General features: G+C 50.0%; 5 protein-coding genes, 7 long non-coding RNA genes and 1 pseudogene across 45 annotated transcripts in view; 5 read left to right on the top strand and 8 right to left on the bottom strand.

Moving 5' to 3' along the window:
• The window catches only part of LOC128072972 (SH2B adapter protein 1-like), a 10,626-nt gene extending 4,222 nt beyond the window's left edge, over positions 1–6,404 (top strand). The window contains exons 5-10 of the mRNA XM_052667227.1: positions 638–696; positions 830–913; positions 3,107–3,273; positions 3,997–4,168; positions 5,383–5,446; positions 6,269–6,404. Of these exons, the coding sequence (XP_052523187.1) occupies positions 638–696; positions 830–913; positions 3,107–3,273; positions 3,997–4,168; positions 5,383–5,446; positions 6,269–6,287 (565 nt within the window). The 3' untranslated portion in view covers positions 6,288–6,404. The remainder of the gene's footprint in view (positions 1–637; positions 697–829; positions 914–3,106; positions 3,274–3,996; positions 4,169–5,382; positions 5,447–6,268) is intronic.
• On the top strand, positions 1,403–2,995 carry LOC128072984 (uncharacterized). Of its 3 annotated transcripts, XR_008202571.1 has the most exons (4): positions 1,403–1,480; positions 2,070–2,323; positions 2,517–2,565; positions 2,700–2,995. It is a non-coding gene; the product is annotated as an uncharacterized LOC128072984 (long non-coding RNA). The 3 variants fall into 3 exon arrangements; XR_008202570.1 differs by lacking the exons at positions 1,403–1,480; positions 2,070–2,323 and adding an exon at positions 1,625–1,763 and having other exon boundaries at positions 2,700–2,992; XR_008202573.1 differs by lacking the exons at positions 1,403–1,480; positions 2,517–2,565 and adding an exon at positions 1,634–1,702 and having other exon boundaries at positions 2,700–2,994.
• A 36,081-nt stretch (positions 6,405–42,485) lies between the features above and the next one.
• Positions 42,486–50,057, bottom strand: LOC128072973 (uncharacterized). The gene is made up of 2 exons (XM_052667228.1): positions 48,999–50,057; positions 42,486–43,235 (listed from the first exon to the last, which is right to left on the bottom strand). The coding sequence occupies exons 1-2, from the start codon at positions 49,571–49,573 to the stop codon at positions 42,497–42,499; spliced, it is 1,314 nt and encodes a 437-aa protein (XP_052523188.1). The 5' UTR covers positions 49,574–50,057; the 3' UTR covers positions 42,486–42,496.
• A 23,524-nt stretch (positions 50,058–73,581) lies between these two features.
• Positions 73,582–74,428, top strand: LOC128072978 (shematrin-like protein 1; the record flags this gene model as incomplete). Its single annotated transcript, XM_052667252.1, is given in 2 exon segments — positions 73,582–74,361; positions 74,363–74,428. Coding segments are annotated over 2 exon segments (846 nt in total), but the record flags the coding sequence as incomplete, so codon positions are not given.
• Positions 74,344–82,110, bottom strand: LOC128072976 (B-lymphocyte antigen CD19-like). Of its 3 annotated transcripts, XM_052667248.1 has the most exons (12): positions 81,992–82,110; positions 80,438–80,545; positions 79,584–79,626; positions 79,307–79,377; positions 78,877–79,008; positions 78,298–78,345; positions 77,957–77,995; positions 77,642–77,677; positions 76,206–76,265; positions 75,632–75,703; positions 74,648–74,690; positions 74,344–74,559 (listed from the first exon to the last, which is right to left on the bottom strand). In XM_052667248.1, the coding sequence occupies exons 1-12, from the start codon at positions 82,095–82,097 to the stop codon at positions 74,556–74,558; spliced, it is 762 nt and encodes a 253-aa protein (XP_052523208.1). In that variant the 5' UTR covers positions 82,098–82,110; the 3' UTR covers positions 74,344–74,555. The 3 variants fall into 3 exon arrangements, with proteins under 3 accessions (XP_052523208.1, XP_052523210.1, XP_052523211.1); XM_052667250.1 differs by lacking the exon at positions 75,632–75,703; XM_052667251.1 differs by lacking the exon at positions 80,438–80,545.
• Positions 82,111–82,361: 251 nt separating this feature from the next.
• LOC128072974 (syntaxin-4-like) lies at positions 82,362–128,069 on the bottom strand. 20 transcript variants are annotated; one of them, XM_052667245.1, is made up of 11 exons: positions 122,335–122,570; positions 122,000–122,040; positions 121,120–121,251; positions 120,832–120,872; positions 120,233–120,420; positions 117,190–117,257; positions 110,981–111,089; positions 105,250–105,326; positions 103,597–103,734; positions 100,638–100,748; positions 98,022–98,329 (listed from the first exon to the last, which is right to left on the bottom strand). In XM_052667245.1, the coding sequence occupies exons 4-11, from the start codon at positions 120,864–120,866 to the stop codon at positions 98,246–98,248; spliced, it is 810 nt and encodes a 269-aa protein (XP_052523205.1). In that variant the 5' UTR covers positions 120,867–120,872; positions 121,120–121,251; positions 122,000–122,040; positions 122,335–122,570; the 3' UTR covers positions 98,022–98,245. The 20 variants fall into 20 exon arrangements, 19 of the variants coding, with proteins under 19 accessions (XP_052523189.1, XP_052523205.1, XP_052523207.1 ...); XR_008202554.1 differs by lacking the exons at positions 98,022–98,329; positions 120,832–120,872; positions 121,120–121,251; positions 122,000–122,040; positions 122,335–122,570 and adding exons at positions 82,362–82,736; positions 84,232–84,561; positions 85,739–85,999; positions 89,352–89,510; XM_052667247.1 differs by lacking the exons at positions 120,832–120,872; positions 121,120–121,251; positions 122,000–122,040; positions 122,335–122,570 and adding exons at positions 125,603–125,702; positions 127,767–127,853; positions 127,967–128,069 and having other exon boundaries at positions 120,233–120,307.
• LOC128072971 (shematrin-like protein 2) lies at positions 83,458–84,151 on the bottom strand (annotated as a pseudogene).
• On the top strand, positions 97,550–98,166 carry LOC128072979 (uncharacterized). Its single transcript, XR_008202559.1, has 3 exons — positions 97,550–97,682; positions 97,818–97,905; positions 98,045–98,166. It is a non-coding gene; the product is annotated as an uncharacterized LOC128072979 (long non-coding RNA).
• LOC128072982 (uncharacterized) lies at positions 98,904–100,514 on the bottom strand. Its single transcript, XR_008202566.1, has 2 exons — positions 99,844–100,514; positions 98,904–98,996 (listed from the first exon to the last, which is right to left on the bottom strand). It is a non-coding gene; the product is annotated as an uncharacterized LOC128072982 (long non-coding RNA).
• Positions 101,504–102,292, top strand: LOC128072987 (uncharacterized). Of its 2 annotated transcripts, none has more exons than XR_008202579.1 (3): positions 101,504–101,519; positions 101,666–101,705; positions 102,210–102,292. It is a non-coding gene; the product is annotated as an uncharacterized LOC128072987 (long non-coding RNA). The 2 variants fall into 2 exon arrangements; XR_008202578.1 differs by lacking the exon at positions 102,210–102,292 and adding an exon at positions 102,015–102,046.
• On the bottom strand, positions 104,126–105,241 carry LOC128072983 (uncharacterized). 3 transcript variants are annotated; one of them, XR_008202569.1, is made up of 4 exons: positions 105,024–105,241; positions 104,884–104,954; positions 104,497–104,729; positions 104,126–104,173 (listed from the first exon to the last, which is right to left on the bottom strand). It is a non-coding gene; the product is annotated as an uncharacterized LOC128072983 (long non-coding RNA). The 3 variants fall into 3 exon arrangements; XR_008202568.1 differs by lacking the exon at positions 104,126–104,173 and having other exon boundaries at positions 104,296–104,729; positions 105,024–105,237; XR_008202567.1 differs by lacking the exon at positions 104,126–104,173 and having other exon boundaries at positions 104,296–104,729; positions 104,914–104,954; positions 105,024–105,236.
• Positions 106,120–107,592, bottom strand: LOC128072986 (uncharacterized). 3 transcript variants are annotated; one of them, XR_008202577.1, is made up of 3 exons: positions 107,557–107,592; positions 107,353–107,393; positions 106,120–106,176 (listed from the first exon to the last, which is right to left on the bottom strand). It is a non-coding gene; the product is annotated as an uncharacterized LOC128072986 (long non-coding RNA). The 3 variants fall into 3 exon arrangements; XR_008202576.1 differs by lacking the exon at positions 106,120–106,176 and adding an exon at positions 106,546–106,602; XR_008202575.1 differs by lacking the exon at positions 106,120–106,176 and adding an exon at positions 107,048–107,133.
• LOC128072980 (uncharacterized) lies at positions 117,454–119,917 on the bottom strand. Of its 6 annotated transcripts, none has more exons than XR_008202565.1 (3): positions 119,043–119,365; positions 118,207–118,775; positions 117,454–117,711 (listed from the first exon to the last, which is right to left on the bottom strand). It is a non-coding gene; the product is annotated as an uncharacterized LOC128072980 (long non-coding RNA). The 6 variants fall into 6 exon arrangements; XR_008202561.1 differs by lacking the exon at positions 117,454–117,711 and adding an exon at positions 119,857–119,917 and having other exon boundaries at positions 117,950–118,775; positions 119,043–119,105; XR_008202564.1 differs by lacking the exon at positions 117,454–117,711 and adding an exon at positions 119,857–119,917 and having other exon boundaries at positions 117,950–118,630; positions 119,043–119,105.
• Positions 128,070–141,586: the final 13,517 nt, after the last annotated feature.

Here is a 141,586-nt window from a genome sequence, read left to right as displayed (position 1 = left end):
TAAATCCCCATTTCTCCCTCCAAAATCCCCATTTTTCCCCCCAAAATCCCCACTTTTCCCCCAAAATCCCCATTATTTCCCCTAAACCTTCATTCCCCCCCCATACCCCCATTATTTCCCTTAAATCCCCATTATTTCCCCCCAAAATCCCTATTATTTCCCCTAAATCCCCATTTCCCCTCCCAAATCCCCATTATTTTCCATTAAATCCCCATTTTTCTTCCTAAACCCCATTATTTCCCCTAAACCTTCATTTCCCCTCCCAAACCCCCATTATTTCCCCTAAATCCCCATTTCCTCCCCCAAAATCCCCATTATTTCCCCTAAACCCCCATTATTTCCCCCCAAACCCCCATTCTTTCCCCCAAAATCCCCATTATTTCCCTTTAAATCCCCATTACCCCCCCAAAACCCCATTATTTCCCCTAAATCCCCATTTTTCCCTCAAAACCCCATTTCCTCACCCCAAAATCCCCATTTTTTTTTCCTAAATCCCAATTATCCCCACCCCAAACTCCCATTTCCCCCCCAAAACCCCCATTATTTCCCCTTAAATCTCCATTTCCCCCTCATTTCCCCCCCTTTCCCCCGCCCCCCCCCCCCAATTTTGGGTCTAAATCCTGCATTTTCGGTTCAGCAGCGACGATCCTCCCCCCCCTCCCCCCCCTCCGGACATCACGGAGCCATCAGCCCACGGTGAGAGACCCCAAAAGCGCCTCTTTTCACCCCAAAAATCCACCCCCCCCTTCAAAAATCCCCATTTCTGTGGGGTATTTGGACCCAAAACTCCAAGAATTCAACCCAAAATGCCCCCTCTCCCCCCCCCCAGGTGCTTATGGGGGGCTGGCTGAGCTGCCCCCCCCCGAGCTGCCTCCCCGAGCCCCCATAGAGGACGGGGATCCCGATGGTGCAGGTAAGGGGGGGGGGGGGGCTGGGGGGGGCGCATTTTGGGGCCGTTTCTGCCTTTTTGGGCACTTTTGGGGTCTTGGGAGAAACCCCATAGGAACCCCATAGGGACCCCATAGAAACCCCATAGGAATCCCATAGGGACCCCATAGGGACCCCATAGAAATCCCATGGGGACCTCATAGGGACCCCATAAGAACCCCATAGGGACTCCATAGGAATCCCATAGGGACCCCATAGGAACCCCATAGAAACCCCATAAGAACTCCATAGCAATCCCATAGGGACCCTATAGGAACCCCGTAGAAATCCCATGGGGACCTCATAGGGACCCCATAAGAACCCCATAGGGGCTCCATAGGAATCCCATAGGGACCCCATAAGAACCCCATAGGGACCCCATAGAAACCCCATAGGGACCCCATAGGAACCCCATAGAAACCCCATGAGAACTCCATAGGAATCCCATGGGGACCCCATAAGAACCCCATAGAAATCCCACGGGGTCCCTCTGTGTCTCTATGAGTCCCTATGGGTTCCTATGTATCCCTATGGGGTTCCTATGGGGTTTGGGGTCCCTATGTGTCCCTGTGAGTCCCTGTGTGTCCCTATGGGGTTTCCTATGGGGTTCCTATGGGGTTCCTATGGGATTTGGGGTCCCTATGTGTCCCTGTGAGTCCCTGTGTGTCCCTATGGGGTTCCTATGGGGCTCCTATGGGGTTCCTATGGGATTTGGGGTCCCTGTGTGTCCCTATGTGTCCATATGGGTTCCTATGGGATTCCTATGGGGTTTGGGGTCCCTGTGTGTCCCTATGTGTCCCTATGAGTCCCTATGGGTCTCTGTGTGTCCCTATGGGGTTCCTATGGGGGTCCTATGGGATTTGGGATCCTTGTGTGTCACTATGAGTCCCTATGGGGTTGCTATGGGGTTTGGGGTCATGTGTGTCCCTATGGGGTTCCTATGGGATTTGGGGTCCCTAAGAGTCCCCATAGGTTCCTATGGGGTTCCTATGGGGTTCGATATCCCTGTGTGTCCCTATGAGTCTCTATGGGGTTCCAATGTGTCCCTATGGGTCCCTATGTGTCCCTATGGGTTTCTATAGATCCCTGTGTCCCTATGGGTTTCCTATGGGTCCCTATAGGGTTCCTATGGGGTTTTGGAGTCCCTGTGTGTCCCTATTTGTCCCTATGGGTTTCCTATGGGACCCTGTGTGTCCCTATGGGTTTCCTATGGGTCCCTATAGGGTTCCTATGGGGTTTTGGGGTCCCTGTGTGTCCCTGTGTGTCCCTATTTGTCCCTATGGGTTTCCTATGGGTCCCTATAGGGTTCCTATGGGGTTTTGGGGTCCCTGTGTGTCCCTGTGTGTCCCTATGTGTCCCTATGGGTTTCCTATGGGTCCCTGTGTGTCCTTATGGGGTTCCTATGGGTCTCTGTGTGTTTCTATGTGTCCCTATTTGTCCCTATGTGTCCCTATGGGTTCCTATGGGTTCCTACGGGTCCCTGTGTGTTCCTATGTGTCCCTATGTGTCCCTGTGGGGTTCCTATGGGTCCCTATGGGGTTCCTATGGGGTTTTGGGTCCCTGTGTGTCCCTATGGGTTTCCTATGGAGTTCCTATGGGTCCCTATGTGTCCCTATGTGTCCCTATGTGTCCCTATGGGTTTCCTATGGGTTCCTATTGGGTCCCTATGTGTCCCTATGGGTTCCTGTGGGTCATTATGGGGTTCCTATGGGGTTTTGGGGTCCCCGTGTGTCCCTGTGAGTCCCTATGGGGTTCCAGTGTGTCCCTATGAGTCCCTATGGGGTTCCTATGGGTCCCTCTGTGTCCCTATGTGTTCCTATGGGTCCCTATGTGTCCCTATGGGTCCCTATGGGTCCCTATGTGTCCCTATGGGTCCCTCTGTGTCCCTATGTGTCCCTATGGGTCCCTATGTGTCCCTATGTGTCCCTATGGGTCCCTATGGGTCTCTGTGTGTCCCTATGGGTCTCTATGTGTCCCTATGTGTCCCTATGGGTCCCTATGTGTCCCTATGGGTCTCTATGTGTCCCTATGGGTTCCTATGGGGTTTTGGGGTCCCTGTGTGTCCCTATGGGTTTCCTATGGGTTTCCTATGGGTCCCTGTGTGTCCCTATGGGGTCCCTGTGTGCTCTGTGCTTGCCGTGGGGCTGACGTGTGCTTGTTGTGGGTCGGTGTCCCGCAGTGGGGCTGCTGGAGCACCCCTGGTTCCACGGCACGCTGTCACGGCTGCGCGCGGCGCAGTTGGTGCTGGCAGGCGGCGCCGGGGCGCATGGCGTTTTCCTGGTGCGGCAGAGCGAGACGCGGCGCGGGGAATTCGTGCTCACCTTCAACTTCCAGGGCAAGGCCAAGGTCCGACCCCCTAATCCAGCTCTTAATCTCTGTAATCCCGCTCCTAATCCACATAATCCCACTCCTAATCCCCAAAATCCGCTCCTAAACCCTGTAATCCCACTCTTAATCCCCATGATCCCACTCCCAATGCCTATAATCACGCTCCTAATCCACATAATCCCGCTCCTAATCCCCAAATTCTGCTCATAATCCCTGTAATCCCACTGCTAATCCCCATAATCTTGCTCCTAATCCCTGTAATCTCGCTCCTAATCCTTGTAATCCACTCACAATCAATGTAAATCTGGCTCCAAATGCCCGTAATCCCTCTCATAATCCATGTAAATCCACTCTTAACCCCGGTAATCCCACTCCTTATTCTGTAATCCTGTTCCTAATCCACAGAATCCTTCTTATCCCCATAATTCTGCTCCTAATCCCCATAATCCCGCTCCTAGTATTCATAGTCCCAGTCCTAATCCCCATAATCCTACTCCTAATCCCCCTCGCCCCATAATCCCAGCCTCCCCACCCCATAACCCCAGTTCCCACACCCTTATCTCCCATCCCAATCCCTTTAATCCCCCCTTCCCTATAATCCCAGCCTCCCCACCCCTTATCCCCATTTCCTTCACCCTTATCTTCCATCCCAGTCACATGAATCCCCCCCACCCTGTAATCCCAGCCTCCCCACCCCATAATCCCAGCCTGGCGACCCCGTAATCCCTGCTAATCCCGCAGCACCTGCGGCTGTCGCTGAACGAGGAGGCGCAGTGCCGGGTTCAGCACCTCTGGTTCCAGAGCATCTTCGACATGCTGGAGCATTTTCGGGTCCATCCCATCCCATTGGAATCTGGGGGCACCAGCGACGTCACCCTGGTCAGCTACGTGGTGGCTGCCCAGAGACCCCCGGGTGAGGGGATGGGGGGCGGTGGGGGGTGGTTGGGGGGCAGGGGAAGGGGTTATGGGGGCGTTTAGGGGGTGGGGGGGGTCTTAAGGGGATGGGGGATGGGATTAGGGGGGTGTATAGGGGGTGGAGGGTGGGATTATGGGGGTTATGGGGGCGTTTAGGGGATGGGGAGTGGAATTACGGGGGTCTTGAGGGGATGGGGGTGGGATTATGGTGTCTTAAGGGGATGGGGATGGAATTATGGGGGTCTTAAAGGGGTTGGGAGTGGCATTATGGGGGTTATGGGGGCGTTTAGGGGGTGGGGAGCTGAATTATGGGGGTGTTAAGGGGTTGGGGGATGGGATTATGGGGGTCTTGAGGGTTGGGGGTGGGATTATGGGGGTTATGGTTTTTTTTAGGGGGTGGGAGGTGGAATTATGGGGGTGATGGTGGTGTTTAGGGGGTGGAATTCTGGGGGTCTTAAGGGGATGGGGGGAATTATGGGGGCCTTTAGGGGGTGGGGGGTGTGATTATGGGAGTCTTAAGGGGATGGGGGTGGAATTATAGCAGTGTTTAGGGGGTGGAGGGTGGGATGATGGGGGTTACAGGGGATGGGGGGTGGGATTATGGCAGTATTAAAGGGGCTGGGGTAGGATCATGGGGTTTATGGGGGCGTTTGGGGGGGTGGCTGAATTATGGGGGTGTTAAGGGAATGGGGGGGTGGGATTATGGGGGTTATGTGGGTGCTTAGGGGTGGGGGGTGGAATTATGGGGGTCTTAAGGGGGTGGGGGTGGGATTAGGGGGGTATTAAAGGGGTTGGGAGTGGGATTATGGGGGTTATGGGGGCATTTAGGGGGTGGGGGGTGGGATTATGGGGGACACAAGGGGACGAGGGTGGGATTATGGGGGTTATGGGGTTATTTAGGGGGTGGGGGATGGCATTATGGGTATCTTAAGGGGATGGGGGTGGGATTATAGGGGCTATGGGGGTGTTCAGGGGATGGGGGGTGGGATTATGGGGGTCTTAAGGGGGTGGGATTATGGGGGTTATAAGGGTGTTTAGGGGGCGGGGAGATGGGATTAGGTGGGATTATGGGGTTATGGGGCCAGGGATGGGATGGTGTGGGATTACAGCAGTGGGATTATGGGATTCTGGGCCGTATGCAGATAAAGGCAATGTGGGTTTAGGGGGGTTATGGGATTAAGGCAGGGATTATGCCCCATTCCCCCCCCCCAGATTACCATGGGACGCCCCCCCCAGGCCGGGAGTGCTCCGGCAGCCGCTGCGACGCCGCCCCTGAGTGAGTGCTGGCCCCCCATAATCCCATAATGCCATAATCCCATAACCCTATAATCCTATAATCCCATAATGCCATTGTCCCATTATCCCATAATCCCATAGGCCAATAACCCCAATGTCCCATAATCATATAAACCCATCACCCCACAATCCCATATTCCCATAATCCCGTAGTCCCTTCACCCCATAATCCCATCATCCCATAGTCCCATAATCCCAAAGTCTCATAATCCCATCACCCCATAGCCCCATAATCCAATCACCCCATAGTCCCATAATCCCAAAGTCCCATAATCCCATCACCCCATACCCCCATAATTCCATGACCACATAGTCCTATAATCCCATACCCCCATAATCCCCTAACTCCATAGTCCCATAATCCCATAAGCCCATAATTCAATAACCCCATAGTCCCATAACCCCATAATCACATAGTGCCTTAACTCCGTTGTCCCATAACCCTGTAACATTACAATCCTATAATCCGATAATCCCATAATGCCATTACCCCAAAATCCCATAACCCCATAGTGCCGTAATCCCATAAACCCATAATCCTATAACCACATAGTCCCATAATCCCACTGTCCCATAACCCCATAATACCACAATCCTATAATCCCATAATCCCATAGAGTAATAATCCCGTAATCCCATAACCCCGTAACACCATTGTTCCATAACCCCATAATACCATAATCCTATAATCCCATAACCCCATAACTCCATAATCCCATAAACCCCCAAGCCCCATAGTCCCATAACCCCGTAACTCCATTGTCCCATAATCCCTCTCCTCAGCTCTCTGTCCCCCCCATAGGGCCGAGCACCTCTCATAGGGGGGCCTCGTCGTGGATTATGGACCCCCCAAACCGGAGTAAGGCCTCGCACCTCAGAATTTGGGGACCCCAACCTGGATTATGGGCATCTCAATCCGGATTATGGACACCCCAACCCGGATTATGGGCTCACACCCCGGATTAATGGCTCACACCCCAGATTATGGGCACCAAGACCCAGATTAAGGACACCTCGACCCAGGTTGTGGACACCATGACCCAGATTACGGGCATCTCAATACATATTATGGACACAAAGACCCAGATTATGGGCTCACATCCCAGATTATGGGCACCTCAACTCGAATTATGGGCTCCACAACCCGTATTATGGGCCTCTCAGTCCTGATTATGGGCTCACACAATGGATTATGGGCACCTCAACCCAGATTATGGGATGACATCCCAGAATGTACGCATATCATCCCGGATTATGGACATCTCAATCTGGATTATGGACACCCTTACACAGAATATGGGCACCTCAACTCGAATTATGGACATCCTGACCCAGATTGTGGTCACCCTGACTCAGATTACGGGCTCAAACCCTGGATTAAGGGCACCCTGAGCGGATTATGGGCAGTTCAATCCAGATTATGGGCTCACATCCCATATTATGGGCACCCTAACCGTGATTATGGACACCCCACCCTGGATTATGGTCTCCTTGACCCAGATTATGGGCATCTCAGTCTGGATTATGGACACCCTGAAGCAGATTATGGGCACCCCAACCTGGATTATGGTTACACTCCCCGGATTTTGGGCACCTCAGCTCGGATTATGGACACCCCGGCTCAGATTATGGGCACCCCATCCCGGATTATGGGCATCTCAATCCGGATTATGGTCACCCCAACCCAGATTATGGGTGCCTCAACTCTGATTATGGGCACTCTGATCCTGATTATAGACTCAAACCCAGATTATGGGCACCCCAACTCAGATTATGGGCTCAAGCCTCGGATTATGGGCACCCCAACTGGGATTAGGGGCCCCTCAATCCGGATTATGGGTTCATACCCTAGATTATCGGCACCATGACCCATATAATGGACACCCCAACCTGGATTATGGGCCCTCAATCCAGATTATGGATTCCTCCCCCCCTCAGGAAAATAAGGCAAAAAACACCAAAATGGGTGAAAGCGCCGTTTGTACAGAATTGCAATTTTCAAAGAAAATGACAAAAATGAACCCAAAACGTTTGGGGCTGTTTTTTGGGCTGAGATTTGGGATTACTTGGGGGCCTTTTTGGGATTATTTTGGGTTTTTGGGAGGGAAATTTGGGACTTTTGTGGGCAGTTCAAGGAAAATTTGGGATTATCTGGGATTCTTTGGGGGAAATTTGGGCCTTTTGAGGGGCAATTTGGGGGAAATTGGGATTATCTGGGTTTATTTGGAGCTTCTCTGAGGTCATTTGGGGAAAATTTTGGGGTGAATCTGGGAATTTTGGGGGAAATTTGGGGTTTTGGGGGGAAATTTGGTATTATTTGGGGGATTATTTGGGGAAATTTTGGGGATTTGGGGGGCAATTTGGGATTTTTTGGGATTATTTGGGGAAATTTGCGGCTTTTTGGCGGCAATTTGGGGCAATTTGGGATTATCTGGGATTATTTGGTGCTTTTTTGAGGTTATTTGGGGGAAATTTTGGGGTGAATCTGGGATTATTTGGGGGAAAAATCGAGGCTTTTTTAGGGTAATTTGGAGGAATTTGGGGGTTTGGGAGGAATTTTGGGTGGAATTTTGGGGGTAATTGGGTTATTTAGGGGAAATTTGGGGATTATTTGGGGGAAATTTGGGGGAACTTGGGATTATTAGAGGGAAAAATGGGAATTTGGGGGGAATTTTGGGGCGAATCTGGGAATATTTGGGGGAAAATTGGGGATTTTGGGGGAAATTCAAGGGAAATCTGGGATTATTTGGGGGATTGTTGGGAGCAATTTGGGGAAATTTGGGGCATTTTGGGGGGAACTTTGGGGGAAATTGGGATTATTTGGGGGAAAATTTGGGATTTTGGGGGCAACTTGGAGGAATTTGGGGTTTATTTTGGATAATTTTGAGGGGATTTGGGGTTGTTCTGGGAAAATTAGGAGCATTTGGGGAGCGATTTGGAGGGATTTGGGATTATTTGGGGGAAATTGGAGGGGGTTCTCTGGGGCTGTTTGGGGGCAAATTGGAATTATTCGGGATTTTTTACGGTTATTTGGTGTTTTGGGGGGAAATTTTAGGATGATATTGGATTATTTTGGAAAAATAAGGGGCGGTATGAAAACATCGCTTATTTTCCTGGAAATCCCTGTTTTTAACTTTAAATAGCGCTTATTTTCATAGAAATCCCTGTTTTGTTTCTGATGTCCAGCCTGAATCTCCCCTGCCGCAGCTTGAAGCCATTCCCTCTGCTCCTATCAGTAATGAGAGCAGAGGCCGACCCCCAGCTCACTGCAGCCTCCCTTCAGGCAGTCATAGAGAGCAGTGAGGTCTCCCCTGAGCTCCTCTTCTCCAGGCTGAACATTCCCAGCTCCTTCAGCCTCTCCTCATCAGCCCTGTGCTCCAGACCCCTCACCAGCTTTGTTGCCCTCCTCTGAATGCATTCCAGGGCCTCAATGTCTTTCTTGCAGTGAGGGGCCCAAAACTGGACACAGCACTCGAGGTGCGGCCTCACCAGTGCTGAATACAGGGGAACAATCACCTCTCTGCTCCTGCTTGCAGCGCTGTTTCTGATGCAAGCCAGGCTGCCATTGGCCTTCTTGGCCACCTGGGCACACTGTGGGCTCATGTTGAGCCCAGCATCCATCAATACCCCCAGGTCCATTTCCTCTACGCCGTCCTCCAGCCACACCGCCCCAAGCCTGTAGCGTCGCCTGGGGTTGTTGTGGCCCAAGTGCAGGACCCGGCATTTGGCCTTGTTGAAACTCATCCCATTGGCTTCAGCCCAGCTCTCCTGCCTGTCCAGATCCCTCTGCAGGGATCCCTCGCTACCCCCAGGCAGATCCACACTTCCAGCCCATTTGGTGTCATCTGCAAATTTACTGAGGCTGCACTCGATGCCCTCGTCCAGGTCATCAATCAAGATATTGAAGAGGACAGGCCCAGCACCGACCCCTGGGGAACACCACTCGCGACCGGTCGCCAGCTGGATTCAACTCCATTCACCACCACTCTCTGAGCTCGGCCCTCCAGCCAGCGCCTCATCCAGCCCAGAGTGCACCCATGCAAGCCTCGGGCTGCCAGCTTCTGCAGGAGAATGCTGTGGCAGACAGTGTCAAAGGCTTTGCTGAAGTCTAGGTAGAGCACAGCAACAGCCTTTCCCTCATCCACCAGATGGGTCACTAGATCATAGAAGGAGATCAGGTTGGTCGAACAGGACCTGCCCTTCGCAAACCCAAGCTGGCTGGGCCTGATCCCCTCCCCGGTCACCCCGCACATGCCGCATGGTCTCCCTCAAGACAATCTGCTCCATCACCTTCCCTGCTGTAGGGGAATGCTAACCTGCTGAGGTACCTACTTTGTTCCCCATATCTGCCCATTTATAGCTTACTAATAGTGATAGATGCTAAAAATGTCTCTGTGTGAGATCTGAGAAGTGAAGAAAGAGGATGATTTTATCTTCAGGGACGAAAAAAAAAAAGACATCATGCATGAAATAAGGTATCAGACCTGCTTTGTGTATTATCTTTTGAGACTGTGTCTTTGTAATGAAGGATCCTAGCAGAGTCTGCAGAAATACAAGAAAGACGACTCAGAGTGGCAGCGGCTCGGAGCTGTCTCTGGCAGAACGGCCGCGACTTTTAGCGAGGTACGTGGGGATTGAATCGCTTTCCTCATCGAGGATTCCCGCGACAACCGTGCGGACGCCGCTCTCAGTCTGGCTACTCTCGCGAGAGCAGCTGACGCAGCGCGGACGTTGCCAAGGCTACGGCGGGAGATTTAAATGGGCGCAAACCGGAAGCGGCCCTTGATCGCTGCTACAAAAAGCCCTCGAGAGGGCAGCGACGTGTTGCTGCCCACCTGAGGCACATCAGAGGGGGTAGTACAGCTATCTCCCAGGCTGCCTTAACGTGGTGCTTTTGTAAGCTACCCCTGTCTGCACTCCCCTGCAAGGAGTCTTGTTATTGCTATTGGTGGTAAGTGCCAGGGCACTTAGCGAACCCGGCAACAGTGTGAGGGTAGGGGGCAGCAGGGCAGGGCTGATCACTTGCACCCCTTTGGGACTTTCTTGTTGAGTTAGTGAGCCTGCTGGTTGCCATGGGTGCACCCTGGCAGAAGACTTCAAACACAAAAACTGTGAAGACCCATGCAGAGGTCCCGAGCACACGCAGCAGAAAGACAGTAGCCAAGAAGACGGTCCAGAGCCAGACTGAGGTCTGGTGCATGCATAGAGGGGAGAACAACGGTATGAAGTGTGTGGCGACTCAGACAGAGTTACCATCACGAGATGCTAGTGTGCAGGTCACTGGCTGTGAGGAGTGCCACAGCCTGGCCTTTGCAATGCCACACGAAGGAGGCAGCACTTGTACAAGGTATGAGCAATTGAATGACTTGCTCAGCCTTGTGATTAGCCTGAAGGAGGAAGTGGAGAGGCTGAGGACTATAAAAGAGTGTGAGAGGGAGATTGACTGGTGGTGTCAGTCCCTCTCAACCTCAGGTTCTCGGCACACAGACGAGGCTCCTCATGGAGCACGTCAGCCCCTGCCACCTTACAAACACCTGGTAAAGGGGAACCAGCCAGCTGACAGCGTTTCAGCGAGCCCCCTGTCCTCTCTTCCCCCAACAGCAATTTGAGAAGGGAGGAGGAGTGGAAACGGGTACCTGCTAGGCGGAGGGAGCATCCCCCATCCCGACCATCCCCGGCTCCCCAGGTGCCTCTGCGTAACAGGTTTGAGGCCCTGGAAGTCGAAGGGGGGACGAGTGAGAGTGTGGTGACAGGTTCACCTGTGAGGTTGCCTCAGGCGAAGCGGTCACCCCCAACCCTCAAGACTGCTTCTACCCGCAAGGACAGGAGGGTGATTGTCATAGGCGAATCCCTTCTGCAAGGAACAGAAGGCCCAATATGCCGGCCCGACCCGCAGAGAGGTGTGCTGCCTTCCTGGGGCACGGGTCAGGGACATTTCAAAGAAAATTCCTGGGTTGAATCGGTCTTCAGATTATTACCCGCTTTTAATAATTCAGGCTGGCGGCGAGGAAGTTGATATGGAAAGCCTGAGGTCTATCAAGAAAGACTTCAGGGGAATGGGGCGAATACTTGAAGGAACTGGGGTTCAAGTGGTCTTTTCTTCTATGCCCGTGGTGTCAGGGAAAGGTACAGGGAGGATCCAAAATACCCAACTCTTCAATAGATGGCTTAAGAGCTGGTGCAGGCGCAAGAATTTCGGCTTTTTTGACCATGGGGCAATTTACACTGCACCTGGCATGATGGCTGCTGACGCATGCAGCCTGTCCCTGAGGGGTAAGAGGATCTTAGCTGAAGAATTAGCGGGACTCATTGACAGGTCTTTAAACTAGGAATGAAGGGGGAAGGGGACAAAATAAGGGCTACTGGGGTTGAACGGGTCATTCGAGGGCTTGTACCAAACTCCATGGGCAATGACGGCAGAGTGCATAGGGAAGGACTAGGGCAGGGGGATGCTGGGGATGCTGCTGTTCTAGGGGATCCTAGATCCCTTATAAAGGTGGCGAGACGGATAGCCCGGCTGAAGTGCCTTTACACCAATGCACGCAGCCTGAGTAACAAGCAGGAGGAACTCGAAACTGTGATGCACTCGGAAAGTTATGACCTTGTTGCTATCACAGAAACATGGTGGGATGACTCCCACAATTGGGATACTGCCATCGACAGCTATAGACTCTTTAGGAGAGATAGGCAAGGTAGGAGGGGTGGGGGAGTTGCTCTCTGTGTCAGAGATTGGATAAACTGTGAGGAGCTCCCTACGAGAAACAGTCAGGAACAGGTTGAGAGCCTGTGGGTTAGGATTAGAGATGGGACTAATATAGGTCAGCTGGTGTTAGGGGTATACTACAGACCACCTGATCAAGGGGAGGCTGTTGATGAGGCTTTCTTGCTCCAGATGCGTGAGATGTCTGGCTCACGGGCTCTTGTCCTGGTGGGGGACTTCAACCATCCGGACATCTGCTGGGAAAAGCACACGGCGAGCTGCAAGAGCTCCAGAAGGCTCTTGGAATCCATTGACGATAGCTTTCTGGTTCAGGTATTGGACAGACCGACCAGAGGTGAAGCGCTGCTAGACCTGCTGCTCACCAACGCCGAGGAGATCATCAAAGGCGTCAAGGTTGGAGGCTGCCTGGGCTCCAGCGACCACGCCCTGGGTGAGTTTGTGATCTCAAGCGATGTGGGCCTGGCAAAGAGCAGGATCAGGACATTGAACTTTAGAAAAGCAGACTTCAAGCTACTCAATGGATTGCTGGCCAAGATCCCCTGGCGCGCTGCCCTCAAAGACAGGGATGTTGAGGAGAGCTGGCGGCTCTTCAAAGATGCCCTCCTGGAAGCACAAGAGGTCTCCATTCCTCTGATTAAGAAAGTGGGCAGGCGAGGTAGGAAACCGGCATGGCTCAGCAAGGACCTGCTGAGAGAACTGAGGGCCAAGAAAGTGGTGTACAAGCTCTGGAAACAAGGCTGTGTCACCTGGGAAGAGTACAGGAACGTCGTCCGGACTTGCAGACGTGGGATCAGGGAAGCCAAGGCGCAGGCAGAACTGAACTTGGCAAGGGACGTGAAAAACAATAAGAAAACCTTCTACAGGTACATTGGCCAGAAGAGACAGGCCAAAACGGGCGTACCTGCTTTGGTAAATTTAAAAGGAGAACTGGCTTCAACAGATGAAGAGAAAGCTGAGGTGCTGAATGAGTTCTTCACCTCGGTCTTCACTGGTGGCCAGGATTCCAGTCTTCTTCACGTCCACGAACCCTGCATCCCCAAACCTCTATGTGGGGACCAAGGAGGTGAATCCCTCCCCACTGTAAGGGCAGAGCAAGTCCGAGAGTGCCTCCTTAGACTGAATGAATACAAGTCTATGGGGCCGGATGGCTGCATCCCAGGGTCCTGAAGGAGCTGGCTGAGGTGGTTGCCGAGCTGCTCTCCATCATATTTGAGAAGTCGTGGCTGTCAGGTGAGGTCCCGGATGACTGGAGGAAGGGTCACGTCACTGTCATATACAAGAAGGGGAGCAGGGAGGACCCGGGGAACTACAGGCCGGTGAGTCTCACCTCCGTGCCTGGGAAGATGATGGAACAGATCCTCCTGGACAACATGCTCGATCACATAAAGAATGAGCTGTGATCCGAGACAGCACGGCTTCACCAAGGGAAGGTCATGCCTGACTCATCTTGTGGCCTTCTATGATGGAGTGACGGCATTGGTGGACGAAGGGAAGGCGACCGATGTCATTTACCTGGACCTGAACGAGGCCTTTGACATGGTCCCCCACCACATCCTCATCTCCAAATTGGAGGGAAGTGGATTTCATGGGTGGACGACCCGATGGATGAGCAATTGGTTGAAAGGCCGCAGACAGAGGGTGGTGGTCAATGGCTCTGTGTCCAGGTGGAGGCCGGTAACAAGTGGTGTCCCCCAAGGGTCTGTCTTGGGACCGGTGCTCGTTAACATCTTTATTAATGACATCGATGAGGGAATTGAGTGCACCCTCAGCAAGTTTGCTGACGACACCAAGCTGAGTGGTGCGGTTGATATGGTGGAAGGAAGGGATGCCATTCAGAGGGACCTCGACAGGCTGGAGGGCTGGGCTCGGGTGAACCTAATGAGGTTCAACACGGCAAAGTGCAAGGTTTTGCATTTGGGCTGGAAGAACCCCAGGCACCCGTACAGGCTGGGAGGAGTGGTCCTTGAGAGCAGCTCGGCAGAGAAGGACCTGGGGGTCCTGATGGACGAGAGGCTGAACACGAGGCAGCAGTGCGCTCTGGCAGCTCGAAAGGCAAATGGGATCCTGGGCTCCATCAGGAGAGGGGTGGTCAGCAGGGACAGGGAGGTGATCGTCCCTCTCTACTCGGCTCTTGTGAGGCCCCATCTGGAGTCCTGTGTCCAGGTGTGGAGCCCTCAGTACAAGAAAGACATTGAGATCTTGGAAAGGGTCCAGAGGAGGGCGACTGAGATGAGCAGGGGGCTGGAGCACCTCCCCTATGAGGACAGGCTGAGGGAGTTGGGCTTGTTCAGCCTGGAGAAGAGAAGCTGCGGGGTGACCTCATGGCAGCCTATCAATACCTGAAGGGAACCTACAGCCAGGAGGGGAGTCAACTCTTCAGAAGGGCTGACAACAGCAGGACGAGGGGAAATGGATCCAAGTTGAAGGAGGGAAGATTGAGGTTGGATGTTAGGGGGAAGTTCTTTACAAGGAGAGTGGTTAGGCCCTGGAACGGGCTGCCCAGGGAGGTTGTGGATGCCCCGTCCTTGGCCGTGTTCAAGGCCAGGTTGGACGGGGTCCTGGGCAACCTGATCTGAATGTGTGTGTTTGGTGGCCCTGCTAGGCAGGGGTTTGGAACTACATGATCCTTGAGGTCCCTTCCAACCCGGGTGATTCTGTGATTCTGTTTCATCTGCAGGAGATGGATTGGGTTCTTTCTCTGGGTCCATGGGCCTGGGATCTAGTGGGTTGTCTGACCCATCCCAGTGATTATTTAAGGTTGCACCAGAATGTTTTTAACTCAGGACACTTGACTCAGATGTCTCTCACTCAGAGCAGGGGAAAAATGGTGCCGAGTGAAAGCATGAAGGAAATGAAAGAGCAGCTACAGGTGTGCAGTGGCGCCTTTGTGTGTTTGTCCATATCATATTCATACGAAGGTTGCATCTTTTCTTTCACTCCTACTGCCTTGTAGCAGTTTTCTGATGCTAATCCTAAAAGCATTCTAATCTTTTATTGATCATCTGACACCTATAGCTTATCTCATTACTCTTCAAAAATCCTGCTATCAGCTGAGCCTATTTCAGTAAAAATGCACGTCTTTCACAACTGCCACCAGCACACACTCCTTTTGTTGAAGAATTCACTTTGAAATGCTTTTTTTCCTGTCTGTTCTTTTGACCTTTCAAAGACATGCAATAACATTGGTAATTTCAAAATTCAGTAAGATTTATTTTTCCTTACAGATCCCTGATTTGACAAAACAATGGCTTAAAGGACCTTCCATAGTTTAACAGGCAAATATAGGCAACTGTGAGAATCCTTCTTTGTTTTTTTTTTTTGGCTCCAAGCTTGCTTCCTGAGGTTTTTCTTGTGATAAGACTCTGAGTGACTTGTCAAGGAGGCAACTGATGGGTGCTAACTGTGTGACCACGGATATCGCTTTGGGAACATCTGCAAGCCCCTTCCCCCAGAGCTGCTTGCTCTGTAGAAGAGCCGAAGAGCTCAGCAGTGTTCACTGGCAGAAGATCGGGCCTGTGGCCAAACCGCTCCAGCTAAGAATGCAAGGCTGGGGGATGATGCCATTGTATCTCGCAAAGACAAGATGCAAGTTGGTGCCTCCCTGCTTCCTCTTATCTGCTGGCAAGGCCAGAAAGAGAAGAACAAAGGAGGTTCCTGCTGAGATCCCAGAGCCAGAAGCTGCCACGGCAAGGAGAACTGATTCAACCACCTTGGGTTTGAGCTGCCACTCAAAGGAGAGCTGACTCAACCACCTTGGATTTGAGCTGTCACTCCAAAGACAGCTGACTCGACCACTCTGAAACTATTATTGCCATAACGGAAACGTGGTGGGATTGCTCCCATGAGTGGAGTGCTGCAATGCATGCTGGCTATAAACTCTTCAGGAAAGATAGGCAAGGAAGGCGGGGTGGCGATGTGGCTCTCTATGTTAGGGAATGCTTTTACGCTACTGAGGTTATGACTGGGGACGATAACGTTGAATCCCTATGGGTAAAGATCAGAGGAAGGGCTGACAAGACAGGCACCCTGGTGGGCGTCTGTTACAGACCTCCAAATCAAGATGAAGAAACAGATGAGGTATTCTATAAGCAGCTGGCACAAGCTGCACAGTTGCCTGCCCTTGTCCTCATGGGGGACTTGAACTTCCCTGACCTATGCTGGGAGTACAGCACAGCACAGAGGAAGCAGTCTAGGAGGTTTCTGGAATCACAGAGGACAACTTCCTGATACAGCTGGTCAGAGAGCCCACGAAGGAACTGCCCCACTAGACCTGCTGTTCACAAACAGGGAAGGTTTGGTGGGAGATGTGGAGGTTGGAGGCTGTCTTGGGCAGAGTGATCATGAAATGATAGACTTCGTGATTCATGGTGGAGCCTGGAGGGGGAATAGTAAAACTGCTACCTTGGACTTCAGGAGGGCGGACTTTGAATTGTTCAAGAGATCAATAGGGGGAGTCCCCTGGCATTCAGTCTTAGCGAGTAAAGGGGTCCAAGAGAGCTGGTTGCTCTTCAAGAAGGAAGTCTTAAGGGCGCAGGAGCAGGCAGTGCCCCTGAGCTGCAAAATGAGCTGGCGGGGAAGAAGACCGGCGTGGATGAATAGGGAGATATTGCTGAGGCTCCGGGAGAAAAAGAGAATCTACCGCCTGTGGAAAGAGGGACAGGCCACTCAAAATGAATACAGGGAAGTTGTTAGGATGTGTAGAGATGAAATCAGAAAGGCAAAAGCCCAGCTTGAATTTAACCTAGCCACTGGCGTGAAAAAGAATAAGAAACTCTTATAAATACATTAACAGTAAGAGGAGGACAAAGGAGAATATCCACTCTTTGCTGGATGAGGCTGGGAATGTGAGCACTGAGGATAAGGAAAAGGCAGAGGTTCTGAATGCCTTCTTTAAGTCCGTCTTTAAAAGTCAGACCAGTTATCCTCAGGACACTCCTCGCTCTGACCTGGTAATCTCGGCTGGGGAGCTACGAACCCCCCCGTGATTCTGAAAGAAACAGTCAGAGACCTCCTGCTCCAACTGGACTGCCACAAGTCGATGGGGCCAGATGAGATCCACCCGAGAGTGCTGAGGGAACTGGCGGAGGTGAGAGCCGAGCCGCTTTCCATCATCTGTCAGCGCTCCTTGTTGACTGGTGAGGTCCCAGAAGACTGGAGGCTTGCCGATGTGACTCCCATTTATAAGAAAGGTCCTAAGGAGGATCTGGGGAACTACAGGCCTGTTAGCCTGACCTCGGTGCCAGGGAAGGTGATGGAGCAGATTGTCTTGAGGGAGACCATGCGGCATGTGCGGGGTGACCGGGGAGGGGATCAGGCATAGCCAGCTTGGGTTTGTGAAGGGCAGGTCCTGTTTGACCAACCTGATCTCCTTCTATGATCTAGTGACCCATCTGGTGGATGAGGGAAAGGCTGTTGCTGTGCTCTACCTAGACTTCAGCAAAGCCTTTGACACTGTCTGCCACAGCATTCTCCTGCAGAAGCTGGCAGCCCGAGGCTTGCATGGGGGCACTCTGGGCTGGATGAGGCGCTGGCTGGAGGGCCGAGCTCAGAGAGTGGTGGTGAATGGAGTTGAATCCAGCTGGCGACCGGTCGCGAGTGGTGTTCCCCAGGGGTCGGTGCTGGGCCTGTCCTCTTCAATATCTTGATTGATGACCTGGACGAGGGCATTGAGTGCAGCCTCAGTAAATTTGCAGATGACACCAAATGGGCTGGAAGTGTGGATCTGCCTGGGGGTAGCGAGGGATCCCTGCAGAGGGATCTGGACAGGCAGGAGAGCTGGGCTGAAGCCAATAGGATGAGTTTCAACAAGGCCAAATGCTGGGTCCTGCACTTGGGCCACAACAACCCCAGGTGACACTGCAGGCTTGGGGCGGTGTGGCTGGAGGACGGCGTAGAGGAAATGGACCTGGGGGTATTGATTGATGCTGGGCTGAACATGAGCCCACAGTGTGCCCAGGTGGCCAAGAAGGCCAATGGCAGCCTGGCCTGCATCAGAAACAGCGCTGCAAGCAGGAGCAGAGAGGTGATTGTTCCCCTGTATTCAGCACTGGTGAGGCCGCACCTCGAGTGCTGTGTCCAGTTTTGGGCCCCTCACTGCAAGAAAGACATCAAGGCCCTGGAACGTGTTCAAAGGAGGGCAACAAAGCTGGTGAGGGGTCTGGAACACAGGGCTGATGAGGAGAGGCTGAAGGAGCTGGGAATGTTCAGCCTGGAGAAGAGGAGGCTCAGGGGAGACCTCACTGCCCTCTATAACTTTCTGAAGGCAGGTTGTAGTGAGCTGGGGGTCGGCCTCTGCTCTCATGTTATTACTGATAGGAGCAGAGGGAATGGCTTCAAGCTGCAGCAGGGGAGATTCAGGCTGGACATGAGGAAGTGTTACTGTTCAGAAAGGGTGGTCAGGCACTGCAATGGATGCACAGGGAGGTGGTGGAGTCACCGAGCCTGGGGGTGTTCAAGGAAAGGCTGGATGCTGTGTTGAGGGACATGGTTTAGTAGGAGCTATTGGGAATAGGTGAACGGTTGGACTGGGTGAGCTTTTAGGTCTTTTCCAACCTTGGTGATTCTATGATTCTATGATTCTATTGAAAAGGGGCCATCATCACCATGCTCGTCTCTCGTCGTGCTTCGTCCTCGTTGTCAACAGAACAACTCCGCCTGACGACCCACCGCTAGGGAAGATCAAAGACTGAACTATGAACCACGCTGGATCCATGGTGGTGACTCTGTCCCTCTTGCTGCCTATAAAGACTCCTTGCCTCTTCTTTCCTATCTTTTCTATCGCCCTCCTTCCCTTCCCCAGTACCCTAATTCATAATAGTGTCTGTCCTCCCCTTCCCCATTTCCCTGATTAAGATTTGTAATAAACTGGTCGGACCAACATTTGAACCATTGCTTCTTAAAGTCACGCCGGGAAAATAGATAATAAAAGAACCTCCTCTCCCTCCTATAAATTGGAGTGAGACAGCAACTCAGTGTGGAAAGGCAGTTTGGACAACCATGTAGCTTTCAACTATCTTTGGGAATCTTTCAGACTTTGGAGGCAAGAGAGATGTCCTCCTTGGAGACATTTGGTTTGTTTCTCATTTGGTTTCTAGTGAAGAAGCAATGGAAACGGCCTTTTTATCACATCTTCAAACATAGCAAGGATTATGATTTTTTTCTGTCAACCTGGATGGCAATCTTTTCCTCTTTACTATGGGTGTAAATCAAATGTCTTGAATGGGAGGCCTTAATCATTTACAGAAGAAGGTTTTCTTATGAGCACAGTGGATAGAAGCACCTTGGTTTTGGTGCCTACTTTTATGCAATTTTCCCTCTACAACAACAAAATTTGCTCCCTGCTAAAACATTCTATGTTGGTTTTCCTTGTATTCTTTTTCATTTAGCTCTCCCACTGTTACTTCAGTGCTCTTTCCCTTTCCCTTCCCCTCCCCCTTCCCCTCCCCCTTCCCCTTCCCTTCCCTTCCCCTTCCCTTCCCTTCCCTTCCCTTCCCTTCCCTTCCCTTCCCTTCCCTTCCCTTCCCTTCCCTTCCCTTCCCTTCCCTTCCCTTCCCTTCCCTTCCCTTCCCTTCCCTTCCCTTCCCTTCCCTTCCCTTCCCTTCCCTTCCCTTCCCTTCCCTTCCCTTCCCTTCCCTTCCCTTCCCTTCCCTTCCCTTCCCTTCCCTTCCCTTCCCTTCCCTTCCCTTCCCTTCCCTTCCCTTCCCTTCCCTTCTCTTTTCTTCTTACCACCACCACCAAAAAACCCTTTTTATTCAACTCTGACACTGTTCCATGTGGAGGAATCACTCGACTCCAAGCAATCTGAGCACTGCCACATTCACTCTCCCTGACAGCAGCAGCACACACGCTGTCACTCTCACAACACATCAATATTCCAATTTCTCTTCTCTTGCAAAAGAAACAGCGAGAGGATAACAATCTGTACCTATGCACATTTTCTGCCACAGACATGAGTTCAACTTAGCCCTCCATCTTTTATCTCTTAAATTTTCAGTTACATTTGTTTGCATTTGCAGTGTTGTCTCGCTCCCATTTGTAGGAGGGAGAGGAGGTTCTTTTATTATCTATTTTCCCGGCGTGACGTTAAGAAGCAACGGTTCAAATGTTGGTCCGACCAGTTTATTACAAATCTTAATCAGGGAAGTGGGGAAGGGGAGGACGGACATTATTATGAATTAGGGTACTGGGGAAGGGAAGGAGGGCGATAGAAAAGATAGGAAAGAAGAGGCAAGGAGTCTTTATAGGCAGCAAGAGGGACAGAGTCACCACCATGGATCCAGCGTGGTTCATTGTTCAGTCTTTGATCTTCCCTAGCGGTGGGTCGTCAGGCGGAGTTGTTCTGTTGACAATGAGGACGAAGCACGACGAGAGACGAGCATGGTGATGATGGCCCCTTTTCAATAGTCACAGAGTGGTCGAGGCAGCTGTCTTTGGAGTGACAGCTCAAATCCAAAGTGGTTGAGTCAGCTCTCCTTTGAGTGGCAGCTTCTGGCTCTGGGGCCTCAGCAGGAAACTCCTTTCTTCTTCTCTTCCTGGCCTTGCCAGCAGATAAGAGGAAGCAGGGAGGCACCAACTTGCATCTTGCCTTCGCAGGATACAATGGTATCATCCCCCAGCCTCCCATAGCAAACAGGAGTTATTTGGTCACAGTTCTTCCGCCAGTAAACAGTCCTGAGCACAATCTTCCGAAGGCAAACAGCTCCAAAGATGTAAAATTGTCCACACAGCGATGCTGATTGCCACACAACATCCATCAGTTGCCTCCTCAACAAAATACCTAAGGAAGCAAACTTTGAGCCATAAAAACAAAGGATTCTCACAAGTGTATGACAATTTAAGCAACAATAGAGTCATCTCTTTGGAGTACAAACGATCTTACACCTTGCATTTAGATTCTGTGACTAATGAAAACTGGAGCCAAGATCTACAGGAGCAATTGTAAAGAAATAGGCCGGATAACTAAGCAACAGGTGAAATTCATTGTAAGTCAAACTGAAGTAAGGCAAAGGGAGACAGCCTGTCTTGGCATGAATTACAAAGGACCAAACGCTAAGTATGACTACTGGGAAATGTGGTCTTGGCTTACTTTAGGTGATGCCATGAAAATATCCACTCTGTGCTCTATTATGTCAGAAACGTGGTTGAATTAGTCTGAATGATTAGTAGAGTAATAAGGATAAAAACATCTTTAGGTGACTTAACTAACTCAAGAGGGATCCCATCCCTTATGAATACAATGCCTGGATTTCTGATCTCCACTCCAGAAAGACACAATAGAACTGGAAAGAATACCGATAAAAAACAAAAAACAAACAAATGAACAACAACTAAAAAAGATACCAAAAAACTGGAACGAATAAAGGCCCAAGAATTATAAAATTACAGAATGGTAGGGTTTGAAAAGGGACTTCTGGAGCCCATCTGCTCCAAGCCCCCTGATAAAGCAAGTTCCCTACAGGATGTCTGCACAAGCAGTTAATAAAGGAAACTTTTGTCTCAGGAAATTCTTAACCTATAGATGAATGAAAATCTCATGTAAATATATTGAAATCTCATAGAGTAGTATTACTACCCATTTAACTTGTTCCTACAGTCTTACCTACCGACCTACTACTGGTTCTTACCTGAGCAAAGACTAAATGTATCTTTGTTTTTGGTTTGGCTGTTTTTTCATCTTGCAGATAGTCTTGTAGACGTGGTGTGAGGCTGTCTGATTGATTGATTGAGTACAGCTTCAATCAAGCATGTAGTTTTGTTCTACTTTTCTCATTGCATCAGTAGGCAGCTCCTCAACTTATAAGTTTCAGGCAACCTTCTTGGAATTCATACTGTCTGAAGAAGGCTTAGTAGAAAGAGGTTTGAGATGTAATGCATTCAGGTTATCAACTTTTGCAGCTGGCTCAGTTTCTTGGAGTTTCTGATATCTTTGTCAAGTTTGATCCAAATCATGCATGGAAAAGAAAAAAAAAAAAAAAGAAAAAGAAAAAGAAAAAGAAAAAGAAAAAGAAAAAGAAAAAGAAAAGAAAAGAAAAGAAAAGAAAAGAAAAGAAAAGAAAAGAAAAGAAAAGAAAAGAAAAGAAAAGAAAAGAAAAGAAAAGAAAAGAAAAGAAAAGAAAAGAAAAGAAAAGAAAAGAAAAGAAAAGAAAAGAAAAGAAAAGAAAAGAAAAGAAAAGAAAAGAAATTACCCTAAATATGTTTTTTCACCAAAAAACGATGACATTTCCTCTCAGTACTCCGTGTTCTCTTAAAAATATATGCTATGCTCTCCCAGAAATTCTCTCAAATGTATCACGTTTTCCAACCAAATATGTGAAATCTCCAAGAAAGACCAGTTTTCTTGAGAATAACTTACATTTTCTCCAAAAAATGCAGACTTCAACTGTTCAATAGGACATTTTCTGCCAAAAATAGGGTACATTCTCCCCAAAGGAACAGTTTTCTCTCATGCACATTCCATTTCCTCCCAGAAATACCACATTTCAACCTGAAATACCACGTTTTCATCCAAAATATGTTGGATATTTTCTCCCACAAACACCAGCGTTATCCCAACTCGATGACATCTTGGACCAGAAATACCACTTTTCTCTCCCTAATATTACGGTTTCCTCCAAAAATAGATCTTCTTCCAGACTTATCGGCATTACCTCAAGCAGATGACATTTTCCCCCAGAAAGAAGACGTTTTCTCCCTGAAATACCAGCTTTCAAAGGAACACCTCCAATTTCCTCCCTACTAGACTACTTGGCACACCTTCATATGACACTTACTCCCAACAATATGGCGTTTATCACAGAAATGCCACTGGACTCCCAAATGTGGGACATTTCCTGCCAGAAATAACACTTGGCTCTTCAATAGAGGATGTTTTGTCCCAGAAATACCAGCTTTCTCCCACATAGATGATGACCCCTCCCCCACTCCTCAAAATATGATACTGTCTCCTGGGAATACCACTTTTCTTAGAAATACCTCAGGCCTTCTCCAAACAATACGACATTACAATCCTCAAGGTGACGTCTTCTCCCCACAAGATGACATTTTCTCCCAGAAACGCCAGTTCCCCCCCCAGGTACGGCATTTTCTTCCAAAAATAAGAGCTTCTCTCCCCGAAATCATGGCTTGCTCCAATAAAATGACATTCTCTCCCAGAAATACCAGTTTTCGCCCAAACGTAGGACAGTTTCGACCACAAGGATCCCATTTCAGTCTGAAAGAGGACACATTCTTCCCAACATACGGTATTTCCTCCCAGAAGTCCCACCCTTCACCCAAATACATGGCATTTACTCCCACAAGTACTACTTTTCCATCAAAAATAGGACACTTTCTCCCCAGACAAGGATCTTTTCTCCCTGAAATACCAGTCTTCTCCCCAAAGAGATGACATTTTCTACCAGAAATACAGGTTTTCTTAGGTATACTTCATGTTTCATCCACAAAATACTACATGACAGTAGCAAATGTGACATTTTGCAACAAAAATATGATATTTCCTCCCAGAAATACCAGCTTTCTCGCAAATATGTGATCTTTTCTGCCTCAAGAAGACAGTTTCTCCAGGAAACACAGTTCTCTCACAGACATAGGAACTTCCCCCCCAAGATAAGACATTTTCTCCCAGAAATAACAGTTCTCTTAGAAATGCCTCCCATTTTCTACCAAAAATACGACTTCACACTCCTCAATATGACGCTTATTCCCAGAAATAGGGCATTTTGTCACAGAAATACCATTTTCTCCCCCCGAAGTACGACGACATTTTCTCTCAGAAACAAGACATTTTCTCCCAGGAATACCAGTACCCTTAGAAATACCTCACATTTCATCCCAAGAACACTACTTTACACTCCTCAATATCACGTTTACTCCCATCACAGTGACATTTGATCGCAGATATTCCAGTTTTCTAACAAAGATGGGACATATTACCCAGAAATAGCAGCTTCTTTTTTAAAATGCGGCATTTTTCCCCCCAAATCCCAGCTTGCTCACAAATAGGTGCCATTTTCCAACAAAGCATGCTGTCTTCTTCTGTGAAACACCTCCCATTTTCTCTCAAAAGTACTCCTCTACACTCCTGAAGAGGACATTTTCTCCCATACAGACCCTACTTTCTCCCCAAAGGACCAGTTTGCACTCCAAAAAGAAGATAGTTGCTCTCAAATAGAAGACATTCCTTCCCAGAATTTCCCCCTTTTCTCCAACAAGTAGGTCATTTTCTCACAGAATTACCACATTTCAGTTGGAAAGCTGACCTTCTCTTCCAAAAATATGAGATTTTCTCCCAGAAATACCCAGGTTTTCTCCCAAAAATATCAGAGGACCAGACCAAATATGACACTTGCAACCCAGAATAGGACATTTTCTCACAGAAATGCTACTCTTCTCCCACATATAGGAGATTGATTTTGGTAAGAAATACCACTTTTCTTCCCTGAATAGGACATTCCCAGCCAGAAAACTAGAGAACTCTTAGAAATACCTCCCATTTCCTCCCAAACAGACTGCATTGCACTCCTCATCGTGACACTCACTCCCAGATTTTGGCATTTTATCACAGAAATATCATTGGTACCCAAAATATATGGCATTGTCCCTCATGAAACACCAGTTTTCTCACAAATGCGTGGCACTTTCTTCCATTGGTGTCTTGCACAGTGCCTGGTCCCCCCACAAGTTCTTGCCCAGAGTTGTCCATGACATCTCTGTCTTGGCACTGATGGAGTCACACTGTGCTTCTGAGCTCTTCACGCTTTTCTCAAATCTTGTTTTGCATGATCACATGCAGCACAGGAGGCTCCATGCCCTCCATGCCCTCCATGCCCTTAATGCCTGCCCTGCCCCATTCTACTGGGGCTGCACATTCACCCTAGCCTTCCTTTTACTGCATATGTATTTCTGCAAGCCCCTCCTGTCTTTGATATTCTGCCTGGGCAGATTCCGCTGTGTTTGTGCTGTAGTCTTTCTAAATGCACCTCAGCAGGTACACATAGCAGGACAATATCTAATAGCTGCAATTTGACATTAGGTGTCAGAGCATGAGATTGTTTCAAGCCAGGTAAAGAAAAAGCAAGCACTATTGGCTTGGTGATTAGACAATTGCTGTCAACAGCTAAAGAAGCTCCAATAAGTCTCCAGGCAGGCCTAAGCAAGCTCAGAGCCATGTGTTGCTGGCATGTTAGAAAGCTGTAGCCTGTGACAAGAAACTGCAACGCCTTGGTTACTGGCTTGTATAGCCACCATGAGTCCCACTCTGGTGGAATTCACTACAAAAGACAAAGATGAGATTTGGCTGAATTTCCTGGGGTGAAACCAACCAGTAGGATAGCACAGGTTGTTCTTTCATCGCAGTAGAGACGAGATGAAATGGTGTGGTCACTGCCATCACCCCTGTTGGAGACCATGCAGAAGGCAGGCATCTTATAAGCTATGTGGCACTGATGAGAGGCATAATGGCAATTTGTAGCCCAGTGTCTTTTTTAATTTGGACAAAAATTCATAACTGATGAGCATTATGTTTTATCAAAATAATTCTGGAATAACAAAATTTTATATTTATTCCTACATTGTACAAGAGCTGCACTGAAATTGATGCCTCCTGTTCTACTGTGTTTGCTCATGGTATCAGAAGTGGGTGTTTCTGGTTCGGCGGTAGAAGCGGAACCTTTCTGTTACTATTTCGTTACATTTTGTTGCCATCTTGATGGCAGCAGAGGTGCAAGTCTGACAAAGTGGTGCGTGACGTGGAAGTATCTATGAAGAAAAGGTTTGGATTTGCATTCCACAGCATGGAAAAAATGGAATCCATCAATATTCATCAACACTTGCTGAATGTTTATGGAGACCGAACAGTGGATGTGAGCACACGGAGTGCATTTCAACAGTGGCAACAGCAATGTGAAAAGCAAGCCACCTTCAGGAAGGCCATGCACAGCTGTCACAACGGGAAATAGAGAGTGTCTCAAGCAGCTCGTCTGCACAAATTGGCTGATGACAGTGATTATGTTGGAAAAAAAAAGGCTTTGTAGCTGAGAATTTTCTCGATCAAACTGTGTTATTGTGCCCTTTGTGCCTCAGTTTGAGTTTCCATGGAAATCAATAAATAGGAACCATTACTTCTGGATGATCCATGTATCTGATTCCAGGTTTCTAGTTTAATCACAGTGCAGTTTTATGCCGTATTGATTTCTTTGCTAGCAGTTCATGATGATGCTTTTCACAGAATTCACAGAGGGGCCTGAAGAATTCACAGTCGAGTATGTAAAGACACAAAGATAGCACATATTAGAGAGTTCCAAGATCATTCAAGAGGGACTAAGGAGGTGATTGTCTGCCTGGTGAGGCCACAACATGAGCTCTGTGTTCAGTTTTGGGCCACTCACTACAAGGAAGACCTTGAGGCCATGGAATGTGTCCGGAGAGGGGCAACGAAGCTGGAGAACGGTCTGGAGTCCAAGTCTTCTGGGGAGTGGCTGAGGGAGCTAGGACTGTTGAGTCTGGAGAAGATAAGGCTCCAAGGGAGACCTGATCACTCTCTGCAACTCCCTGAGACCTGTTTGAGGTGTGGTGAAGGTCAGCTTCTTCTCCCAGGGAACAGTGATCAAACAGTGATAGGAAAGGAGGTGATGGCTCTTCGGTGTTTCTAGTAGAAATATCTTCCGGCTGACTCCGATTTCCTTTGTTTTCTTTTTCTTCTGTAAATCATCTGCCCATGTGGCCTGCATTTCATTTAATCTTGCCACCCACACCTGTGACGTAGAGTGTGGTCTCTCTTTTTCTACCACCGATAGATATACCTCTCTGCCATTTATCTTGGATTAGAAACAAACTCGTACCTCCCAATTTCGATAATGCTACCTAGTCCTTGGCTGTCTGTTCTGCTCACAATGGCTTCTTCCTTTGAAAACCTCAAAGCCATTGGCTTCACCAAATCTCTCTCAGAAACTAGCACTCTGCTTTTGGTTCGGTAAAACCTTGCTTAAGACTCCTAGAGCATTTGACAGTGGAACATGCATCATGAGTGTGTTTCTGCTTCAACGTGGTTTATCTGTAGTTATGAGTGTTTACGCTTGCCCCTGAAGTGCATAGGGAAAAAACCGTGTGTTGGGAAAGGTAAAGGTAAGCAAGAGTAGGGAACTTGTTTTCCTTTATATCCTCCTGATCACACTCATTTCTCAACTATATTGTCTCTATCATCTTGAGCGTGCTACTCTTCATGGCTTTGGGGAGTTTTCAAAACATCGTTCTGAATCATCACTTCATAATGAAAATGGAGATTTAAAAAACTCCTTTCATAGTGTTACTGAAACTTCAGCCAGAAGGGGTATCCTGAAGGCTAAATGAAAGATTCTGAAGTGGAAGATGAAGACCTGGTGAGTATGTTTCACTTCACCGTATCACGCCATGCTCCGCCATGCCAAGCAGCAGCAGATGTAATATATGAAGCCTTTTGTCTGGCTTTGTCCTCTGAAACCAGAGTTACAGTCCACTTAGCGCTCAGTAGACTCTGAACTGTTGCTGTTAGGAAGAAAGATTAAGAGTAAGAATTGTCTTCAAATCTCTGGATGTTGTCAAGGAGAGGAAAATGTTTGCTTTTCTAGCTCTCTCCCCTTTTCCATGTTGCTTTCTAAACCTGAAATACTTTGGTTTACCTTCCAGTCCAATTTCACGAAAATTCCGTCAACTAAATACAACTTGTGCAATATCCTGAGTGTGAAAAGAAAACAAGCGATGTAAAATATATGCCTTCAGAACCTTCTTTTCTCTGACAGACTATACCTTTCTTTCCCAAGTGAATTTGAAAGCTATTGTATAGCAGGTAGACGAAACTGCTTACTGCTTAGATTTCTTGAAGAGAAAAAGGAATCTTTGAAAGACACCCATTCATCCGTGGTAAGGACAGTAGAGGTTTGGAAAGGATGAAAAGCAAGTGCTAGCATAACAAATCTGAAATAATGGAAGAAATGGAAAAGATAATAGCCATGGAAGTGAACAGGGCACGCGAAGAAATCATCAATCCATTCTCCCTGAGCAAAGCTGACGGTGGGCTATGATCTTCTGTAATGAAAAGATGTGCTCCATTTTTTTAATGGAAGATAAAGAAGAATGATATGCAGCAAAAATAATAATTATAATGAGACCGCTCAGAAACAGAGCCTACAAGCAAAGTCTGGAAGTTACAGGCATGGGAACACTAAAGGGTTGTATGTGAGCAGTCATCAAGTAAGTAGTGGGATGTAAAGAGCAAGAAAAAAGTATCTTTCCATGAGCTAAACTTAGAATATCCGTAGTGACTGACAATGCGAAAAGGTTAAAAAAGCTGAAACAGAGCACTCAGTGTTTCTTAGTGGTTGCTGAGTTTATCTTTTGACGTATCTATTCATTTCACAGAATAACCAGCGCAACTGGAGTGGTTGCAAACCAGGAAATGGAAGCAAAACTGTCTGACCTCAGCTTTTAGCATACTGTGTATTGTATTTAGAAAAGTCTGATGAGCAGATTAGTAGGCATGAACAGTATTCGTGTGGTGAAATTTCTCTAGTCTAGACTGAGGTTTTACTTCTGCGTACCGTTACTCTGCTTACCCATAAAGAAACACTGTTCAGATAAGTAGCAGCCATCATATTCGGACTACTTTAGAACATGCCGTTTTTTTAATCACCAGACAATAACTCACTTAATCTTTGACAGGATACACTGGCAGTAGGCTCACAGAAGTATGAGACTCGGTGAGCGTATGAATGTTCAGATATTTGTTGATTCTGAAAAGCACACTGGCTTTTGCTGAGAAAGTGCAAACTAAGGATCACGTGCTTTCTACAAAGAAATGAGTATCAGGAAAGTTTATCCGAAGACTAAGGAAATCCTACCATTTCTTTGACCATCAATCTCGAAGTAGGAACTGCATTAACAGTAAATGCCAGTGTTGTTTATTTTTTCTCTCATTAGTTAGTGTTCTTAGTGGCTTTCTCCTTTACGTCATTTGCAGCCTAAATTAAAACAGAACAAAACAAAAAGGAAACGCTCTCGTTGATGGAATAAAAGAATGTCTGTTCACTTACTCAGCACACTACAATCAAGAATTTCAAGACTTCCAGGATTGCAGGCAGAAGCTTATTATGAATGTGTTTTTGTTTCTTGGAGTTCCTCCACTGAAACAGAATTCAAAACCCATGCTGCGACACTGCAGTATTGCTCACTGCGAGAAACTAGTTTGCTCTGCCTCAGAGGCAGTGCGTTTCTCTGTTGGATTGGCTCTGGGTATATACAACGCTTGTTTATGTCCTGAAAATGTTTCTGAAAGAGATGGATTTTCCTGGCTTTACCACTGAATTCTCTCCCTTATGCAGCAAGACAACATTTCCATTTGAACTTTCGTAGGCTCATTAGACCAGCAGGTAATGATGGACATAGTATCTAGTCACAAGCATGGAGACAGACGCATATATTTATGTCATTTCGTCAGTTCAGCTTTAATGACATCATTTTACTTCCAGTTTTATTTCTAGCTTGAGATCACACTTTTAGCCAGAAGTGCTCTGACCAGATTGACCTCTGCCAGAAACACAGGGCAGGTGATGCCTCACGTTCCGCGATAAAGAATGGCACGACTTGGCTCTCACGGCTGGAAACCGGCATTCGCGCTGAATGGCTCCGGAGCGTTTGCACTCGCTGCCCGAGAAATCGCGCTTCTTCCCGGTTGCGGCTTCCAGCGCTCAGCCGCGGTCTCGCCTTGTTCGCTCGGCGCGGAAGAGCGACTGCCGGCGGCAGCTTTTCCCCGAGTCGCGGGCTCTTCTGCGCGCATCGAAAAGGAGCGCTTTTTGACTTCGCCTGGCGTACGTTTATGAAGGACGCACTACGCCTGGCTCGGAATGCGGTGTCCGTGCCTGTCCTTCGAGCGACAGGTCGTTGCAGTGTGCTTCTCCGTGGCTCCACTTCTGCGTTCCGTGACAAAGAGTGCAAGGGAGAAGTGCCCAGGTCCATTTCCTCTACGCCGTCCTCCAGCCACACCGCCCCAAGCCTGTAGCGTCGCCTGGGGTTGTTGTGGCCCAGTGCAGGACCCGGCATTTGGCCTTGTTGAAACTCATCCCATTGGCTTCAGCCCAGCTCTCCTGCCTGTCCAGATCCCTCTGCAGGGATCCCTCGCTACCCCCAGGCAGATCCACACTTCCAGCCCATTTGGTGTCATCTGGAAATTTACTGAGGCTGCACTCAATGCCCTCGTCCAGGTCATCAATCAAGATATTGAAGAGGACAGGCCCAGCACCGACCCCTGGGGAACACCACTCGCGACCGGTCGCCAGCTGCATTCAACTCCATTCACCACCACTCTCTGAGCTCGGCCCTCCAGCCAGCGCCTCATCCAGCCCAGAGTGCCCCCATGCAAGCCTCGGGCTGCCAGCTTCTGCAGGAGAATGCTGTGGCAGACAGTGTCAAAGGCTTTGCTGAAGTCTAGGTAGAGCACAGCAACAGCCTTTCCCTCATCCACCAGATGGGTCACTAGATCATAGAAGGAGATCAGGTTGGTCAAACAGGATTTGCCCTTCGCAAACCCAAGCTGGCTAGGCCTGATCCCCTCCCCGGTCACCCCGCACATGCCGCATGGTCTCCCTCAAGACAATCTGCTCCATCACCTTCCCTGGAGTAGGGGAATGCTGACCTGCTGAGGTTTTGGAAGCTTTTTCTAAAGCTTCCTCAATGGTCCAACAATGCTAAGATTATTCAGAATAGATTTAGTGTTTAGTTTAGTGTTTCTGCCTAGTTATTTCAGTCTTATCAGCGGGATTGTGTCAACATGACCCTTTTCTGCAAGCCAGCTTTCAGCAATGCTCTCCACACTTCCCCCTTCCTCTTTTAGGGCTAGCAGATTGGCGCAAAAGGCTCTAGATGTCATGCGAGTAATGAAGCTTTGCAGACAGGTAAGACAGCAAGGCACGGATATCATAACCAAGAACACAAATCCCAGGAGGACCAACAAATATTTACTTCTATCGCGCACCCAGGGGCCTAAACCAAGACTTTTCAGCCACTGATCCAGCCCCAGACCTTCTTCTTCTCGTAGGCCAGAAGTCAGCCCTTGTAAAACAGACAGTTGCTTAGGAATAGATTGCGAGTGATCAGACAAGTTCATACAGCACATACCTTCGAGATCCTCACACCCATGCCCATGCACAAGTAGCAGAAAATCGATGGCGGCGCGATCTTGACAAGTGGCATGGCGGACCGAGTCTACATCTAATAAAAGATTACTAATAGCAAGTGATGTAGCGTTAGTTTGCTTAGCGAGCCAGCAGCCCAGTTTGTGAAGGGTAGATAGAGCTTTGGCGCTGGCTACCCCAGGAGCTGATAGAGAAGAAAAGAACCTGTGTTCAAAATTCCAAAAGTCAGCGTTTCAGTCGCATTCTTTAGTGAAGGCATGAGCCATACGCTTGTGCCTTCTAGGCTGACGGTGTTGTAACAGCACTGACGTAGTGGGGGCCAACGGTGACAGTCGACCTAAGGTACAAGGCCCAGCCCTCAATCTGGATGCTACACTAGGCCACGCTCGGTCGCCCCAAATCAAGAATATCCCCGGCGGAAGCTGAATGGGTGAGTTTGACCATCTTGATATGTTAGGACTAGTATAGTGGCACCAGGCAGATGCATTTCGATGAGCAGAGAGAGAGGAGTTGACGACCACAGGATGGTTGGCGGGGCTGGCTGTTGCAATACTGTTCCAATGAATAGAGAGTGTCTCAAGCAGCTCGTCTGCACAAATTGGCTGATGACAGTGATTATGTTGGAAAAAAAAAGGCTTTGTAGCTGAGAATTTTCTCGATCAAACTGTGTTATTGTGCCCTTTGTGCCTCAGTTTGAGTTTCCATGGAAATCAATAAATAGGAACCATTACTTCTGGATGATCCATGTATCTGATTCCAGGTTTCTAGTTTAATCACAGTGCAGTTTTATGCCGTATTGATTTCTTTGCTAGCAGTTCATGATGATGCTTTTCACAGAATTCACAGAGGGGCCTGAAGAATTCACAGTCGAGTATGTAAAGACACAAAGATAGCACATATTAGAGAGTTCCAAGATCATTCAAGAGGGACTAAGGAGGTGATTGTCTGCCTGGTGAGGCCACAACATGAGCTCTGTGTTCAGTTTTGGGCCACTCACTACAAGGAAGACCTTGAGGCCATGGAATGTGTCCGGAGAGGGGCAACGAAGCTGGAGAACGGTCTGGAGTCCAAGTCTTCTGGGGAGTGGCTGAGGGAGCTAGGACTGTTGAGTCTGGAGAAGATAAGGCTCCAAGGGAGACCTGATCACTCTCTGCAACTCCCTGAGACCTGTTTGAGGTGTGGTGAAGGTCAGCTTCTTCTCCCAGGGAACAGTGATCAAACAGTGATAGGAAAGGAGGTGATGGCTCTTCGGTGTTTCTAGTAGAAATATCTTCCGGCTGACTCCGATTTCCTTTGTTTTCTTTTTCTTCTGTAAATCATCTGCCCATGTGGCCTGCATTTCATTTAATCTTGCCACCCACACCTGTGACGTAGAGTGTGGTCTCTCTTTTTCTACCACCGATAGATATACCTCTCTGCCATTTATCTTGGATTAGAAACAAACTCGTACCTCCCAATTTCGATAATGCTACCTAGTCCTTGGCTGTCTGTTCTGCTCACAATGGCTTCTTCCTTTGAAAACCTCAAAGCCATTGGCTTCACCAAATCTCTCTCAGAAACTAGCACTCTGCTTTTGGTTCGGTAAAACCTTGCTTAAGACTCCTAGAGCATTTGACAGTGGAACATGCATCATGAGTGTGTTTCTGCTTCAACGTGGTTTATCTGTAGTTATGAGTGTTTACGCTTGCCCCTGAAGTGCATAGGGAAAAAACCGTGTGTTGGGAAAGGTAAAGGTAAGCAAGAGTAGGGAACTTGTTTTCCTTTATATCCTCCTGATCACACTCATTTCTCAACTATATTGTCTCTATCATCTTGAGCGTGCTACTCTTCATGGCTTTGGGGAGTTTTCAAAACATCGTTCTGAATCATCACTTCATAATGAAAATGGAGATTTAAAAAACTCCTTTCATAGTGTTACTGAAACTTCAGCCAGAAGGGGTATCCTGAAGGCTAAATGAAAGATTCTGAAGTGGAAGATGAAGACCTGGTGAGTATGTTTCACTTCACCGTATCACGCCATGCTCCGCCATGCCAAGCAGCAGCAGATGTAATATATGAAGCCTTTTGTCTGGCTTTGTCCTCTGAAACCAGAGTTACAGTCCACTTAGCGCTCAGTAGACTCTGAACTGTTGCTGTTAGGAAGAAAGATTAAGAGTAAGAATTGTCTTCAAATCTCTGGATGTTGTCAAGGAGAGGAAAATGTTTGCTTTTCTAGCTCTCTCCCCTTTTCCATGTTGCTTTCTAAACCTGAAATACTTTGGTTTACCTTCCAGTCCAATTTCACGAAAATTCCGTCAACTAAATACAACTTGTGCAATATCCTGAGTGTGAAAAGAAAACAAGCGATGTAAAATATATGCCTTCAGAACCTTCTTTTCTCTGACAGACTATACCTTTCTTTCCCAAGTGAATTTGAAAGCTATTGTATAGCAGGTAGACGAAACTGCTTACTGCTTAGATTTCTTGAAGAGAAAAAGGAATCTTTGAAAGACACCCATTCATCCGTGGTAAGGACAGTAGAGGTTTGGAAAGGATGAAAAGCAAGTGCTAGCATAACAAATCTGAAATAATGGAAGAAATGGAAAAGATAATAGCCATGGAAGTGAACAGGGCACGCGAAGAAATCATCAATCCATTCTCCCTGAGCAAAGCTGACGGTGGGCTATGATCTTCTGTAATGAAAAGATGTGCTCCATTTTTTTAATGGAAGATAAAGAAGAATGATATGCAGCAAAAATAATAATTATAATGAGACCGCTCAGAAACAGAGCCTACAAGCAAAGTCTGGAAGTTACAGGCATGGGAACACTAAAGGGTTGTATGTGAGCAGTCATCAAGTAAGTAGTGGGATGTAAAGAGCAAGAAAAAAGTATCTTTCCATGAGCTAAACTTAGAATATCCGTAGTGACTGACAATGCGAAAAGGTTAAAAAAGCTGAAACAGAGCACTCAGTGTTTCTTAGTGGTTGCTGAGTTTATCTTTTGACGTATCTATTCATTTCACAGAATAACCAGCGCAACTGGAGTGGTTGCAAACCAGGAAATGGAAGCAAAACTGTCTGACCTCAGCTTTTAGCATACTGTGTATTGTATTTAGAAAAGTCTGATGAGCAGATTAGTAGGCATGAACAGTATTCGTGTGGTGAAATTTCTCTAGTCTAGACTGAGGTTTTACTTCTGCGTACCGTTACTCTGCTTACCCATAAAGAAACACTGTTCAGATAAGTAGCAGCCATCATATTCGGACTACTTTAGAACATGCCGTTTTTTTAATCACCAGACAATAACTCACTTAATCTTTGACAGGATACACTGGCAGTAGGCTCACAGAAGTATGAGACTCGGTGAGCGTATGAATGTTCAGATATTTGTTGATTCTGAAAAGCACACTGGCTTTTGCTGAGAAAGTGCAAACTAAGGATCACGTGCTTTCTACAAAGAAATGAGTATCAGGAAAGTTTATCCGAAGACTAAGGAAATCCTACCATTTCTTTGACCATCAATCTCGAAGTAGGAACTGCATTAACAGTAAATGCCAGTGTTGTTTATTTTTTCTCTCATTAGTTAGTGTTCTTAGTGGCTTTCTCCTTTACGTCATTTGCAGCCTAAATTAAAACAGAACAAAACAAAAAGGAAACGCTCTCGTTGATGGAATAAAAGAATGTCTGTTCACTTACTCAGCACACTACAATCAAGAATTTCAAGACTTCCAGGATTGCAGGCAGAAGCTTATTATGAATGTGTTTTTGTTTCTTGGAGTTCCTCCACTGAAACAGAATTCAAAACCCATGCTGCGACACTGCAGTATTGCTCACTGCGAGAAACTAGTTTGCTCTGCCTCAGAGGCAGTGCGTTTCTCTGTTGGATTGGCTCTGGGTATATACAACGCTTGTTTATGTCCTGAAAATGTTTCTGAAAGAGATGGATTTTCCTGGCTTTACCACTGAATTCTCTCCCTTATGCAGCAAGACAACATTTCCATTTGAACTTTCGTAGGCTCATTAGACCAGCAGGTAATGATGGACATAGTATCTAGTCACAAGCATGGAGACAGACGCATATATTTATGTCATTTCGTCAGTTCAGCTTTAATGACATCATTTTACTTCCAGTTTTATTTCTAGCTTGAGATCACACTTTTAGCCAGAAGTGCTCTGACCAGATTGACCTCTGCCAGAAACACAGGGCAGGTGATGCCTCACGTTCCGCGATAAAGAATGGCACGACTTGGCTCTCACGGCTGGAAACCGGCATTCGCGCTGAATGGCTCCGGAGCGTTTGCACTCGCTGCCCGAGAAATCGCGCTTCTTCCCGGTTGCGGCTTCCAGCGCTCAGCCGCGGTCTCGCCTTGTTCGCTCGGCGCGGAAGAGCGACTGCCGGCGGCAGCTTTTCCCCGAGTCGCGGGCTCTTCTGCGCGCATCGAAAAGGAGCGCTTTTTGACTTCGCCTGGCGTACGTTTATGAAGGACGCACTACGCCTGGCTCGGAATGCGGTGTCCGTGCCTGTCCTTCGAGCGACAGGTCGTTGCAGTGTGCTTCTCCGTGGCTCCACTTCTGCGTTCCGTGACAAAGAGTGCAAGGGAGAAGTGCCCAGGTCCATTTCCTCTACGCCGTCCTCCAGCCACACCGCCCCAAGCCTGTAGCGTCGCCTGGGGTTGTTGTGGCCCAGTGCAGGACCCGGCATTTGGCCTTGTTGAAACTCATCCCATTGGCTTCAGCCCAGCTCTCCTGCCTGTCCAGATCCCTCTGCAGGGATCCCTCGCTACCCCCAGGCAGATCCACACTTCCAGCCCATTTGGTGTCATCTGGAAATTTACTGAGGCTGCACTCAATGCCCTCGTCCAGGTCATCAATCAAGATATTGAAGAGGACAGGCCCAGCACCGACCCCTGGGGAACACCACTCGCGACCGGTCGCCAGCTGCATTCAACTCCATTCACCACCACTCTCTGAGCTCGGCCCTCCAGCCAGCGCCTCATCCAGCCCAGAGTGCCCCCATGCAAGCCTCGGGCTGCCAGCTTCTGCAGGAGAATGCTGTGGCAGACAGTGTCAAAGGCTTTGCTGAAGTCTAGGTAGAGCACAGCAACAGCCTTTCCCTCATCCACCAGATGGGTCACTAGATCATAGAAGGAGATCAGGTTGGTCAAACAGGATTTGCCCTTCGCAAACCCAAGCTGGCTAGGCCTGATCCCCTCCCCGGTCACCCCGCACATGCCGCATGGTCTCCCTCAAGACAATCTGCTCCATCACCTTCCCTGGAGTAGGGGAATGCTGACCTGCTGAGGTTTTGGAAGCTTTTTCTAAAGCTTCCTCAATGGTCCAACAATGCTAAGATTATTCAGAATAGATTTAGTGTTTAGTTTAGTGTTTCTGCCTAGTTATTTCAGTCTTATCAGCGGGATTGTGTCAACATGACCCTTTTCTGCAAGCCAGCTTTCAGCAATGCTCTCCACACTTCCCCCTTCCTCTTTTAGGGCTAGCAGATTGGCGCAAAAGGCTCTAGATGTCATGCGAGTAATGAAGCTTTGCAGACAGGTAAGACAGCAAGGCACGGATATCATAACCAAGAACACAAATCCCAGGAGGACCAACAAATATTTACTTCTATCGCGCACCCAGGGGCCTAAACCAAGACTTTTCAGCCACTGATCCAGCCCCAGACCTTCTTCTTCTCGTAGGCCAGAAGTCAGCCCTTGTAAAACAGACAGTTGCTTAGGAATAGATTGCGAGTGATCAGACAAGTTCATACAGCACATACCTTCGAGATCCTCACACCCATGCCCATGCACAAGTAGCAGAAAATCGATGGCGGCGCGATCTTGACAAGTGGCATGGCGGACCGAGTCTACATCTAATAAAAGATTACTAATAGCAAGTGATGTAGCGTTAGTTTGCTTAGCGAGCCAGCAGCCCAGTTTGTGAAGGGTAGATAGAGCTTTGGCGCTGGCTACCCCAGGAGCTGATAGAGAAGAAAAGAACCTGTGTTCAAAATTCCAAAAGTCAGCGTTTCAGTCGCATTCTTTAGTGAAGGCATGAGCCATACGCTTGTGCCTTCTAGGCTGACGGTGTTGTAACAGCACTGACGTAGTGGGGGCCAACGGTGACAATCGACCTAAGGTACAAGGCCCAGCCCTCAATCTGGATGCTACACTAGGCCACGCTCGGTCGCCCCAAATCAAGAATATCCCCGGCGGAAGCTGAATGGGTGAGTTTGACCATCTTGATATGTTAGGACTAGTATAGTGGCACCAGGCAGATGCATTTCGATGAGCAGAGAGAGAGGAGTTGACGACCACAGGATGGTTGGCGGGGCTGGCTGTTGCAATACTGTTCCAATGAATAGAGAGTGTCTCAAGCAGCTCGTCTGCACAAATTGGCTGATGACAGTGATTATGTTGGAAAAAAAAAGGCTTTGTAGCTGAGAATTTTCTCGATCAAACTGTGTTATTGTGCCCTTTGTGCCTCAGTTTGAGTTTCCATGGAAATCAATAAATAGGAACCATTACTTCTGGATGATCCATGTATCTGATTCCAGGTTTCTAGTTTAATCACAGTGCAGTTTTATGCCGTATTGATTTCTTTGCTAGCAGTTCATGATGATTCTTTTCACAGAATTCACAGAGGGGCCTGAAGAATTCACAGTCGGGTATGTAAAGACACAAAGATAGCACATATTAGAGAGTTCCAAGATCATTCAAGAGGGACTAAGGAGGTGATTGTCTGCCTGGTGAGGCCACAACATGAGCTCTGTGTTCAGTTTTGGGCCACTCACTACAAGGAAGACCTTGAGGCCATGGAATGTGTCCGGAGAGGGGCAACGAAGCTGGAGAACGGTCTGGAATCCAAGTCTTCTGGGGAGTGGCTGAGGGAGCTAGGATTGTTGAGTCTGGAGAAGATAAGGCTCCAAGGGAGACCTGATCACTCTCTGCAACTCCCTGAGACCTGTTTGAGGTGTGGTGAAGGTCAGCTTCTTCTCCCAGGGAACAGTGATCAAACAGTGATAGGAAAGGAGGTGATGGCTCTTCGGTGTTTCTAGTAGAAATATCTTCCGGCTGACTCCGATTTCCTTTGTTTTCGTTTTCTTCTGTAAATCATCTGCCCATGTGGCCTGCATTTCATTTAATCTTGCCACCCATACCTGTGATGTAGAGTGTGGTCTCTCTTTTTCTACCACCGATAGATATACCTCTCTGCCATTTATCTTGGATTACAAACAAACTCCTACCTCCCAATTTCGATAATGCTACCTAGTCCTTGGCTGTCTGTTCTGCTCACAATGGCTTCTTCCTTTGAAAACCTCAAAGCCATTGGCTTCACCAAATCTCTCTCAGAAACTAGCACTCTGCTTTTGGTTCCGTAAAACCTTGCTTAAGACTCCTAGAGCATTTGACAGTGGAACATGCATCATGCTTGTGTTTCTGTTTCAACGTGGTTTATCTGTAGTTATGAGTGTTTACGCTTGCCCCTGAAGTGCATAGGGAAAAAACCGTGTGTTGGGAAAGGTAAAGGTAAGCAAGAGTAGGGAACTTGTTTTCCTTTATATCCTCCTGATCACACTCATTTCTCAACTATATTGTCTCTATCATCTTGAGCGTGCTACTCTTCATGGCTTTGGGGAGTTTTCAAAACATCGTTCTGAATCATCACTTCATAATGAAAATGGAGATTTAAAAAACTCCTTTCATAGTGTTACTGAAACTTCAGCCAGAAGGGGTATCCTGAAGGCTAAATGAAAGATTCTGAAGTGGAAGATGAAGACCTGGTGAGTATGTTTCACTTCACCGTATCACGCCATGCTCCGCCATGCCAAGCAGCAGCAGATGTAATATATGAAGCCTTTTGTCTGGCTTTGTCCTCTGAAACCAGAGTTACAGTCCACTTAGCGCTCAGTAGACTCTGAACTGTTGCTGTTAGGAAGAAAGATTAAGAGTAAGAATTGTCTTCAAATCTCTGGATGTTGTCAAGGAGAGGAAAATGTTTGCTTTTCTAGCTCTCTCCCCTTTTCCATGTTGCTTTCTAAACCTGAAATACTTTGGTTTACCTTCCAGTCCAATTTCACGAAAATTCCGTCAACTAAATACAACTTGTGCAATATCCTGAGTGTGAAAAGAAAACAAGCGATGTAAAATATATGCCTTCAGAACCTTCTTTTCTCTGACAGACTATACCTTTCTTTCCCAAGTGAATTTGAAAGCTATTGTATAGCAGGTAGACGAAACTGCTTACTGCTTAGATTTCTTGAAGAGAAAAAGGAATCTTTGAAAGACACCCATTCATCCGTGGTAAGGACAGTAGAGGTTTGGAAAGGATGAAAAGCAAGTGCTAGCATAACAAATCTGAAATAATGGAAGAAATGGAAAAGATAATAGCCATGGAAGTGAACAGGGCACGCGAAGAAATCATCAATCCATTCTCCCTGAGCAAAGCTGACGGTGGGCTATGATCTTCTGTAATGAAAAGATGTGCTCCATTTTTTTAATGGAAGATAAAGAAGAATGATATGCAGCAAAAATAATAATTATAATGAGACCGCTCAGAAACAGAGCCTACAAGCAAAGTCTGGAAGTTACAGGCATGGGAACACTAAAGGGTTGTATGTGAGCAGTCATCAAGTAAGTAGTGGGATGTAAAGAGCAAGAAAAAAGTATCTTTCCATGAGCTAAACTTAGAATATCCGTAGTGACTGACAATGCGAAAAGGTTAAAAAAGCTGAAACAGAGCACTCAGTGTTTCTTAGTGGTTGCTGAGTTTATCTTTTGACGTATCTATTCATTTCACAGAATAACCAGCGCAACTGGAGTGGTTGCAAACCAGGAAATGGAAGCAAAACTGTCTGACCTCAGCTTTTAGCATACTGTGTATTGTATTTAGAAAAGTCTGATGAGCAGATTAGTAGGCATGAACAGTATTCGTGTGGTGAAATTTCTCTAGTCTAGACTGAGGTTTTACTTCTGCGTACCGTTACTCTGCTTACCCATAAAGAAACACTGTTCAGATAAGTAGCAGCCATCATATTCGGACTACTTTAGAACATGCCGTTTTTTTAATCACCAGACAATAACTCACTTAATCTTTGACAGGATACACTGGCAGTAGGCTCACAGAAGTATGAGACTCGGTGAGCGTATGAATGTTCAGATATTTGTTGATTCTGAAAAGCACACTGGCTTTTGCTGAGAAAGTGCAAACTAAGGATCACGTGCTTTCTACAAAGAAATGAGTATCAGGAAAGTTTATCCGAAGACTAAGGAAATCCTACCATTTCTTTGACCATCAATCTCGAAGTAGGAACTGCATTAACAGTAAATGCCAGTGTTGTTTATTTTTTCTCTCATTAGTTAGTGTTCTTAGTGGCTTTCTCCTTTACGTCATTTGCAGCCTAAATTAAAACAGAACAAAACAAAAAGGAAACGCTCTCGTTGATGGAATAAAAGAATGTCTGTTCACTTACTCAGCACACTACAATCAAGAATTTCAAGACTTCCAGGATTGCAGGCAGAAGCTTATTATGAATGTGTTTTTGTTTCTTGGAGTTCCTCCACTGAAACAGAATTCAAAACCCATGCTGCGACACTGCAGTATTGCTCACTGCGAGAAACTAGTTTGCTCTGCCTCAGAGGCAGTGCGTTTCTCTGTTGGATTGGCTCTGGGTATATACAACGCTTGTTTATGTCCTGAAAATGTTTCTGAAAGAGATGGATTTTCCTGGCTTTACCACTGAATTCTCTCCCTTATGCAGCAAGACAACATTTCCATTTGAACTTTCGTAGGCTCATTAGACCAGCAGGTAATGATGGACATAGTATCTAGTCACAAGCATGGAGACAGACGCATATATTTATGTCATTTCGTCAGTTCAGCTTTAATGACATCATTTTACTTCCAGTTTTATTTCTAGCTTGAGATCACACTTTTAGCCAGAAGTGCTCTGACCAGATTGACCTCTGCCAGAAACACAGGGCAGGTGATGCCTCACGTTCCGCGATAAAGAATGGCACGACTTGGCTCTCACGGCTGGAAACCGGCATTCGCGCTGAATGGCTCCGGAGCGTTTGCACTCGCTGCCCGAGAAATCGCGCTTCTTCCCGGTTGCGGCTTCCAGCGCTCAGCCGCGGTCTCGCCTTGTTCGCTCGGCGCGGAAGAGCGACTGCCGGCGGCAGCTTTTCCCCGAGTCGCGGGCTCTTCTGCGCGCATCGAAAAGGAGCGCTTTTTGACTTCGCCTGGCGTACGTTTATGAAGGACGCACTACGCCTGGCTCGGAATGCGGTGTCCGTGCCTGTCCTTCGAGCGACAGGTCGTTGCAGTGTGCTTCTCCGTGGCTCCACTTCTGCGTTCCGTGACAAAGAGTGCAAGGGAGAAGTGCCCAGGTCCATTTCCTCTACGCCGTCCTCCAGCCACACCGCCCCAAGCCTGTAGCGTCGCCTGGGGTTGTTGTGGCCCAGTGCAGGACCCGGCATTTGGCCTTGTTGAAACTCATCCCATTGGCTTCAGCCCAGCTCTCCTGCCTGTCCAGATCCCTCTGCAGGGATCCCTCGCTACCCCCAGGCAGATCCACACTTCCAGCCCATTTGGTGTCATCTGGAAATTTACTGAGGCTGCACTCAATGCCCTCGTCCAGGTCATCAATCAAGATATTGAAGAGGACAGGCCCAGCACCGACCCCTGGGGAACACCACTCGCGACCGGTCGCCAGCTGCATTCAACTCCATTCACCACCACTCTCTGAGCTCGGCCCTCCAGCCAGCGCCTCATCCAGCCCAGAGTGCCCCCATGCAAGCCTCGGGCTGCCAGCTTCTGCAGGAGAATGCTGTGGCAGACAGTGTCAAAGGCTTTGCTGAAGTCTAGGTAGAGCACAGCAACAGCCTTTCCCTCATCCACCAGATGGGTCACTAGATCATAGAAGGAGATCAGGTTGGTCAAACAGGATTTGCCCTTCGCAAACCCAAGCTGGCTAGGCCTGATCCCCTCCCCGGTCACCCCGCACATGCCGCATGGTCTCCCTCAAGACAATCTGCTCCATCACCTTCCCTGGAGTAGGGGAATGCTGACCTGCTGAGGTTTTGGAAGCTTTTTCTAAAGCTTCCTCAATGGTCCAACAATGCTAAGATTATTCAGAATAGATTTAGTGTTTAGTTTAGTGTTTCTGCCTAGTTATTTCAGTCTTATCAGCGGGATTGTGTCAACATGACCCTTTTCTGCAAGCCAGCTTTCAGCAATGCTCTCCACACTTCCCCCTTCCTCTTTTAGGGCTAGCAGATTGGCGCAAAAGGCTCTAGATGTCATGCGAGTAATGAAGCTTTGCAGACAGGTAAGACAGCAAGGCACGGATATCATAACCAAGAACACAAATCCCAGGAGGACCAACAAATATTTACTTCTATCGCGCACCCAGGGGCCTAAACCAAGACTTTTCAGCCACTGATCCAGCCCCAGACCTTCTTCTTCTCGTAGGCCAGAAGTCAGCCCTTGTAAAACAGACAGTTGCTTAGGAATAGATTGCGAGTGATCAGACAAGTTCATACAGCACATACCTTCGAGATCCTCACACCCATGCCCATGCACAAGTAGCAGAAAATCGATGGCGGCGCGATCTTGACAAGTGGCATGGCGGACCGAGTCTACATCTAATAAAAGATTACTAATAGCAAGTGATGTAGCGTTAGTTTGCTTAGCGAGCCAGCAGCCCAGTTTGTGAAGGGTAGATAGAGCTTTGGCGCTGGCTACCCCAGGAGCTGATAGAGAAGAAAAGAACCTGTGTTCAAAATTCCAAAAGTCAGCGTTTGAGTCGCATTCTTTAGTGAAGGCATGAGCCATACGCTTGTGCCTTCTAGGCTGACGGTGTTGTAACAGCACTGACGTAGTGGGGGCCAACGGTGACAATCGACCTAAGGTACAAGGCCCAGCCCTCAATCTGGATGCTACACTAGGCCACGCTCGGTCGCCCCAAATCAAGAATATCCCCGGCGGAAGCTGAATGGGTGAGTTTGACCATCTTGATATGTTAGGACTAGTATAGTGGCACCAGGCAGATGCATTTCGATGAGCAGAGAGAGAGGAGTTGACGACCACAGGATGGTTGGCGGGGCTGGCTGTTGCAATACTGTTCCAATGAATAGAGAGTGTCTCAAGCAGCTCGTCTGCACAAATTGGCTGATGACAGTGATTATGTTGGAAAAAAAAAGGCTTTGTAGCTGAGAATTTTCTCGATCAAACTGTGTTATTGTGCCCTTTGTGCCTCAGTTTGAGTTTCCATGGAAATCAATAAATAGGAACCATTACTTCTGGATGATCCATGTATCTGATTCCAGGTTTCTAGTTTAATCACAGTGCAGTTTTATGCCGTATTGATTTCTTTGCTAGCAGTTCATGATGATTCTTTTCACAGAATTCACAGAGGGGCCTGAAGAATTCACAGTCGGGTATGTAAAGACACAAAGATAGCACATATTAGAGAGTTCCAAGATCATTCAAGAGGGACTAAGGAGGTGATTGTCTGCCTGGTGAGGCCACAACATGAGCTCTGTGTTCAGTTTTGGGCCACTCACTACAAGGAAGACCTTGAGGCCATGGAATGTGTCCGGAGAGGGGCAACGAAGCTGGAGAACGGTCTGGAATCCAAGTCTTCTGGGGAGTGGCTGAGGGAGCTAGGATTGTTGAGTCTGGAGAAGATAAGGCTCCAAGGGAGACCTGATCACTCTCTGCAACTCCCTGAGACCTGTTTGAGGTGTGGTGAAGGTCAGCTTCTTCTCCCAGGGAACAGTGATCAAACAGTGATAGGAAAGGAGGTGATGGCTCTTCGGTGTTTCTAGTAGAAATATCTTCCGGCTGACTCTGATTTCCTTTGTTTTCTTTTTCTTCTGTAAATCATCTGCCCATGTGGCCTGCATTTCATTTAATCTTGCCACCCACACCTGTGACGTAGAGTGTGGTCTCTCTTTTTCTACCACCGATAGATATACCTCTCTGCCATTTATCTTGGATTACAAACAAACTCGTACCTCCCAATTTCGATAATGCTACCTAGTCCTTGGCTGTCTGTTCTGCTCACAATGGCTTCTTCCTTTGAAAACCTCAAAGCCATTGGCTTCACCAAATCTCTCTCAGAAACTAGCACTCTGCTTTTGGTTCCGTAAAACCTTGCTTAAGACTCCTAGAGCATTTGACAGTGGAACATGCATCATGAGTGTGTTTCTGCTTCAACGTGGTTTATCTGTAGTTATGAGTGTTTACGCTTGCCCCTGAAGTGCATAGGGAAAAAACCGTGTGTTGGGAAAGGTAAAGGTAAGCAAGAGTAGGGAACTTGTTTTCCTTTATATCCTCCTGATCACACTCATTTCTCAACTATATTGTCTCTATCATCTTGAGCGTGCTACTCTTCATGGCTTTGGGGAGTTTTCAAAACATCGTTCTGAATCATCACTTCATAATGAAAATGGAGATTTAAAAAACTCCTTTCATAGTGTTACTGAAACTTCAGCCAGAAGGGGTATCCTGAAGGCTAAATGAAAGATTCTGAAGTGGAAGATGAAGACCTGGTGAGTATGTTTCACTTCACCGTATCACGCCATGCTCCGCCATGCCAAGCAGCAGCAGATGTAATATATGAAGCCTTTTGTCTGGCTTTGTCCTCTGAAACCAGAGTTACAGTCCACTTAGCGCTCAGTAGACTCTGAACTGTTGCTGTTAGGAAGAAAGATTAAGAGTAAGAATTGTCTTCAAATCTCTGGATGTTGTCAAGGAGAGGAAAATGTTTGCTTTTCTAGCTCTCTCCCCTTTTCCATGTTGCTTTCTAAACCTGAAATACTTTGGTTTACCTTCCAGTCCAATTTCACGAAAATTCCGTCAACTAAATACAACTTGTGCAATATCCTGAGTGTGAAAAGAAAACAAGCGATGTAAAATATATGCCTTCAGAACCTTCTTTTCTCTGACAGACTATACCTTTCTTTCCCAAGTGAATTTGAAAGCTATTGTATAGCAGGTAGACGAAACTGCTTACTGCTTAGATTTCTTGAAGAGAAAAAGGAATCTTTGAAAGACACCCATTCATCCGTGGTAAGGACAGTAGAGGTTTGGAAAGGATGAAAAGCAAGTGCTAGCATAACAAATCTGAAATAATGGAAGAAATGGAAAAGATAATAGCCATGGAAGTGAACAGGGCACGCGAAGAAATCATCAATCCATTCTCCCTGAGCAAAGCTGACGGTGGGCTATGATCTTCTGTAATGAAAAGATGTGCTCCATTTTTTTAATGGAAGATAAAGAAGAATGATATGCAGCAAAAATAATAATTATAATGAGACCGCTCAGAAACAGAGCCTACAAGCAAAGTCTGGAAGTTACAGGCATGGGAACACTAAAGGGTTGTATGTGAGCAGTCATCAAGTAAGTAGTGGGATGTAAAGAGCAAGAAAAAAGTATCTTTCCATGAGCTAAACTTAGAATATCCGTAGTGACTGACAATGCGAAAAGGTTAAAAAAGCTGAAACAGAGCACTCAGTGTTTCTTAGTGGTTGCTGAGTTTATCTTTTGACGTATCTATTCATTTCACAGAATAACCAGCGCAACTGGAGTGGTTGCAAACCAGGAAATGGAAGCAAAACTGTCTGACCTCAGCTTTTAGCATACTGTGTATTGTATTTAGAAAAGTCTGATGAGCAGATTAGTAGGCATGAACAGTATTCGTGTGGTGAAATTTCTCTAGTCTAGACTGAGGTTTTACTTCTGCGTACCGTTACTCTGCTTACCCATAAAGAAACACTGTTCAGATAAGTAGCAGCCATCATATTCGGACTACTTTAGAACATGCCGTTTTTTTAATCACCAGACAATAACTCACTTAATCTTTGACAGGATACACTGGCAGTAGGCTCACAGAAGTATGAGACTCGGTGAGCGTATGAATGTTCAGATATTTGTTGATTCTGAAAAGCACACTGGCTTTTGCTGAGAAAGTGCAAACTAAGGATCACGTGCTTTCTACAAAGAAATGAGTATCAGGAAAGTTTATCCGAAGACTAAGGAAATCCTACCATTTCTTTGACCATCAATCTCGAAGTAGGAACTGCATTAACAGTAAATGCCAGTGTTGTTTATTTTTTCTCTCATTAGTTAGTGTTCTTAGTGGCTTTCTCCTTTACGTCATTTGCAGCCTAAATTAAAACAGAACAAAACAAAAAGGAAACGCTCTCGTTGATGGAATAAAAGAATGTCTGTTCACTTACTCAGCACACTACAATCAAGAATTTCAAGACTTCCAGGATTGCAGGCAGAAGCTTATTATGAATGTGTTTTTGTTTCTTGGAGTTCCTCCACTGAAACAGAATTCAAAACCCATGCTGCGACACTGCAGTATTGCTCACTGCGAGAAACTAGTTTGCTCTGCCTCAGAGGCAGTGCGTTTCTCTGTTGGATTGGCTCTGGGTATATACAACGCTTGTTTATGTCCTGAAAATGTTTCTGAAAGAGATGGATTTTCCTGGCTTTACCACTGAATTCTCTCCCTTATGCAGCAAGACAACATTTCCATTTGAACTTTCGTAGGCTCATTAGACCAGCAGGTAATGATGGACATAGTATCTAGTCACAAGCATGGAGACAGACGCATATATTTATGTCATTTCGTCAGTTCAGCTTTAATGACATCATTTTACTTCCAGTTTTATTTCTAGCTTGAGATCACACTTTTAGCCAGAAGTGCTCTGACCGGATTGACCTCTGCCAGAAACACAGGGCAGGTGATGCCTCACGTTCCGCGATAAAGAATGGCACGACTTGGCTCTCACGGCTGGAAACCGGCATTCGCGCTGAATGGCTCCGGAGCGTTTGCACTCGCTGCCCGAGAAATCGCGCTTCTTCCCGGTTGCGGCTTCCAGCGCTCAGCCGCGGTCTCGCCTTGTTCGCTCGGCGCGGAAGAGCGACTGCCGGCGGCAGCTTTTCCCCGAGTCGCGGGCTCTTCTGCGCGCATCGAAAAGGAGCGCTTTTTGACTTCGCCTGGCGTACGTTTATGAAGGACGCACTACGCCTGGCTCGGAATGCGGTGTCCGTGCCTCTCCTTCGAGCGACAGGTCGTTGCAGTGTGCTTCTCCGTGGCTCCACTTCTGCGTTCCGTGACGAAGAGTGGAAGGGAGAAGTGCCCAGGTCCATTTCCTCTACGCCGTCCTCCAGCCACACCGCCCCAAACCGGCAGCGTCGCCTGGGGTTGTTGTGGCCCAAGTGCAGGACCCGGCATTTGGCCTTGTTGAAACTCATCCCATTGGCTTCAGCCCAGCTCTCCTGCCTGTCCAGATCCCTCTGCAGGGCCTCGCTACCCCCAGGCAGATCCACACTTCCAGCCCATTTGGTGTCATCTGGAAATTTACTGAGGCTGCACTCAATGCCCTCGTCCAGGTCATCAATCAAGATATTGAAGAGGACAGGCCCAGCACCGACCCCTGGGGAACACCACTCGCGACCGGTCGCCAGCTGGATTCAACTCCATTCACCACCACTCTCTGAGCTCGGCCCTCCAGCCAGCGCCTCATCCAGCCCAGAGTGCCCCCATGCAAGCCTCGGGCTGCCAGCTTCTGCAGGAGAATGCTGTGGCAGACAGTGTCAAAGGCTTTGCTGAAGTCTAGGTAGAGCACAGCAACAGCCTTTCCCTCATCCACCAGATGGATCATAGAAGGAGATCAGGTTGGTCAAACAGGACCTGCCCTTCACGAACCCAAGCTGGCTAGGCCTGATCCCCTCCCCGGTCACCCCGCACATGCCGCATGGTCTCCCTCAAGACAATCTGCTCCATCACCTTCCCTGGAGTAGGGGAATGCTGACCTGCTGAGGTTTTGGAAGCTTTTTCTAAAGCTTCCTCAATGGTCCAACAATGCTAAGATTATTCAGAATAGATTTAGTGTTTAGTTTAGTGTTTCTGCCTAGTTATTTCAGTCTTATCAGCGGGATTGTGTCAACATGACCCATTTCTGCAAGCCAGCTTTCAGCAATGCTCTCCACACTTCCCCCTTCCTCTTTTAGGGCTAGCAGATTGGCGCAAAAGGCTCTAGATGTCATGCGAGTAATGAAGCTTTGCAGACAGGTAAGACAGCAAGGCACGGGTATCATAACCAAGAACACAAATCCCAGGAGGACCAACAAATATTTACTTCTATCGCGCACCCAGGGGCCTAAACCAAGACTTTTCAGCCACTGATCCAGCCCCAGACCTTCTTCTTCTCGTAGGCCAGAAGTCAGCCCTTGTAAAACAGACAGTTGCTTAGGAATAGATTGCGAGTGATCAGACGAGTTCATACAGCACATACCTTCGAGATCCTCACACCCATGCCCATGCACAAGTAGCAGAAAATCGATGGCGGCGCGATCTTGACAAGTGGCATGGCGGACCGAGTCTACATCTAATAAAAGATTACTAATAGCAAGTGATGTAGCGTTAGTTTGCTTAGCGAGCCAGCAGCCCAGTTTGTGAAGGGTAGATAGAGCTTTGGCGCTGGCTACCCCAGGAGCTGATAGAGAAGAAAAGAACCTGTGTTCAAAATTCCAAAAGTCAGCGTTTGAGTCGCATTCTTTAGCGAAGGCATGAGCCATACGCTTGTGCCTTCTAGGCTGACGGTGTTGTAACAGCACTGACGTAGTGGGGGCCAACGGTGACAGTCGACCTAAGGTACAAGGCCCAGCCCTCAATCTGGATGCTACACTAGGCCACGCTCGGTCGCCCCAAATCAAGAATATCCCCGGCGGAAGCTGGATGGGTGAGTTTGACCATCTTGATATGTTAGGACTAGTATAGTGGCACCAGGCAGATGCATTTCGATGAGCAGAGAGAGAGGAGTTGACGACCACAGGATGGTTGGCGGGGCTGGCTGTTGCAATACTGTTCCAATTCAAAAAGATGCACCAGTCGGCCCGTATAGACCCTAATAATTCTCGCTCCTGAGGCTCCAAATCGGCGGGTGGGAAATACGGTAGAAATGAATCCCACCCATCAGCGTACGATCGCGGGTGTGTGCTGTTACAGGGGAGGGCTGACGGGGGACAAGGCAAAGATTCTAAGGGTATTCCGAGCAAACACGTAGAAAATGGGTTACTTGGAGAAGACATAGCAAGGCACAAAACCTCCTGGCCCGTCTGATTAGCGATTGTTACCCAGACATTCTGCTTAGGCTGCGGAGGCATCCAGAGCGTCCGTGCGCTTGTCACTAGCAGGGATGTCAGCACCGTCCTTAGAAACGGAGTCATGATTGTTCCGAAGGTCCGGTCGGATCCATCGGGCTGGAACCCAGAGGGAGCCTGTAGGGGTAGACACACATACGTAACCACGTCCCCAGAACAACACTTTAGCTGGACCTGGCCAGATACCGGATTTCGGGTCTCGGTAGCGCACCCAGACTTCGATAGACCTTTCTCTAACTACCTTCCCACCATGTAGCTGCACAGGCGACACTTGATCAGAGCCAAAGATGCACAGATGGTTTAACACAAACAGCGCTTTAGCCAGCCTGGTTGCTGGCTCAGGTACATCAGAGAACCTTTTCAGATAGCGCTTCAGAGTACCATTTGCCCTCTCTACAATAGCTTGACCGGTAGGAGAGTGAGAGATGCCTGTGCTATGTTGGATTCCCCACAGCGATAGGAACCTGTGAAGACGAGCGCTACTGTAGGCCGGACCGTTGTCCGTCTTTATTTTCGTTGGCAAGCCCATGACAGCAACTGCAGCACACAAATGCCTTTCCACGTGCAATGCCTTCTGCGCCGGTTGTGCCGTGGCCCAAATAAAGTGAGAAAATGTGTCTGTGGAAACATGAATGTACTTTAACCTACCAAACTCAGGAACACGAGTTACGTCCATTTGCCACAACTCATTTACTTGTAGGCCTCTCGGGTTTACTCCATAACCCAATCCAATCCCGCCATTATGATGGGAACAAACAGGACAAGCCCTAACAATTATTTGGGCTGCCTCCGCAGGGATCTTCAACTGTTGTTGGAGGCCTTTTGCGTTTGGGTGCAAAAATTGATGCGACTCTCCAGCATCTTACAATTGAGATTGAGATGAGTTAAACGAGCAGGAAACTGAAGTATCTGCTATAGTGTTTCCTTCACCTAACCCCTCTCCCCACATGACGGAGAGCAGCTCAAGACGCCTGGGACAGACCGGCTGAGGCTCTGGTGGCGCAAGAAGCAATCTTTATTGTTGTTACAGGGTTTTTATATCTTTTAGCTACAGGAGTATACAATACTTAAATCAGATAACATTCATGCAGCTGACAGCAATACATCATTACTTAATTAGCTCTTTGTGGATTATGGTCAGTACAGTGATCAAAAGGTGTTCTCTCCACAGAACATGTTCTGCTCTTGGTCACGAAACGAAGAAGCTGTAACTTATGCTTGCCAGTTTCACATGGCAGTCCTTCCCTTTCAGGAGGGGCTGCGTGTTCCCTGTTTGACCCTTTCAGACCAGCCAGGTCTGTTTTGTTTAACAGTCTTCCTCATGCACATGTGGCTTCGGATGTGGATAATGCAATAGCAGTTAGTTCGGGGCTGGCTTGCTCTCTGTAATTGGAGCAGCAGCTGAAATAGTCTCGGGTTAGAAACTTCCTTGATGTACGCATGCTCTGTTCTGGTGGCGATTCCTGCCACATCTAACGAGTCAGTGACAATATTCACATCCTCGTTGAAATGTGACAGGGCCCATAGCACTGCTAGGAGCTCTAAGGTCTGCAGAGAGTCCTGCTGATTTCCTGGCATCAAGTGCTGATGCCATTGGTCACCCAGCTTCCATACCGCCACTGCAGAATGCGATTTCCGGCCGGCATGGGTGTAAACCGTTGTTGCTTTTGGGAGAGGCTGTTTAGAGCACAGGGGTGCCCCCACCCACTGCCATTTACTGAGACAATTTCAAGGGGGGGCTTCTAAGTTCTCTGTTAGCACTGTGCTGCTACTGCCTAGTAGCACTTCCTGTCGTATTGTTGAGTTTCAAAGGTACCAATGCAGTGTTTCTGCTTTCATGGGTATCTGAATGACACTGGGTTCTGTTCCTGTTATTTGAAGAGCCCCCTCTCTACCCTTCCTTATGAGCTGTGCTATACATTCTATTTTCTGAAGTAATGTTTTTGATTGCCGTAATTTCGTGCAGATCCATTCAACTACCCACATCCTCTCCCCCCTTTTTCTTTTGACATAGTCCCGCTATGGGGAATTGAGGGCCCATCCAAACGACCAGATGAAAGGGTAGGTCCAAATCGCATGGGGAAATGCAGTCATCTGTAATGTGTGCCGAAATCGCTTGGATGGCAGCACGCTGTTCTTCATCAAGGCTGACGGGTTGTGACGGGTCGGTCCCACGGAGTAAAGGTCGGAGACTAGCAAGGAGTTCATTTGGTATGCCCACAACGGGCCGTAGCCACTGCAGGTCCCCGAGGAACTGCTGTGCGTCATTCAAGGTTTTCAGTTCCGCTTTAAGACTCAATTTCTGTGGAGTGATATCAGTTTGAGAGATAATTAGACCCAAGTACTTCCATGGAGATGAGCGCTGAATTTTCTCGTTCGCAATGACGAGTCCTGCCAACGATAGATGAGATCGAATGATGTCTACATCCTTATCTTTAAAACTGTCAGGGCGAGCAAACAAAATATCGTCCACGTAGTGATAAATCACTGTTTCTGGCCAGGCTGCTTGGAAGGGCCGTAAGGTGTGTGCTACAAAGAACTGGCAGAGTGTTGGGCTGTTCTTCATTCCTTGCGGCAACACCGTCCACTCAAACCAGTCATCCGGAGACGCATGATTGATTGAAGGTAATGTGAAAGCAAAGCGCTTAATGTCCTTTTCACGCAGGCTAATAGTGAAAAAACAGTCTTTCAGATCAATAATGAGGAGGTCCCAGTTACGGGGTATCATACTAGGATTCGGGAGACCAGGTTGTAGCGGCCCCATCCCTTCCATTTGATCATGAACTGCTCTGAGGTCATGGTACAGTCTGAACTTTCCCGATTTCTTTTTTATGACGAAGATGGGGGTGTTCCATGGGCTGGTAGACGGTCTAAAATGGCCAAGTTCTAGCTGTTCCTGAACTAACTTGTGTGCCTGGATTAGGTTTTCCCTTTTCAGGGGCCATTGCTTAACCCAAATGGGAGAGTCCTCTAACCATCTGATTTGGATCGGGAAAACCAAAGCACCGGCCCCTCCTAAAAACCCTTCTTGTCATTTGTTAATCAAAGCCCCAGCTGGGAGAGAACGTTTCTTCCTAGCAGACAGGCTACAGCAAGTGGGAGTGGTAGGATCGCCATCTTCAGTGAGAGGCTATAGTCATCGATATGAACAGTCAGTAGGGGTGTCTGTCGAGCAATTATCACGCCTCCCACACCGATAACTGTGCCTGAGGCTTGGTAGCATGGCCAGTGCTCGGGATCCTCTTTGTATAGTATGGTAATGTGCTGCTTGGGTCGCTGACCGAGTCCCACTGAAAGCAAGACCAACTTATCGGAGGAGCCAAAGCTGCCGCTGCCTCTTGGTCGAATCTCTCGAGGGGTGATTCCAACCGCTTGCTGCTGGAGGGGAACGATTTGAGCGAAGCGCTGACCCTGTTGAACCGTAATTGGAGGCCAAGGCGTGTAGCCATCACATAAACCTCTCCTTGGTCATCTGCATCAATCACACCTGCTATGATAAATAACCCCAACGTAGACGCAGAGGATCTTCCCAATATCAGTCCTCCCATAGGTTGGCCTCCAATAATGAGCGGGCCCTTGACCCCGGTGGAGATGCGTGTGGGTCGGTGTGAAGATAGCGTGACAGTTACTGCGGCTGCCAGGTCCAGGCCGAGGCTTCCCCGTGTTGCAGGTTGTAGGACTGGTCCTGTAGTTCCGGTTGAGCAGAGATGGTCGCAATTTGTGTCCTTGCACGGCGGTCCCTTCTCGCGCTGATCTGGGAGTTTCCCGGACGGCAGGCTTTAGTTGCGTGCGAGCCAGGCTTACAGATGTCACAGCACACCTGAGGGGTTTTACGCTCCCTTCGGACATGACCCATGTTTCCGCACCGGAAACATCTCGGACGACGGGGGCCTTGACCTATTAGAGCACTGGAGCCGGGACCCTGTAAGGGCGCAAGTGCAGCCAGTACCTGACTCTGACAGGCTTGAGCCTGTGCTTTCATACCTTCGCCTAGCTCTTTGATAGCCTGGACTAAGAAAGCCTGTGCTCCAGAGGGTATATTCACCATTTTTTCTCAAGCTTCCTCAATGCTCCACCCACTGCTAAGATTATTCAGAATAGATTTAGTGGCAGAATTGCCATTCTGCAGAGCACATTGCTTTAACATGGCGCCCTTCATATAGTCAGGCACCCCCGCAGCATCAATAGCTGCAGCTACCCTGTCAATCAATGATCCAAAAGCCTCGTCCCTTTTCTGCTGAATGCCCATGGAAGTGGGGATACCCCCAGGCGCCCTAATATGACTCAGGGCAGACCTTGCACAATGCATAGACTCACGTAATTGGTCAGGTCCTAACATTGCCTGAGCCTCGATTCTGAGAAAATTGCCGAAACCCAGGATCTCATCCAGGGTAATCTGGAAAAGAGGATCTCCTGGCTGGCGCTGAACCAGCACACTTCTTTGGGCTGCATCATGCCAGTGCGCATTAAATAGCAGTCCTTGATGTTGGGTTAATATCAACCTGGCTATGCCCCTCATGTCTCTGGGCAGTAGTACTTGGGACCCCCAAATGAAATCCAATATCTGTTTCGTTGGCTCCCCTGTTATGCCATACTGACTAACTATAGCCCTGAGTTGAGACAAAAGCTTCCAATCAGGATTTACAATCGTTGCCTGCGTTCCCCCGCCCGCTAATGGCGTATACACTACAGGGAATGCCAAATCTTGCACGACATTCGACCCTTCAGCATCCCCCTCCTGCACACACTGGCGCGCCAGATTTGCCCATGCCTCTCTACGCTGTTTTGCAAGAGCCTCAGTCAGCTCACCCTGCGCTCCCGGAAGAGGCTCTGCCGACTGTACTGGCTGCCTGAGATCTGGCTGGGAAGGCGGCTCTGCTCCTGTAGGGGGAGCTGAAGGACCGCTGGCATGAGCTCCGCCGGAGCAAGGAGGAGGAAGAGTAATAACATGAACATCTGGGGGAATGGGCGGCGCCCACTCGTACCTCTCATTTCGCTGCTGTGCCGACACAATTTCTTGCGCGGCTTTTTTCTCAGCTCGGCTCTGCAGGAGCGCGTTATGTACCGGCCGCCACAATCTACCTCATTTCTTGGCTGCCTTATCCCCGTCCAGGGTAGCTTCCCATAGGTGGTCCCCAAACCTCCTCCACTCAGATAATTCATGAGCAGTATGAGGGTTTACAAAAAACCCTTTCTCCTGCCCATATAGCAAGAGCTCAGGGAGCTCCTTTTTTAAATCTATCTCTTTTATCCCTCACTTCTCTAAGAAGCACGTAAAGAGCATATAAGCTGCTTCCCTGTCCATTCTAACCTTGTGCAGTTGCAGCCTTACAGGGTTCGGCAGACCGTATCGGCTAGGCCCTCCGATGAGGTCACCTAGGGCGCGGCACTCCTTCCCTGGATAGCAGTGCTTTCGCCGTCCCCGCTGCAGAAAGGACCCGAACCAAGACGCCGTCGACCGTGGTGCTCCTATGATCCTGCCAGCAGTGATCACGTCGGGGGTCACCATTTGTCGGAACCGGCGGGAGAAAAGATACGACCAAGGGCTTGATCAAGCTTTCTCAACTTTCATCAGAAGGCACCATTCTTTATTACAGCGTATCATGAGGCGTATACATCTTGCAAAAGGCCAGCTCCTGATAGGTCAGCGCGCGTGTAGCTGATACAACCGCAGCAGCATTGCCGCGGTCAGCACCCCCAGTTCTGCATCCCGTTATTCCTTCATCTTGGTATCTCATAATCCTGCAAGGGCACGCTGTCCTTGATGATGATAGGTCAGCAGGCTCGTGTTTCTGCCTAGTTATTTCAGTCTTATCAGCGGGATTGGGTCAACATGACCCTTTTCTGCAAGCCAGCTTTCAGCAATGCTCTCCACACTTCCCCCTTTCTCTTTTAGGGCTAGCAGATTGGCAGAAAAGGCTCTAGATGTCATGCGAGTAATGAAGCTTTGCAGACAGGTAAGACAGCAAGGCACGGGTATCATAACCAAGAACACAAATCCCAGGAGGACCAACAAATATTTAATTCTATCGCGCACCCAGGGGCCTAAACCAAGACTTTTCAGCCACTGATCCAGCCCCAGACCTTCTTCTTCTCGTAGGCCAGAAGTCAGCCCTTGTAAAACAGACAGTTGCTTAGGAATAGATTGCGAGTGATCAGACAAGTTCATACAGCACATACCTTCGAGATCCTCACACCCATGCCCATGCACAAGTAGCAGAAAATCAATTGCGGTGCGATTTTGCCAAGTGGCATGGCGGACCGAGTCTACATCTAATAAAAGATTACTAATAGCAAGTGATGTAGCGTTGGTTTGCTTAGCGAGCCAGCAGCCCAGTTTGTGAAGGGTAGATAGAGCTTTGGCGCTGGCTACCCCAGGAGCTGATAGAGAAGAAAAGAACCTGTGTTCAAAATTCCAAAAGTCAGCGTTTCAGTCGCATTCTTTAGTGAAGGCATGAGCCAAACTGCCTTTCCTAACGTGTTCTTTACATGTACAACGGGGATTTTATCTCCCTCTACGGTATGTAGGGAACTGGATTGGTTAGGACCATCACGATTGATAGATCTTCTGGTATTGACCAACCAGGTGGCTTCTGCCAAATGCTTCTCCCAGTGCTTAAATGTTCCGCCACCCAGTGCTTTTAGCATCGTTTTTAACAATCCATTGTATCGTTCAATTTTACCAGAGGCTGGTGCATGGTAGGGAATATGGTAAATCCACTCAATGCCGTGATCTTTGGCCCAAGTATTTACAAGAGAATTTTTGAAATGAGTCCCATTATCTGACTCAACCCTTTCTGGGGTGCCATGTCGCCACAGGACTTGTTTCTCGAGACCCAGTATGGTGTTTCTGGTGGTAGCATGGGGTACTGCATAGGTTTCAAGCCACCCAGTGGTTGCCTCCATCATAGTAAGCACATAATGCTTACCATTGCGAGATCGTGGCAAGGTGATAGAATCAACCTGCCATGTCTCCCCATATTTGTACTTTTGCCATCGCCCTTCCTCCCACAGAGGTTTCATCCTCTTGACTTGTTTGATGATGGCACATGTTTCACAGTTATGAATAACCTGTGCAATGGCATCCATAGTTAAGTCCCCCCCTCGGTCTCTAGCCCATTTGTATGTTGCATCTCTCCCTTGATGACCTGAGGTCTCATGCACCCACCGAGCCAGAAATAATTCACCCTTGTTCTGCCAGTCCAGGTCTATTTGAGCCACCTCAATTCTGGCAGCTCGGTCTACCTGATGGTTGTTTTGCTGTTCTTCAGTAGCCCGACTCTTGGGCACATGAGCATCTACATGGCGCACCTTCACAACCATATTCTTTGTTCGGGCAGCAATGTCTTTCCACAGTTCAGCAGCCCAAATAGGGTTACCCCTTCTTTGCCAGTTATTTTGCTCCCACTGCTGTAACCACCCCCATAAGGCACTTGCCACCATCCACGAGTCAGTGTAAAGATAGAGCATTGGCCACCTCTCCCGCTCAGCAACATCTAAGGCCAGTTGGACAGCCTTTACCTCTGCAAATTGGCTTGATTCTCCTTTCCCTTCAGTGGCCTCTGCAACTTGTCGTGTGGGGCTCCACACAGCAGATTTCCATCTGCGATGCTTTCCCACAATACGACACGATCCATCTGTGAACAGGGCATATTTCTTTTCATTCTCTGGTAGTTCATTGTATGGTGGGGCCTCTTTAGCACGTGATACCTCTTCTCCTGGTGGTGTTCCAAACTTTTTACCTTCAGACCAGTCCATGATGACCTCTAGGATTCCTGGATGGCTGAGGTTCCCCATCCGTGCTCGTTGTGTAATCAGTGCAATCCACTTACTCCAAGTGGCATCAGTTGCATGATGGGTGGAGGGAACCTTTCCTTTAAACATCCAGTTCAGCACTGGCAGTCGAGGTGCCAGAAGAAGCTGTGTTTCAGTACCGACTACTTCAGAAGCAGCCCGAACCCCCTCATACGCAGCTAAGATCTCCTTCTCAGTTGGAGTGTAGCCATCTTCCGACCCCCTGTAAGCCCGACTCCAGAATCCCAGGGGTCGGCCTCGAGTCTCTCCCGAGGCTCTTTGCCACAAACTCCAAGTGGGACCGTTCTCTCCGGCAGCGGTATAGAGGATGTTCTTTATACCCTGTCCCATCCATACTGGCCCTAGGGCCACGGCACGGGCTATCTCCTGTTTGATCTGTTCAAAAGCCTGCTGCTGCTCAGGGCCCCATGTAAACTCATTTCTCATTCACGTCACATGATAAAGGGGGCTTACAATGAGGTTGTAGTTTGAAACGTGCATTCTCCAAAAGCCCACTGCACCCAGAAAAGATTGTGTCTCTCTTTTGCTAGTGGGTGGAGACATGGCAGTGATTTTGTAGATCACATCTGTCGGGATGTGACGACGGCCATCTTGCCACTTTATGCCTAGGAACTGAATCTCCTGGGCAGGTCCTTTCACTTTGCTTCGCTTAATAGCAAAACCAGCACTCAGAAGAATTTGGATCGTTCGCTCTCCTTTTGTAAAGACTTCTTCTGCTGTATCGCCCCACACAATGATATCATCGATGTACTGCAGGTGCTCAGGAGCACTGCCCTGTTCCAATACAGTTTGGATCAACCCATGGCAAATGGTCGGGCTGTGTTTCCACCCCTGGGGCAAACGGTTCCAGGTATACTGAATGCCCCTCCAGGTGAAAGCAAACTGTGGCCTACATTCTTTGGCCAAAGGAATGGAAAAGAAGGCATTAGCAATGTCAATGGTGGCATACCATTTGGCTGCTTTTGACTCCAGTTCATACTGGAGTTCTAACATGTCCGGCACAGCAGCACTCAGTGGGGGTGTGACTTCATTCAGGCCACGGTAGTCCACCGTCAGCCTCCATTCTCCACTGGCTTTACGCACTGGCCATATGGGGCTGTTAAAAGGCGAGTGAGTTTTGCTGATCACTCCCTTGCTCTCTAGTTGACGAATCAATTTATGAATGGGGAGCAAAGAATCCCTGTTGGTGCGGTACTGCCGTCTGTGCACCGTTTTTGTGGCAATCGGTACCTGTTGCTCTTTTACTCGCAGCAGCCCCACAACAGACGGATCTTCTGACAGGCCAGGCAAAACAGACAGCTGCTTAATGTTGTCTGTGTCCACAGCAGCTATTCCAAAGGCCCATCGATACCCCTTAGGATCCTTGAAATGCCCCCTTCTGAGATAATCAATACCTAGTATACATGGAGCCCCTGGGCCCGTCACAATAGGATGTTTTTGCCAGTCCTTACCAGTGAGGCTTATCTCAGCCTCCAACACAGTCAATTCTTGAGAGCCCCCGGTCACTCCAGAAATATGGATTGATTCTGTCCCTTGGTGACTCGAGGGCATCAGAGTGCACTGTGCACCAGTGTCCACCAGTGCCTTATATTTCAGTGGTTCTGATGTGCCAGGCCATCGAATCCACACAGTCCAATATACTCTATTATCCCTTTCCCCCCCTGACTGAGGGCAGGGCCCCCCTATTCATTACCTGTGGTAACTGGGGCAACTGCACTGGTGGTTGATCTGCTTTGTAATTCTTTCACCCGGGCTCGTAGTACAGGAGTAGGTTGACCGTGCCACTTCCCCATGTCTTCTCCATGGTCATGCAGGTAATACCATAAGGCAATTCGTGGTGTATTATTCCTTACTTGAGCCGGAGAGCATTTGCTTCTAACAGCTGAGATCTTTGATGGTGCACGTGAGAAGGAAGGTTCTTTGTCTTTAGTTAGGTGGGCTTGCATACATTTCATCATCTCCTTCATCTCCTTCATATCCTTCGCTAGACTTGTTTGATTATCCTGATCTTCATCAAGCGTTTCTGACACTGCTACAGGTTTGTCACGGTTAATCAGTTGAGACACTTGCTCCATCATTCTTGATATAGCAGCAACGGCAGCATGAATTGGGGACAGTAATTGTTCGTAGTTTTGGAGCGTAACAATAAATTCATAAACTAAGGGCGTTCTCTGTTGTTCGTTGAATCTGTCACACGCTGACATCAGTGTAGAGGCATATTTGTCCGGCGCTGTTGTCATGATTTTCTGCCATATCTCAGGCGTTGTCCACACTTTTTCAGGGTCGCGGTTTTGGTGTGGGTCGTTAGGAACAAAGTCAGGGTCATACAACATTTCCACCACGCCTATTTCCCTCAAATACTGGATTCCCTTTTCAACTGTATCCCATTTTTTCATTGCAATCTTCAAACCGTTTTTGAAGGGATACTTTTCCTTCACGGCTGTTAACACTCGTTCCCAGAGGGAGGCAGCCTCATCCGAACATCGACTAATTCCTCTATCGATAGCTGGATCTCTGGCAATGGCACCTAGTTGGCGAGCTTCATTACCATCCAGAGACAAGCTATGGGCCCCACTGTCCCAACAGCGAACCAACCAGGAAATAAGAGTTTCATTCGGGCGCCGTGTAAACTCCTTTCTTGAACCTTGGATTTCAGTCATCTTCAGAGGCCGGCGAGTAGTAATAGAGATTTCCTCTTCATCACTCTCTTCTTCACGTCTCTTAGTTTTCCCTTTTGCCTTTTGTGACGGTGGTGGTTCTGAGGATGGCCCCTCGCCTGGATCTTCCTCCACCTCCTCCTCCTCCTCTTCTCTTTTTCGTTCAAGACACGAAGACACTCGTTTCCATTTCTTACCCTCCACAGGAGCAACTGGTATTGTTACTGGTGTCTCCTGTGATTGATTAGATTTGACTTGGGGATTTTCCCCTTTAGCTTGAACCTCAGCTCGGAAACTCTCTCTCTCCAGAATGGTATTATATAGGGCACGATAAGCACAAGCCAAACCCCAAATAAGTTGTACCTCCTTAGATTTATGTAAGCCGCATCGTCCCTGACTCAAATACTGGCTTAGTTTCTCAGGATCCCACAGGTGTTCAAGGGTAAAATCCCATGACACTGCAGGTCCCCATGCTTCTAAGACCTTTCCTAAACCTCTCCATATTCCCTGCCAATCATCATTCTCTAGTTTTAGAAGAGACTCCTTTCCCTTAATACGAATGCATAGGAATATATTCAGGAAAATTGATGACATGAACAACAACAACAACATGAGTATTAATTCAGGATTCAAAAAACGTTTGACAAACCGAGAAGAAAACCCGGAGACTGGTCTGAACATCGTGTTGTTTGTAAAATTAGCTATTCCATTTGGGATGTAGCTGTTTGTGAAATTAGCTATTCCATTTGGGATGTAGCTGTTTGTAAAATTAGCTATTCCATTTGGGATGTAGCTGTTTGTGAAATTAGCTATTCCATTTGGGATGTAGCTGTTTGTAAAATTAGCCATTCCTTCTGGGATGTAGATGTCAAAGTTCAAATCATACCACATTGCAAATAGGTAAAACATAGGTGTTTCCATCAGTGCCCTTAGGTAGTTATATATGGATGCAATTCCACAACACGTAAGTATGAGATGGATTATTGGCCAGTAGGTTGTGACTAACACCATTGCTTTTAATGCTTTACCCAGCACCCCCACGATAACGAGTGGGTTCATCGCTAGTGCTTGCTAAAAAAGGGTTAATGAATTGAAGCTAACAAGAGGAGAGAAAAAAAAAAAAGAAAAAAAGTCACTACCCAGACTTAGTAGTGCTCAAAGTTTACAAATATCCCAGAACAGTGGCAATACGCCTAACCTTTCAAGGTCAGGTTTTCCAGCACAGAAACCTGAACTGCTGATAATGCTCCCTAACGAAGCTCTCTAAGAGCAGAGAGAAAAAGAGATTCATTCAAAAAGCTAAAAAGCAGCGAGCCCCACGTTGGGCACCAAAAATCTGTCACGGAGTTGACCAGATCAATGTCCGTGACAGGGGAGACAGGCCTCTGCCCTCCCCCCCCACCCCAATCCCACAAAAAATGGGAAGGAAGGAAGGGAGGAAAAGAACAGCGGCAACGATCTATGGAGGAAAACTTATTTTACTATAATATTGGAATACAAGATAACACAATATATACAATTTAATTGAAATTGAGATTAATAAATCAGACAAGATGAGAGAGAGAGTTCCCGGGACCGAGTCCCGGTTGGAATGGCTAGGAAAGCACCTCCAGCACCCACTGCTGGGCAGCAAGAGAGCGCCCCCCCCACCCGGAAGGGCCAGATCCCGTGACTTCTGTAACGTACAGGGATAGGTAGCTGGGATTGGGGGAGTGACACTTTAATGCCCCGTACACTACATGATGTTCTGATGTGGAATACTGAAACCATAAAAAACAAAAACAAAAACAAAAACATAGAACCATGACACCATGAAAGCAGAAACACTGCATTGGTACCTTTGAAACTCAACAATACGACAGGAAGTGCTACTAGGCAGTAGCAGCACAGTGCTAACAGAGAACTTAGAAGCCCCCCCTTGAAATTGGCTCAGTAAATGGCAGTGGGTGGGGGCACCCCTGTGCTCTAAACAGCCTCTCCCAAAAGCAACAACGGTTTACACCCATGCCGGCCGGAAATCGCATTCTGCAGTGGCGGTATGGAAGCTGGGTGACCAATGGCATCAGCACTTGATGCCAGGAAATCAGCAGGACTCTCTGCAGACCTTAGAGCTCCTAGCAGTGCTATGGGCCCTGTCACATTTCAACGAGGATGTGAATATTGTCACTGACTCGTTAGATGTGGCAGGAATCGCCACCAGAACAGAGCATGCGTACATCAAGGAAGTTTCTAGCCTGAGACTATTTCAGCTGCTGCTCCAATTACAGAGAGCAAGCCAGTCCCGAACTAACTGCTATTGCATTATCCACATCCGAAGCCACATGTGGGGAGAGGGCTTAGGTGAAGGAAACGCTATAGCAGATAGTTTAGTTTCCTGCTCGTTTAACTCATCTCGATCGCGATTGTCAGATGCTCGAGAGTCGCCTCGCCTCAATTTTTCCACCCAAACGCAAAAGGCCTCCAACAACAATTGAAGATCCCTGCGGAGGCAGCCCAAAGAATTGTCAGGGCTTTTCCTGTTTGTTCCCATCATAATGACGGGATTGGATTGGGTTATGGAGTAAACCCGAGAGGCCTACAAGTAAATGAGTTGTGGCAAATGGACGTAACTCGTGTCCCTGAGTTTGGTAGGTTAAAGTACATTCATGTTTCCACAGACACGTTTTCTCACTTTATTTGGGCCACGGCACAACCGGGGCAGAAGGCATTGCACGTGGAAAGGCATTTGTGTGCTGCAGTTGCCGTCATGGGCTTGCCAACGAAAATAAAGACGGACAACGGTCCGGCCTACAGTAGCGCTCGTCTTCACAGGTTCCTATCGCTGTGGGGAATCCAACATAGCACAGGCATCTCTCACTCTCCTACCGGTCAAGCTATTGTAGAGAGGGCAAATGGTACTCTGAAGCGCTATCTGAAAAGGTTCTCTGATGTACCTGAGCCAGCAACCAGGCTGGCTAAAGCGCTGTTTGTGTTAAACCATCTGTGCATCTTTGGCTCTGATCAAGTGTCGCCTGTGCAGCTACATGGTGGGAAGGTAGTTAGAGAAAGGTCTATCGAAGTCTGGGTGCGCTACCGAGACCCGAAATCCGGTATCTGGCCAGGTCCAGCTAAAGTGTTGTTCTGGGGACGTGGTTACGTATGTGTGTCTACCCCTACAGGCTCCCTCTGGGTTCCAGCCCGATGGATCCGACCGGACCTTCGGAACAATCATGACTCTGTTTCTAAGGACGGTGCTGACATCCCTGCTAGTGACAAGCGCACGGACGCTCTGGATGCCTCCGCAGCCTAAGCAGAATGTCTGGGTAACAATCGCTAATCAGACGGGCCAGGAGGTTTTGTGCCTTGCTATGTCTTCTCCAAGTAACCCATTTTCTACGTGTTTGCTCGGAATACCCTTAGAATCTTTGCCTTGTCCCCCGTCAGCCCTCCCCTGTAACAGCACACACCCGCGATCGTACGCTGATGGGTGGGATTCATTTCTACCGTATTTCCCACCCGCCGATTTGGAGCCTCAGGAGCGAGAATTATTAGGGTCTATACGGGCCGACTGGTGCATCTTTTTGAATTGGAACAGTATTGCAACAGCCAGCCCCGCCAACCATCCTGTGGTCGTCAACTCCTCTCTCTCTGCTCATCGAAATGCATCTGCCTGGTGCCACTATACTAGTCCTAACATATCAAGATGGTCAAACTCACCCATTCAGCTTCCGCCGGGGATATTCTTGATTTGGGGCGACCGAGCGTGGCCTAGTGTAGCATCCAGATTGAGGGCTGGGCCTTGTACCTTAGGTCGACTGTCACCGTTGGCCCCCACTACGTCAGTGCTGTTACAACACCGTCAGCCTAGAAGGCACAAGCGTATGGCTCATGCCTTCGCTAAAGAATGCGACTGAAACGCTGACTTTTGGAATTTTGAACACAGGTTCTTTTCTTCTCTATCAGCTCCTGGGGTAGCCAGCGCCAAAGCTCTATCTACCCTTCACAAACTGGGCTGCTGGCTCGTTAAGCAAACTAACGCTACATCACTTGCTATTAGTAATCTTTTATTAGATGTAGACTCGGTCCGCCATGCCACTTGTCAAGATCGCGCCGCCATCGATTTTCTGCTACTTGTGCATGGGCATGGGTGTGAGGATCTCGAAGGTATGTGCTGTATGAACTCGTCTGATCACTCGCAATCTATTCCTAAGCAACTGTCTGTTTTACAAGGGCTGACTTCTGGCCTACGAGAAGAAGAAGGTCTGGGGCTGGATCAGTGGCTGAAAAGTCTTGGTTTAGGCCCCTGGGTGCGCGATAGAAGTAAATATTTGTTGGTCCTCCTGGGATTTGTGTTCTTGGTTATGATACCCGTGCCTTGCTGTCTTACCTGTCTGCAAAGCTTCATTACTCGCATGACATCTAGAGCCTTTTGCGCCAATCTGCTAGCCCTAAAAGAGGAAGGGGGAAGTGTGGAGAGCATTGCTGAAAGCTGGCTTGCAGAAATGGGTCATGTTGACACAATCCCGCTGATAAGACTGAAATAACTAGGCAGAAACACTAAACTAAACACTAAATCTATTCTGAATAATCTTAGCATTGTTGGACCATTGAGGAAGCTTTAGAAAAAGCTTCCAAAACCTCAGCAGGTCAGCATTCCCCTACTCCAGGGAAGGTGATGGAGCAGATTGTCTTGAGGGAGACCATGCGGCATGTGCGGGGTGACCGGGGAGGGGATCAGGCCTAGCCAGCTTGGGTTCGTGAAGGGCAGGTCCTGTTTGACCAACCTGATCTCCTTCTATGATCAGTGACCCATCTGGTGGATGAGGGAAAGGCTGTTGCTGTGCTCTACCTAGACTTCAGCAAAGCCTTTGACACTGTCTGCCACAGCATTCTCCTGCAGAAGCTGGCAGCCCGAGGCTTGCATGGGGGCACTCTGGGCTGGATGAGGCGCTGGCTGGAGGGCCGAGCTCAGAGAGTGGTGGTGAATGGAGTTGAATCCAGCTGGCGACCGGTCGCGAGTGGTGTTCCCCAGGGGTCGGTGCTGGGCCTGTCCTCTTCAATATCTTGATTGATGACCTGGACGAGGGCATTGAGTGCAGCCTCAGTAAATTTGCAGATGACACCAAAAGGGCTGGAAGTGTGGATCTGCCTGGGGGTAGCGAGGCCCTGCAGAGGGATCTGGACATGCAGGAGAGCTGGGCTGAAGCCAATGGGATGAGTTTCAACAAGGCCAAATGCTGGGTCCTGCACTTGGGCCACAACAACCCCAGGCGACGCTGCCGGTTTGGGGCGGTGTGGCTGGAGGACGGCGTAGAGGAAATGGACCTGGGCACTTCTCCCTTCCACTCTTCGTCACGGAACGCAGAAGTGGAGCCACGGAGAAGCACACTGCAACGTCCTGTCGCTCGACGGAGAGGCACGGACACCGCATTCCGAGCCAGGCGTAGTGCGTCCTTCATAAACGTACGCCAGGCGAAGTCAAAAAGCGCTCCTTTTCGATGCGCGCAGAAGAGCCCGCGACTCGGGGAAAAGCTGCCGCCGGCAGTCGCTCTTCCGCGCCGAGCGAACAAGGCGAGACCGCGGCTGAGCGCTGGAAGCCGCAACCGGGAAGAAGCGCGATTTCTCGGGCAGCGAGTGCAAACGCTCCGGAGCCATTCAGCGCGAATGCCGGTTTCCAGCCGTGAGAGCCAAGTCGTGCCATTCTTTATCGCGGAACGTGAGGCATCACCTGCCCTGTGTTTCTGGCAGAGGTCAATCCGGTCAGAGCACTTCTGGCTAAAAGTGTGATCTCAAGCTAGAAATAAAACTGGAAGTAAAATGATGTCATTAAAGCTGAACTGACGAAATGACATAAATATATGCGTCTGTCTCCATGCTTGTGACTAGATACTATGTCCATCATTACCTGCTGGTCTAATGAGCCTACGAAAGTTCAAATGGAAATGTTGTCTTGCTGCATAAGGGAGAGAATTCAGTGGTAAAGCCAGGAAAATCCATCTCTTTCAGAAACATTTTCAGGACATAAACAAGCGTTGTATATACCCAGAGCCAATCCAACAGAGAAACGCACTGCCTCTGAGGCAGAGCAAACTAGTTTCTCGCAGTGAGCAATACTGCAGTGTCGCAGCATGGGTTTTGAATTCTGTTTCAGTGGAGGAACTCCAAGAAACAAAAACACATTCATAATAAGCTTCTGCCTGCAATCCTGGAAGTCTTGAAATTCTTGATTGTAGTGTGCTGAGTAAGTGAACAGACATTCTTTTATTCCATCAACGAGAGCGTTTCCTTTTTGTTTTGTTCTGTTTTAATTTAGGCTGCAAATGACGTAAAGGAGAAAGCCACTAAGAACACTAACTAATGAGAGAAAAAATAAACAACACTGGCATTTACTGTTAATGCAGTTCCTACTTCGAGATTGATGGTCAAAGAAATGGTAGGATTTCCTTAGTCTTCGGATAAACTTTCCTGATACTCATTTCTTTGTAGAAAGCACGTGATCCTTAGTTTGCACTTTCTCAGCAAAAGCCAGTGTGCTTTTCAGAATCAACAAATATCTGAACATTCATACGCTCACCGAGTCTCATACTTCTGTGAGCCTACTGCCAGTGTATCCTGTCTAAGATTAAGTGAGTTATTGTCTGGTGATTAAAAAAACGGCATGTTCTAAAGTAGTCCGAATATGATGGCTGCTACTTATCTGAACAGTGTTTCTTTATGGGTAAGCAGAGTAACGGTACGCAGAAGTAAAACCTCAGTCTAGACTAGAGAAATTTCACCACACGAATACTGTTCATGCCTACTAATCTGCTCATCAGACTTTTCTAAATACAATACACAGTATGCTAAAACCTGAGGTCAGACAGTTTTGCTTCCATTTCCTGGTTTGCAACCACTCCAGTTGCGCTGGTTATTCTGTGAAATGAATAGATACGTCAAAAGATAAACTCAGCAACCACTAAGAAACACTGAGTGCTCTGTTTCAGCTTTTTTAACCTTTTCGCATTGTCAGTCACTACGGATATTCTAAGTTTAGCTCATGGAAAGATACTTTTTTCTTGCTCTTTACATCCCACTACTTACTTGATGACTGCTCACATACAACCCTTTAGTGTTTCCATGCCTGTAACTTCCAGACTTTGCTTGTAGGCTCTGTTTCTGAGCGGTCTCATTATAATTATTATTTTTGCTGCATATCATTCTTCTTTATCTTCCATTAAAAAAATGGAGCACATCTTTTCATTACAGAAGATCATAGCCCACCGTCAGCTTTGCTCAGGGAGAATGGATTGATGATTTCTTCGCGTGCCCTGTTCACTTCCATGGCTATTATCTTTTCCATTTCTTCCATTATTTCAGATTTGTTATGCTAGCACTTGCTTTTCATCCTTTCCAAACCTCTACTGTCCTTACCACGGATGAATGGGTGTCTTTCAAAGATTCCTTTTTCTCTTCAAGAAATCTAAGCAGTAAGCAGTTTCGTCTACCTGCTATACAATAGCTTTCAAATTCACTTGGGAAAGAAAGGTATAGTCTGTCAGAGAAAAGAAGGTTCTGAAGGCATATATTTTACATCGCTTGTTTTCTTTTCACACTCAGGATATTGCACAAGTTGTATTTAGTTGACGGAATTTTCGTGAAATTGGACTGGAAGGTAAACCAAAGTATTTCAGGTTTAGAAAGCAACATGGAAAAGGGGAGAGAGCTAGAAAAGCAAACATTTTCCTCTCCTTGACAACATCCAGAGATTTGAAGACAATTCTTACTCTTAATCTTTCTTCCTAACAGCAACAGTTCAGAGTCTACTGAGCGCTAAGTGGACTGTAACTCTGGTTTCAGAGGACAAAGCCAGACAAAAGGCTTCATATATTACATCTGCTGCTGCTTGGCATGGCGGAGCATGGCGTGATACGGTGAAGTGAAACATACTCACCAGGTCTTCATCTTCCACTTCAGAATCTTTCATTTAGCCTTCAGGATACCCCTTCTGGCTGAAGTTTCAGTAACACTATGAAAGGAGTTTTTTAAATCTCCATTTTCATTATGAAGTGATGATTCAGAACGATGTTTTGAAAACTCCCCAAAGCCATGAAGAGTAGCACGCTCAAGATGATAGAGACAATATAGTTGAGAAATGAGTGTGATCAGGAGGATATAAAGGAAAACAAGTTCCCTACTCTTGCTTACCTTTACCTTTCCCAACACACTGTTTTTTCCCTATGCACTTCAGGGGCAAGCGTAAACACTCATAACTACAGATAAACCACGTTGAAACAGAAACACAAGCATGATGCATGTTCCACTGTCAAATGCTCTAGGAGTCTTAAGCAAGGTTTTACGGAACCAAAAGCAGAGTGCTAGTTTCTGAGAGAGATTTGGTGAAGCCAATGGCTTTGAGGTTTTCAAAGGAAGAAGCCATTGTGAGCATAACAGACAGCCAAGGACTAGGTAGCATTATCGAAATTGGGAGGTAGGAGTTTGTTTGTAATCCAAGATAAATGGCAGAGAGGTATATCTATCGGTGGTAGAAAAAGAGAGACCACACTCTACATCACAGGTGTGGGTGGCAAGATTAAATGAAATGCAGGCCACATGGGCAGATGATTTACAGAAGAAAACGAAAACAAAGGAAATCAGAGTCAGCCGGAAGATATTTCTACTAGAAACACCGAAGAGCCATCACCTCCTTTCCTATCACTGTTTGATCACTGTTCCCTGGGAGAAGAAGCTGACCTTCACCACACCTCAAACAGGTCTCAGGGAGTTGCAGAGAGTGATCAGGTCTCCCTTGGAGCCTTATCTTCTCCAGACTCAACAATCCTAGCTCCCTCAGCCACTCCCCAGAAGACTTGGATTCCAGACCGTTCTCCAGCTTCGTTGCCCCTCTCCGGACACATTCCATGGCCTCAAGGTCTTCCTTGTAGTGAGTGGCCCAAAACTGAACACAGAGCTCATGTTGTGGCCTCACCAGGCAGACAATCACCTCCTTAGTCCCTCTTGAATGATCTTGGAACTCTCTAATATGTGCTATCTTTGTGTCTTTACATACCCGACTGTGAATTCTTCAGGCCCCTCTGTGAATTCTGTGAAAAGAATCATCATGAACTGCTAGCAAAGAAATCAATACGGCATAAAACTGCACTGTGATTAAACTAGAAACCTGGAATCAGATACATGGATCATCCAGAAGTAATGGTTCCTATTTATTGATTTCCATGGAAACTCAAACTGAGGCACAAAGGGCACAATAACACAGTTTGATCGAGAAAATTCTCAGCTACAAAGCCTTTTTTTTTCCAACATAATCACTGTCATCAGCCAATTTGTGCAGACGAGCTGCTTGAGACACTCTCTATTCATTGGAACAGTATTGCAACAGCCAGCCCCGCCAACCATCCTGTGGTCGTCAACTCCTCTCTCTCTGCTCATCGAAATGCATCTGCCTGGTGCCACTATACTAGTCCTAACATATCAAGATGGTCAAACTCACCCATTCAGCTTCCGCCGGGGATATTCTTGATTTGGGGCGACCGAGCGTGGCCTAGTGTAGCATCCAGATTGAGGGCTGGGCCTTGTACCTTAGGTCGACTGTCACCGTTGGCCCCCACTACGTCAGTGCTGTTACAACACCGTCAGCCTAGAAGGCACAAGCGTATGGCTCATGCCTTCACTAAAGAATGCGACTGAAACGCTGACTTTTGGAATTTTGAACACAGGTTCTTTTCTTCTCTATCAGCTCCTGGGGTAGCCAGCGCCAAAGCTCTATCTACCCCTCACAAACTGGGCTGCTGGCTCGCTAAGCAAACTAACGCTACATCACTTGCTATTAGTAATCTTTTATTAGATGTAGACTCGGTCCGCCATGCCACTTGTCAAGATCGCGCCGCCATCGATTTTCTGCTACTTGTGCATGGGCATGGGTGTGAGGATCTCGAAGGTATGTGCTGTATGAACTTGTCTGATCACTCGCAATCTATTCCTAAGCAACTGTCTGTTTTACAAGGGCTGACTTCTGGCCTACGAGAAGAAGAAGGTCTGGGGCTGGATCAGTGGCTGAAAAGTCTTGGTTTAGGCCCCTGGGTGCGCGATAGAAGTAAATATTTGTTGGTCCTCCTGGGATTTGTGTTCTTGGTTATGATATCCGTGCCTTGCTGTCTTACCTGTCTGCAAAGCTTCATTACTCGCATGACATCTAGAGCCTTTTGCGCCAATCTGCTAGCCCTAAAAGAGGAAGGGGGAAGTGTGGAGAGCATTGCTGAAAGCTGGCTTGCAGAAAAGGGTCATGTTGACACAATCCCGCTGATAAGACTGAAATAACTAGGCAGAAACACGAGCCTGCTGACCTATCATCATCAAGGACAGCGTGCCCTTGCAGGATTATGAGAAACCAAGATGAAGGAATAACGGGATGCAGAACTGGGGGTGCTGACTGCGGCAATGCTGCTGCGGTTGTATCAGCTACCCGCGCGCCGACCTATCAGGAGCTGGCCTTTTGCAAGATGTATACGCCTCATGATACGCTGTAATAAAGAACGGTGCCTTCTGATGAAAGTTGAGAAAGCTTGATCAAGCCCTTGGTCGTATCTTTTCTCCCGCCGGTTCCTACACCTCAGCAGGTTAGCATTTTTCCCCTACTCCAGGGAAGGTGATGGAGCAGATTGTCTTGAGGGAGACCATGCGGCATGTGCGGGGTGACCGGGGAGGGGACCAGGCCTAGCCAGCTTGGGTTTGTGAAGGGCAAATCCTGTTTGACCAACCTGATCTCCTTCTATGATCTAGTGACCCATCTGGTGGATGAGGGAAAGGCTGTTGCTGTGCTCTACCTAGACTTCAGCAAAGCCTTTGACACTGTCTGCCACAGCATCTCCTGCAGAAGCTGGCAGCCCGAGGCTTGCATGGGGGCACTCTGGGCTGGATGAGGCGCTGGCTGGAGGGCCGAGCTCAGAGAGTGGTGGTGAATGGAGTTGAATCCAGCTGGCGACCGGTCGCGAGTGGTGTTCCCCAGGGGTCGGTGCTGGGCCTGTCCTCTTCAATATCTTGATTGATGACCTGGACGAGGGCATCGAGTGCAGCCTCAGTAAATTTCCAGATGACACCAAATGGGCTGGAAGTGTGGATCTGCCTGGGGGTAGCGAGGCCCTGCAGAGGGATCTGGACAGGCAGGAGAGCTGGGCTGAAGCCAATGGGATGAGGTTCAACAAGGCCAAATGCCGGGTCCTGCACTTGGGCCACAACAACCCCAGGCGACGCTGCCGGTTTGGGGCGGTGTGGCTGGAGGACGGCGTAGAGGAAATGGACCTGGGGGTATTGACTGATGCTCGGCTCAACATGAGCCGACAGTGTGCCCAGGTGGCCAAGAAGGCCAATGGCAGCCTGGCTTGCATCAGAAACAGCGCTGCAAGCAGGAGCAGAGAGGTGATTGTTCCCCTGTATTCAGCACTGGTGAGGCCGCACCTCGAGTGCTGTGTCCAGTTTTGGGCCCCTCACTGCAAGAAAGACATCGAGGCCCTGGAACGTGTTCAAAGGAGGGCAATGAAATGGTGAGGGGTCTGGAACACAGGGCTGATGAGGAGAGGCTGAAGGAGCTGGGAATGTTCAGCCTGGAGAAGAGGAGGCTCAGGGGAGACCTCATTGCTCTCTATAACTTCCTGAAGGGAGGCTGCAGTGAGCTGGGGGTCGGCCTCTGCTCTCATTACTGATAGGAGCAGAGGGAATGGCTTCAAGCTGCGGCAGGGGAGATTCAGGCTGGACATGAGGAAATATTACTGTTCAGAAAGGGTGGTCAGGCACTGCAATGGATGCACAGGGAGGTGGTGGAGTCACCGACCCTGGAGGTGTTCAAGAAAGGCTGGATGTTGTGTTGAGGGACATGGTTTAGTAGGAGCTATTGGGAATGGGTGAACGGTTGGACTGGGTGATCTTTTAGGTCTTTTCCAACCTTGGTGATTCTATGATTCTATGATTCTATGATTCTAAATCCCTGTTTTTCCCCTGAAATATCGCTCATTTTCATAGAAATCCCTATTTTTCCCCTTAAATATCGCTTATTTTCACAGAAATCCCTGTTGTTCCCCATAGAAATCCCTGTTTTTCCCCTGAAATATCGCTTATTTTCGTAGAAATCCCATGGGGCTCTATGGGGTCTCTATGTGGCTCTATGGGGTCTCTATGGGGCTTTATGTTGCTCTATGGGGGGTCTGGGAGGCTCTATTGAGGCTCTATGGGGCGTTATGGCATCTCTATTGGGGTCTGGGGGCTCTATGGGTTCTCTATGATGCTCTATGTGGGTCGGGGGTGCTCTATGGGGCTTTATGGGATCTCTATGGGGTATCAATGGGGCTGTATGGGGTCTCTATGGGGGTCTGGGGGGCTCTATTGAGGCTCTATGGGGCTCTATGGGGCTCTATGTGGGTCTGGGGGTCTCTATGGGGTCTATGGGGTCCCTATGGGGTCTATGGGGTCCCTATGGGGGCTCTATGGGGTCTGTGGGGTCCCTGTGGAGTCTCTATGAGGTCCTTATGGGGTTTATGGGGTCCCTATGGGGTCTCTGTGGGGTCTAGTCCCTGTGGGGTCTCTATAGGGTCCTTACGGGGTCCCTATGAGGTCTCTATGGTGCTATATGGGGTCCCTATGAGTCCCTATATGTCTCTATGGGGTCTCTATGGGGTCTGGTCTCTATGGGTCCCTATGGGGTCTCTAGGGGGTCTCTATGGGGTCTCTATGGGGTCTCTGTGGGGTCTGGTTTCTATGGGGTTCCTATGGGGTCCCTATGGGTCTCTATGGGGTCCCTATGGGGCCCTATGGGATGTATGGGGTTGTTATGGGGTCCCTATGGGTCTCTATGGGTCCCTATGGGGTCTCTATGGGGTCCCTGTGGTGTCCCTATGGGGCTCTATGGGGCCCCTGGAGGGTCTCCATGGGGTCTGGTCCCTATGGGGTCTCTATGGTGCTCTATGGGGTCCCTATGTGATCCCTTTGGGTCCCTATGGGTCCCTATGGGGTCGCTATGGTGCTGACCCCCTTCTTCTCCCCCCCCCCCCCCCAGGTTCTGACAGCCACCGGCAACAGCCCCAAAATCGACGTCTTCACCAACCTGGGCTACCGCGCCTTCTCCCTGGCCTTCACCTGACCTCTGCCCCCCAAAAAACCCCACAGGGACCCCAAAAAAACCCCACAGACACCCAAAAAACCCCATAGAAACCCCCATATCCCACCCAAAACCCCACATGGCCCCCAAAAACACACAGACCCCCCAGCCCAAACCTCACATCCCCCCAAAAACCCCATAGAAAACCCCATATCCTACTCCAAAAAACCCCATATCCCCCCCAAAAGCCCCAGAGACCCCCCCAAAACCCCATAGAAAACCCCATAGCCCCCCCAGAAACCCCATATCCCCCCAAAAAACCTCACAACCCCCCAAAAAACCCCATAGCTCCCCAAAAATCCCATAGCCCCCCCCCCAAAAAACCCCATAGAAAACCCCAAATCCCCCCCAAAACCCCAGAGTTCGTTTCGTTCGTCGCCTGCTTCCACTTCCGGTTTTTTAATTAAGGCGCTTTTCTTAATTACAGCCTCAGTCGTTGGTCGTCATTAAGGAGGGGAGGGGGTGGGGGTGGGGGGGCTCTATGGGGTCTATGGGGGCTCTATGGGGTCTGTGGGGTCCCTATGGGGTCTGTAGGGGCTCTATGGGGTTTATGGGGTTTCTATGGGGTCTATGGGGTCCCTATGGGGTCTGTGGGGTCCCTATGGGGTCTCTATGGGGTCTCTATGGGGTCTGTAGGGGCTCTATGAGGTCTATGGGGTCCCTATGGGGTCCCTATGGGGTCCCTATGGGGTCTATGGGGTTTGTGGGGTCTTTATGGGGCATCTATGGGGTCTACGGGGTCTCTATGGGGGCTCTATGGCTCTCTATGGGGTCCCTATGGGGTGCCCATGGGGCTCTATGGGTCCCTTTGGGGTCTGGTCCCTATATGGTCCCTATGGGGTCCTTATGGGGTCTCTACGGGGTCTGTGGGCTCTCTATGGGGTCTGTGAGGCTCTATGGGGTCCCTATGGGGTCTGTGGGGTCTCTACAGATTCCTTATGGAGTCTCTATGGGCTCTCTATGGGGTCAGTGGGGCTCTATGGTGTCCCTATGGGGTCTCTATGGGGTCTGTGGGGCTCTATGGTGTCCCTATGGGGTCTCTATGGGGTCTGTGGGGTGTCTGTGGGGTCTCTATGGGGTCACTGGGGCTCTATGGGGTCCCTATGGGGCCAGTGGTTCTCTTTGGGTCTTTATGGGGTCTGTGGGCCTCTATGGGGTCTATAGGGTCCCTATGGGGGCTCTATGGGGTCCCTATGGGGGCTCTATGGGGTCAGTGGGGCTCTATGGGGTCTCTATGGGATCTGTGGGGCTCTACGGGATCTCTATGGGGTCTCTGTGGGGTCTGTGGTGTCTCTATGGGGTCAGTGGGGCTCTATGGAATCCCTATGGGGTCCATTGGGGTCAGAAGGGGTCACAGTGGGGTCACAGCAGGGTCATGGGGTCACACTGGGGTCATGGTGTGGTCATGGGGTCACACGAGGTCACAGCGGGTTCACATGGGGTCACGGCAGGGTCACTGTGTGGTTATGGGGTCACCCGAGGTCACAGCAGGGTCACATGGGGTCACAGCAGGGTCATGGGGTCACGGCGGGGTCGCGGGGTCACGGGGTCAGCTCAGCGCCCGCCATGTTCTCATAGGAGCCGGCATCTGGGGGGGGGGGGGGGGACGACACAGCTCCATTGTCCCCATTGACCCCAATGTCCCCAGTGTCCCCATTGTCCCCATTGACACCAAATGTCCCCAATGTCCCCACTGATCCCCATTGACCCCAGTGTCCCCATTGATCCCCATTGTCCCCAATGTCCCCAATTGACCCCTATGTCCCCATTGACCTCATTGTCCCCAATGTTCCCATTGATCCATTGACCCCCATTGACCCCATTGATCCCCACTGTCCCCACTGATCCCCAATGTCCCCATTGACCTCATTGCCCCCAATGTCCCCAAATATCCCCAATGTCCCAATTGACCCCAATGTCCCCATTGACCTCATTGCCCCCAATGTCCCCAATGTCCCCATTGACCTCATTGATCCCCACTGTCCCCACTGATCCCCACTGTCCCCACTGTCCCCAACGTCCCAATTGACCCCTACGTCCCAATTGATCCCCATTGTCCCCAATGTCCCCATTGATCCCCATTGACCCCAATGTCCCCATTGACCTCATTGCCCCCAATGTCCCCAATGTCCCCATTGACCCCAATGTCCCCATTGACCCCAATGTCCCCATTGACCTCATTGCCCCCAGTGTCCTCATTGACCCCAATGTCCCCATTGACCTCATTGCCCCCAATGTCCCCAAATGTCCCCAAATGTCCCCAAATGTCCCAATTGACCTCATTGCCCCCAATGTCCCCAATGTCCCCACTAATCCCCATTGTCCCCAATGTCCCAATTGACCCCTATGTCCCCATTGACCCCTATGTCCCCATTGACCCCATTGATCCCCATTGTCCCCACTGTCCCCATTCTCTCCCCAAGTCCCCATTCCCCCCTCCCCCGCTGTCCCCATATCCCCAAAGATGTCCCTAAAGATGGGCCCCAACCATGTCCCCAATGTCCCCAGCGATGTCCCCAATGTCCCCACCGTCCTCATGCCCGTCCCGACACGGCGCTGCTGCCCTCCTTGTGCCCCCCATCTCCTCGTAGGGCTGTGAACCTGAGGGGGGGGGGGGGTGGCTTTGTGTTCCCCCCTCCCCATTTGGGGACATTGGGGGGTGGCTTTGTGTCCCCCGTCCCCCCCCCCCCCCATTGGGTGGCTTTGTGTCCCCCCTCCCCCATTTGGGGACATCGGGGGCTGGCTTTATGCCCCCCCCCAATTTGGGGACACTGGGGGGTGGCTTTGTGTCCCCCACCCCCCCATTGGGTGGCTTTGTGTCCCCTCTCTCAATCTGGGGACATTGGGGGGTGGCTTTGCGTCGTCCCCCCCCCATTTGGGGACATTGAGGGGTGGCTTTGTGTCCCCCCACCCCCATTTGGGGACATTGGGGGATGCCTTTGTGTCCCACCCACCCCCCCCCCCATTTGGGAACATTGAGGGGTGGCTTTGTGTCCCCCCACACCCCATTTGGGGACACTGGGGGGGTGGCTTCGTGTTCCCCCCCCACCCCCCCTTGGGGACATTGGGGGGGGGAGGGTGACATTTAGTGTCCCCAACCCACCTGCGGAGCCGTCACTGCGCCCGTCCCAGCGCTGTGCTGCCAGCAGCGCCCGCTGCAGCCCTGGGGACAAAAGGGGGACATCAGGGACATCGGGGGAGGGGGGGGGGGACATCGCTGGGGACAGCAGGGGGGATTTGGGGACAGCGTTGGGGACAGCGGGGACACTGTTGGGGGAGCGTGGGGGACGTCACTGGGGAGATGGGGACAGTGGGGGACATTGGGGACATTGTTGGGGACATTGGGGACATTGTTGGGGACATCTTAGGGGACACCTTTGGGGATACGGGGACATTGGGGACATTGGGGACATCGTTGGGGACATGGGGATAGGGGGGAACATTGGGGACATCTTTGGGGACATAGGGGGACACCTTTGGGGACATCACTGGGGATATGGGGGCAGTCAAGGACAGTGGGGACATCGCTGGGGACATTGGGGGACAACTTTGGGGATATGGGGACATTGGGGACATCATTGGGGACATTGGGGGACACCTTAAGGGACATCTTTGGGGACATGGGGACAGTGGGGGACATTGGGGACATCATAGGGGACATGGGGGACATCTTTGGGGACATCTTTGGGGACAGTGGGGGACATTTTTGGGGACACCTTTGGGGATATGGGGACATTGGGGACATTGGGGACATCGTTGGAGACATTGGGGACAATGGGGGAATCACTGGGGACATTGGGGACACCTTTGGGGACATCTTTGGGGATATGGGGACAGTGGGGGACACTGGGGACACTGGGGACAGTGGGGGGGAATGGGGACAGTGACCCTATAGGGCTGGCTGACCCTATATGGGTTTGTGACCCCATAAGGTGTGTGATCCCATAAGCGACCCCATAAGCGCCTCTGTAAGTGACTCCATAAGCGCCCCTATAAGCGCCCCTATAAGCGACCCTACAAGCGACCCCATAAACGACCCTATAAGTGACCCCATAAGTGCCCCTATAAATGCCCCCATAAGTGACCTCATAATTGATCCCATAAGTGTCCCCATAAGCGACCCCATAAGCTATGTGACCCTATAAGCAACCCTATAAGGTGTGTGATCCTATAAGCGACCCTATAAGGTTTCTGACCCTATAAACCCCCCTATAAGCGAACCTATAAGCGACCCTATAAGCGCCCCCACAAGCGACCTTATAAGCAATCCTATAAGCGACACCATAAGCACCCCTATAAGCGCCCCTATAAGTGACCCCATAAGTGAACCTATAAGTGACCCTACAAGTGCCCCCATAAGCGACCCTATAAGAGACTCTATAAGCAACCCCATAAGCGCCCCTATAAACACCTGTATAAGCGACCCCATAAGCAACCCTATAAGCATCCCTATAAGCGACACTGTAAGTGCCCCCATAAGTGACCCTATAAGCGACCCTATAACTGTCCCCATAAGCGACCCTATAAGCGCCCCATTACCTGTGATGAGCTGCGCTGCTCCCGGGCTCAGGGCGGCTGTGGGGTGAGAAGGGAGCGGCCCCATAAGGAGTGACCCCATAAGGAGCGGCCCGATAAGGAACAGCCCCATAAGGAGCGACCCCATAAGGAATGGCCCCATAAGGAGCGGCCCTATAAGTTATGGGGTTTTATGGGGTTCTGGGGGGTTTTGGGGGGTTTTGGAGGGTTTTGGGGGGGGGGGTTGGGGGGTTTTATGGGGTTTTGGGGGGTTTATGGGGTTTTGTGGGGTTTATGGGGTTTTGTGGGGTTTTGGGGCGGGTTTATGGGGTTGCTCACCTGAAGCTGGGCCGGATTTGGGGTCGTTCTCGTAGCTCCCTGTGGGGTGCAAAAGGTTTGGGGTTGTGGGGCTTTGGGGTCTTGCGGGGTCTTATGGGGTTGTGGGGTCAGTGTGGGGTCCTATGGGGTGGCTGTGGGGTTGTGGGGTCCTATGGGGTCTTATGGGGTGGCTGTGGGGTCTCTATGGGTCTGTATGGGGCACTATGGGTTGCAATGGGGCTCTATGGGGTCTCTATGGGGTGCTATGGGGTCTCTATGGTTTCTGTGGGGCGCTATGGGGTCTCTATGGGTCTCTATGGGGCGCTATGGGGCTCTATGGGGCGCTATGGGGCAGCACTGACCAGCAGAGCTCCGTGATGCAGGCGCTCCGGGTTCGTTCTCGTATCCATCTGTGGGGTGGGGATCAGTGGGGCAGCACCCCATAACCACCCCATAACCACCCCATAGCACCCCATAACCACCCCACAGCACCCCACAGCACCCCATTACGCCCTATAGCACCCCATAACCCCTCACAGCCCCCCATAAAACCCCACAGTCACCTCATAGCCACCCCACAAACTCCCATAGCACCCCATAACCCCCCATAGAACCCTATAGAACCCCATAGCACCCCATAGACACCCCATAGCACCCCATAGACACCCCATAGAACCCCACAACCCCCATAGCATCCCACAGCACCCCATTATGCCCCACAGCACCCTGCAACCCCCCATAGCACCCCACAAACACCCCATAGACACCCCATAGCACCCCACAACCCCCCACAGCATCCTACAGCACCCTACAGCACCCCATAGAGACCCATAGCACCCTGTAGCGCCCCACAGCCCCGCATAGCACCCCATAGACACCCCATAACCCCCCATAGCACCCCATAACCCCCCATAGCGCCCCATAGCCGCCCCCCATCTGACCGCTGTTGCTGTCTGGGTGCTCGTAGCCTTCATCCTCCTCCTCCTCTTCCTCCTCCTCCTCGTGCTGTGGGTCGCTGCCCCACGGCGTCTGGGGGGGGCTGCCTATGGGGCTGGCCAGCTGTGCGGGGGGTGCTGGGGGGAGATGGGGGGCTGATGTGGGGCGGGATGTGGGGCAGAGGGGGGGAAAGGATGTGGGGCAGAGGGAGAGATGTGGGGCAGACGTAGGGAGGGATGTGGGGCAGGATGTGGGGTGGGATGTGAAGCAGAGAGGGAGGGATGTGGGGCAGAGGGGGGGCAGGATGTAGGACAGGATGTGGGATGGGATGTGGGGCAGAGGGGGGGCAGATGTGGGGCAGAGAGAGGGGGGATGTGGGGCAGGATGTGGGGTAGGATGTGGGGCGGTTATGGGGCAGCTATGGGGCGAACTCACAGGAATGAGCCGTGGGGCAGAGCGCGTTCCCATAGCTGTTGTGGGGCCCAGGTTCCGATACACGCAGAAATCTGTGGAGCAGAGGGGTGGGTCTGCCCCATAGATCCCAGCTCCATAGATCCCAGCCCCATAGATCCCAGCCCCACAGATCCCCATATAACCCCAGCCCCCCAGATCCCTGCCCCATAGATCCCCAGCCCCACAGATTCCTGCCCCATAGATCCCCAGCCCCACAGATCCCTGCCCCATAGATCCCAGCCCCACAGATCCCCCTCACCTGCGGTCCCACAGGCGCTGCTGCTGTGCGTGGAGCTGCTGAGCTGTGGGGCAGAGATTGGGGTGGCTCTTCTGTGCCCCATAGAAACCCCATAGAGACCCCACAGAAACCCCACAGACCCAACAGAGCTCCATAAAGACCCTATAGACCCTATAGAGACCCCATAAATGCCCCATAGAGACCCTGACACCCCAAAGACCCCCATAGAAACCCCATAAAGACCCCACAGACCCCATAGAGCCCCATAAAACCCCGGAGACCGCACTGACCCCATACAGACCCCATAGGGACCCCATAAAGACTCCAGAGACCCCCACAGAAACCCCATAGAGACCCCATAGAGACCCACAGAAACCCCACAGACCCAATAGAGCCTCATAAAGACCCCATAGACCCTATAGAAACCCCACAGACCCCATAGAGACCCAATAGAGCCCCGTAAAACCCCACAGAGACCCCACTGACCCCATAAGACCCCATAGAGACCCCATAACCCCACAGAAACCCTATAGAGACCCCATAGCGCCCATAGAGACCCCACAGAGACCCCACAGAGCCCCATAGAAACCCTACAGGGACCCCACAGACCCCATAGAGACCCCATAAGGACCCCATAGAGACCCCCTAGAGACCCCACAGACCTCACAGACCCCATAACCCCACAGACCCCATAGAGACCCCATAGAGACCCCATAGACACCCTATAAAGACCTCATAGACCCCATAGAGACCCCATAGAGACCCATGGAGACCCATGGAGACCCCATAGAGACCCCACAGAGACCCCACAGAGACCCCACAGACCCCATAAAGACCCCATAGAGACCCCATAACCCCAGAGAGACCCCACTGACCCCGATGTCGCCTCCACAGCCCCACAGCCACCGCCGACCCCACAGCGCCGTACAGGAACCCAAAAACCCCCAAAGGAGCCACGCGACCCCACAGAGCCGGGAACAGACCTGGGGTCAATGGGGTCAGGGGGGTCAATGGGGTCACAGGAGCCCCACAGACCCCATAAACGGCCCCATAAAGCCCGGCACGGCCCCATAGATCCCATAATACCCCATAGAGCCCATAAAAAGCCCTAAGAATCCCATAAACACCCCACAGACCTCATAAATGCCCCATAGATCCCGTCATGGCCCCATAGAACCCATAATGCCCCACAGATCCCATAAACACCCCATAGATCCCATCATGGCCCCATAGATCCCACAAAAAAACCCTAAATGCCCCATAAACATCCCATAGATCCCATAAAAGCCCCATAGAACCCATAATGCCCCATAGATCCCATAAATACCCCATAGATCCCATAAATGCCCCATAGATCCCATTATGGCCCTATAGATCCCACAAAAAAACCCTAAATGCCCCATAAACATCCCATAGATCCCATAAAAGCCCCATAGAACCCATAATGCCCCATAGATCCCATAAATACCCCATAGATCCCATAAATACCCCATAGATCCCTTCATGGCCCCATAGATCCCACAAAAAAACACTAAATACCCCATAAACACCCCATAGATCCCATAAATGCCCCATAGATCCCATCATGGCCCCACAGAACCCTTAAACACCCCACAGATCCCATAAACATCCCATAACCCCCCACCCCATAACCGCCCCATAAACCTCCCCACCCCATATCCCTCCCTACCCCATATCCAACCCATAACCCCTCACCCCATAACCCCATATCCACCCCATAACCCCATTTCCACCCCATTTCCACCCCATAACCGCCCCATATCCACCCCATAACCCCATTTCCATCCCATAACCCCATACCCACCCCATAGCCACCCCATAACCCCATATCCACCCCATAACCCCATATCCACCACATATCCACCCCATAACTGCCCCATGACCCCCCATTTTCTCCCCATATCCACCCCATTCCCTCCCCATACCCACCCCATAACCCCACTTCCACCCCATATCCACCCCATAACCGCCCCATAACCCCATACCCACCCCATAAATGCCCCATAACCACCCCATAAATGCCCCATAACCACCCCATAACCCCCACCCCATATCCACCCCATAACTGCCCCATAACCCCCTCATTTTCTCCCCATATTGACCCCATACCCTCCCCATACCCACCCCATAACCCCACTTCCACCCCATAACCGCCCCATAACCCCATATCCACCCCATAACCCCATATCCACCCCATAACTGCCCCATAACCCCCCATTTTCTCCCCCTATTGACCGCATACCCAGCCCATAACCACCCCACAATCCCATATCCACCCCATATCCACCCTATAACCACCCCATAACCCCATACCCACCCCATACCCACCCCATAACCGCCCCATAACCGCCCCATACCCACCCCATAACCCCATATCCACCCCATACCCACCCCATAACCCCCCTCACCATCGGGGTCGCTGACTTCCAGCTCCACCTCCTCAGCCCCCCCACCGCTTGCTTCCTCTTCCTCTTCCTCTTCTTCTTCCTCCTCCTCCCCCCCCCCCCACTCCATAAAAATCCCCTAAATCGCCCATCCCCCCCCCAAACAATTTGGGATCCCATTTTAGGGGAGGGAGGGGGGGGAAATCCCAGCCGTCGGGGGCGGGGCTTAAACCGTGGCTTAAGTTGAGGGCGGGGCTTAAATCGGGGGAGCGGCTACCGTCGGGGGCGTGGCTTCGGTCGGGGGCGCGAACGCCGGGGTGGGCGGGGCGTCGGTCGGGGGCGTGGCTTTGATCGGGGGCGTGGTTTAGGTCAGGGGTGCGAACGCCGGGGTGGGCGTGGCTTCGGTCGGGGGCGTGGCTACCGGGGTGGGCGTGGCTTCGGTCGGGGGTGCGAACGCCGGGTTGGGCGTTGTTTCTATCGGGGGCGTGGCTCGCATTGTCGGCGTGTCCCGGAAGCCCCGCCCACTCGCAACGGTACCGCCCACTTTGGGACTTCCGCAGCCCCCATAGGTGCAGTCCTCCCATGGGACCCAAACCCGAACCCGGTGCCGCCCAACCGTTTAAAATAGGGGGACCGGAAGTCCCGCCCCGGAAGTTGCCGCGGAACCACGTGACTCGGGATGGTGGAGGTTTTTTTGGGGCAGGGGGCGGGGATGGGAGGCACGGGAGCTGCAGAACGGAACCCGGGGCGGCCCGAAGGGATGGCAGAGCTGTGGGGCACAGAGAGACACAGGGAGCCCATAGGGACCCCATAGGGAGCCCATAGGGAGCCCATAGGGACCCCACAGATACCCCATAGGGACCCCCTGACCCTGTAGAGACCCCATAGAGACCCCATAGGGACCCCATAGAGACCCCATAGAGACCCCATAGGGACCCCATAGGGACCACATAGGGACCCCATAGGGACCCCATAGGGACCCCATAGAGACCCCATAGGGACCCCATAGGGACCCCATAGACCCCCACATACGCCATAAAGACCCCATAGAGACCCCATTGAGCCCCACTGACCCCATAGAGACCCCATAGAGACCCCATAAACCCACACAGACCCCATAGAGACCTCAGACCCCCATAGAGACCACACAGACACCCCATAGGGACCCCACAGACCCCATAGAAACCTCATAGAGACCCCATGGAGACCCCCATAGAGACCCCATAGAGACCACACAGACACCACAGAGACCCCAGACCCCATGGAGCCCCACTGACCCAATAGAGACCTCATAGAGACCCCGTAGACCCCACAGAGCCCCACTGACCCCATAGAGACCCCACAGACCCCATAGAACCCCACAGAGACCCTGCAGAGACCCCAGACCCCCATAGAGACCGCATAGACTCCATAGAGACTCACTGACCCCATAGAGACCCCACATACCCCATAGGGACCCACAGACCCCACAGAGACTGCACAGAGCACCACTAACCCCATAGAATCCCATAGAGACCCCACAGAGAACCCACAGAGACCCCATAGAGCTCCACAGACCCCATAGAGACCCCATAGAGCCCCACAGACTCCATAGAGACCCCACAGAGCCCCACAAAGCCCATAGAGACCACACATACCCCATAGAGACCCCAAAGACCCCATAGGGACCCCATAGGGACCAACAGACCCTATAGAGACACATGGAGACCCCACAGGCCCCATAGAGCCCCCACATACCCCATAGGGACCCCATAACAACCCCACAGAGCCCCATTGACCCCATAGAGACCCCACAGAGCCCACAGAGACCCATAGACCCCATAGGCACCCACAGAGACCCCATAGAGACCCCATAGACCCCCACAGACCCCATAGAAACCACATAGGGACCCACAGACCCCATAGAGACCCCATAGAGCCCCACAGACCCCATAGAGACCACATAGGGACCCACAGACCCCATAGGGACCCACAGTCCCCCTAGGGACCCATGGAGACCCCATAGAGCCCCACTGACCCCATAGAGACCACATAGGGACCCACAGACCCCATAGGGACCCACAGTCCCCCTAGGGACCCATGGAAACCCCATAGAGCCCCCACATACTCCATAGAACCCCATAGGGACACACAGACGCCATAGGGACCCCACAGAGACCCATAGACCCCATAGGAACCCACACAGACCCCATAGAGACCCCCATGACCCCCCCTCTCCATTCCCCCCCCCCTCCATGACCCCCAGTGACCCCTTGACTTCTCACCTCCCAACATCACGTGAACGGTTCCGGCCCGTTCTCCAATCGCGCAATCGTACCGACCCACGTGCTCCCTTCTCATTGGTCCCAAGTTAAGCCCCGCCCCTTCCGTCCACTCCCCCAACGGGAGGGGCCGCCCATTGTGGAACCACTGAGCGGTGGGCGTGGCTTGGCGCGGGGGCGTGGCTTGGCGAGGGGCCGCGGCTCGAAGGGGCGTGGGTTCGTCGGGGGGCGTGGCTTGCGTCCCGTTTGTGGGCGTGGCTTCGGCGGGGGGCGTGGCCACGGGGCAGCGCAGCGTCACATTGGAGTCAATGGGAGCGGCTACAAAAAGCTTCTCTATGGGGGGGGGGGGGGTGGGGTTGAATTTTGGGTCATTTTGGCCCTTTTTGATCATTTTCTCCCCTCCCCTTTCCGGTTTTTCCTTTCTTCCCGCCCCCATTTTAACCGTTTTCCCTCATTTTTTTGCACCAAATTCCTTCCTGTCTTCCCATTTTTGGCCTATTTCCCCATCCATTTCCCCCCACTTCCCCATCAATTTCCCCATTCATTTCCCCATTTCCCCATCGATTTCCCCATTTCCCCATCAATTTCCCCAATTTTCTCACTAATTTCCCCATTTCCCCATTAATCACCCCATGTCCCCATTCATTTCCCATTTCCCCATCAATTTCCCACAATTTCCCCATTAATTTCCCCATCAACTTCCCCATTTCCCCATTCATTTCCCCATTTCCCCATTGATTTTCCCAATTTTCTCACTAATTTCCCCATTTCCCCATCAATTTCCCCCAATTTCCCCATTTTCCCCATCAATTTCCCCTACTTTTCCCATTTTCCCCCCCAATTTCCTCATTTCCTCCCCAATTTCACCATTTCCCCCAATTTTCCCATCAATTTCCCCAATTTCCTCCCCAATTTCCCCATCAATTTCCCCCAATTTCCCCATTTTCCCCCAATTTTCCCCATTTTTCCCATCAATTTCCCCCATTTTTCCCATTTCCCCCCAATTTCCTCATTTCCTCCCCAATTTTCTCAATTTCCCCCCATTTCCTCCCCAATTTCCCCATTTCTCCATCCATTTCCCATCCACTTCCCAATTTCCACCCATTTTCCCCATTTATTTCCCATCAATTTCCCCATTTCCCCCCAATTCCCATCATTTTTCCCCCAATTCCCCCCCCCCAATTTCCCCCATTCCCCAAAATCCCCTTTTTCTCCCCCTCCCCCCTCTTTCCCCCCATAATTCCATCATTTTTCCCAAAATTCCCTTTTTTCCTCCCAATTTTTCCCCCATCCCCCCAATTTTCCCCCAATTCCCTATCCCAAATTTTCCCCCAATTCAGCCCCAATTTCCCCCATTCCCCCAAATCCCCTTTTTCTCCCCCCTCCCCCCCTTTTCCCCCTTCCCCCCCCCCTTCTCCCCAATCCCCCCCTTTTTCCCCAAATCCCCACTTTTCCACCCGAATTTCCCCGCCCCGCCCCCCCCCCTCCCCCCCCCCTCCCGGCCGCTCACCTCCTCCAATCACGTTGACCAATGCTCCGCTTTCAGTCCCGCCCACTCGGCAAAAGTACGGCCCCGATTGGCTGAAGCGGAGGCGCGGCAACAACAAAGCCCCGCCTTCCCCCAGCCCCAAAGCCCCGCCCCCTCGGCCGACAGCCAATAGGAGGAGGGGGGGAGCCCCGGCCACGCCCACACGCGTCCAACGTAACCGCGGGGGGAGGAACGAGGGGGGGGAACCGCGGAGGGCGGAGTCACAGCGGAGCAGCGCCGAGCCTGGGGACAATGGGGACCAATGGGGACCAATGGGGACCAATGGGGACCAATGGGGACGTGGGGGGACGTGGAGGGGAAATACGAGACCCCACAGACCCCATAGGGATGCATTGGGACATTGGGGACCCCATAGACCCCATAGGGATGCATTGGGACCTTGGTGACCCCATAGAGACCCCATAGACCCCATAGGGATGCACTGGGACCAATGGGGACCCCATAGACCCTATAGACCCCACAGACCCCATAGGGATGCATTGGGACCTTGGGGACCCCATAGACCCCATAGGGATGCATTGGGACCTTGGGGACCCCATAGAGACCCCATAGACCCCATAGGGATGCATTGGGACCTTGGGGACCCCATAGAGACCCCATAGACCCCATAGGGATGCATTGGGACCTTGGGGACCCCATAGAGACCCCATAGGGATGCATTGGGACCTTGGGGACCCCATAGAGACCCCACAGACCCCATAGGGATGCATTGGGACCTTGGGGACCCCATAGAGACCCCATAGACCCCATAGGGATGCACTGGGACCAATGGGGACCCCATAGACCCCATAGACCCCACAGACCCCATAGGCATGCATTGGGACCTTGGGGACCCCATAGAGACCCCATAGGGATGCATTGGGATCTTGGGGACCCCATAGAGACCCCATAGACCCCATAGGGATGCACTGGGACCTTGGGGATCCCATAGAGACCCCATAGACCCCATAGGGATGCACTGGGACCTTGGGGACCCCATAGACCCCATAGAGACCCCACAGACCCCATAGGGATGCAGTGGGACTGTGGAGACCCCATAGACCCCATAGAGACCCCATAGGGACCCCACAGACCCCATAGGGATGCATTGGGACTGTGGGGACCCCATAGACCCATAGAGGCCACACAGATCCCATAGAGACCCCACAGGCCCCATAGGGATGCATTGGGACCTTGGAGACCCCATAGACCCCATAGAGACCCTCATAGACCCCATAGAGACCATTGAGACACCATAGACCCCATAGGGATGCTTTGGGATTTTGGGGACCCCATAGGGATACTTTGGGACCATGGTGACCCCACAGACCCCATAGAGATGCATTGGGACTGTGGAGACCCCATAGAATCCATAGAGACCCCATAGGGATGCTTTGGGACCATGGTGACCCCATAGACCCCATAGAAACCCCACAGATCCCATAGAGACCCCATAGACCCCATATGGATGTATTGGGACCATGGCGACCTCACAGAGATCCCATAGACCCCATAAAGACCCCATAGGGATGCATTGGGACCTTGGGGACCGCATAGACCACAAAAACCCCATAAAACCTCACAGAGCCCCATAAAAACCCATAAAATCTCACAGAACGCCATAAAACCCCATTAAATCCCATAAAACCCCATAAACCCCCACAAACCCCCATAAAACCCAACAAAATCCCACAAGAACCTCTAAAGAACCACAAGAACCACAGAGCCCCACAAAACCCCACAGAGACCCATAAAACCTCATAAACCACCATTAAACCCCACAGAACACCATAAAGCCCCATAGAACCCCACAGAAACCCATAAACCCCAATTAAACTCCACAGAACCCCATAAACCCCCATAAAACCCCACAGAAACCCATAAACCCCACAGAACCCCACAAAACCCCATAAAATCCCACAAAACCCCATAAAATCTCATAAAACCCCACAAAACCCCATAAAACCCCATTGAAGCTCACAGAGCCCCATAAAACCCCATAAAACCCCACAGAAATCCCATAAAACCCCATAAACCCCCACAGAACCCCATAAAACCCCGTAAAACCACATAGAACCCCACAGAACCTCCTAAACCACCATTAAACACCACGGAGACCCCATAAAACCCCATTAAACCCCATAAAGCCCCACAGAGACCCCATAAAATCACACTGAAGTTCACAAAACCCCATTAAAACCCCACAGAACCTCATAAAACCCCACAGAACCTCATAGAACCCCACAAACTGTCATTAAACCCCACAGAGACCCCATAAAACCCCATGAACCCCCACAAAACCACACAGCACCCCATAAAATCCCACAGGACCCCATTAAAACCCACAGGACCCCACAGAGACCCCATAAAACCTCGTAGAACCCCACAAAATCCCATAAAACCCCACAAACCCCCACAGAACCCCATAAAACCTCATAGAACCCAACAGAAACCCACAAAACCCCACAGAGAACCCGCACAGACCACCCATTAAACCCCACAAAACCCCACAAACTGCCATAAACCCCCACAGAGACCCCATAAAAACCTACAGAGCCCCACAAAACCCCACAGAGACCCCATAGAACCCCATAAAAACCCATAAGAACCCCATGAGGACCACATAAAACCTCATAAAGCCCCACAGAGACCCCATAAAACCTCATAGAACCCCAAGGAGACCCCACAAAACCCCATGAAACCCCACAGAGACCCCATAAAACCCCTAAAACCCCACAGAGATCCCATAAAACCCCACAGAGACCCCATTGAAGCTCACAGAACCCCATAAAACCCCACAAAAACCCCACAGAGATCCCATAAAACCCCACAGAGATCCCATAAAACCCCATAAAACCCCCTAAAACCCCACAGAGATCCCATAAAACCCCATAGAACCCCACAAAAACCCCACAGAGATCCCATAAAACCCATTAGAACACCATAAAACCCCAAAGACCCCATAATACCCCATAAAACCCCACAGAGATCCCATAAAACCCCACAGAGACCCCATAAAACCCCATAAAACCCCACAGAGATCCCATAAAACCCCTAAAACCCCACAGAGACCCCATAAAACCCTATAAAACTCCACAGAGATCCCATAAAACCCCATAGAACCCCACAGAGACCCCATAAAACCCCATAGAACCCCACAAAAACCCCACAGAGATCCCATAAAACCCCATAGAACCCCCTAAAACCCCACAGAGACCCCATAAAACCCCATAGAACCCCACAAAAACCCCATAGAGATCCCCTAAAACCCCACAAAGACCCCATAAAACCCCATAAAACCCCACAGAGATCCCATAAAACCCCATAGAACCCCACAAAAACCCCATAAAACCCCACAGAGACACCATAAAACCCACAGAGACCCCATAAAACCCCATAGAACCCCACAGAGATCCCATAAAACCCCATAAAACTCCACAGAGATCCCATAAAACCCCATAGAACCCCCTAAAACCCCACAAAGACCCCATAAAACCCCATCAAACCCCACAGAGACCCCACAAAAACCCCATAAAACCCCACAGAGACCCCATAAAACCCACAGAGACCCCATAAAAACCCCACAAATCCCCACCGCTCGCTGTCGCTTTTAGGGTCGCCCCGGCCGCCGTCCCGAAGCCCAGCAGGCAGAGCAGCGCCGCCGCCATCTTGGTAAGGTCACAAATAGGGACAGGATGTGATGTCACTTATGGGGGCCGTGGGCCGTGACGGGGCGGAGGGGTCCCTGGGGAGCCTACAGGTGCCGCCGAGGGCCAAAAAGCCCCAGCGTGTCAACGGCCGCGTTTCCTGACCCCATTGCAACCCCTTAAGAACTCGTCCCCATTTCCTGACCCCATGGCCACCCTTTAAAACCCCACAAAACCCCATAAAACCCCCACAGAGACCCCATAAAACCCCATAAAATTCCATAGAACCCCATAAAACCCCACAGAGCCCCATAGAACCCCATAAAATCCCATAAGACCTTGTCCCCATTTCCTGACCCCATTGCCACCCCTTAAAACCCCATAAAACCCCCACAAAACCGCACAGAGACCCCATAAAACCCCACAAAGTCTCACTAAGCTCCACAGAACCCCATAAAACCTCAGAAACGCCCATAAAACCCCAGAGAAACCCCATAAAACCTCAGAAACCCCCAATAAAACCCCACAGAAACCCCATAAAACCTCAGAAACCCCCAATAAAACCCCACAGAAACCCCATAAAACCTCAGAAACCCCCATAAAACCCCACAGAAACCCCATAAAACCTCAGAAACCCCCATAAAACCCCACAGAAACCCCATAAAACCTCAGAAACCCCCCATAAAACCCCACAGAAACCCCTTAAAACCTCAGAAACCCCCAGAGAACCCCAGAGAAACCCCATAAAACCTCAGAAACCCCCATAAAACCCCACAGAAACTCCATAAAACCTCAGAAACCCCCAGAGAACCCCAGAGAAACCCCATAAAACCTCAGAAACCCCCCATAAAACCACACAGAAACCCCATAAAACCTTGTAGAACCCCACAGAACCCCATTAAACCCCATAAAACCCCACAGAACTCCACAAAACCCCATAAAACCCCACAGAATCCCATAATGAGGAAGACTGTTAAGCAAAACAGAGCTGGCTGGCCTGAAAGGGTCAAACAGGGAACACGCGGCCCCTCCTGAAAGGGAAGGGCTGCCATGTGAAACTGGCAAGCATGAGCTACAGCTTCTTCGTTCCGTGATCAAGAGCAGAACACGTTCTGTGCAGAGAACGCCTTTGGATCTCTGCACTGACCATCATCCACAAAGAGCTGATTAAGGAATGACGTATTGCTGTCAGCTGCATGCATGTTATCTGATTGAAGTATTGCATTCTCCTGTAGCTAAAAGATATAAAAACCCTGTAACAACAATAAACTTTGCTTCTTGCGCCACCAGAGCCTCAGCCCGTCTGTCCCAGGCGTCTTGAGCTGCTCTCCGTCATCTGGTGCCGAAACCCGGGAATCTCGGACTCCAATGACAAAGGCGTCGCTTCCTCCCACGAGCCGCGGTTGGTGAGTTGAAATAGGGAGGTAAGGACTGGGGAATTGGGCAGATTGTTAAATAAAATGGGACAAGCTGCAAGTACTGAACGAGGCCTTTTTTCTGCAGTGCTGAAATCATTATTAGTTGCCCGAGGAGTAAAAGTGACTCGGGGTCAGATTAGTCATTTTTTAGATTTTATAGAGGAAGTATGGCCCTGGTTTCCCAGGGATGGAACTATTAATATTGAAACTTGGAACAAAGTAGGTGAAAGACTCCAGGGCTGTTATGCTGTGCATGGTCCTGAGAAGGTACCTATTGATACCTTTATGCTTTGGACTCTAATGAAAGAATGTCTCAGAGGAGACACAGGAGATGAGAAGTGGCAGCGGACCACTCGCTCAACAGAAAAGTTAAATCCTGCCTTGCCGCCATCAAAATCTCTCCATCACATCCCTTTGTCCATCGGCACCCCCACCCTCCCCTCCCCAATATGAGCAACCTTTGATTTGTAAATTAGCAAACGACTGGCCGCCTTGTGAACCTCCTGGCACTAACATGACAAAGGATATTTTACCCCCTGATGATTGGGGAGAGTTAGAAAAAGAGGCTGCTGAATCTCACCGTAAGGACTCAGTGGCTGTATTCCCAGCGTTACAGGCTGCTGATGCCGCTGTGCAGACACAACAGACAGTCCATCAGCTCCATCACATCCCCTTGCTGTTCTGCCTGCCTTTCGAGCAGGGCGAATGCCTCCCCCGCCCGGAGTTGATGCTTTGCTTATGCAAAAATCTCCTATGCAGTTGGCTTTGAAAGAAGCTGGGAAAGCTGAGGAAACAATTGATGAATTTTCTGGGCAACTTTTTCCGTCTCAAGTTTTCCCTGTCATACAGCATCAACTTGCAAACGGTGGCATTCTGAATGATTATGAGCCTATTCCTTTTAAACAACTGAAAGAGCTTAAAGCTGCTCATATTCTTCCCCCTTCTGACTGGAAAAGCTTGGCGAAGGCTGTGTTAAGTGAAGGTGAAAATTTGCTTTGGACTTCCGAATATGCGGAACGGTTCTTCTTGTGCCCCTTTATTACCAGTTCCTCATTTTGGAGTGAACCCCTGAGGATTAATGCCTAATGATTTATGGCAGATGGATGTCACACACGTACCTTCTTTTGGAAAATCTTCTTATGCCCATGTAACAGTTGACACTTTCTCTCACTTTGCAGTAGCCCTCAGCCTTGTCTGGTGAAAAACTCTCTCATGTATGCAACCATCTTTTGCATTGTTTTGGCGTTATGGTGTTGGAAATAATCCAAGTAATTTTGTCAGGACGGTATCTCTGATAAAAGCAGAATTTATTCGCGATTGCAATGGCAGCCTATGGACACAACATGACAGCCTTTATACCCTGTTTTCTCCCCTTTGCCTCCCCCTCCCCTGTTTCCCCAATGGCTGGGTACTCCAGGTTCACAATCTTATCAGAAGAATTTACATTTGCTATTTACTTGTTCATTTATTTGTTATCTGGTGCCAGTCAGTAATCATCCAAGATGTCTGGGTGCTCTCCTTGTCCTGTTGATATGGTGATTTTCTTTAAAGTCATCATCGTTAAACAAAGAGCACTGGGGGATGATGTCAGGCCTTCCCAATGTTTCTTCAGGCTCTTCCTCGGGCTGCCATGGCTTGTTCTCATGCAGGATATTCTTGCAGTGTATGTGGCAAAATATACATCTATACACCTATATACAGAGTGTGCGTTCCTGGGAAGGTTCGTCTATACGATAAGTGATGTAAACTTATCAGAGATCTTTCCCAAGTTAAGTAGAGGGACTCCCAAAAAGAACTATGAGAGTGGAGATCATAAAATAAAAATAATATTATACAATTCTAATGCAGAAACAACACTTGATTCTCACAATGGGAACACTGAAATCATTAAAAACCAATAACCGGCCAGCTTAAGTAAGTAACGGTTTTGCAACCTTTTGTCGACATTTTAAAATTTACCATAAAACTGGAATTCCATATAATCCAGAATCACAGAATTGTAGGGGTTGGAAGGGACCTCCAGAGATCATCGAGTCCAACCCCATAATCCCCATAATCCAGAAGGCCAAGGCATAGTAGAAAAATTTAATCATTTATTGAAAACTCAACTAAAGAAAATAAAAGGGGGGACATGAGGAAATAAAGATACTCCATCCTCTATGTTATCACATGCATTATTTGTTTTAAATTTTTTGACACTGGATGATAACGGAAAATTGGCTGCGAATAGATATTGGAGTAATAAAACAAGAGATGAACCAATACAATATTGGAGAAATCCAATGGACGGTAAAATTTATAGTCCTGACCCTGTACTGATTTGGGGCAGAGGATATGTTTGTGTTTTCCCTACAGACGAAACCTCACCATGGTGGATACAGGAGAGATGTGTCCGACATGCCGGAAACCAAGATGGGAAAACTGCGGAGGAAGATGCAGAGACTGACTGTAACCCAGACGTGGGAAAGAAAGATGCACGAGAGAATACGACTCGTGGCCCTAATCCTCAGGACCTTGTGGATCCTACAGCATGGCTGTAAAGCAGAAACATATTGGGCATTTGTACCCAATCCTCCTATCATTCAATTCAATATTCAGATATTCAATATTCAGATGGACACATAATAGAGTTCTCTGCGCGTTTTAATTATTCTGGAAAGGTTGATGGTATGCCTGTATGTTTTCAGATGAATCAAACACAATCCCTGTGTGAGAAAGTGGTAGTGCAAAATGACTGGGATACCAATGTTTCAACAGGAATTCATTGGGCTCTGAATTGTCTCTATATAGATTTAGCTAATGGGACAAGAGGTTCTGGAACGCCTCCCTTAAATTTTCCTTTATGTCAAAGCACAATCACTCCAAAAACAGAATTTGCACCTTTATGGAGAGCATGTCGAGCTAACGAAACGGTGTGCATTGATTCCACTATCTGTGATTGGAATATGATAGGAAATCAAGGGCGACCAATTGATTTGGTCTCAGGAATTTGGACAAAAAACAATCATACGTTCTATTCTAATTTATGGAAAGCAGTCGCAGCTATGGAAAAAATCAAAGCAAAACCATTAAACTTGACTTGGATTCAAATAAAGAATAAATGGGCAATGACTGCAGAGAGTTACACAGCTGAGTTCTATATGCGAGCTTGTGCTCCAGAACCTTATGCCCTTTTAAGCGGACCACTAAATATTGTGAATAGCATAGTGAGTTGTACTGATTGTATAATCTCTAATTGTCTTAATAGGAGCAGTAGTTCCTTCTTGTTAGTAAAGCAACCCGATTACGTCTATCTTCCTGTAAATTTGACACATTATTGCTATGCTGATAAGGGAATGGAAATTCTCCAAGAAGCTTCTTTGCAATTAATAGAGAGATCTAAGCGAATGGTCGAATTAATAATAGCCGGAATAGCTGCGCTCAGTGCTGCCATAGCAGTAACTACAGTCGCTTCTATTTCTTTAACAACTCGTATTCAGACAGCAGCTTATATTAATGAATTATCAATTAATGTATGTAAAGCGTTACAAAATCAAGCTACATGGGATGAAAAGATTGAACTGCGTCTCAATTCCTTAAAGGATACAGCAGACATCCTGGGAAGACAGTTACAAATTATAGCTGCTCGTGAATCTCCCTTGTGTCATGCAGAATACCAAGCTGTGTGACTCCTGTTGAATACAACAATACCAAATTCTCTTGGAACAAAATACAAGATCATCTTCAAGGCACATGGAATAATGCGAACACGTCATTAGATGTTAGGGAATGGAGGCAGCACATTCACGATATGATACAATCACACCATATAGATCTTTCAGTAGCAACTCTACTACATTTATAAGCGCTCTAAAATCTGCATTTCCGTCCTTCAAATCATTTAGAAAAGGAATTTATGGGCTGACAGTCATTGCCATAATGATAATAATAGGAATTCTTGCTTGTCCATGCTTGATGAAAATAACAACAAATAGATTCCAAAATTTGCATATAAATCTTAAAAAATTGGAGATGGAAAACACAAAAAATAAACCACCACCACCTCTGGTCTAATAAAATAGAAAAGGGTGGAATGAGGAAGAATGTGAAGCAAAACAGAGCTGGCTGGCCTGAAAGGGTCAAACAGGGAACACGCGGCCCCTCCTGAAAGGGAAGGGCTGCCATGTGAAACTGGCAAGCATGAGCTACAGCTTCTTCGTTCCGTGACCAAGAGCAGAACACGTTCTGTGCAGAGAACGCCTTTGGATCTCTGCACTGACCATCATCCACAAAGAGCTGATTAAGGAATGACGTATTGCTGTCAGCTGCATGCATGTTATCTGATTGAAGTATTGCATTCTCCTGTAGCTAAAAGATATAAAAGCCCTGTAACAACAATAAACTTTGCTTCTTGCGCCACCAGAGCCTCAGCCCGTCTGTCCCAGGCGTCCTGAGCTGCTCTCCGTCACCATAAAACCCCACAGAACCCCCTAACACCCCATAAAACCCCACAAAACCCCATAAAACCCCACAGAACTGCATAAAACCCTATAAATCCCCATAAACCCCCACTGAGACCCCATAAAACCCTGTAGAACTCCACAAAACCCCATATAACCCCATAAAGCCCATGAAACCCCACAAAACTCCATAGAACCCTATAAAACCCCATAAGACTCCATAGGCCCTCATAGAACCCCATAAAACCCCATAAAGATTTTGTCCCCATTTCCCGACCCCATTGCCATCCCATAAGACCTCATCCCCATTCCCCAACCCCATTGCCACCCCATAAGACCCTGCCCCCATTTCCTGACCCCATTGTCCCCATTATGAGACCCTGACCCCATATCCTGACCCCATAAGACCTTGTCCCCATTACCTGACCCCATGGCCACCCCATAAGACCTCATTGCCACCCCATAAGATCTTGACCCCATATCCTGACCCCATTGCCACCCCATAAGACCCTACCCCCATTTCCCAACCCCATTGCCACCCCATAAGACCTCGTCCCCATTACCTGACCCAATGGCCACCCCGTAAGACCCCATTGCCACCCCATTACTTGACCCCATGGCCACCCCATAAGACCCCATTGCCACCCCATAAGATCTTGACCCCATATCCTGACCCCATTGCCACCCCATTAGACCCTACCCCCATATCCTGACCCCATTGCCACCCCATAAGACCTCGACCCCGTTCCCCGATCCCACTGCCACCCCATAAGACCACAAACAACACAGGCAGCCTTTTAGGTCGTTTATTGTCACTCCGTCTCGCTCCCGACCCCATAACCTCCCCCTACCCCCCCATGGGCCTTTATGGGGTTTTTATGGGGTCGCTGTGGGGTATTGATGTCCCCCCACCCCAAAGAGAGACCCCACAGATATGGGGTGGGAATTAAGGGGAGGGTGGGGGAACTTATAAGGGAAAGGGGAAACTGTGGGGTCAGTGGGGGAAATGGGGGTATTGGGGTCACAATGGGGTCAGTAGGGGAAATGGGGTCAATGGGGTCAATGGGGTCAATGGGGTCACAATGGGGTCAATGGGGCACAATGGGGTCAGTAGGGGAAATGGGGACATTGGGGTCAATGGGGAAAATGGGGTCAACGGGGTCACAATGGGGTCAATGGGGCCACAATGGGGTACAGTGGGGTCACATTGGGGTCAATGGGGTCACATTGGGGTCAATGGGGTCAATGAGGGAAATGGGGCCACAATGGGGTCACAATGGGGTGAATGGGGAAATGGGGTCACAATGGGGTCACACTGGGGTCACACTGGGGTCAATGGGGTCAATGAGGGAAATGGGGTTACAATGGGGTCACATTGGGGTCAATGGGGGAAATGGGGTCACAATGGGGTCACATTAAGGTCAATGAGGGAAATGGGGTCACAATGGGGTCACAATGGGGTGAATGGGGAAATGGGGTCACAATGGGGTCACATTGGGGTCAATGGGGACACAATAGGGTCAATATGGGGTCCATGGGGACAATGGGGTCACAATACGGACAAGGGGGTCAATGGGGCGACAATAGGGTCACAGTGGGGTCAATGGGGTCACAATGAGGTCAATGGGGTCACAGTGGGGCAGAATGGGGGTCAGTGGGATCACAGCTGAGGTAGCTCAGGACAGTGCCATGTGACCCCAGCCCAAGCCGGGACAGGAAGTGGTGTCAGTAGTGACAGGAAGTGGTATCAGGGGCATCAGGAAGTGACGTCAGTAGTGACAGGAAGTGGCGTCAATAGCAGCAAAAAGTGATGTCAGTAGTGAAAGGAAGTGATGTCAGTAGTGACAGGAAGTGGCATCAGTACAGACAGGAAGTGATGTCCAAAGAAGCAGGAAATGATGTCAGTAATGAAAGGAAGTGATGTCAGTAGTGACAGGAAGTAGCATCAGTACTGACAGGAAGTGAGGTCGATAGCAGCAGGAAATGATGTCTGCAGTGCCAGGAAGTGACGTCAGTGGCAACAGGAAATGATGTCAGTAGCTACAGGAAGTGATGTCAGTAGTGCCAGGAAGTGGCATTGGTGGCGACAGGAAGTGGCATCAATAAAAGCAGGAAATGACCTCAATAGTGCCAGGAAAAGATGGCGGTAGAGACAGGAGGTGACATCAGTAGTAACAGGAAGTGACATCAGTAGTGCCAGGAAGTGGTGTCATTGGCAACAGGAAGTGACGCCAGTAATGACAGGAAGTAATGTCAGTGGCATCAGGAAGTGACGTCAGTAGAGACAGGAAATGATGTGACAGGAAATGATATGAATAGAGACAGGAAGTGGTGCGATTACAGACAAGAAGTGAGATCAATAGCAGCAGGAAGTGACGTCAGCAGTGACAGGAAGTGGTGTCAATAGTGACAATAACAGGAAGTGACGTCAGTAGAGGCGAGCAATGTCAGCATTGACCGGAAGGCACTTCAAGAGCCTCAAGAAGTGACGTCATTAGTGACAGGAAGTGACGTCAGCAGTGACAGGAAGTGACGTCAGCAGTGACAGTAACAACAGGAAGTGACGTCAGTAGAGGCGAGCAATGTTACCATTGACCGGAAGGCACTTCAAGAGCCTCAGGAAGTGACGTCATTAGTGACAGGAAGTGACGTCAGCAGCATCAGGAAGTGGTGTCAACAGTGACAATAACAACAGGAAGTGACGTCAGTAGAGGCGAGCAATGTCAGCATTGACCGGATGGCACTTCAAGAGCCTCAAGAGGTGACGTCATTAATGACAGGAAGTGACGTCAGCAGCATCAGGAAGTGACGTCAGCAGCAACAGGAAGTGCCATCAGTATAGACAGGAAGTGCTCAACCTAACCACATCCACTCTCCGAACAGAAAGAGGGTGGGGCTAAGGCACGGCAAAGGCCAATCAGCAGCAAGAGGGGTGGAACCGAAGGCACAGCGCCGGCCAATCAGCAGCGAGGAGGGGGGCTGGGCTCAGCCGGCAGCCACTGAAGCAGCGATGATGGCGACGAGGATAACGAGGGTGAGGACGAGGCAGGCGGCCATAATGAGGCGTTTCTAGGGGATTGAGGAGAGATTATGGGGGATTGAGGAGGGATTATGGGGGATAAATAGGGATTATGAGGGATTATGGGGGATTAAGTGAGGATTATAAGGGACTAATAGGGATTATGGTGGATTAATGGGGATTGTGGGGGGTTATGTGGGATTAAGGAAAAAATAGGGGGCATTAATAGGGATTGTGGGGCATTAATAGGGATTATGGGGGATGAAAGGGCGATTAAGGAGGAACTGTGGGGGATTAATGAGAAATTATGGGGATTAAACAAGGATTATGGGGGACTAATAGGGATTATAGGTGAGAAATTGCAGATTAATGAAAGATTATAAGGGATTAATGGGGACTCTGGGGGATTAAGGATGGATTATGGGGAATTAATGGGGGATTGTGGGGCATTAATAGGAATTCTGGGGGATTATGAGGGATTATGTAGAATTAATAGGAATTATGGGGAAATAATGAGGGATTAAAAGGGCCTTATGGGGGGATTATTTGGAATTATGGTGCACTAATAGAAATTAAGGGGGATTAATGAAGGATTAATGAGGGATTATGGGGGATTAATGGGGATTATGAGGGATTATTGAGCATTAATAAGGGATTATGGGGGATTATGAGGGGATTAAAAGGAATTATGGGGGATTAATGAGGGATTATGGGAGACTAATAGGGATTATGCGAGATTAATAGGGATTATGGGGATTAAGAACGGATTATGGGGGACTAATGGGGATTATTAGGGATTAATGGGGATTATTGGGGATTAAGGATTAATAGGGATTATGGGGATTAAGAACGGATTATGGGGGACTAATGGGGATTATTAGGGATTAATGGGGATTATTGGGGATTAAGGATTAATAGGGATTATGGGGGATTAATGGGGATTATATGGGTTTAATGGGGATAATAAGGAATAAGGGATTATGGGAGATTTATGAGGGATTATGGGGAATTAATGAGGGATTAAAAAGCAATTATGGGGGGATTATGGGGATTATGGGGGACTAATAGGAATTATGGGGAATTAATGTTGGATTAATGAGGGATTATGGGGGGATTATGGGGAACTAATAGGAATTATGGGGGATTTAGGGGGGATCATGGGGGACTAATAGGAATTATGGGAAATTAAGGGAGGATAAATAGTGATAATGGGGGATTAATGGGGATTAAGGAGGGATTATGGGGTTTATGGGCAATTAAGGAAGGATTATGGGAGATTATTAAGGGATTATGGGGGATTATGGGGCATTAATAGGGATTATGGGGGATTAAAAAGCAATTAAGAAGGAATTAGGGAGGATTAAGTAGGATTAAGGAAAATTATGGGAGATTAATAGGGATTATGGGGGATTCTGGGGGATTAAGGAATGATTATAGGGGATTAATAGGGATTATTGGGAATTAAAGGGGATTATGGGGCATTAAAGGGCAATAATGAAGGAATTATGGAGGATTAAGAGTGATTATGGGGGATTATGGGAGATTAATACGAGGTATGGGGTACTAATGAGGGATTATGGGGGATTAATGAGGGATAATAGGGGATTAATGCGGGATTATGGGGATTAATAGGGATTATGGGGGATTAAAGAGGAATTATGGAGGATTAAGAGTGATTATGGGGGATTATGGGAGATTAATAGGAATTATGAGATATCTATGGCGCAACTATGGGGTGGTTATGGGGCGGCTATGGGGCAGCAGTGCGGTGTCTATGGGACAGCTATGGGGCAGCAATGGGGCATCTATAGGGAAGTTATGGGGCAGCTATGGGGCAGCAGTTGGGCAGCTATGGGGCAGTTATGGGGTATCTATGGGGCAGCCATGTGGCAGCAGTGAGGTATCTGTGGGGCAGCTATATGGCGGCTATGGGGTGGCTATGGGGCAGCTGTGGGGAAGCTATGGGGCAGCAGTGGGGCGGCTATGGGGCGGCTGTGGGGCAGCTATGTGTCAGTTATGGGGTGTCTATGGGGCAGCCATGTGGCAGCTATAGGGCAGCAGTGAGGTCTCTATGGGGCGTCTATGGGGCAGCTACGGGGCAGCCATGGGGCGGCCATGGGGCAGCTACGGGGCAGCTATGGGGTGGTTATGGGGTATCTATGGGGTGGCTATGGGGTCGCTAGAGGGCAGCTATGGGGCAGCTATAGGGCATCTATGGGTCAGCAGTGAGGTATCTATGGGGCAGCCGTGGGGCAACTATGGGGTATCTATGGGGCGGCTATGGGGTATCTATGGGGCGTCTATGGGGTGGCTATGGGGCGTCTATGGGGTGGCTATGGGGCGGCTATGGGGCCGTACCCTCCTGGCCTTGCCCTGCTGCTCCTGCGCCGCCCTGAGCTGTCGCCCCCCTTTGTGCACCGCCGTCCCCGACTGCAGGATGTGCAGCTCGATGCGATTGATGGCCTCACCCTGAAACCAGTACGGACCAGTACAGACCAGTATGGACCAGTACGAACCAGTACGGGCCAGTACAAACCAGTACGGACCAGTACAAACCAGTACGGGCCAGTACAGACCGGTACGGACCGGTACGGACCAGTATGGATCAGTACGGATCAGTACAGACCAGTACAGACCAGTACAGACCAGTACAGACCGGTACGGACCAGTATGGACCAGTATGGACCAGTATGGACCAGTACGGACCGGTACAAACCAGTACGGGCCAGTACAGACCGGTACGGACCGGTACGGACCAGTATGGATCAGTACGGATCAGTACAGACCAGTACAGACCAGTACAGACCGGTACGGACCAGTATGGACCAGTATGGACCAGTATGGATCAGTACGGACCAGTACGGACCGGTACAAACCAGTATAGATTGGTACGGACCAGTACAAACCAGTACGGACCAGTATAGACTGGTACAGACCAGTAGAGACCAGTACGGACCAGTACAGACTGGTAGGGACCAGTACAAACCAGTACAGACCAGTATGGACCAATACAGACCAGTATGGACCAGTACAGACCAGTATGGATGTGTAGAGACCAGTATGGACCAGTACGGACCAGTCTGCTCCAGTACAACCCTTTTCCTCCCAGTCCATCCCACTCCCCTCCCAGTCCCTCCCAGTATATCCCAGTCTGTCCTAGTCTCTCCCAGTATATCCCAGTTCATCCCAGTCCATCCCATCACATCCCAGTTCCCTCCCAGTCCATCCCAGTATATCCCAGTTCCCTCCCAGTCCCTCCCATTATATCCCAGTCCCCTCCCATTATATCCCAGTTCCCTCCCAGTCCCTCCCAGTATATCCCAGTTCCCTCCCAGTCTCTCCCATTATATCCCAGTACCCTCCCAGTCCCTCCCATCACATCCCAGTTCCCTCCCAGTCCCTCCCAGTATATCCCAGTCCATCCCAGTATATCCCAGTCCCCTCCCAGTCCCTCCCATTATATCCCAGTCCATCCCAGTATATCCCAGTTCTCTCCCAGTCCCTCCCATTATATCCCAGTCCCTCCCAGTATATCCCAGTCCCCTCCCAGTCCCTCCCATTATATCCCAGTCCATCCCAGTATATCCCAGTTCCCTCCCAGTATATGCCAGTCCCCTCCCAGCCCCTCCCAGTATACCCCAGTTCCCTCCCAGTCCCTCCCAGTATATCCCAGTTAACTCCCAGTCCCTCCCATTATATCCCAGTCCCCTATCAGTCCCTCCCATTATATCCCAGTCCCATCCCAGTCCATCCCAGTATATCCCAGTTCCCTCCCAGTCCCTCCCATTATATCCCAGTCCCTCCCAGTATATCCCAGTCCCCTCCCAGTCCCTCCCATTATATCCCAGTCCATCCCAGTATATCCCAGTTCCCTCCCAGTCTCTCCCATTATATCCCAGTCCCCTCCCAGTCCCTGCCATTATATCCCAGTCCCATCCCAGTCCATCCCAGTATATCCCAGTTCCCTCCCAGTCCCTCCCATTATATCCCAGTCCCATCCCAGTCCCTCCCAGTATATCCCAGTTCCCTCCCAGTCCCTCCCATTATATCCCAGTCCCTCCCAGTATATCCCAGTCCCCTCCCAGTCCCTCCCATTATATCCCAGTCCATCCCAGTATATCCCAGTTCCCTCCCAGTATATCCCAGTCCCCTCCCAGTCCCTCCCATTATATCCCAGTCCCATCCCAGTCCCTCCCAGTATATCCCAGTTCCCTCCCAGTCCCTCCCATTATATCCCAGTCCCTCCCAGTATATCCCAGTCCCCTCCCAGTCCCTCCCATTATATCCCAGTCCATCCCAGTATATCCCAGTTCCCTCCCAGTATATCCCAGTCCCCTCCCAGTCCCTCCCAGTATATCCCAGTTCCCTCCCAGTCCCTCCCATTATATCCCAGTCCCCTCCCAGTCCCTCCCAGTATATCCCAGTTCCCTCCCAGTCCCTCCCATTATATCCCAGTCCCCTCCCAGTCCCTCCCAGTATATCCCAGTTCCCTCCCAGTCCCTCCCATTATATCCCAGTCCCCTCCCAGTCCATCCCAGTATATCCCAGTTCCCTCCCAGTCCCTCCCATTATATCCCAGTCCATCCCAGTATATCCCAGTTCCCTCCCACTCCCTCCCAGTATATCCCAGTCCCCTCCCAGTCCCTCCCAGTATATCCCATTTCCCTCCCAGTCCCTCCCATTATATCCCAGTCCATCCCAGTATATCCCAGTTCCCTCCCAGTCCCTCCCAGTATATCCCAGTCCCCTCCAGGTCCCTCCCATTATATCCCAGTCCCCTCCCAGTCCCTCCCAGTATATCCCATTTCCCTCCCAGTCCCTCCCATTATATCCCAGTCCCTCCCAGTATATCCCAGTCCCCTCCGAGTCCCTCCCATTATATCCCAGTCCCCTCCCAGTCCCTCCCAGTATATCCCAGTCCCCTCCCAGTCCCTCCCAGTATATCCCATTTCCCTCCCAGTCCCTCCCATTATATCCCAGTCCCCTCCCAGTCCCTCCCAGTATATCCCAGTCCCCTCCCAGTCCCTCCCATTATATCCCAGTCCCTCCCAGTATATCCCAGTTCCCTCCCAGTCTCTCCCATTATATCCCAGTCCATCCCAGTATATCCCAGTTCCCTCCCAGTCCCTCCCAGTATATCCCAGTCCCCTCCCAGTCCATCCCAGTATATCCCAGTTCCCTCCCAGTCCCTCCCATTATATCCCAGTCCATCCCAGTATATCCCAGTTCCCTCCCAGTCCATCCCAGTATATCCCAGTTCCCTCCCAGTCCCTCCCATTATATCCCAGTCCCCTCCCCTTCCCCCCCAGTCCCCCACCTGCCCCTCCACAGCGGCTCCCAGTGCCCCGAACAGCTCCTGCAGTTCCCTCATCGCCCTCTCGAGGCGCTGCAGCTCCCGGTGCCTCGACGTCACCTCGTCCAACGCCGCCCGCGTGGCCCGAGCCGCCCCGAGGACCTGGGGGCACCCCATAGAAACCCCATAAGGACCCCCATAGGGACACCAAAGGGATCCATAGGGATGCAGAGACCCATAGGGACCCATAGGGACCCCATAGGGACCCATAGGGATCCACAGACGACACGTGGTCCAACGCTGCCCCGAGGACGTGGGGGCACCCCATAGAAACCCCATAAGGACCCCATAGGGTTGCAGAGACCCATAGGGACCCATAGGGACCTATAGGGACCTATTGCAACCCATAGGAACCCATAGAGGCCCACACATGACACCTGGTCTGATGCCACCCTGAGGACCAGGGGGCACCCCACAGAAACCCCATAAGGACCCCATAGGGATCCATAGGGATGCAGAGACCCATAGGGACCCATAGGGACCCCATAGGAATCCCATAGGGGCCCACAGACGACACCTGGTCTGACGCCACCCTGAGGACCTGGGGGCATCCCATAGAAATCCCATAAGGACCCCATAGGGACCCCAAAGGGATCCATAGGCACGCAGAGACCCATAGGGACCCATAGGGACCCCATAGGAACCCCATAGGGACCCCATAGGGGCCCACAGACGACACCTGGTCTGATGCCACCCTGAGGACCTGGGGCACCCCATAGAAACCCCATAAGGATCCCATAAAGACCCCAAAGGGACCCATAGGGACGCAGAGACCCATAGGAACCCATAGGGACCCCATAGGGACCCCATAGGGACCCCATAGGGACCCACAGACGACACCTGGTCCGACGTCTCCCTGACGACCTGGGGGCACCCCATAGAAACCCCATAAGGACCCCATAGGGACCCCAAAGGGATCCAGAGGCACGCAGAGACCCATAGGGACCCATAGGGACCCCACAGATCCCATAGAGACCCATAGAGATCCCATAGAGACCCATAGGGACCCACAGGGACCCCATAGAGCCCCACAGATCCCATGTTGACCCATAGGGACCCCATAGAGCCTCACAGATCCCATATTGACACATAGGGACCTACAGGGACCCATAGAGACCCATATGGACCCCATAGATCCCATAGTGACTATAGGGACCCATAGGGCCCCCATAGATCCCATACTGACCCATAGGGACCCCATAGAGACCTATGGGGAAACCCGTAGAGATCTCACAGAGAGCCCATAGGGACCCCATAGATCCAATATTGACCCACAGAGACCCCATAGAGCCCCATAGATCCCATATTGACACATAGGGACCCTATTGAGCCCCATAGATCCCATACTGACCCATAGGGACCCCATAGAGCCCCACAGACCCCATATTAACCCATAGGGACCCTATTGAGCCCCATAGATCCCATACTGACCCACAGGGACCCCATAGAGCCCCATAGATCCCATATTGACCCACAGGGACCCCATAGAGCCCCATAGATCCCATATTGACCCACAGGGACCCCATAGAGCCCCATAGATCCCATATTGACCCCTAGGGACCCCACAGACACCCCATAGGGACCCCCTAGAGATCTATGGGGCGCCCCACGACTCACGTTGGAAACGAAGACTTCGCTCTGCCCGCTTTCCAGCATCTCCTCCAATTCCTCATCGGTCACCGCTGAGTTCCCAGCTGTGGGGCACCCCATAAACTCAGGGGACCCCAAAAGATGGGGCCAGACCCCCCAAAAAAACCCCATAGGGATTCACCCAGAGCCCCCAAACCCAATTAATAGACCCCAAATCCCACTGAGAGCCCCCCAAAGCCCCATTAATGGTCCCCAAATCCCCATTAATAGACCCCAAAACCCCATTAATGGCCCCCAAACACAATTAATAGACCCCAAAGCCCCATTAATAGCCCCCAAACCTAATTAATAGTGCCCAAAGCCAATTAATAGACCCCAAAGCCCCATTAATAGCCCCCAAACCTAATTAATAGTGCCCAAAGCCAATTAATAGCCCCCAAACCCAATTAATAGACCCCCAAACCCAATTAATAGACCCCAAAATCCAATTAATAGCCCCGAAACCCAATTAAGAGAGACTCCAAAGCCGTATTAATAACCCCCAAACCTTATTAATAGCCCCCAAACCTAATTAATAGACCCCAAACCCAATTAATAGACCCCAAAGCCCTATTAATAGCCCCCAAACCTAATTAATAGCCCCCAAACCCAATTAATAGACCCCAAAGCCCTATTAATAGCCCCCAAACCTAATTAATAGCCCCCAAACCCAATTAATAGACCCCGAAGCCCTATTAATAGCCCCCAAACCTAATTAATAGTGCCCAAAGCCCTATTAATAGACCCCAAACCTTATTAATAGTGCCCAAAGCCAAATTAATAGACCCCAAAGCCCAATTAATGGCCCCCAAATCCGAATAGCCCCCAAACCAAATTAATAGACCCCCAAACCCGATTAATAGACCCCAAAATCCAATTAATAGCCCCCAAACCCAATTAATAGACTCCAAAGCCCTATTAATAGCCCCCAAACCTTATTAATAGCCCCCAAACCTAATTAATAGACCCCAAACCCAATTAATAGACCCCAAAGCCCTATTAATAGCCCCCAAACCTAATTAATAGCCCCCAAACCCAATTAATAGACCCCAAAGCCCTATTAATAGCCCCCAAACCTAATTAATAGCCCCCAAACCCAATTAATAGACCCCGAAGCCCTATTAATAGCCCCCAAACCTAATTAATAGTGCCCAAAGCCCTATTAATAGACCCCAAACCTTATTAATAGTGCCCAAAGCCAAATTAATAGACCCCAAAGCCCAATTAATGGCCCCCAAATCCGAATAGCCCCCAAACCAAATTAATAGACCCCCAAACCCGATTAATAGACCCCAAAATCCAATTAATAGCCCCCAAACCCAATTAATAGACTCCAAAGCCCTATTAATAGCCCCCAAACCTTATTAATAGCCCCCAAACCTAATTAATAGACCCTCAAAGCCAATTAATAGACCCCAAACCCAATTAATAGCCCCCAAACCTAATTAATAGCCCCCAAACCCAATTAATAGACCCCAAAATCCAATTAATAGACCCCAAACCCAATTAATAGACTCCAAAGCCCTATTAATAGCCCCCAAACCTTATTAATAGCCCCCAAACCTAATTAATAGCCCCCAAACCCAATTAATAGACCCCAAAGCCCTATTAATAGCCCCAAACCTAATTAATAGCCCCCAAACCTAATTAATAGTGCCCAAAGCCCTATTAATAGCGCCCAAAGCCCCATTAATAGATCCCAAACCTAATTAATAGTGCCCAAAGCCAAATTAATAGACCCCAAAGCCCAATTAATGGCCCCCAAATCCCAATTAATAGCCCCCAAACCAAATTAATAGACCCCCAAACCCAATTAATAGACCCCAAAATCCAATTAATAGCCCCCAAACCCAATTAATAGACTCCAAAGCCCTATTAATAGCCCCCAAACCTTATTAATAGCCCCCAAACCTAATTAATAGTGCCCAAAGCCCTATTAATAGCCCCCAAACCTAATAGCCCCCAAACCCAATTAATATACCCCCAAACCCAATTAATAGACCCCAAAATCCAATTAATAGCCCCCAAACCCAATTAATAGAATCCAAAGCCCTATTAATAGCCCCCAAACCCAATTAATAGACCCCAAACCAAATTAATAGACCCCAAAGCCCCATTAATAGACCCCAAACCTAATTAATAGTGCCCAAAGCCAAATTAATAGCCCCCAAAGCCAATTAATAGCCCCCAAAGCCCCATTAATGGACCCCAAACCTAATTAATAGTGCCCAAAGCCAATTAATAGCCCCCAAAGCCCCATTAATGGACCTCAAACACAATTAACAGACCGCAAACACAATTAATAAATGTCATTTGTGGGGCCATTTTTGGGGGTCATTTTTAAGGCCATTTTTGGGGTCGTTTTTGAGGCCATTTTTGGGGCCATTCTGGGTCAATTTTAGGGCCATTTTTGGGGCATTTTGGGCCATTTTTGGGGTCATTTTTAGGGCCATTTTTAACCCATTTTAGGGCATTTTAGGGCCATTTTTGGGGCCATTTTCAAGGCCATTTTTGGATCCATTTTTAGGGCTTTTTTGGGGTCATCTTAAAGGCATTTTTAGGGTCATTTTTGGCGCCATTTTTTAGGGCCATTTTGGGGGTCATTTTGGGTCATTTTAGGGCCATTTTTGGGGCCATTCTGGGTCATTTTTGGGGTCATTTTTAGGGCATTTTTGAGGCCACTTTTGGGGTCATTTTAGGGCATTTTTGGGGCCATTTTTAGGGACACTTTTAAGCCATTTTTAGGGCATTTCTGGGCCATTTTTAGGGTCATTAATAAGCCTTTTTTAGGGCATTTTTTGGGGTCATTTTTAAGCCATTTTTAGGGCATTTTCGGGGACATTTTTGGGGTCATTTTTGGGGCCATTCTGGGTCATTTTAGGGCATTTTTGGGGTCATTTTAGGGCATTTTTGGGGGTCATTTTTAGGGTCATTTTTAGGGCCATTTTTAGGGCCATTCTGGGTCATTTTTGGAGCCGTTTTGGGTCATTTTTGGGGCCATTTTTTAGGGCCATTTTTGGGGTCATTTTCAGCTCCATTCTGGGTCATTTTAGGGCCATTTTTGGGGCCATTCTGGGTCATTTATGGGGTCATTTTTAGGGCATTTTCAGGGCCATTTTTGGGGTCATTTTTGGGGCCATTCTGGGTCATTTTGGGGCATTTTTGGGGTCATTTTAGGGCCATTTTGGGGTCATTTTTAGGGCCATTCTGGGTCATTTTAGGGCCAATTTTGGGGTCATCTGTGGGGTCATTTTTAGGGCATTTTTGGGGCGATTTTTTAGGGCCATTTTTGGGGCATTTTTAGGGTCATTTTTAGGGCATTTTAGGGCCATTTTTGGGGTCATTTTTAGGGCATTTTTGGGGTCATTCCTGGGGCCATTTAGAGCCCATTTTTGGGGCCATTTTTGGGCCATTTTTGTGACCATTTTAGGGCCATTTCAGGGGCCATTTTTAGGGTCACTTTTAAGCGATTTTTAGAGCATTTTCGGGGTTATTTTTAGGGCCATTTTTGGGGTCTTATTGGGGCGTTTTTAGGTCCTTTTGGGGGCCAATTTCGTGGCATTTTGGGCAATTTTACTGGTCATTTTTAGGGCCATTTTTGGTCATATTTAGGTCATTTCGGGGCCATTTTTAGTGTCACTGTAAAGCCATTTTTAAGGCAATTTTGGGGTCATTTTTGCCCTTTTGGGGCCATTTTTGGGGTTGTTTTAGGGCCACTTTTGGGTCATTTTTGGGGCCATTCTGGGTCACTTTTGGGGTCATTTTTGGGGCATTTTGGGGGTCATTTTTAGGGCATTTTTGGGGTCATTTTTAGGCCCATTTTTGGGGTCATTTTTGGGGCCATTCTGCGTCATTTTGGGGTCATTTTGGGGACCATTTTGGGGGCCATTTTTAGGGTCATTTTAAGGCCATTTTAGGGCATTTTTGGGGTCATTCGGGGCCATTTTTAGTGTCACTGTAAAGCCATTTTTAGGGCAATTTTGGGGTCATTTTTGCCCTTTTGGGGCCATTTTTGGGGTTGTTTTAGGGCCATTTTGGGGTCATTTTTGGGGCCATTCTGGGTCACTTTTGGGGTCATTTTTGGGGCCATTTTTAGGCCCATTTTTGGGGCCATTTTTGGGGCCATTCTGCGTCATTTTGGGGTCATTTTGGGGGCCATTTTTGGGTCATTTTGGGGGCCATTTTTAGGGACATTTTTAAGCCATTTTAGGGCATTTTTGGGGTCATTTCGGGGCCATTTTTAGGGTCATTTTAAAGCCATTTTTAGGGCAATTTTGGGGTCATTTTGGGGTCATTTCGGGGCCATTTTTAGGGTCATTTTAAAGCCATTTTAGGGGAATTTTTGGGGTCATTTTTGCCCTTTTGGGGCCATTTTTGGGATTGTTTTAGGGCCATTTTGGGGTCATTTTTGGGGCCATTCTGGGGTCATTTTTGGGGCCATTTTTGGGGCCATTCTGGGTCACTTTTGGGGTCATTTTTGGGGCATTTTGGGGGTCATTTTTAGGCCCAATTTTGGGGTCGTTTTTGGGGCCATTCTGCGTCATTTTGGGGTCATTTTGGGGGCCATTTTTAGGGACATTTTTAAGCCATTTTAGGGCATTTTTGGGGTCATTTCGGGGCCATTTTTAGGGTCATTTTAAAGCCATTTTTAGGGCAATTTTGGGGTCATTTTTGCCCTTTTGGGGCCATTTTTGGGGTTGTTTTAGGGCCATTTTGGGGTCATTTTTGGGGACATTTTTGGGGCCATTCTGGGTCACTTTTGGGGTCAGTTTTGGGGCATTGTGGGGTCATTTTTAGGCCCATTTTTGGGGTCGTTTTTGGGGCCATTCTGTGTCATTTTGGGGTCATTTTGGGGGCCATTTTTAGGGACATTTTTAAGCCATTTTAGGGCATTTTTGGGGTCATTTCGGGGCCATTTTTAGTGTCACTGTAAAGCCATTTTTAGGGCAATTTTGGGGTCATTTTTGCCCTTTTGGGGCCATTTTTGGGGTTGTTTTAGGGCCATTTTGGGGTCATTTTTGGGGCCATTTTTGGGGCCATTCTGGGTCACTTTTGGGGTCATTTTTGGGGTCATTTTAGGGGAATTTTTGGGGTCATTTTTGCCCTTTTGGGGCCATTTTTGGGGCCATTTTTGGGGCCATTCTGCGTCATTTTGGGGTCATTTGGGGGGCCATTTTTAGGGACATTTTTAAGCCATTTTAGGGCATTTTTGGGGTCATTTCGGGGCCATTTTTAGGGTCATTTTAAAGCCATTTTTAGGGCAATTTTGGGGTCATTTTGAGGTCATTTTTGGGGCCATTTTTAGTGTCACTGTAAAGCCACTTTTAGGGCAATTTTGGGGTCATTTTGGGGTCATTTCAGGGCCATTTTTAGGGTCATTTTAAAGCCATTTTAGGGGAATTTTTGGGGTCATTTTTGCCCTTTTGGGGCCATTTTTGGGGCCATTCTGGGTCACTTTTGGGGTCATTTTTGGGGTCATTTTTAGGCCCATTTTTGGGGTCATTTTGGGGGTCATTTTTTGGCCCATTTTTGGGGTCATTTTGGGGACCATTTTGGGGTCATTTTGGGGGCCATTTTTAGGGACATTTTTAAGCCATTTTAGGGCATTTTTGGGGTCATTTCGGGGCCATTTTTAGGGTCATTTTAAAGCCATTTTCAGGGCAATTTTGGGGTCATTTTTGCCCTTTTGGGGCCATCTTTGGGCTGTTCTGGCACTGACTGATGTGCAGATGGCGCCGCACTCGCTGCAGGCAGCGCTGCCTGTAGTGGCTCTGAGCTGCGTGGAGCCTCGACGTCACGGCCAGGAACTCCTGCAGGAGGACGCCGTGCTGCAAGAGACACAAAGAACCCATCAGGCAACCCCAAATCCCAACAAACGGCACCAAAATCCCAAGAAATGACCCCAAAATCTCAAGAAATGGCTCCAAAATCCCAAGAAATTACCCCAGAATCCCAAGAAATGACACCAAAATCCCAATTAATGACACCAAAATCCCATTAAATTACCCCAATTCCCAATAAAAGGCCCGAAAATCCCAGGAAATTACCCCAAAATCCCAATAAATGACCCCAAAATCCCAATGAAAGGCCACAAAATCCCAATAAATAGCCACGAAATCTCCCAAAATGACCCCAAATCCCATTCAACGACCTGAAATCCCAATTAATGACACCAAAATCCCAATAAAGGACCCCAAATCCCAAGAAATGGCCACAAAATCTCAATAAAGGACCCCAAATCCCAATGAACGGCCACAAAATCCCAGGAAACGGCCCCAAAATCCTGAGAAATTGCACCAAAATATCAATAAATGGCCCCAAAATCCCAATAAGAGAACACAAAATCTCCCAAAATGACCCCAAATCCAAATAACCAGACTCAAAATCCCAAGAAATGGCCCCAAAATCCCAAGAAACGGCCACAAAATCCCAATAAATGGTCACAAAATCTCCCCAAATGACCCAAAATCCCAAGAAATTGCCCCCAAATCCCAATAAATGACCAAAAATCTCAAAAAATGGCCACAAAATTCAAATAAATGGCCCCAAATTCCCAATAAATGGCCCCAAAATCTCCCAAAATGACCCCAAATCCCAATAAAGGAGCCCAAAATCCCAAGAAATGGCCCCAAAATCTCCCCAAATGACCCTAAAATCACAAGAAACAACCCAAAATCCCACAAAATGGCCACAAAATAACCATAAATGGCAAAGAAATCCCAATAAATGACCCCAAAATCTCCCCAAATGACCCTAAAATCCCAAGAAACGGCACCGAAACGCCCAAAATGGCCCCAAAACATCAACAAATGGCCCCAAAACCCCAACAAACAACCCCAAATTCCCCAAAAACGGGGGTTTTCACCAAGAAAACCCTGCTTTTCCCCTAAAATCTGGGGTGTTCTTGTCCCTAATCCTAACCCCTAACCCTAACAACCCTAACCCCAAACCTAACCCGAACCCTATACCCTACTCCAACCCTAACCCTAAACCCTACTCTAACCCTAAAAACCCTAACCCCAAACCCAAACCTTAACCCTAACCCTAACCTAAACCACAACCCCAACCCTAAACCCTAAAGCATAACCCTAATCTTAAACACCAACCCTAAACCCTAACCCTAAACCCAAAAAGCCAACCCTAACCCCTACACTAACCCTAACCCTACTCCAACCCTAACCCTAAACCCTAATCCTACTCTGACCCTAGAAACCCTAACCCCAAACCCTAAACCCTAACCCTAAACCCAACCACTAACCCTAACCCAAACCCTACTCTAACCCTAAACCCAACCCTAAACTCTAATCCTAACCCAACCCTAACAACCCTAACGCTACACCCAACCCTAACCCTAACCCCAAACTCTATCCCTATACCCTACTCTGACCCTAACCCTAAACCCAACACCAGCCCAACCCTAAACACAACCCTAACCCTAACCCTAACCCTATACCCTAACCCTAACCCTAACCCAACCCTAACCCAAACCATAATCCCAACCCTAAACCCTAAAGCATAACCATAATCTTAAACCCCAACCCTAAACCCTAACCCTAAACCCTAAACGCCAACCCTAACCCCTACCCTACCACTACCCCTAACCCTACTCCAACCCTAACCCTAAACCTTAATCCTACTCTAACCCTAACCCTAACCGCAAACCCTAAACCTAAACCCAACCACTAACCCTAACCCTACTCTAATCCTAACCCTAACCTTAACCCTAACCCTACATCCAACCCTAACCCCAAACCCTAACCCTATACCCTACTCTAACCCTAACTCTAAACCCAACCCTAACCCTAACCTAAACCATAACCCCAACCCTAAACCCTAAACGCCAACCCTAACCCCTACCCCAACCATACCCTAACCCTAATCCTAAAACTAACCCTACTCCAACCCTAACCCTAAACTCTAATCCTACTCTAACCCTAAAAACCCTAACCCTAAACCCTAACACTAAACCCAACCACTAACCATAACCCTACCCTAATCCTAACCCTACACACAACCCTAACAACCCTACCCTAACCCCAAACCCTATCCCTTTACCCTACTCTAACCCTAAACCCAACATTAGCCCAACCCTAAACCTAACCCCAAACCCACCCCTAAAACTGACCCTAACCTAAACCATAACCCCAAACCTAAACCCTAACCCTAAACCCTAAATGCCAACCCTAACCACTACTCTACCCCTAATCCTAACCCTAACCCTACTCCAAACCTAACCCTAAACCCTAATCCTACTCTAACCCTAAAAACCCTAACCCCAAACCCTAAACCCTAACCCTAAACCCAACCACTAACCCTAACCATACTCTAATCCTAACCCCTACCCTAAACCTAAACCCTAATCCTACTCTAACCCTAAAAACCCCAACCCCAAACCCTAAACCCTAACCCTAAACCCAACCCTAAACTCTAATCCTAACCCAACCCTAACAACCCTGACCCTAACCCTACAACCCTAACCCTATACCCTACTCTGACCCTAACCCTAAACCCAACACTAGCCCAACCCTAAACCCAACCCTAACCCTAACCCAAACCATAATCCCAACCCTAAACCCTAAAGCATAACCCTAATCTTAAACCCCAACCGCCAACCCTAACCCCTACCCTACCACTACCCCTAACCCTACTCCAACCCTAACCCTAAACCTTAATCCTACTCTAACCCTAACCCTAACCCCAAACCCTAAACCTAAACCCAACCACTAACCCTAACCCTACTCTAATCCTAACCCTAACCCAACCCTAACAACCCTAACCCTAACCCTACACCCAACCCTAACCATAAACCCAAAACCTAAACCTATACCCTACTCTGACCCTAACCCTAAACCCAACACTAGCCCAACCCTAAACCTAACCCTAAACCCACCCCTAAACCTGACCCTAACCTAAACCATAAACCCAACCCTAAACCCTAAAGCATAACCATAATCTTAAACCCCAACCCTAAACCCTAACCCTAAACGCCAACCCTAACCCCTACACTAACCCTAACCCTATCCCATCCCTAACCCTAAACCCTAACCCTACTCTAATCCTAAAAACCCTGACCCCAAACCCTAAACCCTAACCCTAAACACAACACCAGCCCAACCCTAAACCTAACCCAAACCCTAACCTAAACCATAACCCCAACCTTAAACCCTAAAGCATAACCCTAATCTTAAACCCCAACCCTAAACCCTAACCCTAAACCCAAAAAGCCAACCCTAAACCCTACACTAACCCTACCCCTACCCCTACCCTAATCCTAACCCTACTCGAACCCTAACCCTAAACCCTAACCCTACTCTAACCCTAAAAACCCTAACCCCAAACCCTAAACCCTAACCCTAAACCCAACCACTAACCCTAAACACTACCCTAAACTCTAATCCTAACCCAACCCTAACAACCCTAACCTTAACCCTACACCCAACCCTAAACTCTAATCCTAACCCTAACCCTAACAACCCTAACCCTAACCCTACACCCAACCCAAACCCTAACCCTATACCCTACTCTAACCCCAACCCTAAACCTAACCCTAAACCCAACCCTAACCCTAACCTAAACCATAACCCCAACCCTAAACCCTAAAGCATAACCCTAATCTTAAACCCCAACCCTAACCCCAAACCCTAAACCCAATCACTAACCCTAACCCTAACCTAAACCATAACCCTAAACCCTAAAGCATAACCCTAATCTTAAACCTCAACCCTAAACCCTAACCCTAAACCCAACCACTAACCCTAACCCTAACCCAAACCATAACCCTAAACCCTAAAGCATAACCCTAATCTTAAACCTCAACCCTAAACCCTAACCCTAAACCCAACCACTAACCCTAACCCTAAACCCAACCCTAAACTCTAATCCTAACCCAACCCTAACACTAACAACCCCAACCCTACACCCAACCCTAACCCTATACCCTAACCCTGACCCTAACCATAACCCCAACCCTAAACCCTAAAGCATAACCATAATCTTAAACCCCAACCCTAAACCCTAAACGCCAACCCTAAACCCTACACTAACCCCAACCCTACCCCCTACCCCCTAATCCCTGGTTTTCCCATTAAATATTCGGTTTTCCCCCTTGAATGAGTATTTCTGCTAGAAATCCCTGTTTTTCACCTAAAATCTTGCTTTTTCTACAAGAACTGCCTGGTTTTAACCTTAGATTTGGGGTTTTCTCACAAAAATCCCTGTTTTTAACCTTAAATATGGGGTTTTCTCACACAAATCCCTGTTTTTAAACTTAACTTTGGCTTTTACTCCAAGAAATCCCTGTTTTAAACATTTAATTTGAAGTTCTTCCCCTTAAAACTGGCTTTTTCTCCCAGAAATCCCTGTTTTTCACCTTAAATTTGGGGTTTTTCCCATACATCTGGGGTTTTCTCACAGAAATCCCTGGTTTTAACATTAAATCTGCCTTTTTCTCACACAAATCCCTGTTTTTCCATTAAATATGGGGTTTTCCCCCTTAAATATGAGTATTTCTGCTAGAAATCCCTGTTTTTCACCTAAAATCTGGATTTTTCTCCAAGAAATCCCTGTTTTTCACCTTAAATTTGGGGTTTTTCCCTTAAATTTGGCTTTTCTTACACAGAAATCCCTGGTTTTAACCTTAAATCTGGTTTTTTTTTTGCCAGAAATCCCTGTTTTAACCTAAAACCTGGCTTTTTCTCACAGAAATCCCTGTTTTTAACCTAAAACCTGGCTTTTTCTCCAAGAAATCCCTGTTTCTAACCGTAAATTTGGGGTTTTCTCACAGAAATCTCTGTTTTTAACCTAAAATCTGGCTTTTTGTCCCAGAAAACTATTTTTTTAACCTTAAATCTGGGGTTTTTCCCTGTAAATCTGGGGTTTTCTCACAGAAATCCCTGGTTTTAACTTTAAATCTGGGGTTTTTTTGCCAGAAATCCCTGGTTTTAACCTTAAATCTGGCTTTTTCTCACACAAATCCCTGTTTTTCCATTAAATATGGGGTTTTCCCCCTTAAATATGAGTATTTCTGCTAGAAATCCCTGTTTTTCACCTAAAATCTGGCTTTTACTCCAAGAAATCCCTGTTTTTAACCTTAAATCTGGGTTTTTTTGGCAGAAATCCCTGTTTTTAACCTTAAATCTGGCTTTTACTCCAAGAAATCCCTGGTTATGACCTTAAATTTGGGGTTTTCCCTTAAATCTGGGGTTTTCCCCCTTAAATATGAGTATTTCTGCTAGAAATCCCTGTTTTTAACCTTAAATATGGGGTTTTTACCTTAAATCTGGGGTTTTCTCCCAGAAATCCCTGTTTTCAACCTTAAATTTGGCTTTTCTTACACAGCAATCCCTGTTTTTCACCTTAAATTTGGGGTTTTTCCCTTAAATCTGGGCTTTTCTTACACAGAAATCCCTGTTTTTATCCTTAAATCTGGGTTTTTTTTTGCCAGAAATCCCTGTTTTAACCTAAAATCTGGCTTTTTCTCCCAGAAATCCCTGTTTTTCACCTTAAATCTGGGGTTTTCTCCCAGAAATCCCTGTTTTTTTACCTTAAATATGGGGTTTTCTCCCAGAAATCCCTGTTTTTAACCTTAAATCTGGGTGTTTTTTTTTTTCCAGAACTCCCTGTTTTTCACCTTAAATCTGGGCTTTTTTTTTTCCAGAAATCCCTGTTTTTCACCTTAAATCTGGGCTTTTCTACTCCCTGTTTTTTCCCCAAATTCAATTGCTTTCCCTTTTCAACACGCTTTTCTGTTTCCTTCAATCCCCATCGTCTCCTTTTGCCCCAAATCTCCTTTTTCACCCCAAAACGCCCCTCACCATCAGCAGCATCAATAACACCAAAAAGCCCCAAAAAGCCCCAAAAAGCCCCAAAAAGCCCCAAAAAGCCCCCAAAATGCCCCCAAAATGCCCTTTTTCAGCCCAATTTCGGTACCTGCGTGCGCCGGACGCGGGCGCTGATGGAGGCCAGGTTTTGTTGGTCCTCAGGCCGAGGCTCCAGCGCTGCGGTTTGGGGTGAAATCGGGCGATTTTGGGGCGTTTTGGGGGGAAAAAGAAATGAAGGGTTTTGGGGTTTTGGTTTGGGGGGTGGGAATGGGGATTTTTTTGGGGGAAAAAGGGGATTTTGGGGGGGAAAAATGGGGATTTGGGGGGGGGGGAAATGGAGTTTTGGGGGGGGGAAAATGGGGTTTTTGGGGGTAAAAATGGGATTTGGGGGGGAAAAATGAGAATCTGGGGGGGAAATGGGGGATTTTTGGGAACCTACGAAGGGATTCTTGGGGTAAAAATGGGATTTTGGGGAGGAAACGGGGGATTTTGGGGATCTCATAAAGGGAATTCTGGGGTGAAAATGGGATTTTGCAGGGAAAAAGGGGATTTGGGGGATTTTTGGGATCCTATGAAGGGATTTTGGAGGTAAAAATGGGATTTTGGGGGAGAAAAAGGGGATTTTTGGGAACTTATAAAGGAATATTTGGGGTAAAACTGGGATTGTGGGGTAAAAAGTGGATTTTGGGGATCCTATAAAGGGATTTATGGGGGAAAAAGGGGATTTTGGGGGGGAATGAGGGATTTTGGGGAACCTATAAAGGGAATTTGGGGGCAAAAATGGGATCTTGGGGAGAATGGGGGATTTTTAGGGAGGAAAAAGGGGATTTTGGGGGGAAATGGGGGATTTTTGGGAACCTATAAAGAGATTTTGGGGGTAAAAATGGGGATTTTGAGGAGAAAAAGGGGATTTTGGGGGAGAAAAATAGAGGGATTTGGGGGGAAAAAAAATGGGGGATTTGGGGAGAGAAAAATGGGGGATTTTTGGGAACCTATAAATGGATTTTTGGGGTGAAAATGGGATTTTGTGGGGAAAAAGGGGATTTGGGGGATTTTTGGGATCCTATAAAGGGATTTTGGAGGTAAAAATGGGATTTTGGGGGAGAAAAAGGGGATTTTTGTGAACCATAAAGGGATTTTTGGGGTAAAACTGGGATTGTGGGGGTAAAAAGTGGATTTGGGGGATTTTGGGGATCCTATGAAGGGATTTTTGGGGTAAAAGTGGGATTCTGGGGATCCTATAAAGGGATTTTTGGGGTAAAAATGGGATTTTGGGGAGGAAATGGGGGATTATGGGGATCTCATAAAGGGAATTCTGGGGTGAAAATGGGATTTTGCAGGGAAAAAGGGGATTTGGGGGATTTTGGGGATCCTATGAAGGGATTTTGGAGGTAAAAATGGGATTGTGGGGGTAAAAAGTGGATTTGGGGGATTTTGGGGATCCTATAAAGGGATTTTGAGGGTGAAAATAGGATCTTGGGGAACGTATAAAGGGAATTTTGGGGTAAAAATGGGATTTTTGGGGGGGGGAATGAGGGATTTTGGGGATCCTATAAAGGGATTTATGGGGGAAAAATGGGATCTTGGGGAGAATGGGGGATTTTTGGGGAGGAAAAAGGGGATTTGGGGGAGGAAATGGGGGATTTTTGGGGTAAGAATGGGATTTTGGGGGGAGGAATGGGGGATTTTTGGATCCTATAAAGGGATTTTGGGGGTAAAAATAGGATTTTAGTGGGATTGGGGGATTTGTGGGGGGAGAACAGGGGCTTTTGGGGCTCCTATAATGGGATTTTGGTGTGAAAATGGTTTTTGGGGGAGAAAAAGGGGATTTTGGGATCCTACAATCGAATTTTTGGGGTAAAAGTGGGATTTAAAGAGGGAAATGGGGGATTTTGGGATCCTAAAAAGGGATTTTGAGGGTAAAAATGGGATTTTGGACAGAAATGGGGGATTTTAGGGAACCTATAAAGGGATTTTGGGGGTAAAAATGGGATTTTGGGGGAGGAAAAGGGGATTTTTGGGAAACTATAGAGGGATTTTGGGGGTAAAAATCGGATTTTGGGGGGGGAAATGGGGGATTTTTAGGAAGAAAAATGGGATTTTGGTGGGGACATGGGGGATTTGTGGCTCCTATAATGGGATTTTGGTGTGAAAATGGTTTTTTGGGGAGAAAAAGGGGATTTTGAGATCCTATAATCGGATTTTTGGGGTAAAAATGGGATTTAAAGAGGGAAATGGGGGATTTGAGGATCCTATAAAGGGATTTTTGGGGTAAAAATGGGATTTGGGGGGGGGGGGGGAATGGGGGATTTTTAGGGAGAAAAATGGGATTTTTGGGGGGGGACATGGGGGATTTGGGGCTCCTATAATGGGATTTTTGGGGTGAAAATGGTTTTTGGGGGAGAAAAAGGGGATTTTGGGACCCTATAATCGGATTTTTGGGGTAAAAATGGCATTTAAAGAGGGAAATGGGGGATTTGGGGATCCTATAAAGGGATTTTTGGGGTAAAAATGGGATTTGGGGGGGGGAATGGGGGATTTTTAGGGAGAAAAATGGGATTTTTGGGGGGGACATGGGGGATTTGGGGCTCCTATAATGGGATTTTTGGGGTGAAAATGGTTTTTGGGGGAGAAAAAGGGGATTTTGGGACCCTATAATCGGATTTTTGGGGTAAAAATGGCATTTAAAGAGGGAAATGGGGGATTTTGGGATCCTAAAAAAGGATTTTGGGGGTAAAAATGGGATTTTGGACAGATATAGGGGATTTTGGGGAACCTATAAAGGGATTTTGGGGGTAAAAATGGGATTTTGGGGGGGAAATGGGGGATTTTGGGGAGAAAAATGGGGGATTTTTGGGGTAAAAAGGGGATTTTGGGATCCTACAAAGGGATTTTGGGGGTGAAAATGGGATTTTTGGGAGCCTATAAAGGGAATTTTGGGGTAAAATGGGATTTTGGGGGGGTAGGGGAATTTTGGGATCCTATAAAGGGACTTTGGGGGGTAAAAATGGGATTTGGGGGCAAAGATGGGGGATTTGGGGGTAAAAACGGGGGATTTTTTGGACTTCTGGGGTTTCTTGGGGGGGAAAAGCGGCTTGCGGGGGGGGAAACGGGGGATTTTGGGGTGGATTTGTGGGGTTGTGGGGTCGCACCTTGGAGGTGGCAGCGCGTCTGGTTGGCCAGCAGCTGCAGCTCCTCCTGCTGCGCCTGCAGGGCGCGCTTCTGCTCTGCTGGGGAAACGGCCCACGGGGGGCTGCCCCATAGCAACGCACACAGAGCCACAGGGACCCCACAGGGACCCCACAGGGAGCTATAGTGCCCCATAGAGCTCATAGCAACCCTAGAGACCCCATAGCAACCCACAGAGACCCCACAGAAACCCCATAGAGACCCCATAGAGAGCTATAATGCCCCATAGAGCTCATAGCAACCCCAAAGACCCCACAGAAACCCCATAGGAACACATTCAGACCCCATAGGGACACATAGAGACAGCACAGAAAGCTACAATGCCCCATAGAGACCCCATAGAGAACAATAATGCTCCATAGAGACCCTACAGAAACCCCATAGGCACACATTCAGACCCCATAGGGACCCATAGAGACCCCACAGAGAGCTATAATGCCCCACAGAGCTCATAGCAACCCTAGAGACCCCATAGCAACCCACAGAGACCCCACAGAAACCCCACAGAGAGCTATAGTGCCCCATAGAGCTCATAGCAACCCCAAAGACCCCATAGCAACACACAGAGACCCCACAGAAACCCCATAGGGACCCCATACAGAGCTATCACGCCCCATAGGAACCCTATAGAAAGCTATAATGCCCCATAGAGACCACAAAGAACCCCCATAGAGACCCCACAGAACACCCATAGAGAGCTATAATGCCCCATAGAGCCCACAGAGACCCCATAGAGAGCTATAAAGCCCCATAGGGACCCCATAGGGACCCCACAGAGAGCTATAATGCCCCATAGAGCTCATAGAAACCCCAGAGACTCCATAGCAACCCACAGAGACCCCACAGAAACCCCATAGAGAGCTATAGTGCCCCATAGAGCTCATAGAAACACCAAAGACCCCATAGCAACCCACAGAGACCCCACAGAAACCCCATAGAGACCCCATAGAGAGCTATAGTGCCCCATAAAGCTCATAGCAACCTTAAAGACCCCATAGCAACACACAGAGATGCCACAGAGACCCCACAGAGACCTATAATGCCCCATAGAGCTCATAACAAACCCAAAGACCCCATAGCAACCCATAGAGACCCCACAGAAACCCTATAGAGAGCTATAATGCTCCATAGAGTTCATAGCAACCCCATAGAGAGCTATAGTGCCCCACAGGGCTCGTACCAACCCCAAAGACCCCACAGAAACCCCACAGGCACACATTCAGACCCCATAGGGACCCATAGAGACCCCACAGAGAGCTATAATGCCCCATAGAGCTCGTAGAAACCCCACAGAAACCCCAAAGAGATCTATAGTGCCCCATAGAGCTCATAGCAACCCCAAAGACCACATAGCAACACAGAGACCCCACAGAAACCCCACAGAAACCCCATAGAGAGCTATAGTGCCCCACAGAGCTCATAGCAACCCAATAGAGAGCTATAGTGCCCCATAGAGCTCAGAGAAACCCCAGAGACTCCATAGCAACCCACAGAGACCCCACAGAAACCCCATAGAGACCTATAGTGCCCCATAGAGTTCATAGAAACCCAAAGACCTCATAGCAACCCATAGAGACCCCACAGAAACCCTATAGAGAGCTATAATGCCCCATGGAGCTCATAGCAACCCCAAAGACCCCACAGAAACCCCATAGGGACACATTCAGACCCCATAGGGACCCATAGAGACCCCACAGAGAGATATAGTGCCCCACAGAGCTCATAGCAACCCCAAAGACCCCATAGCAACCCACAGAGACCCCACAGAGAGCTATAGTGCCCCATAGAGCTCATAGCAACCCTAGAAACCCCATAGCAACCCACTGAGACCCCACAGAAACCCCATAGGAACACATTCAGACCCCATAGGGACCCATAGAGACCCCACAGAGAGATATAGTGCCCCATAGAGCTCATAGCAACCCTAGAGACCCCATAGCAACCCACAGAGACCCCACAGAGGCCCCAGAGAGAGCCATAGTGCCCCATAGGGACCCATAGGGACCCCACAGAGAGCTATAATGCCCCATAGAGCTCATAGCAACCCCAAAGACCCCATAGCAACACACAGAGACCCCACAGAAACCCCATAGAGACCCCATAGAGAGCCATAGTGCTCCACAGAGCTCATACCAACCCCAAAGACCCCACAGAAACCCCATAGGGACACATTCGGACCCCATAGGGACCCATAGAGACCCCACAGAAAGCTATAATGCCCCATAGAGCTCATAGCAACCCCAGAGACTCCATAGCAACCCACAGAGACCCCACAGAACCTCCATAGAGAGCTATCACGCCCCATAGAAACCCCATAGAGACCCCATAGGGACCCCACAGAACCCCCATAGAGAGCTATAACGCCCCATAGAAGCCCCATAGAGACCCCATAGGGACCCCACAGAGAGCTATAATGCCCCATAGAGCTCATAGAAACCCCATAGAGACCCCATAGTAACCCACTGAAACCCCACAGAGACCCATAGGGACCCCACAAAAACCCCATAGAGAGCTATAATGCCCCACAGAGCTCATGGAAACCACAGAGACCCCATAGCAGCCCAAAGAGACCCCACAGAAACCCCATAGGGACACATAGAGAGCTATAGAGACCCCAGAGAAACCCCATAGGGACCCCATAGAGAGCTATAATGCCCCATAGAGCTCATAGAAACCCCAGAGACCCCACAAAAACCCCATGGGGACCCATAGAGACGCCACAGCTCCACAAAGTTTCCATAGAGACCCCATAGAAAAACCACACATAATCCCACACAGCCCCATAGACAAGCCCCATAGAACCCCACAGATAAACCCCACACAAACCTGTAATGCCCCATAGAACCCATAAAAACCCCATAGAGATGCATGGAGACCCCATAGAGCCCACAGAAACTCAACAGATACCCCATAGAAGCCCATAGCGAAACCCCATAGAAAGAGAAACCCCATAGCGAAACCCCATAGAAAGAAACCCCATGGAGATCCCATAAGTGCCCACAGAAACCCCATAGAGCTCCATATAGCCCCATAGAGACCCCACAGAGCCCCATAGAGCCCATAAGGACCCCACAGACAAACCCCATAGAGACCCCACAAAAAAGCCCCATAGAGACCCCATAGAAAAACCCCATATGACCCCACACAGCCCCATAAACAAGCCCCACGTAACCCCATAGGGAAACCCCATAGAGAAACCCCATAGAGAAACCCCATAGATATGCATGGGGATCCCATAGAGCCCACAGAAACTCAACAGACACCCCATAGAACCCCATAGAGACCCCATAGCGAAACCCCATAGAACCCTTTAGAACTCCATAGAAAAAAACCCCATGGAGATCCCATAGTGCTCTCAGAAACCCCACAGAGCCCCATATAACCTCATAGAGACCCCACAGACACCCATAGAGCCTCATAGAGACCCCACAGAGACCCCATATAATCCCATATTACCCCACAGACAAACCCCACAGACAAACCCCACAGACAAACCCCACAGACAAACCCCACAAACCCCTTAGAACTTCATAGAAACCCTACAGAGCTCCCAGAAACCCCACAGAGCCCCATATAACCACACAGAGACCCCACAAAGACCCAGAGCCTCATAGAGCCCCACTGACCCCATAAAGATCTCAGAGACCCACACAACTCCATAGAGCCCCCATACAATCCCATATAACCCCATACAGCCCCATAGAATCCCCCATAGAGACCCCCATAGACAAACCCCACAGAAAAGAGCCCCATAGAAAAACCCCATAGAGATCCCCTGCAGACAAACCTCATAGAGACCCCATAGAAAAACCCCATATAACCGCACACAGCCCCATAGACAAGCCCCATAGAAAAACTCCATAGAGAAACCCCATAGAGAAACCCCATAGAGAAACCCCATAGAGAAACCCCATAGAGAAACCCCATAGAGAAACCCCATAGAGAAACCCCATAGAGACCTGTAATGCCCCATAGAATCCATAAAAACCCCATAGAGATGCATGGAGACCCCATAGAGCCCACAGAAACTCAACAGATACCCCATAGCGAAACCCCATAGAGAGAGAAACCCCATAGAGAGAGAGAAACCCCATAGAGAGAGAGAAACCCCATAGAGAGAGAGAAACCCCATAGAGAGAGAGAAACCCCATAGAGAGAGAGAAACCCCATAGTGAGAGAGAAACCCCATGGAGATCCCATCAGTGCCCACAGAAACCCCATAGAGCTCCATATAACCCCATAGAGACCCCACAGAGCCCCATAGAGCCCATAAAGACCCCACAAAAAAGCCCCATAGAGACCCCACAAAAAAGCCCCATATGACCCCACACAGCCCTATAGAGAAACCCCACAGAGAAACCCCACAGAGAAACCTGTAATGCCCCATAGAACCCATAAAAACCCCATAGAGATGCATGGAGACCCCATAGAGCCCACAGAAACTCAACAGAAGCCCCATAGAAGCCCATAGCGAAACCCCATAGAGAGAGAAATCCCATAGCAAAACCCCATAGAGAGAGAAACCCCATAGCGAAACCCCATAAAGAGAGAAACCCCACAGCGAAACCCCATAGAGGAACCCCATAGAAAGAGAAACCGCATAGAAAGAGAAACCCCATAGAACCCTTTAGAACTCCATAGAAAGAAACCCCATGGAGATCCCGTAAGTGCCCACAGAAACCCCATAGAGCTCCATATAGCCCCATAGAGACCCCACAGAGCCCCCTAGAGCCCATAAGGACCCCACAGACAAACCCCATAGAGACCCCACAAAAAAGCCCCATAGAGACCCCACACAGCCCTATAGAGAAACCCCACAGAGAAACCTGTAATGCCCCATAGAACCCATAAAAACCCCATAGAGATGCATGGAGACCCCATAGAGCCCACAGAAACTCAACAGAAACCCCATAGAAGCCCATAGCGAAACCCCATAGAGAGAGAAACCCCATAGCAAAACCCCATAGAACCCTTTAGAACTCCATAGAAAGAAACCCCATGGAGATCCCATAAGTGCCCACAGAAACCCCATCGAGCTCCATATAGCCCCATAGAGACCCCACAGAGCCCCATAGAGCCCATAAGGACCCCATAGACAAACCCCACAGAAAAATCCCATAGTGACCCCACAAAAAAGCCCCATAGAGACCCCATAGAAAAACCCCATATGTCCCCACACAGCCCCATAAACTAACCCCATAGACAAACCCCATAGACAAACCCCATAGACAAACCCCATAGACAAAGACCCATGACCCTGTGACCCCCATAACCTGACCCCCCGTGACCCCCATGACCCCGTGACCCCCATGACCTCTGACCCCTGACCCCACCGTTGTCAGGCAGGGCGTTTCCCAGCAGCGCCTCCTGCAGGGCCTCCAGCGCCGCCACCTTGCTCTCCATGCAGCGCAGCGCTTCCCGCACTGCCCGCGCCTGATTAATTGCTCATTAATCGCTCATTAGATGCTAATTAGGGGCTCATTAGGGGCGTTCCGGGCTGCCTTCACGGACCCCGATGCCATTCCCCCCCATTAAAACCCCAATTAATGACAGCACTGACCCCCATTCCCCCCCCATCCCCTCAGTCAGTTGCCAATTAGGCACTAATTAGCTGCTAATTAGGGGCTCGTTAAGGGGGGGTCGGGGCTGCTGTCAGGGCCCCCTCTGCCATTGGCCCCCATTAACCCCATTAATACCCCCAATTAATCACACCACTCCCCCCACTCCCCCTACAACAAATTGCTCATCAGTTGCTAATTAGATGCTAATTAGATGCTAATTAGGGGCGTCCTGGGCTGCATTCAGGGCTCCCGATGCCATTCCCCCCCATTAACCCCATTAAAACCCCAATTAATGACAGCACTGACCCCCATTCCCCCCCCCATCCCCCCAGTCAGTTGCCAATTAGGCACTAATTAGCTGCTAATTAGGAGCTCATTAAGGGGGGGTCGGGGCTGCTGTCAGGGCCCCCTCTGCCATTGGCCCCCATTAACTCCATTAATACCCCCAATTAATCACACCACTCCCCCCCACTCCCCTTACAACAAATTGCTCATCAGTTGCTAATTAGATGCTAATTAGATGCTAATTAGGGGCGTCCTGGGCTGCATTCAGGGCCCCCGATGCCACTCCCCCCCATTAACCCCATTAAAACCCCAATTAATGACAGCACTGACCCCCAATCCCACCCCCCAGCCCCCCAGTCAGTTGCCAATTAGGCGCTAATTAGCTGCTAATTAGGGGCTCCTTAGGGCTGCCTTCAGGGCCCCTGCTGCCATTCGCCCCCATTGACCCCATTAATACCCCAATTAATGGCACCACTGCCCCCATTCCCCCCCCCCCCATCAATTTCTAATTGTTAATTAGGCACAAATTAGCGGCTCATTAGGGGCTCATTAAGGGGGGATCGAGGCTTCCTTGAGGGCCTAAGATGCCATTTGCCCCCATTAATACCCCAATTAATGACAGCACTGCCCTCCATTCCCCATTCCCCCCACAGCCAGTTGCTAATTAGATGCTAATCAGATGCTAATTAAGGCATTCAGGGCTTCCTTCAGGGCCCCCCCATTAACTGCATTAATACCCCCAATTAATGACACCATTCCCCCCCATTCTCCCCCTACAATGAGTTGCTAATTAGGCGCTAATTAGATGTTAATTAGATGCTAATTAGGCCATTCGGGCCAGTCTTTGACAGCCCTGATACTATTCGCCTTCATTAATTCCATTAACACCCCAATTAATGACAACATGCCCCCCTTTTGCCCATTCTACAATAAATTACCAATTAGATGTTGATAGCTAATCACTGGATTCTAATTAGATGCTAATCACATGCTAATTTGGGGGAGGGGCTTAGGGGCACTTCCGGGGTCTCACAATGCCATTTACCCCAATTAACCCCATCAAAACTCATCACCCCCCTAAATGCCTCGACTGCATATTAATGAGATGCTAATTAGGTACGCTTTGGGCAGTAATTAAAGCAGTTAGAAGCACTTGCCCCGCCTCCTATGCTAATTACATGCAAAGGAAATACCAAACAAGATTAAGTAGCATGCATGCTTGTGTTCCCCTAACGCCACGCACGCCCCCAATTAAATCTAATTAAGCAGCATCTTAATGAGCTTCGACCCCCCAGATGCCCAGCCAGAATTAATTAACTCTCCCTAATTATTTATTCCGTGCTAATTAGATGCTAATCACCTGCTAATCACGCATTAAACCCACCCCATAAAGCTACATGCCACGCAGTGGAGCCCGCATCCCCTATCACCCCCTCAACGCCTTAATTAGCATTTAATTAATTACTAATCAGCCATCAATTAATTATTAATTAGACGCTAATCAGCAGGTGCTCAACGCCTCCCCATCCCACACAGCCCCCACCGACCCCTTTCTCCAAGCCACAACCCCGACTCAATCCCTCCTCCCCCAACCGCCACGCTAACTAGGCGCTAATTAATTAACCCCTAATTACCCACTAATTAACCCCACCTGCAACAGCGTCTCATCCTCACTGGACGCCTTCAGCCCCACCAACGCCACCGTCTCCTCTCCTTCCTCATCGCTGGGGATGTAATCCTGCGGGCGGAGGATCCCCTCGTTAATGAGCGCTAATTACCGCGTTAATTAACGCGGCCCCTTTAAGAGCGCCCGGCTTTTTTTTTTTTTTTTTCCCCTCGCCCCCCGCGGACCTGGAGGAGTTCCCGCGTCCGGTCCCGCATGGCGGCTTCAAAGCCCTCTTCCGCTCTTAGCCACGCCCACTTCCTCACATAACCACGCCTTTTCCTCTCTTATCCCCGCCCCTCTGCGGATGCGAAGCGGAAGTGGGGAGGTGCGCGGGGACCATAGAGAGGGCCGCTCTAGGCGCGGAGTCCTCCAGGGGTTGAATGAAGGGGATTGGAAGGAGGGGGGGTTAACGGGGCTTCCTATGGGGTCGGCAATGGGGCTTCCTATGGGGTCGTGGGGTCTATAGGGTTTGCTATGGGGTTGGCTATAGATTCTATGGGGTCGTGGGGTCTATAGGGTTTCCTATGGGGTTGGCTATAGATTCTATGGGCTTGTGGGGTCTATAGGGTTTCCTATGGGGTCGTGGGGTCTGTAGGGTTTCCTATGGGGTTTGCAATAGATTCTATGGGGTCATGGCGTCTATAGGGTTTGCTATGGGGTTTGCCATAGATTCAATGGGGTTGCGGGGTCCATAGGGTTTCCCATGGGGTCGTGGGGTCTATAGGGTTTCCTATGGGGTTTGCCACAGATTCTATGGGCTTGTAGGGTCTATAGGGTTTGCTATGGGGGTCGTGGGGTCTATAGGGTTTGCTATGGGGGTTTGCCATAGATTCTATGGGGTTGCGGGGTCTATAGGGTTTCCTATGGGTCGTGGGGTCTATAGGGTTTGCTATGGGGTTTGCCATAGATTCTATGGGGTTGCGGGGTCTATAGGGTTTCCTATGGGGTCGTGGGGGTCTATAGGGTTTGCTATGGGGTTTGCCATAGATTCTATGGGGTTGCGGGGTCTATAGGATTTCCCATGGGGTCGCGGGGTCTATAGGGTTTGCTATGGGGTTTGCAAATAGATTCTATGGGGTTGCAGGGTCTATAGGGTTGCCCATGGGGTCGTGGGGTCTATAGGGTTTGCTATGGGGTTTGCCACAGATTCAATGGGGCTGCGGGGTCTATAGGGTTTGCTATGGGGCTTCAGATAGATTCTATGGGGCCACTGGGTCTATAGGGTTTTCTATGGGGTTTTGAATAGATTTTATGGGGCTGCGGGGTCTACAGGGTTTGCTATGGGGTCAGCGATAGAATCTATGGGGTCGTGGGGTCCATAGGGTTTCCTATGGGGTCAGTGACAGATTCTATGGGGTTGTGGAGTCTAAAGGGTTTCCTATGGGGTTTGCCATAGATTCTATGGGATTGCGGCGTTTATAGGGTTTGCTATGGGGTCCTCGGGTCTATAGGGTTTGCTATGGGGTCAGTGATAGATTCTATGGGGTCGTGAGGTCTATAGGGTTTGCTATGGGGTTTGCCATAGATTCTATGGGGTTGCGGGGTCTATAGGGTTTGCTATGGGGTTTGCAATAGATTCTATGGGGTCATGGGGTCTATAGGGTTTGCTATGGGGTCGTGGGGTCTATAGGATTTCCTATGGGGTTTGCCATAGATTCTATGGGGTCGCGGGGTCTATAGGGTTTCCTATAGGGTTTGCCATAGATTCTATGGGGTCGTGGGGTCTATAGGGTTTGCTATGGGGTCGTGGGGTCTATAGGGTTTCCTATGGGGTTTGCCATAGACTCTATGGGGTCGTGGGGTCTATAGGGTTTCCTATAGGGTTTGCCACAGATTCTATGGGCTTGTGGGGTCTATAGGGTTTCCTATGGGGTCTTGGGGTCTATAGGGTTTCCTATAGGGTTTGCCATAGATTCTATGGGGTTGCAGGGTCTATAGGGTTGCCCATGGGGTCGTGGGGTCTATAGGGTTTGCTATGGGGTTTGCCATAGATTCAATGGGGTTGCGGGGTCTATAGGGTTGCCCATGGGGTCGTGGGGTCTATAGGGTTTCCTATGGGGTTTGCCACAGATTCTATGGGCTTGTAGGGTCTATAGGGTTTGCTATGGGCTTGTAGGGTCTATAGGGTTTGCTATGGGCTTGTAGGGTCTATAGGGTTTGCTATGGGGCTTCAGATAGATTCTATGGGGTTTTGAATAGATTTTATGGGGCTGCGGGGTCTACAGGGTTTGCTATGGGGTCAGCGATAGAATCTATGGGGTCGTGGGGCCCATAGGGTTTCCTATGGGGTCAGTGACAGATTCTATGGGGTCGTGCGGTCTGTAGGGTTTGCTATGGGGTTTGCCATAGATTCTATGGGATTGTAGGGTCTATAGGATTTCCTATGGGGTTTCCAATGGATTCTATGGGGTATGGGGTCTCCTCTGGGGTTTCCTATGGGGTCCCGTGGGGCTCCCAATGGTGCTATGGGGTTTTCTATGGGACTTACATGCGCTCCTATGGGGTCTGTGGGTTCCCTCCGCCGTCTTCAACAGATCCTATAGAAACCGCCCAAAAAACCCCATTTTTAGGGCCCCAAAACCCCACATTTTCCCCATAACAAAACCCCACAGACCCCCCAAATCCCCCTTTTTCCACCCAAAGCCCGTTCCTCTTCCTCCTGTAAGGAATTCCTCCGCCCCATAACCCCCATTTCCTGCCCCATATCCAATTTTCCCACCCCATAACCCCACTTCCTGCCCCACACCCCCTTTTCCCACCCCATAAACCCCACATTTCCACCCTAAATCCCCATTTCCAGCCCCATAACCCCATTTCCTGCCCCACACCCCCTTTTCCCACCCCATAGACCCCATTTTTCCATCCTGAATCCCATTTCCCACCCCATAACCCCAATTTCCCATCCCATAAACTCCATTTTTCCATCCTAAATCCCATTTTCCACCCATAACCCCATTTCCTGCCCCACACACCCTTTTCCAACCCCATAAACCCCACATTTCCACCCTAAATCCCCATTTCCAGCCCCATATCCCCATTTCCTGCCCCATACCCCATTTTTCCATCCTCAATCCCATTTTCCCACTCCATAACCCCCCATTTTCCCACCCCACACCTCCAATTCCCCATCCCATAAACTCCATTTTCCCACCCCATAACCCCCATTTCCTGCCCCACACCCCATTTTCCCACCCCATAAACCCCACTTTTCCATCCTAAACCCCATTTCCCACCCCACAAACCCCATTTTCCCACCCCATAACTCCATTTCCTGCCCCACACCCCTTTTCCCACCCCATAAACCCCATTTTTCCATCCTAAACCCCATTTTCCACCCCATAACCCCTTTTCCCACCCCATAAACCCCACATTTCCATCCTAAACCCCATTTCCCACCCCATAACCTCCACTTCCTGCCCCACACCCCCTTTGCCCCCCCTTAAATCCCGATTTTCCCACCCTAAAATCCCATTTTCCCCACCCCTTTTCTCACCCGCACCCCATTTTCCCACCCCCCCCATTTCCCCCACCCCATTTTCCCGCCCTGCACCCCGTTTTCCCGCCATTTTCCCGCCGCCATTTTCTCATCCCACATCCCATTTTCCCTCATCTTCCCGCCTCTCACCCCCGTTCTTTCCAAGCCCCATTTTCCCGCCCTCATTTTTCTGCCTCCCGCCCCCATTTTCCCGCCTCTCACCCCCGTTTTTTTCCCGCCCCCATTTTCCCGCCTTCATTTTCCCGCCCCCCCGCTTTTTTCCCGCCCCCGTTTTCCCGCCTCTCACCCCCATTATTTCCCCGCCCTCATTTCCCCACTTCTCACCCCCGTTGTTTTCCCGCCCCCATTTTCCCGCCCTGCAACTCGTTTTCCCGCCGTCATTTTCCCGCCTCTCACCCCCGTTTTTTCCCGCCCCCATTTTCCCGCCTTCGTTTTCCCGCCTCTCACCCCCATTTCTTCCCGCCCCATTTTCCCGCCTCTCCCCCCCCCCCCGCTTTTTTCCCGCCCCCGTTTTCCCGCCTCTCACCCCCATTATTTCCCCACCCCGTTTTCTAGCTTCTCACCCCCGTTGTTTTCCCGCCATTTTCCCGCCTCTCGCTCTCGTTTTTTTCCCGCCCTGCACCCCTTTTTCCCGCCTCACCCCCGCTTTTTCCCCACCCCCATTTTTTTCCCGCCCCCATTTTCCCGCCTCTCACCCTTTTTTTTTCCCGCCCCTGATCCACACGCGTTCCCCCCCATTATTTCCTCTCCATTCCCCCCTCAATTATTCCCCCCCCATTATTCCCCCAATTATCCCCACCCCCATTTTCCCTTTCCCTTCAATTCTTCATTTTCACCCCCCTCCCCCCCCACCATTTTCCCGCGCCCGCCCCCCACGCGCCTTTTTTTTTCCCGCGCCTTTTTTGACCTGGATGAGGGGCGTTGTGGGATTTGAGGGGGGGGATTTGAGGCGGTGGGGGGGGGTTATGGGGCTGGGAGGGCTTCTATGGGGCAGGGGGGTCGGTTGTGGGGTCTCTGGGGTTTGGAGGGGGGGGGGAATTTATGGAGCCTGGGGGGCGCCATTTTTTTTCCCGCGCCCCGAGTACGCGCCATTTTTTTCCCGCGCCTGAACCACGCGCGTTCCTTCCCATTATTTCCCCTTCGTTTCCCGCCTCAATTATTCCCCACCCCCATGTTCCCTTTCCCTTCAATTCTTCTTTTTCACCCCCCCCACTTTCCCGCCCCCCGCCCCAAATACGCGTCTTTTTTTTCCCGCGCCCCGAATGCGCGCCTTTTTTTTTTTCCCGCCCGCGCCTGAATCACGCGCCTTTTTTTCCCGGCCTGAATGACGCGCTTTTTCTCTCCCCCTCCCCACACGTTTTTTTTTTCCAGCGCCCCAAATGCGCGCCTTTTTATTCCAGCACCCCGAATGCGCGCCTTTTTTTTCCCGCCCTCGCCCTACGCGCGCTTTTTCCCGCACCTGAATCACGCGCCTTTTTTTTCTCTCCCTCTCCTCACGCGCCTTTTTTTTCCCGCGCCCGCCCCACGCGCGCTTTTTCCCGCGCCTGAATCACGCGTCTTTTTTTTTTCTCCCTCTCCCCTCACGCCTTTTTTTCGCGCGCTCCAAATGCGCGCCTTTTTTTTTTCCCGCGCCCCGAATCCGCGCCTTTCCCCCCCCCCCTCCCCACACGCCTTTTTTTTCCCGCGCCCCGACTACGCGCCTTTTTTTTTCCCGCGCGTGAATCACGTGCCTTTTTTTACCGCGCCCGCCCCACGCGCGCTTTTTCCCGCGTCGGAATCACGCGTCTTTTTTTTCTCTCCCTCTCCCCACACCCCTTTTTATTCCCGCGGCCCGAATACGCGCCCTTTTTTTCCCCGCCCTCGCCCCACGCGCGCTTTTTCCCGCGCCTGAATGCGCGTTTTTTTTCCCACGTCCCCAATGCACGCCTTTTTTTCCCGCGCCTGAATCACGCGCCTTTTTTTTCCTCCCCCTCCCCTCACGCCTTTTTTTCCGGCGCCCCGAATGCGCGCCTTTTTTTTTCCCGCGCCCCGAATACGCGCCTTTTTTTTCCCGCCGTCGCCCCACGCGCGCTTTTTCCCGCGCCTGAATCACGCGCCTTTTTTTTCCTCCCCCTCCCCTCACGCCTTTTCTTCCCGCGCCCCGAATGCGCGCCTTTTTTTCCCGCGCCCCGAGCACGCGCTTTTTCTTTTCCCGCGCCCGCGCCGGGACCACGCGCTGTTTTCCCCGCGCATGCGCAGCGCCCCTCCTCCCCCCCCCCCGTTTTCCCGCCGCCGCCGCAGCGCCCGCGCTCCCCCCTCCCCCTCCCTCTTTTTTTCCTCCCCCCCTTTTCCGCACAGAGCAGCAAAAAAAACAAAAAGAAAAAAAAAAACCCGATTTTTTTCTAATTTTTTTTTCGAGGAAGAAAATAAAAAATCGGGGAAAAAAAAAAAGAAAAAAAAAAAAAAAAGGGCACTGCGGTATTTTTTCGGGTTTTTTTTTTTTTTTTTTTAGCGCTGTCGTTTTATTTTTTTTGGGGGGGGGCTTCGCTCCCCCGATAGAAGAGATGAAGGACCGCACCCAGGAGCTGCGCAGCGTATGTGGGGGGGGGGGGGGTGGGGGGGTTCTATGGGCTGGGGGGCTTGGGGGGATGTGTGGACTGGGGGTTTCTATGGGCTGAGGGGGGTTCTATGGGGCTGGGGGGTTCTATGGGGGATGTGTGGGGCTGGGGGGGGTCTATGGGGGATGTGTGGGGCTGGGGGGGGTTATGGGGCTGGGATATGTGGGGTTGGGGGGGGGTTTCTATGGGGCTGGGGGGCTTGGGGGATGTGTGGGGCTGGGGTGTCTATGGGGGATGTGTGGGGCTGGAGGGGGGGAGGGTCTATGGGGATGTGGGGCGCTGTGGGGCTGGGGGTCTATGGGGGATGTGTGGGGCTGGGGGGGGTTATGGGGCTGGGATATGTGGGGTTGGGGGGGTTTTCTATGGGGCTTGGGGGGGGATGTGTGGGGCTGGAGGGGTTATGGGGCTGGGGGAGGTTATGGGGCTGGGATATGTGGGGCTGGGGGGCGTTTTCTATGGGGCTGGGGGGGCTTGGGGGGGATGTGTGGGGCTGGAGGGGGTTCTGTGGGGCTGGGGGGGTTCTATGGGGGGATGTGTGGGGCTGGGGGGGGGTCTATGGGGGATGGGGGGGGTTTAGGGGGGGTTCTATGGGGCTGGGGGGGTTATGGGGGATGTGTGGGGCTGGAGGGGGGGGGTCTATGGGGGATGGGGGGGTTGGGGGGAGTTTCTATGGGGCTGGGATATGTGGGGTTGGGGGGGGTTTCTATGGAGATGGGGGGGCTTGGGGGGATGTGTGGGGCTGGGGGGGGTCTATGGGGATGTGTGGGGCTGGGGGGGTCTATGGGGGATGGGGGGGTTTGGAGGGGGTTTTCTATGGGGCTGGGGGGGCTTGGGGGGGGATGTGAGGGGCTGGGGGTTTATGGGGCTGGGATATATGGGGTTGGGGGGGTTTTCTATGGGGCTGAGGGGGCTTGGGGGGGGATGTATGGGGCTGGAGGGGTTTACGGGGCTGGGGGGGCTTAGGGGGGATGTGTGGGGCTGGAGGGGGTTCTGTGGGGCTGGGGGGGACTTAGGGGGGTTTCTGTGGGGCTGGGGGGGGTCTATGGGGGATGTGTGGGGCTGGGGGGGGTTTCTGTGGGGGTGTTTCTGTGGGGCTGGGGGGGTTTCTATGGGGGGGATGTGTGGGGCTGGGGGGGTTTCTATGGGGCTGGGGGCTTTCTATGGGGCTGGGGGGGTTTATGAGGCTGGAATATGTGGGGCTGGGGGGGCTTGGGGCTGGGGGGGGTTCTGTGGGGCTGAGGGGGTTCTATGGGGCTGGGATATGTGGGTTTGGAGGGGGGTTGTGGGGCTGGGGGGTTTCTATGGGGCTGGGATTTATGGGACTGGGGGGTTTTTATGGGGTTGGGATATGTGGGGTTGGAGGGGGGCTTGCTATGAGGTTGAAGGAGTATCTATGGGGCAGGGGGGGCCATAGGGTTGGGATATGGGGGGTTTCTGTGGGGCTGAGAAGGTTTCTATGGGGCTGAGGAGGTTTTTATGGGGGTTGGGGGGGTTCTGCTGGGATTGGGGATGGTTGTAGGGCTGGGATACGTGGGGTTGGGGGCGTTTTTATGGGGTTGGGGGGGCCTCTATGGGGGGGATGTGTGGGGCTGGGGGGGTTTCTATGGGGCTGAGGTGGTTTGTGGGGCTGGGGGCGATTTGTGGGGTGTAGGGGGGTTTCTATGGAGCTGGGATATGTGGGGCAGGGGGGGTTGTGGAGTTGGGGGTCTGTGGGGTTGGGGGGGTCTGTGGAGCTTGAGGGGGGTTTATGGGGCTGGGGGGGGTCTGTGGGGTTTGGGGGACAGGAATGGGATCTGTGGGGTCTGTGGGGCGGCTGTGGGGTCTGTGGGGCGGCTGTGGGATCTATGGGGCGGCTGTGGGATTTATGGGGTTGCGGGGTGTGGGGGGTGGCTGTGGGGTCTATGGGTCTGTGGGGCGGCTGTGGGGCTCTATGGGGCGGCTGTGGGGATCTATGGGGCGGCTGTGGGATCTATGGGGCGGCTGTGGGGCTCTATGGGGCGGCTGTGGGGCTCTATGGGGCGGCTGTGGGGCTCTATGGGGCGGCTGTGGGCTCTATGGGTCCGCAGGCTGTGCTCGGCACACAGTGGTGCAGTGCGGCGCGGTGGTGCAGTGGGGGATTGCAGGGCTGTGCTGGGGCCGCCTGTGGGGTTGGTTGTGGGGCTGCTTGTGGGGCGGTGGGATGCTGTGGGGCTGCTTATGGGGCTGGGCTGCTTACGGGGTGGGGGGATGCTGTGAGGCTGCCTATGTGGCTGCTTATGGGGCAGTGGGCTGCTTATGGGGCTGCCTGTGGGGCTGCTTATGGGGCAGTGGGGCGCTATGGAGCTGCTTATGGGGTTGTCTGGGGGGCAGTGGGCTGCTTGTGGGGCTGCCTATGGGGCGGTGGGGCGCTATGGGGCTGCCTATGGGGAGCAGGCTGCTTGTGGGACTACTTATGGGGCTGTTTATGGGGTTGTCTGTGGAATAGTGGGCTGTTTATGGGGCAGTGGGGCTACTTATGGGGCTGCTTGTGGGGTTGTCTGTGGGGCAGTGGGCTGCTTATGGGGCTGTTTATGGGGTGGTGGGCTGCCTGTGGGGCTGCTTATGGTGTAGTGGGCTGCTTATGGGGCTGTTTATGGGGTGGTGGGGTGCTATGGGGCTGCTTGTGGGGTTATCTGTGGGGCGGTGGGCTGCTTGTGGGGCTGCTTATGGGGCTGCTTGTGGGGTGGTGGGATGCTGTGGGTCTGCTTATGGGTCTGCTTATGGGGCTAGGCTGTTTATGGGGCTGCCTATGGGGCTGTTTATGGGGTTGTCTGTGGGGTGGTGGACTGCTTATGGGGCTGCTTGTGGGGCTGCCTATGGGGCTGCTTATGGGATTGTCTGTGGGGCGGTGGGCTGCTTGTGGGGCTGCTTGTGGGGCTGCTTGTGGGGTGGTGGACTGCCTGTGGGGCTGCCTATGGGGCTGCTTATGGGGTTGTCTGTGGGGCAGTGGGTTGCTTATGGGGCTGTTTGTGGGGCTGCTTATGGGGTGGTGGGATGCTGTGGGGCTGCCTATGGGGCAGCAGGTGCTTGTGGGGCTGCTTATGGGGTGGTGGGCGGCTTCTGGGGCTGCTTATGGGGCTGCTTATGGGGCGGTGGGCTGCTTGTGGGGCTACTTATGGGGCTGCTTGTGGGATTGTCTGTGGGGCGGTGGGCTGCTTATGGGGTTGCTTGTGGGGCTGTTTATGGGGTGGTGGGCTGCCTGTGGGGCTGCGTATGGGGCAGTGGGTTGTTTATGGGGTGGTGGGGCACTATGGGGCTGCTTATGGGGTTATCTGTGGGGCGGTGGGCTGCTTGTGGGGTTGTTTGTGGGGTGGTGGGATGCTGTGGGTCTGCTTATGGGGCTGCTTATGGGGCTGCTTATGGGGCAGTGGGCTGCTTGTGGGGCTGCCTGTGTGACTGCTTATGGGGCTGCCTATGGGGTGGTGGGTTGCTTGTGGGGCTGCCTTTGGGGCTGCTTATGGGGTTGTCTGTGGGGCAGTGGGCTGCTTATGGGGCTGTTTGTGGGGCTGCTTATGGGATAGTGGGATGCTGTGGGGCTGCTTATGGGGCTGCCTATGGGGCAGCGGGTGCTTGTGGGGCTGCTTATGGGGTGGTGGGCGGCTTACGGGGTGGCTTATGGGGCTGCTTATGGGGCGGTGGGCTGCCTATGAGGCTGCCTATGGGACAGTGGGCTGCTTATGGGGCTGCTTTTGGGGCTGCCTATGGGGCTGGGCTGCTTATGGGGTGGTGGGCTGCCTATGGGGCAGCGGGCTGCTTGTGGGGCTACTTATGGGGCTGCTTATGGGGTTCTCTGTGGGGCGGTGAGCTGCTTATGGGGTTGCTTATGGGGCTGCTTATGGGGTGGTGGGCTGCCTGGGGGGCTGCTCGTGGGGCAGTAGGGTGTTGTGGGGTTGCCTATAGGGCCGCCTATGGGGCAGTGGAGTGCCTATGGGGCTGGCTGCCTATGGGGCAGCGGGGTGCTTGTGGGGCTGCTTATGGGGCTGGGCTGCTTATGGGATGGTGGGTTGCGTGTAGGGCTGCCTATGGGGCAGTGGGCTGCTTGTGGGTTTGTGTGTGGGGCAGTGGGCTGCTTATGGGGCTGCTTATGGGGTGATGGGCTGCCTGTGGGGCTGCCTACGAGGCAGTGGGGCGCTGTGGGGCACAGTGGGGCGCTATGGGGTTCTGTGGGCTCTATGGGATGCTGTGGGGTGCAGTGGAGCACTGTGGGGCACAGTGGGGCGCTTTGGGGTTCTGTGGGCTTTATGGGGCGCTATGGGGTGCTGTGGAGCGCTGTGGGGTGCAGTGGGGCAATATGGGGTTCTGTAGGCTCTGTGGGGTGCTATGGGTCGCAGTGGGGCGCTATGGGGTGCAGTGGGGCGCAGTGGGGTTCTGTGGGCTCTGTGGGGCGCTAAAGGGTGCAGTGGGGTGCTATGGGGTGCAGTGGGGCTCAGTAGGGCACTCTGGGACTCAACGGAGCTCTTTGGGGCGCTGTGGGGTTCTGTGGGCTCTATGGGGTGCCATGGAGCACTGTGGGGCACAGTGGGGTGCTATGGGGTTCTGTGGGCTCTATGGGGCGCAGTGGGGTTCTGTGGGCTCTGTGGGGCGCTGTGGGTCGCAGTGGGGCGCTGTGGGTTGCAGTGGGGTGCTGTGGGGTTCTGTGGGCGCTATGGGTCGCAGTGGGGCACTATGGGTCACAGTGGGTCACAGTGGGGTGCTATGGGTCGCAGTGGGGCGCTATGGGTCACAGTGGGTCGCTATGGGACGCAGTGGGGCACTATGGGTCACAGTGGGTCGCAGTGGGGTGCTATGGGTCGCAGTGGGGCGCTATGGGTCACAGTGGGTCGCTATGGGACGCAGTGGGGCGCTATGGGGTTCTCTGGGCTCTATGGGTCACAGTGGAGCGCTGTGGGTCACAGTGGGTTGCAGTGGGGTGCTATGGGTCACAGTGGGGCACTATGGGTCGCATTGGGCGCTATGGGGTTGTCTGGGCTCTATGGGGCACGATGGGTTTCAGTGGGGCGCTATGGGTCGTAGTGGTGTGCTATGGGGTTCTGTGGGCTCTGGGGCGCTATGGGTCGCAGTGGGGCGCTATGGGATTCTCTGGGCTCTATGGGGCGCTGTGGGTCACAGTGGGTCGCAGTGGGGCGCTATGGGTCGCAGTGGGGTGCTATGGGGTTCTCTGGGCTCTATGGGGTGCTATGGGGTTCTCTGGGCTCTATGGGGTGCTATGGGTCGCAGTGGGGCGCTGTGGGGTTCTCTGGGCGCTATGGGGCGCAGTGGGGCGCTATGGGGCACAGCGCTGACCCCCGTTTCCCCAGGCGAAGGACAGCGATGACGAGGAGGAGGTCGTGCACGTGGACCGCGATCACTTCATGGACGAGTTCTTCGAGCAGGTGCGGCCCCACGGCGCCCCATAGCCACCCCATAGCCACCCCATAGCCACCCCGTAGCCACCCCGTAGCGACCCTATAGCGATCCCATAGCCACCCCATAGCAGCCCTATAGCCACCCTATAGCGATCCCATAACCACCCCATAGCCACCCCATGGCGACCCCATAGCGATCCCATAGCCACCCTATAGCCACCCTATAGCAATCCCATAGCCACCCCATAGCCACTCCATAGCCACCCTATAGCAACATTATAGGGATCCCATAGGGACCCTATAGAGACCCAATAAAGATCCCATAGAGATCTCATAGAGACCCCATAATGACTCCATAGGGATCCTATAAAGCCAATGAAGTGACTCCATAGGGACTCCATAGAGACCCTGTAGGGACCCCATAGAGACGCCATAGAGATTCTATAGGGATTCTGTAGCGGCCCCATAGAGACCCCATAGAGATCCCATAGAGACCCTATAGGGGTCCCATAGCGACCCCATAGCAACCCCATAGGGACCCCACAGCAATTCCATAGGGATCCTATAGAGACTCTGTAGGGACCCCATAGGGACCCCATAGCGACCCCATAGGGACCCCACAGAGCCCCAATAGGGACCGCACAGCAACTCCATAGGAACCCCATAGTGACCCCATAGCAACCCTGTAGCAACCCCATAGCGACCTTATAGGGATCCCATAGGGACCCTATAGAGACCCAATAAAGATCCCATAGAGATCTCATAGCGACCCCATAATGACCCCATAGGGATCCTATAAAGCCAATGAAGTGATTCTATAGGGACTCCATAGAGACCCTGTAGGGACCCCATAGAGACCCCATAGAGATTCTATAGGGATTCTGTAGCGGCCCCATAGAGACCCCATAGAGATCCCATAGAGACCCTATAGGGGTCCCATAGCAACCCCATAGGGACCCCACAGAGCCCCTATAGGGACCGCACAGCAACTCCATAGGAACCCCATAGTGACCCCATAGCAATCCTGTAGCGACCCCATAGCGACCTTATAGGGGTCCCATAAGGACCGTATAGAGACCCAATAGAAATCCCATAGAGATTTCATGGAGAGCCCATAATGATCCCATAGGGATCCTATAAGGCCAACAAAGTGACCCCATAGGGACTCCATAGAGATCGTGTAGGGACCCCATAGGGACCCCATAGAGATTCTATAGGGATCCCGTAGCGACCCCATAGAGACCCTATAGGGGTCCCATAGCGACCCCATAGGGACCCCACAGCAATTCCATAGGGATCCTATAGAGACTCTGTAGGGACCCCATAGGGATCCCATAGAGACCCCATAGCAACCCCGTAGCGACCCCATACAGACCCCACAGAGCCCCTATAGGGACCGCACAGCAACTCCATAGGAACCCTATAGTGACCCCATAGGGACCCCATAGTGACCCTATAGGGACCCCATAGCGACCCCACAGGGACCCTATAGAGACCCCATAGAGACTCTATAGGCACCCAGAAACCTCGTAGGGATCTATGAAGACCCCATAGGGACCCCATAGAGATTCCATAGGAATTCCATAGGGATCCCATACTCGTTGTACAGAGGTCCTATAGTGACCTCATAGAGACCTTACAGAGCGTCCATAGGGACCCCATAGGGATCCCATAGAGATCCCATACAGATCCATACAGACCCCATAGTGACCCCATAGAGACCCTATAGGGACCCCATAGAGACTCCATAGGGACCCAGAGACCCCATAAGGATCTGTGGAGTCCCCATAGGGACCCTATAGAGATTCCATAGGAACTCCATAGAGATCCCAAATTCATTCTATAGAGACCCTATAGAGATCCCATAGAGACCCCATAGGGACCCCATTGGGACACATGACCCTGTAGGGATCTATGGAGACCCCATAAGGACCCCATAGAGATTCCATAGGAACTCCATAGGGATCTCATATTCATCCCATAGCGACCCCATAGGGATCTATGGAGATCCCATAGGAGCCCCATAGAGATTCTGTAGGAACTCTATAGGGATCCCGTATTCATCCCATAGAGACCCCGTAAGGACTCCATAGAGACCCCATAGCAACCTCATAGAGACCCTATAGAGACCCCATAGGGATCTCATAGCGACTTTATAGGGACCCTATAGAGACCCCGTAGGGATCCAGGCAGACCCCATACAGACCTCATAGTGACTCCACAGGGACCCCATAGGGACCTCATGAAGACCCTATAGGGATCCCTTGGAGACCCCATAGGGACACCACAGCGACTCCGTAGGGACCCCATTGGGATACGTGACCCCATAGGTACCCCACAGAGACCCCA

The sequence above is a fragment of the Tympanuchus pallidicinctus genome, unplaced genomic scaffold, assembly GCF_026119805.1.
Source record: "Tympanuchus pallidicinctus isolate F22 unplaced genomic scaffold, pur_lepc_1.0 scaffold78, whole genome shotgun sequence".
Taxonomy (NCBI): Eukaryota; Metazoa; Chordata; class Aves; order Galliformes; family Phasianidae; genus Tympanuchus; species Tympanuchus pallidicinctus.
The sequence above is the reverse complement of the archived record's forward strand: the minus strand, read 5'-3'. Positions and strand labels throughout refer to the sequence as shown.

Bases quoted from the DNA above. Each gene is read 5' to 3' on its own strand.
- LOC128072973 (XM_052667228.1), bottom strand. From the start codon at position 49,573: ATGACTCCGTTTCTAAGGACGGTGCTGACATCCCTGCTAGTGACAAGC. The intron at 43,236-48,998 runs CTTAGGTCGACT...TGGGCCTTGTAC, and splicing joins TTGAGGGCTGGGCCTTGTAC to CTTAGGTCGATTGTCACCGT.
- LOC128072976 (XM_052667248.1), bottom strand. From the start codon at position 82,097: ATGGAGTGGGGGGGGGGGGAGGAGGAGGAAGAAGAAGAGGAAGAGGAA. The intron at 76,266-77,641 runs GTAATGGGGCGC...TTTTGTCCCCAG, and splicing joins AGCAGCGCAGCTCATCACAG to GGCTGCAGCGGGCGCTGCTG. The intron at 74,691-75,631 runs GTGGGGACATTG...CCCCCCCCCCAG, and splicing joins TCGGGACGGGCATGAGGACG to ATGCCGGCTCCTATGAGAAC.
- LOC128072974 (XM_052667247.1), bottom strand. From the start codon at position 127,996: ATGCGGGACCGGACGCGGGAACTCCTCCAG. The intron at 120,308-125,602 runs GTGGGGTCAGGG...TTTCCCCAGCAG, and splicing joins AAACGCCCTGCCTGACAACG to AGCAGAAGCGCGCCCTGCAG. The intron at 103,735-105,249 runs GTGAGTCGTGGG...GGGTGCCCCCAG, and splicing joins GCGAAGTCTTCGTTTCCAAC to GTCCTCGGGGCGGCTCGGGC.